This window comes from Leucopleurus acutus, assembly GCF_964270905.1.
Source record: "Leucopleurus acutus genome assembly, chromosome: 3".
NCBI lineage: Eukaryota > Metazoa > Chordata > Mammalia > Artiodactyla > Delphinidae > Leucopleurus > Leucopleurus acutus.
In genome coordinates this window covers 60,813,473-60,933,474 of record NC_139145.1, presented here as the reverse complement: position 1 = coordinate 60,933,474, position 120,002 = coordinate 60,813,473, and the positions used below count along the sequence as shown (strand labels likewise).

The 120,002-nt window shown below is 43.5% G+C and overlaps 5 protein-coding genes across 9 annotated transcripts; 4 read left to right on the top strand and 1 right to left on the bottom strand.

The window, feature by feature from the left end:
• Window positions 1–5,842: 5,842 nt before the first annotated feature.
• Window positions 5,843–28,947, bottom strand: CDC25C (cell division cycle 25C; the record flags this gene model as incomplete). 3 transcript variants are annotated; one of them, XM_082835897.1, is made up of 13 exons in its annotated part: window positions 5,843–5,992; window positions 6,192–6,303; window positions 6,683–6,816; window positions 7,351–7,449; window positions 8,738–8,800; window positions 9,808–9,909; window positions 10,845–10,997; window positions 20,424–20,573; window positions 25,042–25,131; window positions 25,247–25,280; window positions 27,187–27,232; window positions 27,941–28,035; window positions 28,736–28,932. In XM_082835897.1, 13 exons carry the CDS (start codon window positions 28,930–28,932, stop codon window positions 5,843–5,845), a joined length of 1,425 nt encoding a protein of 474 aa, XP_082692023.1. The 3 variants fall into 3 exon arrangements, with proteins under 3 accessions (XP_082692023.1, XP_082692025.1, XP_082692024.1); XM_082835899.1 differs by lacking the exon at window positions 8,738–8,800 and having other exon boundaries at window positions 28,736–28,947; XM_082835898.1 differs by lacking the exon at window positions 9,808–9,909.
• A 2,062-nt stretch (window positions 28,948–31,009) lies between these two features.
• Window positions 31,010–33,271, top strand: LOC309959243 (oocyte-specific histone RNA stem-loop-binding protein 2-like; the record flags this gene model as incomplete). The annotated part of the gene is made up of 5 exons (XM_082835422.1): window positions 31,010–31,050; window positions 31,157–31,261; window positions 31,892–32,035; window positions 32,181–32,292; window positions 33,140–33,271. The coding sequence occupies 5 exons, from the start codon at window positions 31,010–31,012 to the stop codon at window positions 33,269–33,271; spliced, it is 534 nt and encodes a 177-aa protein (XP_082691548.1).
• A 1,254-nt stretch (window positions 33,272–34,525) lies between these two features.
• Window positions 34,526–41,917, top strand: FAM53C (family with sequence similarity 53 member C). The gene is made up of 5 exons (XM_082836037.1): window positions 34,526–34,550; window positions 37,781–38,010; window positions 38,402–38,459; window positions 39,858–40,642; window positions 41,571–41,917. Exons 2-5 carry the CDS (start codon window positions 37,933–37,935, stop codon window positions 41,826–41,828), a joined length of 1,179 nt encoding a protein of 392 aa, XP_082692163.1. The 5' UTR covers window positions 34,526–34,550; window positions 37,781–37,932; the 3' UTR covers window positions 41,829–41,917.
• Window positions 41,918–47,595: 5,678 nt separating this feature from the next.
• Window positions 47,596–107,299, top strand: KDM3B (lysine demethylase 3B; the record flags this gene model as incomplete). Of its 2 annotated transcripts, XM_082836033.1 has the most annotated exons (24): window positions 47,596–47,790; window positions 60,564–60,731; window positions 63,493–63,606; window positions 66,287–66,392; window positions 67,971–68,095; window positions 70,198–70,272; window positions 72,974–73,573; window positions 77,268–78,504; window positions 79,606–79,807; window positions 84,090–84,304; window positions 85,077–85,229; window positions 90,512–90,619; window positions 92,506–92,633; window positions 93,720–93,999; window positions 94,743–94,999; window positions 97,863–98,129; window positions 98,939–99,110; window positions 99,510–99,600; window positions 99,744–99,874; window positions 100,823–100,942; window positions 102,499–102,638; window positions 102,918–103,094; window positions 103,945–104,079; window positions 105,924–107,299. In XM_082836033.1, the coding sequence occupies 24 exons, from the start codon at window positions 47,596–47,598 to the stop codon at window positions 106,002–106,004; spliced, it is 5,277 nt and encodes a 1,758-aa protein (XP_082692159.1). In that variant the 3' UTR covers window positions 106,005–107,299. The 2 variants fall into 2 exon arrangements, with proteins under 2 accessions (XP_082692159.1, XP_082692160.1); XM_082836034.1 differs by lacking the exon at window positions 72,974–73,573.
• Window positions 107,300–109,163: 1,864 nt separating this feature from the next.
• REEP2 (receptor accessory protein 2) lies at window positions 109,164–114,086 on the top strand (the record flags this gene model as incomplete). Of its 2 annotated transcripts, none has more annotated exons than XM_082835647.1 (8): window positions 109,164–109,195; window positions 111,152–111,224; window positions 111,513–111,589; window positions 112,746–112,866; window positions 113,088–113,201; window positions 113,563–113,704; window positions 113,802–113,932; window positions 114,018–114,086. In XM_082835647.1, the coding sequence occupies 8 exons, from the start codon at window positions 109,164–109,166 to the stop codon at window positions 114,084–114,086; spliced, it is 759 nt and encodes a 252-aa protein (XP_082691773.1). The 2 variants fall into 2 exon arrangements, with proteins under 2 accessions (XP_082691773.1, XP_082691772.1); XM_082835646.1 differs by having other exon boundaries at window positions 113,557–113,704.
• Between the last annotated feature and the right edge of the window lie 5,916 nt (window positions 114,087–120,002).

Here is a 120,002-nt window from a genome sequence, read left to right as displayed (position 1 = left end):
GCGAGCGAGGGCACGCGCCCCGGAGCGGCCGGTCTTTGGCTCTGAAGAGTGCTCCACCCCAGCCGGCCCACATGCTGTCGGCCGCCAACTTCGTTTAGAGGAGGACTTCTACCCAAGACAGTGTGGAAACTGTCAATGGAAACTCGCCATCTCTGGGGTCCAGATATTTATTAAGAAAAAAAGCATCCTGTCTCACTTTCCGGAACCCCCTCTACCACCAAGGAACAACCAACCCAAATGACATAACAAAACTTGAACAAACGCACAAGGGCACTTACATTTCAAGTATATTTTTTCTTTTAGAATTTGCACATCTGTGATTTCATTTCGCCTCGTAAATATCTTCAAGGGTGAGATTCGGTTGTTGTTATTAACCCCAAGATTCTGCAAAGATGGATCCCAGACAGGTGAAATGGCTTTGCTGGGAACAAACCTGAGGCCAGATCCCAGGACCTTTGCTAGACTAGACTCCTCCAAAATTCAGCCCCTTAAGTGTCATGAGGGAGGATGGAAGGATCAAACTTCCCTCAGACTAAATTGTGGAGATCTCCCTGGACAAAAGATCACTGAGAAAGGTGGCTAGAGAGACCATTTAGGAGCCTCATCATTTTCAGATGATGGTTAAGAGACCAAGCTACTCTACCAAGATTAAATACTTAGGAGAACCCAGGACTTCTACATATAAAGATAAGGGTATTTATTAGACTAATTTATTGAGCTGATTCCCACCTGCTCCCAGGATAAAGACAGAGGCAGAATGACTTGGAAGAATGAGAACTAAACAGTACTTAGAGAAGACGGTAATGAAAGGAATTGGAGGGTTTCCTCCCCTAACCTTCCAGCCAAGCCCTCTCCTACTTCCACAGCCCACCTGGCAGAGGGCCAGGAGGGAGGGTACTGAGAAATGCAATATAGACCTCTGAGATTTATTGGCTGCTGCTTCTGAATATGGCCATCCTGCTGTGGCCTCTGGGGGGCATTTGCCGATGTAATCAGCCCAGAAAGACAGTCATTCCAGCCAGGGTGTAAATCACCCTTCACAAAGCTAGGAGAGAGACATGTGGTCCTAGATAAGGAAGGAGACTGATGTGGCCTCTTGTGCCCTTTTCTCCCTTCTCCTGCCCAGGGGGAGCTGATTCCTGAGCTGTAATGCACTTTAAATGGAGTTTGTGCTTCATTTTAATCTATATCTGCCCTGCCAGTCTTACAGGAGAGCTGTGAAAGTGAACATCTGGCTACTCAGCTTTTGTACAGGGCGTGTTTCCCCCCAGTTCCACTCTACCTCTGTGTACCTTTCCCAAGTCCTTCCCTCCAGTAAGATTAGAAAACCTGTGGCTGGGGAGCTGACAGCCCCCACTTTCCACTTCACTCTGGCAATAGTTTCAAAATGGGATTTACAAGGCAAAAGTTAACAATTTCAGGTGGTTGGGATGCTAGGAAAGGGTGCTATGAATCAACAAAGATGTGGGGTGTTCAAGGGGTGTCACTTCTGCTTACTCCTTCAGCAACCAAGGCAAATCAAGTTTGGGGTAGTAGGGTAACTTTGGAAAAGGCATTTGCTCAGGGTGCCTACTCAGTGGGTCCACTCAGTGCTCTCCCCACGAAATGGATCAGGAAGGCAGGAACAAGGTCAAGCCAATGGGCTGAAAGCAATATCCAACTCCACCTGTAAAAGGCCAGCCTCTTTTTGAGAGTAAATGAGATACTTGGAGCATATTCCTGTCTGGGCACTGCGGTGGAGAGCTTGACATCACTGGGCCTTTAATGAGGATTGGTAACCAAGACTAGTGGAGGGTTGTGGAAGCCTCTGCAAATACATATGACTCCAAGACTAATATTGACAGATCCTCCAGCACACTGTCTCCCCACCAACCATGTCCTCTGTGACTTGCCAACACCTGCTAGATAAGCAGCATTGTCATTGGGAACCTTGTGGGTAATGACAAATGAGCCAATACTTTCTACAAAGATGTTACTCAGCCATCATTCAATTCAATAATGTCTTTTGAGATTGATTATGGGTTCAGCTTTGTGCCAGGTGCAGAAATGATTGAGACACAAACTGCCCTGGGAGGCCTTACAAACCACTGATTGGGGCTCAAAGGTCCAAAAACTCTGTACCTAACTCCACTTTCATTTGTAATCTTGGTTTTCTGCCTTCTATCAAGCCCTCTCTCACCATTGAGCTTTCATTCCTGTTGCTATCCTTAGCTAATCCAGGGTGTTAGCAGTTTAGTGAAAAACAGTTAAGAGAACAAGCTTTACAGACTACCTGGTTTCAGATGCCATTTCCAACACATGCTGGGTAATCTCGGGCATGTCACTTAATTTTTCTGTGCTTCAGTTTCTTCATCTGTAAAATTAATAGCAGCATTCACTTCATATAACCATTGTGAGGATTAAACAAGTATACGCTGAGTAAAGGGTTTAGCTTAGTGCCTGACACATAGTGAACACGGAATGATATCACCCCAGGAGGCAGGCAGGAGTTCATTGTTCTATGAACTCAGCCACCCCCTACCACCAGACCTACTGCTTTGGAGCTAAGGCTAGTTCTTCTTCCTTTTGCTGAATATACTAGTGGGCCAGAGTGCTTGTAGGGATGGGAACAAAAAGAATCATTTTCTACCTTGTCAGTTTCTTGAGGGCAGGAACTGTGTCATATTATTGAATGCCTGTGGTACTTAGAATTGAAATCCCTAGAGAGGAACTGGTGTTTCCCTAACATTTGCTTGAACTGAGTGGGGAAAGAAAATCGTCCACGCCTCCCACTTTATATGCCTGGTAAGGAAAGGGAAATGCTTCCCTCTCTGTAGCAGAGGTCAGCCAGGTCCTGGGGCTGAGAATCAAGCAGGAAGCAGTATTCAGACCAAAAGGTTTCCATTCTTTATTACTTGACTTCATGATGAACGAATACCAGTCAGTGCAAGGACACCAGAGCAGAGCTAACCCCCTATATAGCCTCGTGTGGAGGTTCCTGGGCTGGGGTCTTAGTGTCTGCCCTTAGCCTCATTTCTCAAACCCTAGCAACCCTATGGCCCTGACTTCTCAAGAACCGACAACTGAGGCTCTTACACATGTAACACCTGATACAGTGCCAACTTAGAAAGACAGATTGTTCATTGATGAGGATTTGGTAACAGCAAAATCTATTAACGGTACAGACTCTGGAGCCATCTCGGCCTGGGTTCAAATCCCAATTCTGCCATTAATTAACTGTGGGATTTTAAACAAGTTACTTGGGCTTCCCTGGTGGCTCAGTGGTTAAGAATCCGCCTGCCAATGCAGAGGACACGGGTTTGAGCCCTGGTCCAGGAAGATCCCACATGCCGCGGAGCAACTAAGCCCGTGCACCAAACTACTGAGCCTATGCTCTAGAGCCCGCATGCCACAACTACTGAAGCCTGCGTGCCCAGAGCCCATGCTCCACAACAAGAGAAGCCACCGCAATGAGAAGCCTGCACACCGCAACGAAGAGTAGCCCCCCGCTCGCTGCAACTAGAGAGAGCCCGCGTGCAGCAACAAAGACCCAATGCAGCCAAAAATAAATTAATTAAATAAATTAAAAAAAACAAGTTACTTAATCCCTCTGTTCCTCAATTTCTTTATTGGTAAAACATGCATAATAGTGAATACTTGCCTCACAGGATTGTTGTGAAAATGAGTTTATATATAAAATGAGTTCATGAAGTCTTGCATGCAGTAAACAACTGAAAAGTTGTTAGCTACTATTATTATTGTTCCTGAAAATAACATGAATTAAGTGATGCGGTACCTATACAATGGGAAGATATTACAAGAAACTATATGGGAAAATGTTGCCTTTTAGGCAAATATAATTTTCCACAAAGTAGATAGCTGATTAAGCCCTAGTTTTATGTGTTGCAACTCAGAATTTCCATTTAAGATTACTGAAATGTGAACACTTGTACACCAGTCTCTTCCCAGGTAGTGACTTGCTTCCACCTCTTTGGGGAGAATTATCAGGAAATGACCCACTAGATTAGGCAGTGAGTCAGGGACCCCTCATCACACTTGGAAGTGGAGGTGCTTCCAGCAGTTTCCTGCTCATGCAACTAGAAGTTCCTGCTTGGTGGGGGGAAGTGTGTGGAGTGGGACAGGGAAGCAGCATCTTTCCCTCAGCTATTTCCACCTAATGTAGCAGAAGCTTTTCTTTCCTTTTTACCCCCGGCCCTTCTGAGCTCTGAGCTCAAGGGCTTAGGCAGGTCAGAGAGGGAGCCTCCCTCTGGACAGACACGCTCCAGCTAGGAGTGGAGGCTGCAGGCTGCAGTGGCTGGCTTAGAGAATACAGCAGTGCCCTCTGCTGTGAGGCAAGCATGCAGCATTCCGGGAGAACAGCACTTGCAAACCTTGCAAAAATCAATCCAGTCACTCTGGCACACTGTTGGGCTGCCTATGGCTAATGCCCTCCTTCCCTCCCACTCACTTTTAAAAAGTCTCCCTGCTCCAGAACCTGGGAAGATATCATTTTTGTCTCCATTCTATGTCAGTCTAGGCTTCAGAGCCCTTTGTCCTTTTCTAGTCCTGAGCTATCACTACTACTAGGTTAATGCCAGAGAAGACAATGTTCAATTAATTCCACGGCCACCCAGGCCAAGTAGGGCTGTACCTTACTACACAGACAAAAGCCTACTCACCTTAAAGAGCTCTAAGAAAGGAAAGCCTGGGATAATACTGAAGAATGCAATTTAAAATATCTTTCTGAAGTCTAACTGATCTTGCTTGGTACTTTTCTTTTATTCCTATCTTCATATAGCACGGATCTCTACTTCCAACCATCCTAAATCCTAAACTTGTCTCTGTGAGACATGAAGTGGAGTGGAGAAAAAAATTTTGGAAAATGGGAAAAGTCAAAACTCCATTGAGGCTGTAGATAAGGAACCTTTTGAGCCCAACTCAGACCTATCCCTTGGCCTTAGAGAATGGCAATTATTTTGGTTTTCTGAGCCTTGATACCATTGAGTGTTGAGTCTGGGGCACACTTTTAGGCAACTCATACTATGGAATGGTCTAGGAAAGGAAAGCCTGGAACATTGCTGAAGAATGAAATTTAAAAGGTTTTCCTTAATTCCAGAGCTGTGGTTCTCAAGCCTTTCATGTATCAGAATCACCTGAAAAGGAGATTTTTAAAACCCAGATTTCTGGGCCCTAACCTCAGATGTTCTGATTTAGTAGGTCTGGAGTGGGCTGTGAAAATTTGCATTTCAAGCAAGTTCAGATGATGCTGATGGACCAGGGCCCAAACTTTGAGAACCATGGTCTGGAGAAAAGCACCTAGGCCTTAGCTATGAATAGAGATGGCTACATCTTTGTCCGAAGGAGTTTAATGTGGTGATTACTTCCTTATACACATCTTCTAGGAACAGACTGGGCTCACAATCGCATTTCTCATTCTTCAATGTTTATTTTCCCATTTTAAAAAAAGGTGAGAGAGGGAAACAAAGAAGGAAAATATAGAGAGAGAAGATGGGCAACTCTCTCTCGCATAGCCAGAAGCCCACGGGGAAAAAGATGTGGCTGACCTCTGAGGAGACTCAAGCAGTTAGGAAGAGGAATCCAACAGCTCCCTGAAGCAACACAAATCTCTATGCAACCCAAGGCTCCAGCCTTATAGAGCCAGCTCCAGGACTTCCCACCAGCCAGGAGCTCTACTGACACCTAACCAGTCCCCAGGCCTGGGATTTCAGTAGTTTGGCAGCCTGTTGGTTTGCTGACATCTTTTAACATCTTGGGTTTAGCTGCATAGAAGATGGCCTCTTTCTGCTTAGGGTTTCTACAGTGTCTTTTGGTGAGTCCTAAGCAGCCAGTGGGTGATCTGATATCATGGGCTCACATCCTTCACCAGCAAGGCAATCTGTTCCTGCAGCTGCCGCTCCCCTTCCCATGCTTTGCTCTGGTTTCGACACCTCAGCAGCTCAGTCTTATGGTCCTGGTGATGCATAGGGCAGTAGCTCTGTGGTTCGCACAGCTCCTGAAAGGCAGGGGACAGAGTAAGGGATCCCCTTGATGATGCAGTCTGCCTACTAGGTATAACAGAGATGCTGCAAGTAGTGGCTAAGAAGAAGCAGCAGTTTCTTCTCAGAGGGCTTTGCAGGACCTGGGAGCTGCATGCTAAAGTAGGCTTCCCCGAGTTTGGGCTCCCCCGTTGTCCCATGTGCCCCATCCTTTACCATATATTCTGGAAAGAAGTCTCTGTAGCCCCCTTTGAGGATATACAGCTCTGGGTAGTACAGTGCAGGATACTGGTTCACAGCCCTGTCCTCTTGTCTCAGAGAGCGGTACCTTTAGAGAAAATCCAGGGATGGGTGGGGTGGAAAGAAGCAAGTTCAGGATTCCATGGGCTATACACTGGGGAAAGGGAGGACTTTTGCTAACCCTCAAAAGGAACTCCAGATCTATTTTTGCAAAACAAGGTCCAAGTAGCACCATTCTTTCTCCTCTGCTCCATTGGTACCTAATTCCCAATTCTTTTTCCTTCACTGCTTCCAACTTTTGAATTGTAGAAACTCCTTTCCTCCACCTCCCTAACATTCTTCAAACTTCAGTGAAAAGTATTCATTGATTCAGTCTCTGTCTGAACTGATCTGGGAAGGTTCTCTGGCTGTAAGTCCCTACTCAAGATCCATTTCCATCACCCACCCTACCCTGTGTAGACACTCACATGCGGGGACCCCTCTCTGAGGAGAATTCACAGTGGAACACAATGATTATTCTTTTCTGAGTATCCAAAGGGACAATGGGTTTCTTCAGAAAGAAGTTATACAGTTCTTCTTGACTGTACAAGTTTAAAGCTCCCTGTAAAAGAATTTTATTAAGTATTTCCTTAAGGATCTGTGAACAGGGCCAACACTTAGAAATAACTGGAATACCATCTTGAAATATTTGGTTCAGGAAGGCTAGACTATAAGTACTTTCAGAGAGGCAATCTACCTGTATCTACCCCCAGGGCCTGGCATGGAGCTTGGTATGTAGTAGGTGCTCAATAAATGTTTATAGAATGGAGCTGCCTGAAGTGTAGGAATCATTGTAAGGAATGTCTGTAAGCATTAAGTGTTTGCAAAGTGCTTCTCAGTCCTTGGATGAATGTTTTTACTTCCAGGTAGGAGCTCTTGGCTCCTATAGAAAAACGGGAGATTGGTCTAAGAGGGAAAGGGAAAGTAAATTGTTCAAAGTACACAGAATTAGAACAGGAATGAGGACTGAGCCTTGATGTGCTCCAAATATATAATATCTGCCCTGGTTCTAGAGTTCACAGGACCCTTTGTCCAGGCTTCTCAATAAAGAGCTATCCCCAGCCCCTTCCCTACTAAGTCCTCAATGTAACCTTACCTGGATGTGTCCTCCCAGGTACTCATATGGATAGCGGCAATCGATGATATAAAATATCTCTATCAGACCCTGGAACTTCCCCAAAAGCAAGGCAGCCACCTGCACAGAAACTATGATTGAATATCCTGCTTCTTCTGAGGGAGAGAAGAGCCAGTCACACAGTTCCTGATTTGCACAGCATTCCACTGTACGCCCAGCCTCCAAAGTCCCCCTACGGTTGAAATATGGCAGTGATGCAGCCCCACCCCACATAAGAGGATAAAATAGGAAATGGCCTTTTTGGAGAACCAAAATAGCTGGTATTACCAGGACATCAGGGAAAACCACACTCAGGCTACTTATTTGGAGGCAGGCATGGCTGCAGTCAGCCTCTGAGAAGATACCCAAGGACTTCTGTAAGGGCACAGGTAGCAGCTAGAGCTCCTGATTTTACAAGAAGAAATGAGAAATGATTCCCCACCCTCCGCTGTAAAATTAGAAAGCAAGTTTCCCAAAAGGGATATGGAAGGAAAGGGGTGATATCCAGAAGAGGAAACTTAAGCTCGTGTAGTTATGTCAATTGGTTCAACCTTTCTGGAGGGGACTTTGTAAATACTTATAAAAATAAATGCAATTACACTTTCAACAATTTCTTTTCTAACATCTTAAGTAAACAGAAAAGTACATAAAGATAGGGCACAATAATATTCATCTCACCATTGTTTCATATTATCAAAATACTATGAATAAAAAAAAATACTATGAATAGCTTAAATACTCAATAAAAGGGGTTTAGTTAAATATATTAGACATTATCAGTATAACAGAATATTACATAGCCATAAAAAGGATAATATAGATATCTTTTTATTGCTATAGAAAGATGTTTACAATGTCTTACTAAGCTAATTGCAAAATTACATGTTTATTATGATCCTATTTTTATAAAACTTATGCCAGAATAAAATGTGTAAGGCCATAAGGAAAGTATTATTAGTGCTTATTTCTGGTGGTGAGGTTATGGGTAGAGTGACCAAATAATTACTGCACAAACTGGGACACTTTTGAGAGTGAAAGAGAACACTATTAATAATTACCCTACACTAATAGGCATAAACGGGATTGCAACATGTAAACCAGGATGTAAGTTCAGCCTAACTGGGTGATTTTTACTTTTTTCCTTTCCCCGTCCTCCTTCCTTCCTTTCTTTCATAACAATTATATATCATTTGTTTAATTAAAAACAAAGGTGCATATAAAAGAGAGTCCTTTAACACAGCTTCAGTTGAATAAAGAGCCTATATGAGTGAACACAGAAATAAATACAAATGGAAGTGGGGATTTTAGGGACAGAACAGACCAGATGGTAGCTTATGTAACCAGTTACCATCTCCAGAAATCTGCTTACTGTTTCTGGGTTGACGTACTTCAGATCTTGGTGTCTCCCTGACACGGTCGGCAGTGCACATACCTAGAAATACCCAAGAGCTGAAATAATAGCAAGTTCTCTATACCCAAATTTGAGATCATGACCCATATATTGTCCTTTCCAAATGACATTTAAAACCTCAGATGCCTTCAGAAATCAATGGTCTCTATAACATGCATATGCAGCAATTTCATTTCTAAGAACTGATCCTAAGGAAATAATTACGGATGGGTACAAAGTTTTAGATTTAGCTACAAATATGTCCACCTTGGTATAGTGCATAAGGAAAAATTGTAGAAGTAAATATCCTACAAGAAAGGATTTATCAAGAAATTATGGGCAGCCAAAAAAGAAAGAAAGTACTGTGCTGCTATTAAAAGTGATGAAATGATGAAGCAGAACTGTTTACTGACATGAAAAGATGTTCCTGATACATCAAATGAGAGGGAATAAAAACCTCAGCAGATCACAAAACAAACATAGAAAAACAAAAAATGTATTTGTGTACATGAATGTGTGTTTGTGAAAATACATAGAAAAAAGTCTGCAGGAATATACACCAAGAAAATATTAAATAAAAGCAATAATACTCTGACAAGATTTGGGGTAATTTCATTTTCCATCTTTTCTGTAGTGACCAAGTATGATTTACATAATTTTCAAATATATTAAAAAAAAAAAAAGTAGAAAGCCTCATACTTGGGACTTCCCTGGCAGTCCAGTGGTTAAGACTCCGTGCTTCCACTGCAGTGGGGACAGGTTCAACCCCTGGCTGGGAAACTAAGATCCTGAATGCTGCACAGTACAGCTAAAAAAAAAAAAGAAAGCCTCTTCTTATCTTCCCCACTGCTCTGGATATTCCCAGAATGAATAAGGAATCCTTTCTCATGAAAGGTTTAGGGCCTAGATCTACCACTACAGCAATTTCAGGTTATCAGTGAGTACTTGGTGAAGATGCATAATTAATTAAACCTAGTGTCCTCTGCAAGCAGAGAAGATTCAGATCCAAAATACAGGATGAAATACAGGATTGGTGTAACCAAACTCACCTTGGAGAAATCACCAATCAGAGGCCCCTGGTTAGAATCTTCCTCCAGCATCTGAGTCATATTAATGTCACAGAGGGAGACCATTTTCTTTATACCTAAACCCTGAAGACAACAAGATTCCCCCCACCCCCAGTCCTCATATTAAAGGTTTAAAAACCATGGGATGGAAGGAGTAGAGGGAGACATTAAAAATATGCGTACTCTTTGATCTAATAGTTCCGCTTGTTTTACTAAGAAAATAAAGATATGTACAAAGATTTGGCTGTAAGGATGTTTACAACAGAGAAAAATTTCTGATAAATGATCAATAACAGGATCTTGATTAAATAAATCATATCCACACACTACAGATTACTATTAAGGAATAAAAAGTATATTGTAAATTTCAGTGACATGAAAATATGACATATCATTAAATAGGTTAGAAAACATGTACTTTATAATGCCACTTTAATAAAAGAAAAAACATTTGCATTAAAAAATGTCTGAAAGACTATACATCTAGTATTAACAGTAATTATCTCTGGTCTGTGGGATTATGGGCATTTTGCAACGGCTTCTTTTTGCTTATCTGCATTTTCCATTTTACTGTAACGTCATACACTGATTTTATAAAATAGCCAAATGTATTGAGAATTTTTTTAAAGGAGGGATAGGGAATGAGGGCTAAGTTTTTCAGAATTTGCTTTCCACCAAACAAGTGTGCTCTAGGATGCTATTTCTCTCAGAATGCATATAAAACAACAATAAATGTCCTTACCAATCAAAGTTCCCTTGTACTTTCTCAGATCTTAAAAAAGAGGGTTGGGAAGACAATACGATGACATCATTTCCAAAATTATACTATAACATATTTATTATTAAATATTTTATATACGGATGCAGATGTAGAAAAGAAAACAGGAAGATGGAAAGAAGAGATAAAAGTAAAAGTAATGAAGAAGACCAAAAGATGTACTAAAGCAATCCCCATGCCAGAAAAGTGGAGAAAACGAGATAGAAGATTAAAGAGACTGTCTTCTTAAAAAGTTTCTTACCTTCCTGAGCTCTTTGTGGCTAGAACAATACTTCTTTTTTACTTTATCTGGTATTGTGTTGTCCTTGAATTTTACCATCTGCTTCAGTCCTGGACTGTTCAAACAGTCTGGCAACGAAGAGGAGCGATACAGGCAGCTCCTGTTCACAGATGCCTGTTTGGAAATATGAAACCCCAAGGTTCTTCCTCCTTAAAGTGTGTCTGCAGGCCAGCATTGTGAACATCTCCTGGGAGCTTGTTAGAAATGCAGAATCCCAGATGTTAGGCTTCAGCCCAGACCTGCTAAGTTAAAATCTGCACTCTAACAAGATGCCCAGGTGATTCCTAGGAACACTCAAGTTTGAGAAACAATGCCCCAGGTAAGCAACCTGTCTTCCCCTCCTCATTAACATCTTTCTCCTCAGACTGCATGATGTTCCATCTCTCCTAGATGTTTTAAATCCAGCCAAATTCTCGACCTGACCATCTTATATATAACAATTCTTGTAGAAGAAAGCAAATGCAAGCTTAGTTCCTCCAGTCATATGATAGTTTCTCTATGGGATACTAAGACCCTGACAATCAAAAAACAATTTTTCTTTTCCAGCTGTGTTGGGTCTTCTTGCTGCACGCGGGCTTTCTCTAATTGCGGTGTGTGCTACTCTTCGTTGCAGTGCGCAGGCTTCTCATTGCAGGGGCTTCTCTTGCTGCAGAGCACAGGCTCTAGGCACACGGGCTTCAGTAGTTGCCGCACATGGGCTCAGTACGCAGGCTTCAGTGGCACGTAACTGTGGCATGCAAACTCAGTAGTTGGGGCGTGCGGGCTTCAGTAGTTGTGGCACGAGGGCTCAGTAGTTGTAGCTCGTGTGCTTTAGAGCACAGGATCAGTAACTGTGGCACACGGGCTTAGTTGCTCTGCAGCATGTGGGATCTTGCCGGACCAGGGATCGCACCCATGTCCCTTCCATTGGCAGGCGGATTCTTTTTTTTTTTTTTTTTTTTTTGCGATATGCGGGCCTCTCACTGTTGTGGCCTCTCCCGTTGCAGAGCACAGGCTCTGGACGCGCAGGCTCAGCGGCCATGGCTCACGGGCCGAGCCGCTCCACGGTATGTGGGATCTTCCCGGACCAGGGCACAAACCCGTGTCCCCTGCATTGGCAGGAGGACTCAACCACTGCGCCACCAGGGAAGCCCTGCAGGCGGATTCTTAACCACTGTGCCACCAAGGAAGTCTAAGATCCTGACAATCAAGATTTAAGAACCCCGACAAAACTGAAGATGACAAGCCAAAAAAGTTAACCTGGGTGAAAAGTACTAAGAAGCAAGAGTATATAGTTGTCCCTTGGTATCTGTGAGAGACTGGTTCCAGGACTACTACAGATACCAAAATCTAGGGGCGCTCAAGTCCCTTACTTAAAACCATGTAGTATCTGTATATAATCTATGAACATCCTCCTGTATACTGTATTTTATTTATTTATTTTTTGGCCATGCTGCACGGCATGTGGGATCTTAGTTCCCTGATCAGGGATCGAACCCATGCCCCCTGCAGTGGAAGTGTGGAGTCTTAACCACTGAACTGCCAGGGAAGTCCTTCCTGTATATTTTAAATCATCTCTAGATTATAATACAGCTAATACCTATACCTATAATACCTAATACAATGTAAATGTTATGTAAATAGTTTCCTGTGTGGGCAAATTCAAGCTTACTTTTTGGAACTTTCTGGGAAAAAAATTTTTTTTTTTTAATATTTTCAATCTGTGGAGTGAGAGAGAAAAAATGTCATTCAGCCTTCTTAAAGGGGATGAATAGGGAAGAAATATAGCAAAATAAGCAGCATGCAAGGAAAAAGAAAACTCTAGAATCTAATATCAGGATGACCATTATAGGATTGATACTATGAAGCCCATCAGGAAAAAAGTAGATTAAATACCATGAAGAACTAGTCTTGGGAGTTGCTGGCCCAGGAATAGACTTAATACAGGAGGATGGACTAATTGTCTCTTTGAAAGGCATGGTATGTGTGTTATATACCCAGAGGCAGGGGGATATATTAAAAGACCTCTGATGGCAAGTTTCAACTAATCCAAGATTCTTATCCTCTGTTTCCTTCTTTATACACTCACCTCACTAATTGCCATGGATTGATTTAGAAGGGTGCTAGACCTCCTAAATAAGAGATAAGAGAGCCAAAATTAGAACACATATTGATAATAAATGGTTTCTAGGAGAAGAAAACATGAACATCAGTATTTTACTTTACAATAACTATATCTACACTACAGTGTTTGTCACACCCATGGTCCTAAGGAAAACTCCATTGTTCATGGTACCAGTTGAAGGTACAGTTCACATTTGATATACCAACATTCTATACCTACCTTTTCCTTTGGACCCCTGCCAGTCATCTCCCTATGTCTCCACAACCCTACTCCAAGCCACTGGTGACTGGACCATATTGCTGACTGAACACTCCTATTTAGTGGTCAAGAATATGTAAACATAACCTGGGCCAATCAGGTTCCCTCTCTGATAGTCTAACTTGGAAAATATCAAAATAATTAGGCAGCAGCAGAAGCCAAAGCTTTATTAAAAGGAAGAAGCCAAGAGATATAGTCAAAGGCCATGACGCCAATGAATGGATGGATGAACCAAAGGTATGGTGGTAGAGGAAATGTGGTGAAGAACTGAGGAGTAGGCTACCCAGCCTCCATGACAGACTTCCCGTCATGTAACTTCAGTTTTGCCCTGAGAAGAATGCAGGAGGAAGCCAGATCAGAATTTCAAATTTGCTGGCCTTAGTGCAATCTTTGTTTCTTTTAACCAAAAGAGCCTCTCTAGAACACACTGTAATTATTAAGCTAAGGGCTCATTTTAAAGAGTTTGAATTAATTATCTACTAAGTGAAATGTATCCATGTATTAGTACTACATCTAAGAAATCTTTGCCTAACACAAGGTCACAAACATTTTCCTCCTGTTTTTTTCCTTCAGTTGTTTTACAGTTTTAGGTTTTATATTTAGGCCCATGATCCATTTTGTGCTAATTTCTATATATGGTGTGAAGTATAGATTGAAGTTTTTGTTTTTCAGATGGATTTTCAATTGCTCCAGCACAACTTGTTGAAAAGACTATGCTTTCTCCATTTAATTGCTTTTGTGTCTTGGTTTATTATCAATTGACCATATATGCATGAGTCTGTTTCTCGAATATCTATTCCGTTGCACTGAAGCTTTAAGTTTTTGGTAGCTATTATGATGGTGATAACGAAGGTGATAAACATCTCTTTGGGTTTCATATTGTCCAAGGACAAGAAGCCAGAAATAAATGATAGCAAAAAACTACTTTAACAAACAGAAACAGCCACTACTGTTTTGACAGATACTTTCCAATACATTTATATAAAAACAAATGGCAACTTATTGCAAGGAGTATAAGTGGTAGGTCATAGAGGAATGATGATGATGATACTTTAGATTTGTCTAGCCAGTTAGAAGTTTCCCAGTTACCAGAAGCTAGTGAGGGGAGATCCCAGGACCAGCTGTCTTAGATCTACCAACTAATGACTTTCATTGTTTAAGGAATCAATGAACACTTTCCAAATCTGGGAGTTTTAAAGCACTGCAAAGGCCAGAAAAGAGAAAAGTTCAATTCTACTTGCAGATTTTATTAAAATGTTAAATTAGATAATTATTACTTTGTAAACTGAGGAGGCATCATCATTTCCTCATGGCTTATATGCTCTTCAGCACACATAGTCTTGGCTTCTGTCTGTACCGCTCTACCGCTCTTGTCAAGGTCATCAACAATCTTCTTGTTGTCACATCAGACGGTCACTTCTTTAGCCATGTATCATCCTGAATTTCACAGTGCCTTCCACTGACTTGGCTAATCCCTTATTTAGCTTCAATGGCACAGCCTCGTTTCTTAGTTTAGTCCTAGTATAGACAACTGTTTACTAAAAGAACTGTGATGCTTCTACCTCTCTGTTGCTCCTTCTCAGTCTTCTTTGTCAAGCTTCCTCACCTACCAAACCTCTAACAGATATTGGATTCAGGGCTAGGACCGGGCCCTTTTTCAATCTCCTCACTCTTGCCACAGGTGACTTTTTTCTACCCGTGAATTTAAACTTTCCCTCTATGCTGATGACTCTCAAATTTTTCTCTCAAGACTTCTGCTCTTACTTCCAGACTTCCACATTCACATACCTGTTTGACAATTTTTAAGTACATACCAGGTGACACAGCAGTGAATCAGAGAGTGGAAGAGACAAACAAATAAATATACTCTGTACTTTCATGTAGTGAAAAGTGCTGTAAGTAAAAAATAAAGAAGGATAAAAGACAGGAAAAATATTGGGGTTAGAAGTTTGTCGGGAAAGGCCTTTCTGTTAAGGTGACATATGTGGAGATAAGAGACTGAAATGAGGGAGAAAATCATGTTTGCCCAGGGGAAGAGTGTTTCAGGCTGAAGGAACAACAAATGCCGTGGTGAGAATAGCAAGGCCAGTGATGGCCGCATTTAGTACGGTTCCATTTTTAGAAAGCTCAAAAACTGAAGCAATACTATAAACCAAATAGATCTAACAGACATCCATAGAATACTGTACCCAACAAACAGTAGAATATACATTCTTCTCAAATACACATGGAACATTCTCCAGGATAGACTATATACTGGGACATAAAACAAGCCTCAATAAATTTTAAAGGATTGAAGTGATACAAAGTATGTTCTCTGATCACAATGGAATAGTTAGAAATTTATAATAGAAAAAAATCTGGAAAACTCACAAAAATGTAGAAATTAACACACTCCTAAATAACCAGTGGGTCAAAAAAGATCACAAGGGAAATCAGAAAATACTTTGAGATGAATGAGAATGAAGATATAACATACAAAAACTTAGGTAAAAATGCAACTAAACCAGTGCTTAGATGAAAATTATAGCTGTAAATATCTATAATAAAAAAGAAGGAAGAATTCAAGTCAATGACCTATCCTCCACTAAAGAAGAAACTAAATCCAAAGCAAGCAGAAGGAAAGAAATAAGACAGATTAGAGCAAAACTCAGTGAAGTAGAAAATAGAAAAACAATAGAGAAAAACAACAGAACCAAAAGTGGTTTCTTTGAAAAAATCAACAAAATTGATAAACCTTTAGCTAGACTGACCAGGAAAAAAAGAGAAAAGACTCAAATTACTAAAATCACAAATGAAAGAGAGGACATTACAACCAATCGTATAGAGTTTTAAAAACATCATAATGGGGACTTCCCTGGTGGTCCAGTAGGTAAGACTCTGTGCTCCCAATGCAGGGCACCCAGGTTTGATCCCCGGTTGGGGAACTAGATCCTACATGCATGCCGCAACTAAGAGCCCGCATGCCACAACTGAAAGATCCCACATGCCTCAACTAAGACCTGGCTCAGCCAAAATTAATTAATTAATTAATTAATTAATTTTTAAAAATCATAATGGTATACTATGAACAATTATATTCTAATGAATGAGAAAACTTAGATTAAACAGGAAAATTCCTAAAAAGGCAAAAACTATTGTCAAGAAAAAAAAAAACAGAAAATCTGACTAGACCTGCAAAAAATAAAGAGATTAAATTAGTAATTTTAAAATTTCTCACAGGGACTTCCCTGGAGGTCCAGTAGTTAAGACTCCACGTCTCCAGTGCAGGTGGCATGGGTTCAATCCCTGGTCAGGGAACTAAGGTCTCGCATGCCATGCGGCGCAGCCAAAAAATAAAATAAAATAATTAAAAACAACGACGACAAAACAAAACTTCTCACAAAGAAAAGCTCAGGGACTTCCCTGGTGGCCCAGTGGTTAAGAATCCTGCTGCCAAATTGAAGGAGAAAAAACATATGATCATCTCAACAGATGCAGAGAAAGCTTTCGACAAAATTCAACACCCATTTATGATAAAAACCCTCCAGAAAGTAGGCATTGAGGGAAATTTCCTCAACATAATAAAGGCCTTATATGACAAACCCACAACCAACATCGTCCTCAATGGTGAAAAACTGAAAGCATTTCCACTAAGATCAGGAAGAAGACAAGGTTGCCCACTCTCACCACTATTACTCAACATAGTTCTGGAAGTTTTAGCCACAGCAATCAGAGAAGAAAAAGAAATAAAAAGAATCCAAATCGGAAAAGAAGAAGTAAAGCTGTCACTGTTTGCAGAGGACATGATACTATACATGGAGAATCCTAAAGATGCTACCAGAAAACTACTAGAGCTAATCAATGAACTTGGTAAAGTAGCAGGATACAAAATTAATGCACAGAAATCTCTGGCATTCCTATACACTAATGATGAAAAATCTGAAAGTGAAATTAAGAAAACACTCCCATTTACCATTGCAACAAAAAGAATAAAATATCTAGGAATAAACCTACCTAAGGAGACAAAAGACCTGTATGCAGAAAATTATAAGACACTGATGAGAGAAATTAAAGATGATACAAATAGATGGAGAGATATACCATGTTCTTGGATTGGAAGAATCAACATTGTGAAAATGACTATACTACCCAAAGCAAGCTACAGATTCAATGCAATCCCTATCAAACTACCAGTGGCATTTTTCACAGAACTAGAACAAAAAATTTCACAATTTGTATGGAAACACAAAAGACCCCAAATAGCTAAAACAATCTTGAGAAAGAAAAACAGAGCTGGAGGAATCAGGCTCCCTGACTTCAGACTACACTACAAAGTAACCAAGACAGTATGATACTGGCACAAAAACAGAAATATAGATCAATGGAACAGGACAGAAAGCCCAGAGATAAACCCACACACATATGGTCACCTTATCTTTGATAAAGGAGGAAAGAATATACAGTGGAGAAAAGACAGTCTCTTCAATAAGTGGTGCTGGGAAAACTGGACAGCTACATGTAAAAGAATGAAATTAGAACACTCCCTAACACCATACACAAAAATAAACTCAAAATGGATTAGAGACCTAAATGTAAGACTGGACACTATAAAACTCTTAGAGGAAAACATAGGAAGAACACCTAGAGTCCATGCTCTGCAACAAGAGAAGCCACCCAATGAGAAGCCCGAGCATGCAACAAAGAGTAGTCCCCGCTCGCCACAACTAGAGAAAGCTTGCGTACAGGCATGAAGACCCAACGCAGCCACAAACAAACAAACTAATTAATTAATTAATTTAAAAGAAACTGAGGCATAACAAGATCATATGACTCACCCATACAGGTAAAAGTGGCAGAGTCAAGCTATGAATCCAGGCAGTCTGGCTCTAGAGTCCATACTTTTTAGACCAATATGCTCTATTGACTCCCATGCTCTTGACTTTTCCCTCTAACCCCAAATAATCTCAAAGTCATCCTTCAATCAGGATTGGGAATGGTGGTCAGAAAAACATAATACCCAAGGCTAATTAACCCTTATTTTCTTTCAAGGAGAATATATTCAAATATACTTTGTGAAATAAGAAAATATATAAAATGACTTATTACAAAGCTACAGTAATTGGAACTATGGTTCTGTAAAGATACACCTAGACCAACGGAATAGAATAGGGAGTCCAGAAATAAACTCTCACATACACAGTCAAATGATTTTTGACAATGGTGCCAAGACCTTTCAATGAGAAAAAGACAGGCTTTTCAACAAATAGGGCCGGAAAAACTGGATACTCACATGCAAGAGAATGAAATTGGACCCTTACCTTACACCATAAGCAAAACTTAATTCAAAATGGAACAAGACCCAAATTTAAGAGTTAAAACTATACAACTCTACAAAGAATTTCTGTGTGGGGTGATGAAAATAAAATTGACACCTCTGTGCCCTAGATCTCTCCTTTCTGATCCTTGAATGATGTTATTCCTGTTATGTATCTACCTCATTATTAGACTCTTTAGTGGCTATTACTCCTTCTTCACAAACTTTCTCTCTGCTTTTAAACTTGGAGTCACTAGCCTTCATTTTCTCCTCTATGCAGATGGTTCTGAAACGTACATTTCCAGCCCTGATGGTTCCAATTCCTCATTCAGTATTTCCATTTAAGCTTCCTGTTACTGTCTCTAACTGAAATGTCCAAAACTGAACACATCTTATTCCCTTTGAATTCACGTTTCTTTTCAAATTCATTACAGTGTCACTATTTCTCCAGTTACTCAGATTGAAGTTAAAAGTAGTACCATCCCAAACTCCTAGGTCCCTTTTTCCTATCACTCTGCCATTCACAGCACTTTTGACAATCATTATCTTGTTTATTGACTTACTTGCATTATCTATCTTCTTGACTAGAAAAAATACAAATAGGAACTACATGAAAATTAGGAATCTTGTCCATCTTAATCATGACTTTGTTCTTAGTTCTAGCACAGCACCTGGTGCATACCAGCTTCCTAATAAATACTTATTGAATATTGTTAACAGCTTATACTAGTTTTTATTAACAATAATAAAGTAGGTATATTATTACAAACTGCTTTTAATACTTTATCATATTAACAATGATTCTCTTGTGGAAGTGTTTATTATCATTATGCTCTCCATTTTATATTTGAGAAACTGAGCCTTAGAGTGGTTAAGTGTCTTGTGCATGGTCATAACACTACATAAGAGAATGAGGACCAGAATCCAAGGGTTCTAACTCAGCTATATCATATTACCTTGTAAAATGAATAAGTTTAAAAAACACACCCCCTGGACTTCCCTGGCAGTCCAGTGGTTAAGACTCCATGTTTCCAATGCAGGGGGTGCAGGTTCAATCCCTGGTTGGGGAAGATCCCCCATGCCACAAGGCAAGCCAAAACAAAAAACAAAAAACACCCCTACACATATTTGTTTCAAAGAAATGGAGTTGATAAAGAAAATCTAACTGCCTCAGAAACTATCTTTGATATTTCAGTACATCGCCAATAAGCTACAGGCTTCAGATATTCCTCTCAATGATATGGGGAGGATAAAAGACAAAAATATATATTGTAAAATACTTAAAAAATCATGCTAAGTATATCCTATCTATTACTATTATTCTGGAGGCATCACTTACACAAGATTACATTGATGGTGATCTACTCAAACTGCTAATGAACCTTCTCACCCAGCAGTAATAAGAGTCCCATGATGACCTGATACCCTATCAGTCAGGTAGCCCTTAGAGTATAGAGACCATGTCTTCTTGATCTCTGCAGACCTACCACATAGTACAGTGGCTGCAACATATTAGATACACAATATTATTTATTCAAGAATGAAAGAATTTAGGACTTCCCTGGTGGTCCAGTGGTTAAGAATCCACCTTCCAATGCAGGGGACGCAGGTTTGATCCCTGGTTGGAGAACTAAGATCCCACATGCCGCAGGGCAATTAAGCCCATGCACCGCAACTACAGAGCGCACATGGTCTGGAACCTGTGCACCACAACTAGAGAGAAGCCCGCGTGCCATAACTAGAAAGAAACCCACCCGCCACAATGAAAGATTCCCCGTGCTGCAACTAAGACCCAACGCAGCCAAAAACTTAATTAATTAAAAAGAATGAAGGAATTTGAAAAATGCAAAAACACCATCAGAGAGTACTTTACCTTGGCCTCTTCTTGATCTTCCAGAGAAAACTCCATCAATTCATCTGAAATCTCCTCTGTCTGGTTTTCTCCTAGCTCTGGATTTTTATCTAATTTTGAAACTGTAGTAATAGGACTGTCCAGATGTTTCATTTCACTTTCCACCAAGTTTCCATTGTCCTATGAATTATATTGACAATATTAAAAACTATCCAGGACCCTTACCTTACACCATATACAGATATTAACTCAAAATGAATCAAAGACCTAAATGTAAGAGCTAAAACTATAAAACTCTTAGAAGTAAATAGGAGGAAAGCTTTACAACCTTGGATTTGGCAATAATTTCTTGGATATTACACAAAACCACAAGCAACAAAAGAAAAAATAGATAAACTGGATTTCATCAAATTAAAAACTTTTGTGCATCGAAGAATACTATCAAAAAAGTGAAAAGGCAACCCATAGGATAAAATATTTGCAAATCACATGAATACTATCAAAAAAGTGAAAAGGCAACCCATAGGATAAAATATTTGCAAATCACATATCTGATAAGGGATTAAATTCAGAATATATAAAGAACTCCCACAACTCAACAACAATAACAACAATAGCAACAATAACAACAGAAGGAAACAGGACTTGAATAGACATTTCTCCACAGATATACAAATGACCAATCAGCACATGAAAAGATACACAACATAACTAGTCATTAGGGAAATGCAAATCAAAACCACAATGAGATACTACTTTGTACCCATTAGGATAGCTACTATTAAACAAACAAACAAACAAAAAACCCCAGAAAATAACAAGTGTTGGCAAGGATATGGAGAAATTGGAACCCTTGTACATTGCTGTGGGAAATGTCAAATGGTGCAGTCGCTATGGATAACGGTATGGTGGTTCCCCAAAAAAATCAAACATAGAATTACCGTATATGACCAGTAATTCCATTTCTTGGTATATACCCCAAAGAATGAAAGCAGGGGTTTGAAGATATTTTTATGCGAATGTTCACAGCAGCATTATTCACAATAGCCAAAAGGTGTAAACAACTCAAATGTCCATCAACAGATTAATGGATAAACAAAATGCAGTGTATTCATATGATAGAATATTATCCAGCCATAAAAAGGAATGAAATTCTGATGCATGCTACAATACGGATGAACCTTGAAGACATTATGCTAAGTGAGATAAGCCAGAAACAAAAGGACAAATATTATATGATTCTACTTACATGAAGTACCTAGAGTAGTCAAATTCACAGAGACAGAAAAGAGACTAGAGGTTACCAGAGGGAGAAAAGCGCAGTTATTATTTAATGGTTAGACAGCTTCTGTTTTGAAGGATGAAAAAATTCTGAAATGGATAGTGCTGATAGTTGTACAACATTGTGAACGTACTTAATGCCACTGGGTTGTACACAAAAATATGGTTTAGATGGTAAATGTTATATATATTTTACTACATTAAAAAAAATCACACACACATATACAGAAGATTATGTAGTAATTCACCATGCTCCACGTCTTCCCCTATTCCAAGGAATCAAAAATCTGAAACATGATCAGCTTCATCTACTTTGCATGGGATATGTTAAAATGGCTTTCCCAAAGTGTTGAGATTAGAATCCAAATCTCTGGAGTATCTTAAGTCCATAGTCTATTAAAAACAAGTGATGCTGTACACCTGAAACTAACACAACCTTGTAAATCAACTGTACTTCAATTTAAAAAAGAAGAAAAAATCACAAGTGAGTGCCTGGGTAACTTAAGACTCCAGTAGCAAAATGGACAAAGGACACAATCATTCACTAGAGAAAATATACATGGCTAATAGTCACATGAAATCATTACTAATTATTTTTAACATAAAATAAAACATTTTACCCATCTAATTAGCAATTTTTTTAAAGTGATAACAAATTATCCAAATGAGCCATGGATTGCTCCTGAAAACATAAATTCTTAGAACTTTTTTTGGAAAGGAATTTGGCAATATGTATCAAAAATCTTAAAAAGTATTTAAACCCTTTAATCCAGTAATTATGTTGTCTTGGTGCTAATCCTAAATAAAAAATTTTTTAACATAGGCAAAAATTTGTGCTCAAGAACTTACATGATAGCATTATTTGTAAAAGCAAAATGTGGATACTCCTAAGTGTCCAACAATCGGGAAGTATTGTACGTAGGTGTTAGAATAAAAGCATCCCTTAAAAAGTAATGTTTACTAAGAGTTTTAATATTAACTTAAAATAACAGGATATGAAGTTATATATATGATATGACCTCAACTTTGTAAAACTGTACACATGGTTAAAAGATTGAAAGAAATGAGGTAAAATGTTAATAGTGGTTTTTCTCTATGAGGTAGCTATTTTCTTTTTTATATTTTCCTTTATTTATTTATTTATTTTTAACATCTTTATTGGAGTATAATTGCTTTACAATGGTGTGTTAGTTTCTGCTTTATAACAAAGTGAATCAGTTATACATATACATATGTTCCCATATCTCTTCCCTCTTGCGTCTCCCTCCCTCCCACCCTCCCTATCCCACCCCTCTAGGTGGTCATAAAGCACCGAGCTGATCTCCCTGTGCTATGCCGCTGCTTCCCACTACCCACTAGCTATCTATTTTACATTTGGTAGTGTATATATGTCCATGTCACTCTCTCACTTTGTCCCAGCTTACCCTTCCTCCTCCCTGTATCCTCAAGTCCATTCTCTAGTAGGTCTGTGTCTTTATTCCCGTCTTACCCCTAGGTACTTCATGACCTTTTTTTTTTTTTTCTTAGATTCCATATATATGTGTTAGCGTACAGTATTGGTTTTTCTCCTTCTGACTTACTTCACTCTGTATGACAGACTCTAGGTCCATCCACGTCACTACAAATAACTCAATTTCGTTTCTTTTTATGGCTGAGTAATATTCCATTGTATATATGTGCCACATCTTCTTTATCCATTCATCTGTTGATGGACACTTAGGTTGCTTTCATGTCCTGGCTATTGTAAATAGAGCTGCAATGAACATTTTGGTACATGACTCTTTTTGAATTATGGTTTTCTCAGGGTATATGCCCAGCAGTGGGATTGCTGGGTTGTATGGTAGTTCTATTTGTAGTTTTCTAAGGAACTTCCATACTGTTCTCCATAGTGGCTGTATCAATTTACATTCCCACTATCTGTGAAAGAGTGTTCCCTTTTCTCCACACCCTCTCCAGCATTTATTGTTTGTAGATATTTTGATGATGGCCATTCTGACCGGTGTGAGATATCTCATTGTAGTTTATTTTTATACCGTTTTCACAATGGGCACATAGTACTTTTAAAACCAGGGAAGGGGGGGGGGCGGAAACACTTAAAGAATAAAGGGGAAATTTTTTAAAAGGCCTAAGAATTTTTTCTTCTCCTTAAATTTAAATGAATAAAAAGATCAGAGGATATCTCCTCCCTTTCCCTGCTCAAAGGTTACTTCTCCAACCTCTTTTCTCACCCAAGTCAGCTTTGAAAAATTCAAAGGGACATAAATCCAGATCTATCATCCTCTACCCCACAATACCTCAGTTGACTCTTGAGGAAGATGTCCAGTGACTCACCAGCAGAAAAACAGGAGACCTCAGGTTCCTGGGTACCCACCACTCCAAGGGCTTTGAAGTGCTGTTTTCCTGCATAAGAAAAACTACATTGGCTGGAGGAAGAGAAGTGTCAGCAGACCCTGCCAAAAACATTTCATCTGATGAAGCCATGAATAATCCTTACAAAACACAGTATATGTAACCAAGGTTGACCACGTACCCTGAAAATACAAATTATGGTTTGGATTTGTTATGGTGTGTAGATCTGCTCTGGAGCGTACTAATTTTATGATCACAAGCCAAATGAAGGGAGGAAAAAGGGAGCCTGACAGGGGAAGGAATGATGAGATTTTTAAAAAGTGATTATAAAGGGAGATTAGAAGGACTGTAATTCAAGAAAAAGCTGATTAGAACAGCCAAAAACATGGGCATAACTTAGGCAATGTGAGCAAAGAAGAACAGCAGCTATCTTTTATAGATACTGATCTGGCGGAAAGGATGGGAGGCAGGGAAAAGAAAAAAGATGGCTAGAAAATGGGATTAGTTGAAGGGATTAGTTAGAGAATTATCTTAGCGATTAGGTAGCTTTGGAGAGGCCAGTTTCAACTTGGAACTGAAGGATGGTCTGAGACTCAGAGGAAAAAGGACAATGACTTCCTCAGAATAGGGGCTAAGAAGCTGGGCTAAGGGGGAAATAAGAAGAAATTAAGAAACCTAGACTTGTATATGAAGCCATGCAAAGAATATGTGAACAAGTTATGTAAGTTATCCCTATTTGTTTAAAAAAGAAAAAAAGTCCTAAATTCCTTACACTGCAATCAACTGAACATGAGTAATAATGATGAACTGCTGTGGAAGATTTGGAGCTAGGATCAAACCTTAAAGGGTAAAAACAAAACAAACCATAAAGAATTTTTTTTCCATAGTGATGCAATTTGCTTGTCTAGCATACTGAGGCACAAACAGCTCTAGGTCTCATAATGATACTGATGAGTTAGTTGTTCCACTCAAAGGAAGAAAACTGCTAATGGATCTAGGTTTCCATTAAAACACTCACATTCTCTTTATTTGTGGATGAGCTACATATTGCATCTTTCTTCCTGTGGCCATGGTCCAAAGCATTCGGAGTGCTACAAAGCAGCTGTGCCTACAAGAGATTGTTTTCTGAGAACATCCAGCATCCTCAAGCCACAGGTAAGCTGGAAGCCCTCTGCTTCCCACCTGACAAACAAACTCAGACCCAAGAAAGATGAGTTACTCACTGGGCTGCATTTTACAAGGTGTTGGTGATAATTCCTGTAGATAAAAAAAACTGCCAGTCAGTTAAACCCCAAATAGGATTTGGTTATTCTTCAGTGGCTTGGGACATCCCACTTTTCCTTTCTTCCATTCTAGGAGAACTGTACCTAGTTGATATGTCTTTTCCAATAACAATATGTAGGGTGTTCTCTGTGGTAAATATCAAGACATTGAGTGACATCCTGGGGATAAGGACCTCATTTCACTGGCATAACCATATACATAGATATGCATCAAAGATGATGAGTTTGTCCTACATCTTATGCAGACACAATTTACAATTTACTAATTTTTCAGCATTGACTATTGAGAGATAATATTTATTTTTTTATGAATTTCTATCCTCCCTTTCCAGATTTTATCTAGTTTACCTGGGTTAGGACATATAAACAATTCAAAGAAAATACAGGCAATATAAAGTAAAATTTTCACATGTATTGATTAAAAATACTCATGGAAAGCCTTCCCTAGTGCATGAAAGTGGCACCTAATTCACCTGAACATCGAAGAATAATACTATAAAAAGATTAAAACAGTCAAATGGAAAATTTATGATAAATTTAAGAAGTTGAATTAAAATTACTTTTCAGTCCTGAGTACTCTGATTGAACATTTTAAGATCTCCAACACGGGACTTCCCTGGTGGTTCAGTGGTTAAGAATCCACCTGCCAATTCAGGGGACACGGATTCGATCCCTGGTCCGGGAAGATCCCACATGCTGCGGAACAACAAAGCCTGTGCGCCACAACTACTGAACCTGCACTCTAGAGCCCACGAGCCACAACTACTGAGCCTGCATGCCACAGCTACTGAAGTCCATGTGCCTAGAGCCCGTGCTCCACAACACGAGAAGCCACCGCAATGAGAAGCTCATGCACCACAACGAAGAGTAGCCCCCGCTCGCCGCAACTAGAGAAAGCCCGCGCACAGCAACGAAGACCCAGTGCAGCCAAAAGTTAATTAATTAATAGATTAATTTTTTTAAAAAGATCTCCAACAAAGAATCTTCAACAGTAATAATAATAAACATTATAAAATGTATGGTATGCATTAGGTACACATTTTCATTTAATCCTCACAGCAGCCATTTATGTAAAGTGCTATTATTATCTCCATTATTATTATTTCTTTATTACAAATAAAGAAACTGAGGTCCCTTGAAATTAAGAAACTTGTCAGAGTCAGCTGGTGAAGTAGTAGTAAGCCACTGGAATCCAGACACTCTGATTCCAGAGCCTGCACTCTACACTTTCAACCACTAAGATATATATACTCCATCTAAGTGCAGTATACCATTCTCCTCCATTCTAAAGACAATACTGATTGTATGTGATGGTTAAAATGAATAGCCTTCATTTTCACAACACAATTTAAAATGAGCTTTTTTTTTTTTAAGGAATTTTGCCTTTTTTCTTTTTTTTTTCAAATTTTATTTATTTATTTATTTGTTTATTTATTTATTTATGGCTGTGTTGGCTCCTCGTTTCTGTGCGAGGGCTTTCTCTAGTTGTGGCAAGCGGGGGCCACTCTTTATCGCAGTGCGCGGGCCTCTCACTATCGCGGCCTCTCTTGCGGAGCGCACGCTCCAGACGCGCAGGCTCAGTAATTGTGGCTCACGGGGCTAGTTGCTCCGCGGCATGTGGGAACTTCCCAGACCAGGACTCGAACCCGTGTCCCCTGCATCGGCAGGCAGATTCTCAACCACTGCGCCACCAGGGAAGCCCCACAACACAATTTAGATCTTGGAAACTTAAAAACATTTCAAGGGAAGAATCTAGGCCCCCAAGCCCACTTACATCTAAAGTGAAACATTCTCTACTCTACAGAGTCTGCATAGGATAAAATCCCCAGGCCAGTGTTGAAAAGGCTTTAGCATGGGGTTCATTTCGCAAAAGAACTTACATCCCAGCTAACTGTATTTCCTCAGGTCCTGTAGAATCCAAGTGACCTGCAATCAGATGTGAAGAGTTATTCCTGTCCATGCATTTTGTCTTTCCTTCTCATTTTCTTCATTACCAGTGAGTCATATTAATTTCAAAAGCTGGCCTTGTGAACACAAAGGCTCTTGATAGGTACCAGTTTCATGGTACAAGGTACCATGGTATAAGGTACAAGTTCATGGAAACTTAAGAATTTACATGTGTCACAGAAAGAAAAAATTCTGATTAGCAGTGCATTATGCTAAACTACAGAGATTTCTTCCATGAGTAGAAAGGAAAGCTTATCACTCAGGAAATGTGAAATCAGAACAAATACTAAAATGGTTGATTAGTAAAACACATTCCTTTGGGGTACACACCCTATAAAAACACATAAGAATTAGTTAACAAAGTATTTCTTTATGTTGGTTTCTTTGCCTCTGCTGAGATTAGACTAGGGCATAAACTTTTCATCTTTAACTACCACTTTCATTCCCACAATCAGTCAACAAAATATTCCTTCTTGTCTAACTTTCTCAATGAAAAGTGACTCCTATTGGGGTCAATTCTCTTCCATTGGCTGAATCATTCTCCTCAAAAATCCTCTAGGTACTCAAAGAATTCCATCTTCAAAGTTCTCTATTTACTTTTACCACCTTCCATCTCTATCCTACTACTCTGTCCTCACCCCTAACAGTTATTCCTTCCCTTGAGGCTTTTACCTCCCTTTTCCCTACCAGTTTCATCAAGGTCTGAAGAAGTGGTAAACTGAGTGGCAGACATCTCCCCGCTGCTAAGATTCGAAAGATTAAGGCAACGTTTTGGGGTTTCTCTGTTGAGACATAATAATACATCAAGATTCCCATTAGGTTGTAATATCCTTAAAAGGCAAAGATCACATTATCCTCTTCATTTGAAACACCCCTCAATGACTATCACATAATCTGAGCAGTGTCCAAATAAAGCTAATTGTTTTTTGGAAGTATTTCAGATTAGGCTGAGAAAAATCTCCCACCTTTTCTCTACTCTAATAATCTGTACCTCATTTTCTCCTCACCAACATATTGAGACAAGGGAATTTTTAAAAATTGGCTGAGGTGGGTCTTGACCACACATCTTTTGCCCTGAGCAACATAACAACACAGATTTGATTTCTCCCTGGAGTCTCCAGTACTTCTCTGATCTGTGATTCTCCAACTTTGTTGATTAGCTGACGCATGAGGGCATAGCATGACCAGAATTTGAAGTACAGTAACAGTAACGTTAACAGTAGTACTAATAAGTGGAAACTCATATAATGCAATAAAGTTTTCAAAGACTTTTCCCAGACATCACATCATTTGATTCTCACAAGATCCTAGTAAGATATTATGTCACAGCAAAGAAGCCTGAGACTCAAAACGGTCACATGGCTAGTCAAGGGCAGAACTAAGACTTAAACCCTGATCTCTGAGCCAGGATAATTTTTAAAAACCCAAAAACTGTTTAGAAGAGCAAAGGAGATAAGGTGTGAAAAGAAAAAGTGGATTTACCCAGACAAAATGCTTAGGTTTGCAGAATCACCAAAAAGTTTCTTCTCCACTGGGGTTCTAGGGATATCTGAACTGATGGAAAAGGAAGTATCTCTCTCCAGGAGCAGGTTTAATATCTTCCTCTGATTGGACCTAAAACTAGGTCCTGAGTCAGGGCTTCCCTCCTCTCTTGTAGATGAAAAGAATTCTGCAGACATGGTCTCCGAGTTCTCACTAAGAAAAAATAAAACGTAGCTAAGAGAGGGAGAACGTCATCTACACAGGTACATCACAGATGGTCTAGCTGTCAGAACCTCCTCCACCCTTTCCAGCAGCGACCAAGCGGATCAATATTAAGGAGGGGGCATTCCTAAACGGTGAACCACATCTTGGCTTGAAGATTAAATAGCACTTGCCGAAGCGGCTTGGCCTTTCCAGCGGAACCTGAACTGACCGAAAGGCAACCTCAGGACCTTAAAGATGGAATGAAAAGAGGACCTGGACTTGTTAGGAGCCACATAGCTCGTGACTCCTGACAGGAAGGAACTCGGGTCTCCTAACTCGCGATAATGCCTGTTTTGTCCCCCTAACCTCTGTTTGCGAGGCCCGTGATTCCAAGGAGGACACAGCTCTGGGCTTACCTCAGGTTTGAGTCTGAGACTTGCCTTCAGGAGGAAGAGAAGTAGGCAGGGAATCACACACAAGCGAAGACTCTAGCAGAATTCAAGGAAATCTGGGGAAAAGAGGCGATTTAACCAGACGACAGCTATGCCTCTCGACCAGATAGGCTGGAGTTTGCCTTCTCCGCTTCTCTCACCGGACTGTCGAAGTTACAGCGTCAGAGCAAGATCAACAGCCATAGGCCTTGACCATTCAAACCTTCCGCCCGCCCAATAACCTATCCCGCTCGCCTCTAAGCTGCGCCAGCCAATCTCCGCGCACCCGCCTAGACAACCCCGCCCCCCACACCTCGGCCAATCGTTTGCCTCGTACAGCACCCGGGGGCGTGAACTGTTCCGGAAGGAGCGAGATTTGCCCCGCCCCGCAGCCCAGCGGGCTGCCGACTGGCCCACCAGCTTTCGGCAAGGCCCGAGTTAAACCCCGCCCCACAGGGAGTTTGGCGCCTCATTGGCTCTCCCTCTGGCCTATCACCACACCCTTTCTGAGCTCTCCTTTCCTTCAGCCCCTCCAACCCCGGGACATTTAAATTGCTAGCGACGACCACTCCCTAGGGTAATACCTGGAGAAATTAATTTAGGTGGGAGGGTGCTTTAAACGTTTTTTGTTTTTGGTTTTTTCCCTTGCTTCTTTCTCGTATCGTTACGTGGACCTTTCCCTCTTAGTTTTGCTAGCCTTCCCCTGTAGATGGAACATTTGCCGCCCGTGTGGCAGATGTTGCGGCGAGACAGGTGCGTGTATTTATGATGAGTAGCACTGGCCCCTTCCAAGAGCTTTCCTGGGTCGGTGTCCCTTTTAAGCGCGCAGCATCTGAGACGCTAGGTTATATGCGGTAAAAGGAATTCCTTTTCAAGGAAAGTAGGAGAGTTGAATCATCTCTTGGCGTAATCCTTATCACAGTCCAGAGGATACCAAACTTTGGTTGTTTATGGAAATTTGAACATTGACTAGGTGATACTAAGAATTTATTCTTAATGTTGGGGATTTGCTTTTAAATAATCCTGTGGGAGTGGTGGTGAGTATAGGTGAAACAAGATTGGCCGTGAGTATTGGGTGATGGGTAGCTAGGGGGTACATGATATCAGTGCTCTCAAAGTTTTATCCGCATACTAATCACCTGCGGATCTTGTTAAAATACATATTCTGATTCAGTAGATCTGGGTAAGAATTCAAGATTCTGAACGTCTAACAAGCTCCCAGCTGATGCTAATGCAGCTGGTACTGGGACCATACTTTGAGTTGCAGGAGATTACGCTGTTCTCTTTGTATATTTGAAATTTTCCATAAAAATGTTTAAAACAACCTTGGAAGCTCTTTAAAATACATGTTCCCAAAGTGATAATTCAGTAGGTCTAGAGTAGGGCTCAGGAATTATCAAGGCCCCCAGGTGCTACCCAGACAGATGGCTTGCAGACCACACTTTGAGAAACGAATTAGAAATGCAGCCTTAATCTTTGAGAGACAGTAAGTGAGAAATACAACCTTTATCTGGTGTCAGGATCTTGGTAGTGGTAGTGGCTGAGAGTAGCTGGGTTTTATCCTAATACCCTTTTCATCTGTAGAATCTGCTTCCCCAGAAAGGAGGTGCGTGAAGAGCCTTTATCCTCTAGGATAGAGATGGTGAGTGTGGGAGTCAGTACAGAGCCCTGCCATGCCAGGTGAGTTTGACAATCAGGCTGGGGATTAACGGAATGTGGGAAGAGTTGGTTTCCGCTTTGATGACCATCATCACACTTCATGGGACGACTGTCTATTTCCTCACAGGTGGGAGGTAGAGACAGATGCAATTGTCCTACAGCGGCGGCAAAAGCAGATAGATTATGGCAAGCGCACACCTGGTTACCAGTGCTTTCTGCAGCAGGTCCCCAAGTGAGTGCAGTTGTGGGTAGTTACAACAAGAGTGTCAACCACGTGGCTTTTGTTCACTATCAGATGATGGAAAGATACTAGAATCTGAATGCTCCCACAAAGTTGTAGCATTACTAAAATAAATTATCCAGCAGTCTAGCCCCCCAGATAAGTTTCCAAGTGTTTTTTTTTCAAATGGAACAAGTTATACGTGGGCCATAAGACTTTTTAAAGCTCTATCCATGTTTGCTAATGAAAATTTTTTTTCTTCCATCCATTTTCACCTCATGCCTCCATCTGACTTGGCTTATTACAACATACTTGCCTAATTACATGTAAGCTTACATGCATACATACAAACTAATGTATGAAAAGGTAGAATGTGCTTTAAAGAGACGTCAAATATTTTCTTTTATATCTCTCTTGACTTCTGAGGGAGTTGGAATATCTAATTTACCCTTCCCAGAAGAAAGAATATTAGGGAATTGGGAATTTTGATGTTTAATCTAATTTAAAGATTTTCTTTGGATTGTGGGCATTGATCTTACCTCATTATCAGAGAATCCCTAATGAGTCTCCTAATTCATCATGATAAGCAGTGAGCTGTGCCCCTTCACCTTGACCTCAGTCTGACATATATGTTGTTGCCAGGGCACAGCGACAGCCAGGACTTCACCCTCAAACACCAAACAAGAACAGGAGGTACAGCCGTCGCTCCTGGGATGCCCAGATCAGGCAGTGGAGAAGAGCCCTACATTCCTGGGACCCCCCCAGCCAGCCTCTGCAGGCTGAGGGGTGTGTGCACTACTATTCCTTGTTCCTTCCCTGAGTGGTGGACTAAGCCCTACCTCTCCCCACTTTGCAGAGGTTTAGCTTTCACTGGCTGAAAAGGGAGAGTCTGAATGAGCTGCACGTTCCTCTGACTCTGCTGCCTTCTTAGGTGGGGAATGGACAATCTCTTAGAGCCAATGGATTCTACCCCTTTGGATGACTGGCTCAAGACCCTGGAACCCTCAGAGAATCTGGATGGAGAACAGAAGGGAGCCCAGGTAGTATCCTCTGCTAAAACCCACTGGAGCAGGGTCAGAGATGGGATCTGGCCCAAGAGGTCACAGTTATGATAGGGTTCAAGGTAGTAGCCCAAGAACAAAAGAAGGGAAATGGGACAGAAAGAAAAAATTGCAGGACGTGAGTAAAAAACCTTGAACCAAAAGTGGCATAAAGAAATCTAGTTATAGTTAGTAATGGGGGACAGGTTGGGCTGCACTGGGGGCGCTGTTTTATACGTGATGAAATGGGTGTCATCTTCCTTTGAAAGGAGACATGAAACCTGAGTTGCAGGGTTTAGTTGTTTTAAGTGTCTCAGTTTCTTTCAGTGTTTTCCAAATGCGCCAATGCTAACTTAACTTCTTATTCTCAATCACTTAACTTTAGTAAGCATGGTATTTTGTTATTAAATAAAAAGGGTGATCACCAAGTGGTGAAGACCAAGGGCTTTAGAACCTCAGACTGCTTTTTTTTTAACTTTTTATTTTATATTGGAGTATAGTTGGTTAACAATGTTATGAGTCAGATTGCTTTTTAATACTGCTTTTGTCCACCACACGGGCAGTCACTTAACCTCTCCTGCTGTTTAATCCAACAAATAAGGAGATTTTGTCTCATTTGATGATTGTAAACAAAAATGAGAATACATATTTAAAGTATGCAGCACGGTGCCTGGCACGTAAGTGCTCCATAGCAGCAATTATTGGAAACCATGTTTCCTACACTTCACGGCCCCTGTCCCTTCTTTTGCCAAGGGGAAATGTGCAGGGCAAACAAATGTGCAGTGTATCTCCCATCCCCCCCCCCATTTTCTTGATACTACCTCACTTTCCCTCTACTCTTCTTTTCCAGTTTGCAGGTTTGGTGGCTCCTGTCTCCTCCCTTCCCTGGTTCTGTGAGGAAGATCCCCACCACTGGCTCTACCTTCTAGCCGATCACAATTACTTACCTGTCCCAGACTTGAGTGGGACACAAAATATTTAGGGAAAACATATCTTTCACGGGACTCGTTGCTGAATGTAATAGTGAAGATTACTTGCACTACTTCTACTTAACAATCGATTAAAAAAGATCTAAAACTCTGTCCTACAAAGAGATCATAACACGAAGGCATTGTTTAAAACCTCTCCTCTTCCCATATTTTACCCTCTCTCTAAAACTTCTTTGCTGGCTGAGACTCAAATTTACATAAGAGCCAGAAACCACCTAGCTGTTCCACAACCTCTTCACGTGCTAACGGCTACATTCAGTCTCTTCAAAAAGGACTTAAACTTTGGCTGAGGTGGGAGGTGGTGGTAGTGGTGGAAATTTAATAAAAGGTGGTTTCCTCTTCCTGAAGAGGAAGTATAGCGCCATCAACATCTTTTCCCCAGCTGCTTGTTTCCTCCCTCCCTTTTTGTCTTAAGGAAAGTGGTCCAGCTGTAACCACCGAACTCCCCCCTCCCCCACGCAAGCAACTGAACCGCCTATGATGTCATAATCACAATCCCATTACCTCATCCTGCTGGGGTTGGGGGGGCGTAGAGGGAGGAGAAGGAGTGAACCGCCCTGGGCCCTCGTCAGATTTACGGTGTTTTGGGTGACGGCTAATTACAGAACCAAGTGGGAACGGCCCCGCAACCGTTGTAAATCCTGGGTTTATAACGTTCGAGCCCATCCGGCAGCTGGAAGAGGGGCTCCCGGGACTCAGAGCAGGCCCTAATCGGCGCTTGGACTACACTTCCCAGAAACCTTCACGCCGCGGACGGGTCCTCTGCTGGGGGAAGGGGGATTCCTTCAGAGTGGCGGCCTTAGAGGGTAGGAGAGCAGGTGAGAGGAATCCTGGCTAATTCCGTTACGCGCCGGAACCGAGTTGGGGGCTGTACAGGGGCCGATGTAGTAACAGAGGGCAGGGGCGATGTCTTTGTTTACCTTCGACCGACACGGCCTCCCCCGGGGGTTTTGAGATTTGCCTCCAACTGGGCCAGTCCACCTTCTGCAATATTTTGCAGGGGGTGACTCGCTAGGGAGGAAACCACCCTCATCGCTAAATTAAAGAGCCGGGCGTCTTCCTGACTGTGCTCTCCAAGAAAGACTTTGCGAGAGAAACGACGCGGGTCTCGAGCCTCCGCGGACGGTTCAGGGGCGTTCTGCGAACCGGAGCGATCTCTCCACTCTCCTCAGGGGCCCGTTGGTTCGGTCCGGCGCCTTTTAAGGGCACCGTGGGGCGAACCGAGCGCTCAGAGCTGCTCCGGCCGCGGCCCTGGGAGCAGGAGGAGCCGCGGTAGGTGGCGGAGGGCAGGTGGCGCTGGGGCCTCGGAGCGGGCACCTAGACCGTCCCTCCCTCCTTCCCTCTTTCCCCTCCCCCAGCCCGTCCACCCTCGAGGCACGGCCTCGCTGGCCGCCTCCGCTGGGAGAGCACGGGACCTGGTGGGGGAGGGGGTGGCGGAGCGCTAAGTCCCAGACCCTCTCCATACCCTGCGTCCTGAGTTCGCTTCCCGCGGCCAGATGATGGAAGCTGATTGGGAAGAGACGAGCGACAGCCCCCCGCAAGCGTGCCCCGGCGCCCCCCGGCCCCCAGGGGCCAGCGGACGCCCCATGCCCCACCCCGCGGGGACAGGCAGGGCAACCAAGGGAGAGGTTGAAGATTGGAGGGGGGGGGCTAGCCTTTTGCTTCTTCAGTGGGGTGGGGGGAGGGGTGATCCCCACTTGTCAGCCCTATCCCCTCAGTGCCATATGGAGGAAGAGCAGTCAGGTCCCCACATACCTGTTCATGTACCTTCATGCCTCCCTCATGTTTTCCTTCAGTTTCCCCCAGAGCTGTGGGACTGGGACCTGGGGGGAAGGTCCCCAGGGGTTTGTGACTTTCCTCTCCCTTGGCCTGACTTGATCCTAGGTTATCGAGGTTTCAGCACAACCTCAGCATCCCTGAAACCGTAATGTCAGGGGTTACTGCCACCCAGTGGGGTGGGGGTCCAGCCTTTATTTGCCGGGGGGGTGGTGCTGATGGTGGAGAGAAAGCCTGGATTGAGAGTCGGGCCTGATGGGGTTTGGGGGAGGGCCTAGCGGCCTGCTGCTCTGTGTAGGGCTGAGCCCCCGTGCCAGTTGTTAAGCTGAGAAGTTTTAACTTGCTTAGTGAACGTTCAGAGCTGTCTCTGCCCCTCAGATACACAAAATGGAAGGGGAAGGAAGGCGGCAAGAGAGGGCTTCTTATACTTTTTCCTCTGCCTGCTTGAGAAAGAGGAGGCCCCTCGCGGAGCTGGTTTGCCTTCTTTTGTGTCCTGGTTTGATTCCTTATGGCTTCCGTTCTGTTCCCCCTCTCAGCCTGGCCTGTTTTAGGAAACTCAGACTGAGAGTATCAGTTGCGTGGTGGTAGCTGCATTGTTCCAATTACCGCCGTGTGTGGCCACATCCCAACAATTAAAATGCAGAAAAACACAAAATCACTCTCTTCACTTGATCCCAGAGAGGGCTGGAAGTTTGCTGTTTGGCCAGATGCCTCATGAAAAGCTTGAAAGAGTTTGCTTCACTCCCTGCTCCTCATGGCTGGTCAGCCTGAGGCCTGGGGTCTCTGAGAGTAAAAGCCTACAGTTAGGTTCCCTCTCTGGTTGATCTTTGAGGGCAGAGTTAAGAAACCAAGAGCAGAAGTGATATAAGCTTTAGCTTCTACAAGAACAGGGGAAGCAGCTGAAGGGAGCACTCAGGAAGCTGGAACTTTGTTCAAGGTGGTAATGATGATTATGCATGAAAATGTTATTTAACTATAGTGATGATTGACTTCCACAACGTTTTTCCCTGAACTCCAAGTATGCCGAGGTGTATTTCTTTGCTTTTCCTTGTGGTCTGCCTCCCTCTGAGGTGGGAATTGGGTAGAGAGGATTCCCTCTTTTTTTTTTTGCCAAGGTAGAAAGTTATCTGCCCTCAAGGTCAAGCCTTTTGGGCTTCTCTTGGTATGCAGGTGAGGGAGGTTGACATCCAGCCAAATAGATGAACGCAATTGCCTTCTTCATCCTAATATTATCACTTGTGGCATTCTGAGGCTTTGTAGAGCAACAAATAGGAGGGGTGAGAAATGGCAGTCTTTGTGAACTCCTGATTTGTACAGGGCAGGTGGTATACTTTTTACATTTTGATATTTGTGTTATATTGTCCCAGTGACATATATTTTTTAATAAATTATTTATTATTTATTTTTGGCTGCGTTGGGTCTTTGTTGCTGCGCGTGGGCTTTTCTCTAGTTGCAGCGAGTGGGGGCTACTCTTCGTTGCCGTGCGCAGGCTTCTCATTGCGGTGGCTTCTCTTGTTGCGGATCTCTGGCTCTAGGTGCGCGGGCTTCAGTAGTTGTGGCTCGTAGGCTCTAGAGCGCAGGCTCAGTAGTTGTGGTGCACGGGCTTAGTTGCTCCGCGGCATGTGGGATCTTCCCGGAACAGGGCTCGAATCCGTGTCCCCTGCAGGTAGATTCTTAACCAGTGCGCCACCAGGGAAGCCCCCAGTGACATATTAAGATTATTCTGCCCATTTTTCCTATGGGTAAACTGAGGCAAAGAAAAGTTTGATGATTTGCCAAGACCATCACACCAAATTGGATCTAGATTTGATTTCTTGATAGTTCTCTCTGCTAGCAAATGCTACTTCCACTGTCTGGTGTGCTGTTTGCCTGCTGGTCATTTCTGGGAATAAGCAGAACAGTATGGAAATGTTAGTTTAACTTCCCCTCCTCCCTTGAGCGAGGCCCCTCAGGCAATTTTGTGGGCTTGAAGCCTGTCCTCTGATAGAAATAGTTTGCTTCTACTATAATTGACCATGAGAAGGAGTCTTGATTAATTGTATTCATGGTCTTTGAGTCAAATCAGGCTAAAAACTTAGTCAAATGAAGTCAGAGTTGTTGTTTTTAAACTCTATAGAGTTGAAATGTAAATGGAATTACCTCGGTAGCATTTCCTTATCCTCTTATAAGAGAATATGTACAGTATCTGTTGGAGAACAATAATATAATATCAGCTGTTCAGGCTAAAGGAGAACATAATACCTTGTTTATTCTGATTGGTTTGAAGCAGAAAGTCATTCCTACAACCACTGTACCGTTCTGTTCCCTATTACTCTTTCTGTAGTTTAGGAAAAGGTTACCTCTCTTTGCTTATGACTGGAAGATAAAGAAAATATTGGACTAATCAGGATGGAAATAACAATTTGGGCATCTCTCTCATTTGAGCTATTTTCTAAGTGGTGCTAGTATTCTGGGTAGGCAGAGCAGAGCATGAACCAGGTTAGGAGTGGCAAATAGGTTTCAACTTGCTTGCCAACTCCATTTCATTTTACTGGTTATCCGGAGTGTCAGGTTGAGAATGTTTCTGAGGCTATGTTTAGGCTTAGCAGGAAAAAGCTGTGATCAATTAATGATGTCTCCCAGAGGCCTGACATAGGGATGCTGTGGTATGTGTGCCATACATTTTCCATCTCTGGACTAGATACATCTCTAATATCACTTGGGGCTGGTCCCTCTGTAATTGGCAGACTCAGCAGGCATGACTGGAGAGGGAAGTCCCAATGGTGCTAGAATGGTGCTGCAGTGGCAGAAGACGGCTCACGAGTGAGGTCTGGAAGAACAACAGGGAAGACATCCATCATTTGCTCCAAAGTGTGCAAGTCAGATTCCGGGGAGAATCATGATAACCCTGATCACTGAGCAGCTACAGAAGCAGACTCTGGATGAGCTGAAATGCACACGCTTCAGCATCAGTCTGGTAAAAGACCAGTCTTCCTGCTTCTCTACGACCCCCTCCCCCTTTTTTCGGAGGCTGTTTGTTGTTACTACTTCACCCTTGTCCTGTGCTGTGTGAATCATGGTACTTGTATTGCAAGAGCCCACTAAAGGCTCAAAACCCAGCCCAAAAGGAAGGGGGCAGGGATTTTCTTCACTGTTTTAAAAGGGACACCAAAATTTGGGTGGAAAAGGGTTTGAGATACTGGAAGACGTGGATTATTTTACTCACTAACTTTGGGAGGACAAGAAGAAGAGAACACTTAGGAGTTCCTAACATCCCTGTAGCCCATGAATTGCAGGGGTGAGCTGAAGAGGGCTTCCTGGAACTCTGTTCTGATCCTGAATCATGATGGATATTTTCTGTCTCTTAGCCTTTGCCTGATCATGTAGACATCTCCAACTGTGGGAATCCTTTCCAGCTTGTGTCTGGTAAGACATGATGTGTATATTTGTGTGTATGCCCATGCCTCTATCCACGCATTTCTTTCATTGGTTTTCAGTAACCAGGACTAGCTAGCCTGCATCCACAATTTTCTTGCCAGGGTCACCTTCTGAGATTGGCGCTTGTCTCCATTTTACTGCACCAGCATGGAAGTTACTTGTTTAGTTTGGTCTTATTCTAGTCTTGTAGGAACTTTTTTTTTTTTTTTTTTTTTTGCGGTACGCGGGCCTCTTACTGTTGTGGCCTCTCCCGTTGCGGAGCACAGGCTCCGGACGCGCAGGCTCAGCGGCCATGGCTCACGGGCCTAGCCACTCCACGGCATGTGGGATCCTCCCGGACCGGGGCACGAACCCGTGTCCCCTGCGTCAGCAGGCAGACTCTCAACCACTGCACCACCAGGGTAGCCCCTGTAGGAACTTTTATAATCTAATTTTTTGTGTAGGCAGTACATTCCCATTTCCAAAATTTTTAAACAGCAAAAACATTATACTGAAAAAAGTCCCCCTTCCTCTCCTCTCTCCTCTGCACCCAGCTCCCATCACCTCCCTAAAAGTAACTACTGTTATTAGTTTCTTGTCTATCCAACCAGAGTTTCTTTATACAGATAGAAGCAAATATAAATGTAAATGTTTTTATTCCCATGCTTTTAACACAAAAGGTTGCATTCTGTATATTTGGCACTTTTTTTTTTTAAACTAATCATAATATGGCTAGAAGATCTTTCCCTATAAGTATGTTCCTTGTGGGTGGCGAGACACAAAGGAACACGAGCAGTCTTAGGGTTTTTCCCAAGCATGGGTTCCATTGGCAAAGGCCTTCCCCACCCTACTTGCCCTCCCTAGAAATACAGATGATCTCTTACCTGCTTGATCACCTACCTCCTGTCTTGGTGCTTTGACACATAGGAAAGGGAAAGGCTAAGGACGGAGAGCATAGGCCTGCTTTTCACAACTCCGGGCTGGGGGATGCGGGAGCAAAGTAGAGCTCGGTGGAGTAGAGTGAGGGATGAGCATGGCTCTCACACGTTCGCTTCTCTTGACTCATTCCACCTTTGACGGGGAGCAGCAGGCAGTATATAAGACTATATTTTAAGTTTCAGGTGGTTCCTCATACTGGAGGCAATATAGTATGCTGGTTAAAAGGCAGCTTTAGCATCAGACAAATCTGGTTTTGAACCCTGCTTTTGGTCATTTGATTCCTGCATGACTTTTGGCAAGTTATTGGACTTCTCTCATCTGTGAAATGGGGTAGTAATAATAGTACCTAACTCATGAAGTTTTTGGGAAACCTCACATAAAGTGCTCATCACATTGTATGGCACATAGTAAGCTCTTAAAAATATATTAGCTATCATTAATATTATTTTTATTATGAATGCCTTCCAGAAGGTGCTTCCTGGAGGGGCCTGCCCCACTGTTCCTGTGCTGAGTTCCAGGACAGCCTCAATCTCAGCTACCACCCCTCAGGCTTGAGCCTGCACCTCAGACCACCTAGCCCAGGAAATTCCCCACAGGAGCAGCCCCTCTCCCAAGTCCTAAGCCCTGAGCCTCCAGACCCAGAAAAGCTTCCTGTGCCCCCTGCCCCTCCATCTAAGAGGCACTGCCGCTCACTCTCAGTGCCCGTGGACCTGTCTCGCTGGCAGCCAGTGTGGCGGCCCGCCCCCTCCAAGCTGTGGACTCCCATCAAGCACCGGGGCAGTGGTGGAGGGGGTGGGCCGCAGGTGCCTCACCAGAGCCCCCCAAAGCGGGTCTCCAGCCTCAGGTTCCTCCAAGCTCCCAGTGCCTCTTCTCAATGTGCCCCACCCCACAGACCCTACAGCCCCCCTTTCTTCAGCCTGGCCCTGGCCCAAGATTCTTCTCGTCCCTCTGCCACCTCCCCCCAAAGTGGCTCCTGGGAGAGTGATGCTGAGTCCCTGTCACCTTGCCCACCCCAGCGTCGCTTCTCCCTGTCACCCAGCCTGGGCCCACAGGCAAGCCGCTTCTTGCCCTCTGCCCGGAGCTCCCCCGCATCCTCCCCAGAGCTGCCCTGGAGACCTCGAGGCCTGCGCAATCTTCCCCGAAGCCGCTCACAGCCTTGTGATCTTGATGCCCGCAAAGCTGGAGTCAAGCGGCGCCACGAGGAGGACCCTCGGCGGCTGCGGCCTTCCTTGGACTTTGACAAGATGAATCAGGTGGGACCAGTAGGACTAGGGAAGCTTGGATGGGAGTAGGGGGACTGTTCCATTTGCACCTGTGAGTTGTCTTCTAGCTCCAGGCCCTCCTGGCAGGGCCTCCCTTGGAGCTCCTTTCTGTCTGAGCTTTTGCTGAGAGTGATCTACCATCCCGATTTGCCCAGGATTATTCTGGTTTTATCATTGAAAGTCCCATGTCCTGTGAAATTTCTCAGTCCTGAGGGTTCCAGAGAAACTTGGGGTGAGACCCATGTTAAACCTTCCAACAGAGATCCCAGATTGTCCTGCTAGAGACACTTTCCGTCCTCTCTGAGAATGCATGAGCCACAAAAGCCCCATCATCAGTGCCCCACCCCTCCTCATGCAAGGCTGGTTTTGTCACTTGCCCTTTACTGCTTCATGTGGGTCTGTAAGGGCTTAAGCAAAACAGGCTCTGCATCATTCATCTGCTCAACAAATGGTTTTTTGACTTCCCAGTGTGAGTGCAGTTGTTGTAGGCAGTTGCCCACTTTTTTCATATTCTTCCTTCCAGACCACTGGGTCATAAAACTTTCTGAGGACTTATTCATAGAGTCATTCATTCAACCAGTCAGCAAGCAGTGTTGGATGCCTACTATGTACCAGGCTCTGACTAGGCACTGGCAATACAGGAGTGAGACAAGCAGACAGTATTCCTGTCCATATGAAGTTTATAAACATGCTTCTAATCTTGAATCTGATCGAAACTATGGGCACTTTCCTCAAAGAAATGTGCACATACACTGAATTTTCAAAATTTTATCAGGGAGTTCACGACCTCACCCTAACAGAAAGGACTCCTGCTTTCAAGGATAACTAAGAGAGGGGTACTTTGAAATCCAACTTGGGCCAGGGTTCTCTGGGAAATTAGCATCTTTCTTTGCCTTAATTTTGTTTGTTTATTTGACAGAAACCATACTCAGGAGGTCTCTGTCTCCAAGAAACAGCCCGGGACGGCAGCAGTATCTCTCCACCGTGGTTCATGGCCTGTAGCCCCTCACACCTCTCTGCTTCCTGCAGCCCCATTGGGGATTCCTCCCAGGTGCTGAGTGAAAGCGAAGAGGAGGAGGAGGGGTCCGTGCGGTGGGGCCGGCAGGCGCTGAGCAAGCGGACATTGTGCCAGCAGGACTTTGGGGACCTGGACTTGAATCTCATTGAGGAGAACTAAAACTGAGAGGCTACTTCCTGGGGCCACACAGACTGACTTTCTTATGGCTACTAACAAGTGTCGAGGTCCCAAGGCCGGGGGCCCAGCCTGGGAATGGGGGTGAGTGGAGGGCTCCGACTCAGGGCAGCCGGAAATCTTCTCACTCCAGGAAGCTCGACCATGCCGAGAGACTGGCTGGGACAAGATAAACGGAGCTGGTGGCGGGAGGGACAGCCCCAGAGCAGGCCCTTACCATGGCGGCCCTGAGTGTGAGTATCCCTGCCACCGAGAAAGCAATGGGCAGGGAAGGAAGGGGTCTCCTGACTCCAGCTCGGGGAATTTCACTAGCCCCTTTGCTTCAAAGGGCACTTGTGTCTTAGAATTTGGCCAGGGTGGGGGGTTCATTCAGCCTCCTCTGAGAAATTGTGTGAGAGTGTGTGCGTGCATGAGAGTGCTCGAGGAAAGGTGTGTTTGGGTAGCCTTAGGGAAGGAAGGCAGTTGCTCCTTAATGGCAGAGCACCATGGATCTTGGGTTTTTACGGGATAGCAGGCTTGTTCAAGGAGTCAAGGTTCTAAGGAGCTCTGGAACCAGGCTCGTAATCCATTAGCACCAATGGCTCTGCAGAGGATTCTGTTTTGGGGTACAGCAGGGTCTTTTAAGTGCTATGACCTCAGCTAATGGTCTTTCCCTCAGGCCCACACCTCCCGTAGATAGATCTAGTATTGGCTGGAGAGGGCTCTCCACACTGATTCTGAGCTGGCCTTTTTTCTCGCCAGATTGCCTAGGCTGTGTACAACCTGCCTGTCTCACTCTCTAAGTAGATGCAGGCATATGTGGGCAACTGAGGCAGGGCTGAAGGGCTCCATCTCTTTTTTTTCCCTCCCTACTGATGGGACCTTTTCCCCCTTACCCTCTGCCCTTCGAGGGTCAAGAACAAGGAAGGAAGGCCCTATATTGAGGCTGACCTGCAGCAGAAGTAGTGTTCAGTCCCCAGCAGGCACCCCAGCACTAACTTTAGAGAAACCTATTGTTAAAAGATCCAGGCCCAGCCTCTTTTCTGACCTGCTTGAGAAAGAGGAAGGGGATGTCAGCATATACTAGTTTGCTTGTCTTCCACTCCTGCTAGGAAATGTTTGTCTCTAATTGGTCCTTAGAGACCTCAGGGAGGTTGAGGCTCACCGAAGGACTGGCTGAGGATGTGTAAAGCAAAGACTTTGAGAAGCAGCTGGGAGTTTGCTGTTGGATTGAATTTCTTTTTTTGTTTCACAGCCACAACTTAAGCCTGGGCAATGGGTCTCAGTGGCCATGGTGGTGGGTTTAAGGACTGCAGAAGCCCTGTAAGGCTGGCTCCAGTAGAGATGTCTACTGAAGCTGCTGCCACAATAGCTTGTGAGGCTTTGTCCAGCTTTGCTTAGACCCTGCAGTACCAAATTGGACCTGCCCTTCCTGTTTATTGGGAGAAGGGCATTTTTCCAGGGTTTTGAAGGAACCAGTTGCTCATGTTAGGGAAGAAGACCAAAGTCTGTGTGTTTTCTTCCTCGTGGAATTGAACCTGTCATTTTCTGGGTCTGCCACATGTTGGATAGGAGCATCAGTGAGGCCCTAGCCTCCTCGCCTCCACTCCAGAGGAGGTGGCTGTTTCTTTTTCAGCCTCCAGCCCTCAGAGGTTCTACCCTTCCAGGGCTCCTTCACTTCTCCTGCTAGTTACCAAATGTTACCAGTGAGCTACTAGGTCTGTAGGGGCTTGAGAGAGAGGCTTTCTGGAGAATCTAAGGAAACCATGAGCCCAGGAGTTGCCCATCCTTGGTTTCATCCCTCCCCTGGCTCTTTTCCCTCTTTAGGCCATAATTTCCCTGGTGCCAGCTTCTTTTCCTCCTGGGGCATCCTCATCCCTGGGCTCTCTGCTACACAGGGGCTGTGCCAGCTTACAATAGGCCACTGGTAATGCCAGTGGGGTCTCTGCAGACCCAAAGCTTAAGAAGTGAGGGCAATAATTCTGCCTCCACCCTGAGTTCCCCAAAGCTCTAGGGCACCATCCTTAGGGGAGAAGATCTGTAGATGCCATATATGAATTCCATTACTTTAAGATCTGGAAAGTTAAACTAGCTGGAGCTATCATCTTGCTTCCCAATCTAAGTACCTGTGGCCCTGGGACAAGCCTTTTCGAGAAGTGGTTTATTTTGCTTTACACAGTAGATCTGTTCCAACAGTTCTGTGTAAACCAAATGCTGTTTTCCAATGCATTTGGACTGCTGACCATTTAAAAGCAGCCTGTGATTGCTTCTTTTGTAAAGCAAGCAACCTCCCTCTACTTTAGCTGTTTTGACTCTTTGGATTTTCACATATTGGGCTTACCCAGAGTGGAGCACACCTCTGCCGGGCTGTGGTTGACCCTGGGTAGACATCTGCATCTGTGTTGTGTGTGTGGTGTGGCTGACCAGTAGGTGAGTATTCCTGCGTGTGTGAGTGAAGCCACTCCCAGGCTGGTGCTCTCCTCCTGTGCCCGGTGACTGCCCAGTGGCAGCTCCAGCTGCCCTTCACTCCCACCTGCTGCCAAAGTCCCTGTGCTAATGGGATTACAAATACAAAAAGTGGAAAAAAATTTTTTCGTAAACTTTGTTTTATATTTTAAAAAAATCCATAAGTCTGTGTATGTTAAACATGAGGTCCTGCCTCTGTGGCTGTGTTTGAAAAAATAAAGTTTTATTAGAATAATCCATTTTCCCAAGCAACCTTGTGTACTACAGTGTCTTCTTCCTCTCTTCACAAAGAAAGGCAAGGAGGAAGCAGGGAGAAGGCCGCCTAACTGTTCCAGCCCCTTCTTCTATGACATGGCTGGGCCTTTGCCCCTTGAGGGCAGTATTTGGTCGCTGGGCCCTTTGCGCCACAGTAGTTATATCCTATGCCCAGCTTCTGTTAAGGCCTTGGTTATTTCTGGCAGTCTGATTTGATCTCTTGTTTCCCTGGTACTTATACCCATCTCCTCTTCCCTCCTGCCACTCACTTCCAGCAGGGTGAAGTCAAGTATTAATACATTCTTGCTCCCTGAGAAATGCTTGATGGTACAGTTAGAAACTTGTCTAGATTGGTTTGTAGGCTTTGGGAAGTGGGGAGAAGGCATGATAGGAGCCTTGACCAGGAATGTCTTTTCAGAGTTTTCACATGTTCTGTCCTGGAGAGATGGAGATAAAGTCATCAGAATTCAGATTCCAAAGACCTAGGCAATTTCTCCATCCTGAAAATACTGATTTTGGAAAATTATCCTAGCAGCAGAGCTTCTCTTTTGCTCTAGAAGGTGGTATTTTCCCTAATGCTTCAATGTGGAATGTTCATTTGCTGAAAGAAGCTGTATGGCTCGCTCTCTCTCTCTCTTTAGACATTTCTATTCCATCCTTTCTTCTCCCTACGTTAGCATTCTTCCAATGTGTGTGGGTGAAATATAGTTGCTTAGAGAGCCAGGCAGGAGCCTCTTGTCCCTAAGGCATAGCCTTTCTTTTACCAGTTGTGGTGCTGACTTGCCAGGCAGCAAGAAGAGTCAAGTTGCTTAGCCTCCAGCCCAGTTTCCTGCTTCAAATTGGTGGCACTCATCAATGAATACCAATGAAGTGTGCAAGAGGACAGGATTGGCTTGATTACCTGGAGCAGGAACTTTGAGGGGATGAAAAAAAACACTCTAAAAAGAGTGGGAGTTGTCACCTGCCCTGGAAACAAAGGAAGAAGGGCTTTGAGGGGGTAGGACAATAGCATGTGGTTAAAGAATCTCAGAATTATAGATTCGTTCTTTCTTCAGAACTGCTGTTTTGTTTCACCTACTGTTTGAGCAGGGGTAAAGCCTGAACATCTAAAATTACTTCCCTCTGCTTTTTTTCCTTTCTGTTCAGTTTTTTTGTTGGGTTTTTCTACTGTTTATTTTCTGTGAAGGCAAATGTGATTTTATTTTCCATTCCTGAAGTATAGGAAAGAATATAAACTTCATGAGGGCAAAGGTTTTGTTTTTATTCAGTGTTGTGTCCCAACACTTTGAAGTTACTGGCATATGAAAACTATCTGCCATATTTGTTGAATTAATTTTTTTACCTTTGCCTTCCCATCCCTGGGCTTAGGCACATTTCTGTGTCAGTGCTGTGAGAAGCCAGCTTTGGACAGTGGGACAGTAATTAGAGCTCCATATGGGAGAAAATCCCAGCAGTGAATTTTAATGGAAAAGCTGCAAGGCAGCTAGGTCATGTATGGATTCACCCCTGTTTCTCTCCTACCAACTACAATTTTGGGGCTGTGTGCTTTAAGAGGTGTCTCTTGGTGCAGAAGAACATTGAGTCAGGCCTCAGGTTAGCTATGGGAAATGGAAGTTATAATGAATAGAGAGAAAAAAATCCAAGGAAAAGTTTCCTTGGTGCTCCACAGGGTTAGTTCTAGAGTGAATTCCCTGGATGTTGTACTTCGACTGAAGTCAATAATTGGTACCTCCCTATTGCCCCCAACTTTTGCTAGAAGACAAGTAGGTCAAGGGTAAAGAAGGCTATGGACAGATTTCTGGGTAGGCACATAAGTCTTGAAAAAACTCTACTGCTCTTAACTGTCTGTAGGTCAGAGCAGTGAAAAAAAATGGGCACTTTTACGGTAGTAATCATGCATTAATACTGGACCTTTTTCTGGTTTATATCTGTTTCCACATATACTCTGCATCCATAAGGCCATGGAACTTGTGCTAGTCTCTAACATGACCAACGTTAATGACTTAGGTTTCTCATTGCCCAGTGTGAATAAAAATCTAGGCAAAAAAATCTCTGTATCTCCCCTTCTCTACAGCCCCTTTTCTAACAGGAGTATCAATCTTCCACGCCTGTGAATTCAGATAGGAGTGGTGAGGTTTTCTTTGTCCCCAGCCCCACTACTTCCATGGTAAGATGTATATACTTCTGGTCTCTTTCCAATTCCCCTGAAAGTTGAATTGAGAAACACCTGGACTTCATAACGTTGGCTGATTTGGAAGGGGAAGAAGCTCCATGGGGTTATGTAAAAATACTGAGATGTTGGAAGCATGCTGGCCTTCAGCCAATGTAAAGGGTGGCATTATTACATACAATGGGTGTGTGACACATTGGTCAATTGGAAAGGAACCTATGAAGTATTGGTAATATAGAATGGGATGGTACCATGTTATGGACCAGTGAGAAGAAAGATAATTGTGTCCCATGGACCAATGGGAAGAAAGTTTCCTAAAAGATAATGACAGGAGGGGTAGTGCCTATTTTCAAGTTCGGAAATCAATGGGGTATTGGGGCACTAACTTTTTAGCTCAAAATATCAACTCTCTAGGTAATTTGCCCCTCAGGCCCCCAGTCCAGTAAAAGTCTTTGGTGTCCGAGGAGGGTAAGCCAAAGCCTTCTCAGATAAAGGGGCCCCGTGAAGGAAATATGGCACCAGGATGGTGCCACGGGGGACTGAAGGACCCGCCCACTTCCCCACCCCGGCCGAAACTGCAATTCCCCTCCCTGCCGCAGGGGGCACTGCAGGCCCCGGGGAGGTTGGGGAGGAGCGCTGCGAGGGGCCCGGAGCTGCCGTCCCGCTCCGGAGCGCGGGGGGCGCTGTGCGGGGCCCGGGTTGCAGCTCCGCTCCCGGCCACGGGGGGCGCTGCGCGGCGCCGGTGGTTGGTGGTGGCTGTTTGGGGGGGGGGAGCCGCGGCCGCGGGTGGTGCGGAGGGAGGCCTTGCGGGCGGATCGGGAGCTCGGCGGCGGAGGTGGTGGGAGGCGGCGGGCGGGAGCGCGGGTCTGGCCGGCCCTGGCGATGGCGGACGCGGCGGCCTCCCCGGTGGGCAAGCGGCTGCTGCTTCTGTTCGCGGACACCGCGGCCTCGTCCTCGGCCTCGGTCCCCGCGGCGGCGGCGGCGGCGGGTGGAGATCCGGGGCCTGCGCTGCGCACTCGGGCCTGGCGGGCCGGCACGGTGCGGGCCATGAGCGGGGCGGTGCCCCAGGACTTAGCGGTGAGTGGCGGCCGAGGCGGGCACTCGAGGCCGGGGTTGCACGGCCTGCGGGCGGCCTCCCCGGGGGCCTTTGTGAGGGGGCGGTGGGGTGGGGGTGACCCAGTTCCGCGCCCCCAGATCTCCTCAGCGCCCCCCGCCGGCATCTCAGCACCCCGAGCTCTGGCCAGCATGGCTTCCGCGTCGGGGTTCGCGCCCCGGTTTACCCCGGGGGGCGGCCGGGGCACTAGGAGCTACTGCCTCCGCCCGGCAGGCCCCGCCTCCTGAGCGACCCCTTTCTCAGCGTTTCCCCCCCACCCGCCAAACACGCCTTCGGAGCAGGCTCTCACACCCTGGGCTCGCGGGCCCCCTCAGAGTTCGGCCGGTGCTGCCGTTGCCTCCTTGAAGACGCGGACCTGTAGTCCCCAGCCTCTCCCGGGAGACCTGCGCCCTGTTCCCTTCTTCCCGGAGCCCCGAGTGGGGCGGGAATGTGGGCACTTGTAGGAGACGGAGAGGCTGCAGTTGGAGCTGCTCGGGGCTGTTTTAGCTGGCAGTTACTTCCTCCTTGTCTGAGCCGGGCTCGGCCTGGCGGTCTCCAGAAAGGCCAGCTCTCAGGATTCTCTTCAGGCTCCTCTCTCTGCGCTTCTGGGTGACAGGAGCTGCTGTTGTAGCTGTTTTTGATAAGTTTGAGATCTGTCTTGGCAGCCGAATGGGGCTGTTGGGTGGTACTTTTTTACTCGTAGCTGGGCTACTCCCCCAAACCTTGGGAGAGGTTTTGTTTTGAAACTTTGTGTTGGGGCTCGGCCGATTTTGAATACTTGTCTTGGTGTATGTTGTGATTAAAGTTGTTCAGTAATAGAACTTAACTAGCATTTGGGATCATGTTGTGTTATTTTTGTTAATGTGGCGGCAAAATACTGCCTTTGAGCTTTGGCAAACCTCTTTAGTTCCTCATTCTGATAACGGCCCTAGCTTCTCTGTTGAGATAAGGCTGTGAAAAATAGGGGGATTCTTTTGGATTGTGATAGATGTTCAGGCAGAAGGAAAATTTCCTTGATGAACTTGTTTCTGCAGATATTTTATTCGCTGTAAACAGGAACTCATAAGATTTGATATTAATATTGCAGGTTTCTGATGCTCGTTTTTCTACCTATTGATCAGTGGTGTTAGGCTTTTTAAATTTTCTTCCTGATACGCAAGCTTTATGGGTTGTTTTGCTTGTGGCTGGCTTAGGCTTCTGCTACTTGAGTTCGTTCACTTTGATCTTTCTCCATGCTCTATGAGAAAAAGGCTGCTTGGACATTTATGAGGCTTCAGTGGGGCGAATTTGTAGAGATAACAGGAACATAGTGGGGTGAGGATGATTATTAAGAAAGGGGATTTGGATTTAAATTCCTTTGCGCTTTCTTTAGAAGATTGCTTTTTATAGGCTTGGACGGGAGAGAGGTGTCCCTCTCAGATCCAGTAATTTACTCTACCCCCTTAAATGCAAAACTTAAGTAAGAGCCACCATTATATGCATATTTTGACCAAAGGCTTAGTCTGTCCTAGAGTTTCAGTCAAAGTTTTATGTTCTAGTTGTTTCCTCCATCAGATGAATTGCTAATGAGCTCTGCACCTGAAATGGCTACCCATTCACTTTGTTGTTTGCTGGGCTCCCTAAGGGCAGAGGTTTTTGAAGCTCACTGAGATGCTGGACACCTAGTAAGCTAAATACTGAGTAGTTCTACCACTACCCTTGGAATTGGTTTCTCAAACCAAGTAAAAAGTTGCAGTGATTCTTGGAAATTAAAGCAAAGTGTATATTACAACTGTGTTGAGGTCTTGCATAGAGCTTTATGCATATAAAAACAAAGGCAGTTTTGGTTTTAAGAATACTCTTATGCTTGTCTTGTGTGTATAATCAAGGGACATAGGTGAGAAAACAGCCACAACAAAACTCAGAGCCTTTAAAATTTTTTACCATCTTGAAAAATTGCTCAAGAATTGCTGTTGTGATGATGAGGTTCTGTTAATGACAATAATTAACATAGGATCAAAACTGGCCGTTTGTTTTCCTTTTTCATTAAAGAGATTTCCTTTGGACCCTAGGCATGTGGGCCTTTCCAATTTGCACCACACACCCGTAGTAAACACAACTGTCTTCCAATCAAAAGTGTTCTTCCTGTACTCAAGGGTGGAGTTTGCAAGCAGCTGGCCTGTGATTGGGCAGATTTTCATTCAGTTATGTTTAAGATGTTTTCAGGCATGCTTAGTTTTGAGTAATGCATGGCAGGGCGCCCCCTGTTAAGGATGAGTAATTGAGGGTTGAATGAATGAGTTTTTGAAGTGATTGAAAACACTTTGCAATTTTAGGCTCCATTAATATCCTCTTTCTAGATACTTTTAGATCCAGAAATCTTCCAAAATGTAGTCCTGATCCATTAATGAACGCTTTTTTTTTGGAAAGCAGTTCCAAAGCCATAAGTCAGGATCTTGTTGATCAAGAGTTTTGTTGAAAAGGGTTTGTTAGGTGGGCATCTTCCTCACCAAAGCTATGCTGACAAATAACTGAGATTTTTAGATTAAGTAGATAAACAGCTTTTTTTCCCCCTCATGGAATAGTAGCTTTATTTGTATTTCAAAATAGGCCTGTTATGTGATAAAAAAAAAAAAGTCTAGTTTCAAAATTAGTTTAATGGATTTTTGTGCGTTTACCTCTAACTTCTTTTCTAACTCTGTGTCCTCCTTGTGTTTCTGGTTCATTATTGGTCTATGTAAGTGGCAGAGACCTTGGGACCGTCACATATGTACGTATGGTAAATAAACACACAAACCAAAAATAATGGATTTTTCTTTTTTTGTTATAAAAGCAAAACTTGCGTTTTGCAGAATGTCAAACAGCCAAGCATAAACACGGGAAAGCCAACAGTCTCCATCCTTTACCAGCGTCCACTTATCAAAGAAGCTTTGTGCGCCTTTCTCAATACTGGTACAAAAAAGTATGAAAACATTTATATCTCTACAAAAGGTTGCTTTTTTTTTTTTTTTAGCAAATGGTATCATACTGCACAATATCTGTAGCCTGCTTTTTTTCTTTTTTCCATTTAACATTAGACCATGGGCATCAGTACCTGTAGCTCTTACTCATCCTTTTAGATAACTACATTATATTCCATAGAATGGATGTATCCTTTATGATGGGCATTCCAGGTATTTTAAAATTTGGGGCACTTAACAAACAATGCTGCAGTTAATATACTTGTACATATATCTTTGTGTAATCATGGTTTTATTTCTGTAGTTTAGCTATCCAGGATTGTTGGGTTAAGGAGTACATGTATATATTTTTATTTTGTTAGGTAATGCCAGGTTATTTTCCTATGAGATTTTAGCTTTTCATACTCCCACCAGCATTCAGGCAATGCTTGTTTCCCTTCATCCTTGCCATCACTGGTGTCATTGGCCTTTGTTGTTTTTGGCAATCTCATGGGCGAAAAATAGTATCTAGCATTTCATGACTACTGATCTTTTTCTATGTTTATTGGCCTCTTACATTTTTTATGAGTTATTTATGCCAATCTTTTGCGTATTTGAAAAAATGGAAGTTTTCTTATTCTGTACAAGTTCTGTGCATATTTAGCACATTAACCCCTTTACCTGTCAAGTGTGTATTTTCTCTCATTTGTCTTTTAACTGTTTATGGGTTGCTTTGCTGCACAGAAAAATAAAATGTTTGTATCATCAGATCTCTTAGACCTTTCTTAATGGCTTCTAAGAAGGATTTAATTGCTTGGGAAGAGGACCTCCCCCTGCCACCTTGAGCCTATATAAATATTTTTCAGCTTTTCTTGCTAATGTTTCATTTATTTTTACCTTTAGATCTCTGGTCCATCTGGAATATTTTTGTAAGTGGCATGTGTGATGGACAATCTAACTTTTCCTACTGCGTAGTAACCAATTGGGGCAGCACCAACTTTATTAAATAAACCATCCTTTTCTTTCTGTATGATAGAATTAAATGATGCTTTTAGTAGCACTGATGTGTTTTGAATGTGTATCTTACCTATCTCAGCTGTCCAGAACTTGCAACAGGAGTAAAAGCATATCTGCCGTAATTTTTTTAATCCCTTAATCTTTTATCTTTATCTGGGGAAAAGGTGGTCTCTAAAATACTCCTTTTCTTTGATTTGAGATAATGTAATAATTGTGGCAGTATCCAGGCTAGTACCATGTTTCTTCCATCTGGGAGTCTTCCAAGAGGAGTGGAAGCCTACCCGCCTTTTTTTTTTTAACCTCCTCCTCCAACGTTTCTTCTTTGTTTCAGATTAGGTGGACTTTAAAATACCTCTCTACTTTGTTTCTATATAATGTAATAATTATAGTCAGGTTTCCAGTGTACAATCCAATATAATTTATTCTCAACCTGTGTTCAAACACAGAATTTAAGCCCTAATTGAAATAGGAGATTATGGCTTTTAATGATTATCCTTAAGTGTCCTTTTCTTGCATATAATTCCAAAATTAAATAAAAATCTGAATAATATTATAGTATCATATGCTGTTTATTAAAGTCAATAGAATATGTTTTGTGGATCAGTGTGTGGTTTAGAGAACTTTAAATAAAAATGAGATTGTACAAAAGAATATATAACGTTTAAGTGTGAGGTCCTCTACTCACACTTTTCACCTGCACTCTCCTCTTACAGCAGGAGGTCTATTTTTGAAACATTGAGCCACTGTTGAGGTTTTTAGGCACTCAAGTGCTTCATATAGTTGTTTTCTAAAGTTTGTCTTATTTTATGTGTGCATGTAATTTTTAATACCTCTATCTTATTGTCTTTACATTCTCTTTGTTTCAAGACTATACCATATGTCCACCAGTGATCACACTGTACACTGGTCATTTTGTCCAGCAGCCTCTCCCTTTACTACACAATCAGATTTTTCTTGTTAATTTATGCATTTGTTTCTTAGAGTTGTTTCACTAACTCCCCACCTGCCAAGGGCTCATTCCCTCCTTTAGTAATCACTTGCCTAGTTCATTTATTCACTCATTCATTCATTCATTCATTTATGGCTGTGTTGGGTCTTCGTTGCTGCGCGCGGGCTTTCTCTAGCTGCAGCGAGCGGGGGCTACTCTTCCTTGTGGTGCATGGGCTTCTCGTTGCGGTGGCATCTCTTGTTGGGGAGCACAGGCTCTAGGCGCGAGGGCTTCAGTAGTTGCAGCACAAGGGCTCAGTAGTTGTGGCTCGTGGGCTCTAGAGCGCAGGCTCAGTAGTTGTGGCCCACGGGCTTAGTTGCTCCTGTAAGTAACATGGTGTTTTCTGTTAGTGATTTTCTCAGCAACAGCTGGAATGGGTTCCTGTAGGCTTTGCTTCCACAAGGCCTGGGGGACACAACACCTGTTGCTGCTTCTCAGTTTTCTGCTGCCTTTGACAGGTTGGTGGTTTTTAAGCCCTCCCCACCCCACTATCCCTACTGCCAAAGTATCTTTTACCCTTGTTCTGTAGTTGGGTAAAACCTGCCTGATTGTTTAGTAGTGACTCATACTGCTAACTCTCTCAGTTTTACAAAGGCAGGAGTTCTGGGGGTTTTTTATGTGACTTCACGGGTAATCAGGCTCTAGGGGACTGATTCCCACTAACCAAACTGGAGACTGATTTGTAAATCCCCATGTAAGGTTATTAACCTACAGTAGGAGATAAACCTATCCAGAGATCTGCACAGAACCCCCTCCTGGTCTCCTCAAGAGACCAAATTACAGATAAGACAGATCCTTGTCATGCACAGAATCAGACAAGGAAAGTAGGGTGTTGCCAAAAGAATATTTACAGCGAGCAGTCCTGATTTGGTGATCCTCTGCTTTCCTAGTACTTTCTGGCTTCCATTGTTTTATTCCGCCTTTACACTTTGCTTTTGATTTTGTCATCCATTGAAATCCTATAAAGAGAAAAGAAAGCCTGTCCATTCTAGGTTCTTTCACCTTTATAAAGCCTTTCTAAATCCCCAGAGTGTTTTTTGCTTTGCTCCTTTATCACTTTGTGGATACCTCTTTTGGAATATTTATCACAGTTTTTTTTTTATATAGATACATAACAAGGTATATAGCTTATCTCCCCTACTAGATTCTAAGTTCATCAAGAACAGGGAACACATGCATTTTTTACTATTATTTTACAATCCTTCTCTGACCACCTTATCTTAAGAAATAGCATATTTAGAAGTCAGTATTAGGTTAATTTTCACTTCTGATTTATTATGGATTTTCTACTCTGTGGCCCCCTGTTATAAGGTATTTATACTTGATCTTTAAGGTTTTTTCTTTATATTTTTACTGATATTGACTACCAATTTTTTTCTTTACATGTTTGGATTTATATTTGGGACCCCCATCCAAAGTACATTGTCCATTGGTTTTTGTGATTTAAATCTGAGTTGCTGGATTAGAAGCATTAGATGTTTTGTTTTTCTGATTCTCAAGTAATACACGCCTAGTATACAAAATGTAGAAATTATTTTAATAAAAATATAAGTAAAAAAAATAGCCCCTATAGTGTCATAACCCATTAAAAACTGCTATGTTTTGATACATATTCTAATCTTTTTTTAGAATTGCTAAAAGTTGAATTCGTACTGTATTTTCAGTTCTGAGTTTTGCTTTTCACTTAATGTGGGAATTATTTTCCTATATTACCAAAAACTTTGGTATTATAGGTGATTTTAATTTTCTTTGTGCTTTTCTGTATTTTCCACAGATAACATGTGCTTCAGGTGCTTTCGTACCTGAAAGGGAAACAATAAATTCTCTCTAAGAAAATCTTATAATTTATTTAACCTGGATAATTTATTTAACTGTTCTTCTTTCATTGGATATTGAAATTGCTTCAGATTTTAAGCTTTATTAATAATTCATTGATGACCGTTTTTTGTGAATAAAGCCTTTTCTGTTTTTAGGGTGATTTCCTAGGATTATTGCCAGGAGTGGTATTATGGAAACACAGAGTATACACATATTTAAGATTCTTGATATATGACAATTTTTTTTTCTTTTAAGTCATACCAGTTTATATTTTGACCAGTAGTATGAGTTTGCTTACGGAATGCATGTTTATCAGGAGCCCAAGATCTGCTAGGCATTTTACTTTATTTCGTTTAATCCTGCCATAATTCTTTGAGGTACTTACTGTCCGTATTAATAGGCAAAGGAAGTAAGGCTCAAAGAGGCTAAAGTAACCTGCTCCCAGTTACACAGATAAGGGATGTTGGGATGCAAATCCAGATCTTTGTGATTCCTCTACCCCTAAGAGCATATATATCTATATGCTTGAGTTTTTGTTCAGGTTATTCCTGTGGTACTCAAGTACTTAACATTTAATTTATTGAGGTTGTTAGAAAGTAGGGGAAAAAAATGGGAGTAATTGTTAGAAATCTCTCTCTTGATCAAAGGAACCATAGAGGGAAAATTATTTTTTGCTTGAAAACAGCAGTGTTCTAGACATGCATCATTCCCCACTGTGGCTGTCAAGATGTCCCAGTTTTGTAATATCATTTGTAACAGAGTTCATATTTTGTTTAGAATGTAGTTAGAAAAACTGGAAAAGAAAATTTGGGAACCTTGGAAGTTAGTCTTCCATTTTCCTTACCCTCTCACAATCATCACCATATCCTGTTATTTTTATCTCTAATTTCTCAAATATGTTTTTCATTTACACAGTCTTATTGGTTTAGGCCTTTTACATCTTTTACCTGGGTTTTTATCACTTTATAATTGGTCTCCCTGCCTGCAGTTTCTTGCCTCTATGAGTTCCCTTCCAACTGATCCCAAAGTTAATTCTTTCCTTTAAAAAAAAAAGTTATTATATAAATAATATGTTTAAAAACAAAAAAGAAGGAACATTTACTGGTAAGGCTAAAATACTATTACCTCTCCTATCCTAATCCTTCTCTAGAACACTCAGTCTGCTCTTAGGTTCTCTGCCTTTGCACCTGCTGGAAAGTCTTTCTCTCCCTTCTCTGCCAGAAGAATATAGTTTGTCCTTTGAGATGCAGCTTGTATACTACTACCTCTTCTGTGAAACCTTTCTAGTTTACCATGGCAGACGCCTTCTCTAGCGTGTTCAGTCTTTATTATTGCCCTTATTACATAACTCTTTAATAATTTCTATACCTCTCTGTTGGCTCATCTAGGGTTTTATTCCCTCCTGCTGAGTGCTTCCTTATTCACCTTGATACCCTTAGCCCTGGCAAGTGCCGTACATGTGCGCACACACATATATTTTTGAGGCGTTCTATTTTTGTTGAGTGAGTGAATAAATGAATAATTTTATTAATTGTAGTAAGAATGGCCTTAGGGAGAACCAGAATCCAAACTGATTATTACATGATTATGTGATAAACATGGAGGTCTGTATTACTCAGATTACTATCATTTGATTTTTTTCAAACTTAGGTTAACTTATTTGATTTTTTAAAAATTTTATTTCATTTTAATGTCACTCAAATGAATGTACATCACATATAGACCATAAAAGAGATTTTGAAATGAAAGCAGGAGTTTTACTGCTAACTCTTCTTAACTAAGGAAATATTTTACACATCTAGTCCTTGGGTTCTAGCTGTACAATGTATAGTAGTATTTGCTGCTTTTACTCTAATAGTAGAAATTTTTAAAAGACTTAAAAAAAAATCAACTCAAAGTGTTTTAGTTCTGTTCTGTCCAGATTATCAACCTGCCTTGGCCATCTCTAACTCAGTCCAACCACCACCATTGATTTTTGTTAGTTTATATCCCTTCTTTCTGTCCTGTGACCTGGCCACTACCATTTTAAGAGTTCATGTTCTGTGTGCTTTGACCTGAAATGATTCTTCACCTTATATGTTCTAACTCCTTCCATCTCTAGCTAGGAGGTGAAGCACAGTGCTAGGGCCAGAAACAAGCCTTAATGCTGGTAGAACATGTTTACATATATCCATATTCCGTATTGCTCTCAAAACATATTTGTATTATTAGCCTAGAGCTGTTGCTTGATCCTAGAACATATAGCACTGTGGTTGTCAAGTTCAACAGTTTATTCCTTTGCCCAGGCAGGTTAGGAAATAATTGCCCTTAAATTAGGTGAAATATGACTTTCAAATATTTCAGCTTTTCCATGGTGTTTTCAGATGTGTGATGATAGGATTTCTGAATATTAACTTTTTAAATGTTCAAGTTCTTATCTACAAAGAATTAAAATCGTTACAGCTTTAGTACAGTGATTTTTTAGTGTGTTCTTATATTTGTGTGTTGGTATGACTTAGAATTTTGTGACTCGTATGTTGTTTTTTTTTTTTTTTTTTTTTTGCGTTACGCGGGCCTCTCACCGCTGTGGCCTCTCCCACCGCGGAGCACAGGCCCGGCGGCCATGGCTCACGGGCCCTGCCGCTCCGCGGCATGCGGGACCCTTCCGGACCGGGGCACGAACCCGCGCCCCCCGTATCGGCAGGCGGACTCCCAATCACTGTGCCACCAGGGAAGCCCTCGTATGTTGATTTTTAAAGTGGTTGGCAGATTAGAACTATAGCATGGCACCTAGCTGTCAGGCACCATGGAGCCTCAATCTCCGGTTTTCTAAGTAATGCCCAGTAGAGTACTGTGTCACTCAGGGTCAGACTCCGCCTGGGGCTTCAACAGTCTCTGCTGCTTTTCATGGCTTGCAAGGTCTTGTCTGTCTTTCAGCTATTGCCTCCTCCAGACATCAGTTATGGCACCACTGAACAGTAATGGGACCACTGTTCTCCTAGTCTCGGGTTCAAAATCCAAGTCATTTTTCAATTTTTCCTTACCCTTATATCCAGCCAATCATCATGCTTGATGATAGGACTCATCGATTCTCACGAGCACTAGTAACTTCCTTCCTAGTCTCACTGCTCCCACTCTAGGTCATGTAAGAACACCCCCTGTTCCCCACCCCACCCCCAACTCTAAACCATCTACATCCACTGAGTAGCTGAGTTGTCCTAAAACCAACTGTTTTGTTCAATTTTGACCTCAGTCAGAAACCTTTTAATGGCAATTGCACATATACACACCCACACACACATACACACATCTCCCATTGGCAGCTGGATGAACCCAAATTTTATCCCAGTATTCGGGGTCTTCCACATTGATTCTTAGTCTTTTTAGTCTCATTTCCCACTCCTTCCCCAGTGTGTTATAGCTCCTGGCCATCCTAGAACTTGACTGGGACTTTTTTTTTTCCTTAACCTCAGCCCATATCAGTCCCTTTGCACACCTGAAGTGATCTCTCCTGCCTCTGAACACCCCCTATACTTTATTTTATTTCTGTTTATCTTATGGCATGTTATTGCCCAAGTAGTGCTTTGCAGTTGACCAAAGTGCTTTTGAATCCATTACTTTATTTAATCTTCACAACCACTCTGAGGGTAAGTAAGGCAGGTGTGTCTTATCACAAGGGAGGAAACCAAGACTTGAGGAGGGGAGAGTGATTTGCTCAAGTTTTGTGATTAGTAGAGGGTGGGGCTAAGACTGAAATCCAAGCCTCCCGGAACATAATCCCCAAGCTCTGTCCATTACTACCTTTCCTGGTGCCTGAGTCTGCACTTAAATGTAAGTTTGAATACATCTTTTTCCAGTTATCAGCAAGTTACTTAAAGTTGTGTTTGATTCCCCTAGAACATATGTGAATATATGAGTGAGCCCATTCATACGTTAAATGTATTGCAGTTTAATGTTCTTTCCCATTCACATGTTAAAGGTATTGCAGTAAAATCATGCTTCCCCTTTCTGAGCCTTATTTTCCCATCATTTTTTTTTTTTTAAGTAGAAATGAAGGTTACTTGGTATATTATAAATAATAAAATATTGTTATAATATAAATAATAAAACTGGAGCTTTGTATAATGAATTTAATTTCTGGAATAGCTTTTCCAGCAGTGCACTTCAATTCACAAGTATTTATTACCTGTGAAGAGATTAAGCCTAATGAATGCTAGGCTACTGAGTGGTTCCACACTTTTCAAGTATAAGTATCGTAAATTTTCATATAGTTGTAACTCTAATTTTTAGCTTGACTGGATGGGAACTAATATACTGACAAAAGTTGTTGTGACTTCAGTAACAATTCTAATGGATTTGAACTTTATTCATTATATGATCTACATATATTTGAAAAATAATGGTGACACATGTACCAGACCTCTAGTATTTAGTCTACAGGAAATGCTTAGTACCCTTAGTACTTAAGATATTCCTGGTAACTCTGTGATTCCTAGTTGGGAATGACTGCTGTGGGGATTCTGATGTTGTCCTACATCACTCATTGCTGCCTTAGGGAGTGTCATGTGAGAAATTTCTTGTAGAGCCAAGTAGTTGGAAAAGTGTTGCTTCCCTGAGAAACTGGTTTGTGTTCTACTTTTTGCCAGTGATGAATATGCCACTGACCTCTCCATTTTCAGATTGGCCTTTAGGAAGCTCAGAGCCAAGTCAGTCAATCAATCAATCAATCATTCATCATATGTCACTCAGTCATACAGCTGTATAGATCCCTATTGCCTGCTTAAGTTTTCTCTCTTTTTACACTTCGACAATGACTTCCTGTTGTAGTTTGCTTAGCCCTGGTTTTTTAATTGATATTTTAGCATCTTATTGTATATGTTTCCCAAAAGCCAACTAAAATTCTTTGAAAATGAAGTGGGATATAAATACTCCAGCCTTTATTTTGTAACCAGCTATATTTTAGGCACTAGATATATCTGTTCTAAATATTGATACCTATATGCCTATGTATTGCTTTTATTGCTGTGTAGAACATGCTCCAATGTCAGAATTTATATGGAAAAGTTAAACCTAAGCATACTATTTATTAGAAAAATGTAGTTTCATTTAATATGAATTGCTTTCAAAAACTCTTTAAAGATTCTACTTAAGTATATCTGAAAAGGTGGAGTATCTTTTCTGGGAGGAAGCAAAGCATTGTGACAACGGTGTGCCTCTGCTAGCAGATATGAGATCACTCCTGGCAGTCAGTGGTACTTTAAAAATCCACACTTGGGACTGGGAGTTGTTTTTTTTTTTAATTGTTTATCCTTTTGAATTGTGTACCGTGTATATATAACCTATTCAAAATTAATTTTAGAAGTTCACAGTCGGGCTTCTCTGGTGGAGCAGTGGTTGAGAGTCTGCCTGCCGATGCAGGGGACACGGGTTCATGCCCCGGTCCAGGAAGATCCCACATGCCGCGGAGCAGCGGGGCCCGTGAGCTGTGGCCACTGAGCCTGTGGGTCCGGAGCCTGTGCTCCGCAACGGGAGAGGCCGCAACAGTGAGAGGCCCACATACCACAAAAAAAAAAAAAAAAAAAGTTCACAGTCATTTTCAGTAGAAGTATAAAAAATTTCTCTTCCTACCTGTTAGACTGTGAGCTCCTTGAAACCAGGAAGTGTGCTAGATTCCCCTCTGTATTCCTGAACCTAGCATAGTGCCTTATACATAGTAAGCCCCCAGCTAGTGTGCTTAGATGTGAATTGGAAACTAAGAGTTGTAAATCTCAGTAGGATCACGGCTAGAAATTACTAACTGTAGATAACTCACGCCCCCTTAAATCTGTACGCTCTTTTCCGAGTGAGGATGAGACCAACTTCCTGGCTCTGAAGTAAGATTGGTTTTTACTGAAATCCATTAAAAGAACTTAAAAACAAGTTAGTAGAATTTTACCTAGTCAGTTTTTCAAAACAGGGGGTTTGTGTTTGTTTTTATATTATAGTGTGGGATTTTTCCAAATGTGACCTCAAGATGGCTTTTTATCTCTTTTTCCAGATCTTTGTAGAATTTGATGGCTGTAGCTGGAAGCAACACTCCTGGGTTAAAGTTCATGCTGAAGAAGTTATTGTACTTTTGCTGGAAGGGTCTCTAGTATGGGCACCCCGGAAGGACCCAGTCCTTGTCCAGGGCACTCGAGTCTCAATTGCACAATGGCCAGCCCTGGTGAGTGACTTTTATTGGCTAGGAACATATTTGGGCTTTATTCCTATTCTATATGGTATTTACCCAATAGCTGAACTCTTTAGAATTCCCAAAACTCCCAGGGCTTTGTCCTTAACACACTTTGATTCTGAAGTTACCAGAGCAAAAACTGGGAGAGATCTTTTCTCCTGTGTCTTCCCATACTTTTTATATTAGATAATATTTGATACTTTGTTTCTAAATAATTTTTTACCTTTTCTTTTCTCATAGTTATGTAATGAAACAATGTAATCCTTAAAGTCTTTTTCTTCCATAGAAACTATTTTATTTTTTTCCAGCTTTTTTGAGATAGAATTGACATATATAACATTTTGTAAGTTTGTGTACAATGTGATGATTTTTTATATATAGTGAAATGATTGTCACAATAAAGTTAATTAACACATCCATTGTCTCACATAGGTTTTTGTGTATGTGGTAAGAACTTTTTTTTTTTAACTTTGCAGAACACTTTAATAATCTCAATAAGGTATAATAATCTCACTGTTTTATAGAGTACTTTCCTACATATTATCTAATTTGCTTCTCACAACACATATGTGGTAAGAACTTTTAAGATTTGCTCTCTTAGCAACTTCCAAGTATACAGTACAGCATTATTAACTATAGTCACCATGCTATACGTTAGCTCCCCACAGCTTACTCATCTTATTATTGCAGTTTATATCCTTTGACTACCTTCATCCATTTCCCCCACTTCCCCCACCCCTGGCAACCACCAGTATATTCTCTATGTCTGATTTCAGTTGTTTTGGATTCCACATGTAATTGAAATCAGACCATATTTGTCTTTCTCTGACTTATTTCACTTAGCATAATGCCCTGGAGATTCAGCTGTTGTTGTAAATAGCAGGATTTCCTCCTTTTTTGTGGCTCAGTAATATTTCATTGTGTATAATATTCGTGTGTGTGTGTGTGTGTGTGTGTGTACACCACATTTTCTTTATCCATTCATCTATCACTGGACACTTAGGTTGTTTCCATGTCATCGCTATTGTAAATACTGCTGCAGTGAACATGGGGTTGCAGATATCTCTTCAAGATATGATTTTATTTCCTTTGGATAAATACCCAGAAGCGGGGTTGTTGAATCATATGGTAGTTCTATTTTTAATTTGGGGGGGAACCTCCATACTGTTTTCCATAGTAGCTGCACCAATTTACATTCCCACTGATGCTGCACAGGAGTTCCCCCTCTCTACATCCTTGCCAGCACTTGTCATCTTTGTCTTTGATAATAGCCATTCTAATAGGTGTGAGGTGATTACTCATTGTGGTTTTGATTTGCATTTCCCTGATGATTAGTGCAGTTGAGCCCCTTTTCATGTACCTGTTGGCCATTCATCTATCTTTGGAAAAATGTCTATTCAGGTGATTTGCCCATTTTTAAATCAGATTATTTGTGGGGGGGGGGTTGTTTTGTTTTTAGCATTTTAAATTAATACCCATTTATTAATTGGGTAAGTTAGAAGTACAGACACTTTGTGTCCTACTTCTTAGCTCAGAATCTTACAAGGCAAAAATTGGTGTTTGTAATGCTATGTTCTCATCTATAGTAGGTAGTCCTCTTCTAACCTCCCATGTTTATGGCAGAATTCAGTTCCAGTCTCCTTGCTGGCTGTCAGCTGGGGATATTTGTGGGGGTTTTTGGCTCTTGAGTTGTATGAGGTTTTTTTTGATATATTTTGAATATTAACCTTTTATCAAATATATGATTTGCACATATTTTCTCCCATTCCTTATGTTGCATTTTCATTTTGTTGATCATTTTTTTGCCTTGTAGAAACTTTTAAGTTTGATGTAGTCCCACTTGTTTATTTTTGCTTTTGTTGGTTATGTAGCACGGCTTGTGGGATCTTAGTTCCCCGACCAGGGATTGAACCTAGGCCCACAGCAGTGAAAGTATGGAGTCTTAACCACTGGACCACCAGGGAATTCCCTAAAGTTTTTTGTTGTTGTTTTTTTTAATTATTAAGTTTTGTTTTCTGAAGTCAGACAAAATAGTGCTATAAAATTTAATTCTGAGAGTATCCATTTGTTTCTATCTGTTCTTTTAGCAAAATGTAGGCATAAATAGATTTTTTTTAAAAACCTAATTCTCCTGTTATTAACCAAATTAAATAATATTCAAAACAAAACTTCTTAACCTATTGATTATACATATCATCACTTACTGAACTGTCTTTTTTCATTTGTTTTTAAGACCACTTTCCAGTTGAACTTTTAGAAGAAGCTCAAATGGATCTGGGTCCCTAGGTGACTTTAGTAGGCAGTTTATTTACGAAACAGTAATGTGAATTTGCCCATGCATATTTATACCACTGATCATTTTAGAAATCTCATTAAGGTTTCAGAAGTTCCAGAGATGATAATGGTGTGACTCTTCATTCTGGAAACTTACTGTAATTTAGCCCTCTTGGAGCCTGACAAGATTAGTCAGATCGCTAGAGAGAATGAGGAATTTCCCGTTCTTCTTGTCCTTTTTAGCTGTAAATAAGAGTATTGAACTGACTTTATGCTCTAGTTGGCTTCATATGATTATTTGAGGGGCAGATGCTAGGTTGGGAATGTCTCTGAGGACTTATGCTTTAGCTTATCTATATTTACTGGGGTGAAAGATATATTAATAATGGATATTTTCTCTGCAGTTAGATATTCAGCTGAATTGTTATTTATTTCCTTTTCCAAGTTCTAATCAATTTCTTGTCATTGTACTTCACAGACTTTCACTCCCCTAGTAGATAAACTCGGTTTGGGTTCTGTGGTTCCAGTTGAATACCTTCTGGATCGAGAGCTTCGTTTCCTGTCAGATGCTAATGGGTTGCATTTGTTCCAGGTACTTAACACTTGGTCTAGTCCTAAACTTATTTCTCTCCTTGCTAATTTCTCTGTTGATTATAAATAGGGTGCTTACCCTCCTTTTTTATTTCAGATAATATTTTTAATATCGTTATAAAATTACAGAGAATGGTGGGAATCTTAGATTAAAATTTTAATATTATTTCTCAACAGTCTCGACCAAGGTTTCTCAGCCTCAACGATATTGACATTTTTGGTCAGTATTCTTTTTCATAGGGGGCTATCCTGTGTATTGTTTGATGTCTAACAGCATCCCTGGCCTCTACCTACTAGATGCCAGCACTGAGTTGTGATAGGCAGAAATGTTTCCCAACACTGCCAGTTGTTCCAGAGGGGGCAAAATCAGCCCAGATGAGAACAATGGAGTAAAACAATTCCATGGATGCCACAGTTGATGGTGTATGCTTTCAAAGAGATGGAATAATAGAAAAAGCAACATTTTAGGGAGGATAAAACATCAGTTTAATCTTGGAAAGGCTGGGTTGAGGGGCCCACAGAACACCCCATGATTATCTCAGAGGTCAAATGTATTGGTCTGGCTATCATCAGTCTGCACAGGTGGCAGTATAAGTCAATTAATTATATTGTCCCCTTTTCTTTTAACATTGAATCAAGTTCTTCCTCCCAGTAATTCCATGTACCTTTTAAAGTTTCTTTGCTCTCTTGAAAAGTATATTTGGTAGCTGAGGCTTCTTTCCTCCTCTACACACCCCCACCCCACCCTAAAACCACTTAAGACCACAACTCTAAGGGTTTCCTCAGAAGAGGTGGCTTCCCAGAGGTGGCTGCTTCTATAACTTGAGTCTAAGAGGTCCTATACTTACGTCTGTGGCAGGGAAGCTGGGAATTTGGGCTGGTTCCAAGCAACATTAAATATTGAAGAGCTTAGGTATATTTTTAGTTACAAAAAAAGGGATAAGTTAGTAGTTTAAACAAACTAGTGTCTGAGTTAGCGTTTCAGAATTTATGGAGGGCAATATTTATTTCTCACTTGTAAGGGTTACTGTCTGAAGGTTAAAAATTAGGAGACTTCCGGGCTTCCCTGGTGGCGCAGTGGTTGAGAGTCCGCCTGCCAATGCAGGGGACACGGGTCGTGCCCCGGTCCGGGAGGATTCCACGTGCCGCGGAGAGGCTAGGCCTGTGAGCCATGGCCACTGAGCCTGCATGTCCGGAGCCTGTGCTCCACAGTGGGAGAGGCCACAACAGTGAGAGGCCCGCATACCGCAAAAAAAAAAAAAAAAAATTAGGAGACTTCCAAGAGTTTTGCTGTCTTATTGAGGCAGCCAAGAGCAGTATTTCCTGAACTGTGTTCTGTGTAATATTAATGATTTTTTTGTTGTTGATATGTCTTCCTCCCTCATTAGGCCTCACACCCTCTCATCAATCTTGCTTTATTCATCTCGTAATCCTAGTGCTTATATGAATAGGCACTCAGTGAATGTCGGATAAGTATCAAAATAAACAAAAAGATTTACATGGAATAAAATGTTTTGTGGTCAAATAAGTTTAGAAACGCTGACCTAAACATGTTTTTTTCCTACATGTCTTCTCAGAGCCTTTAATATACTGTCGTATGTAGAAAGATATAGTATGCAGTTGACCCTTGAACAACACGGATTTGAACTACACGGGTCCACTTATATGTGGATTTTTTTCAGTAAATACAGTACCTATAAATTAATATGAATTTTTTTCACATTATCTTTTCATTTTTGATATCTAGTGTTACTAATACTTATAACATCTAGTGTTTTGTATTATATGAGGCAGTCTTGATGTAGTGTACTGACAGATGATTCATCTTGTAAACAGACGTCATAAACTTAGGGTATCAATAAATACAGGACTTCCCTGGTGGCGCAGTGGTTAAGAATCCACCTGCCAGTGCAGGGGACGTGGGTTCAATCCCTGATCCGGGAAGATCCCACATGCCGCAGAGCATCTAAGCTCATGTGCCACAAGTACTGAGCCTGCGCTCTAGAGCCTACGAGCCACAACTACTGAAGCCCGCGTGCCTTGAGCCGGTGCTCTGCAACAAGAGAAGCCACTGCAATGAGAAGCCCGCACACAGCAACGAAGAGTAGCACCGCTCGCCACAACTAGAGAAATCCCGCGTGCAGCAACAAAGACCCAATGCAGCCAAAAATAAATAAATAAATAAATTTATTAAAAAAGAAAAGAAAACACAAAGGCAAACCACAAACTGGTAGAACCAATAAACGTCGGGAAAATATTTTTTTTAAAAAAAGTTATATGCAGATTTTTGACTGCATGGGGTGGGGAAGCAGTTGGTGTCCCTAACCCCCCCCCCACCTTGTTCAGTGGGGGTATAATATTTCCTAAACCTAAATGATCCTAGCATCCTTAACTTTTTTGGGGGGGCCCACACCACTTGGCTTGTGGGACTTTTGTTCCGTAACTGGGGATCAAACCTGGGCCCTTAGCAGTGAGAGCTTGGAGTCCTAACCACTGGACCACTAGGGAATTCCCCTAGCATCCTTAACTTTTGTAGAGCATCTTGTGAGACTAGGTTTCTATGGAACATTCTCTGGCAAATGCTGATGTAGAGCTCCTCAGGGGTATAATTTTTCTCTTCTGGTTAGATATTATTGGTACTTACTTCAATATTCCGTTTTTTCTTCTTTTATCTTTATCAGATGGGAACAGATAGCCAAAACCAGATTCTTTTGGAACATGCTGCTCTGAGAGAAACAGTTAATGCTTTGATCAGTGACCAAAAGCTGCAAGAGATATTTAGCCGAGGTAAGAACAGGTGGTCCTCTGTCCCTGAATTCTGAATCAGGTGTATGGTCAGTGTTGAAAGTGATAGAATGGGGGGGACACCATGCAACTCTCAACATTTGTGCTTGTCTTCTTTTTGTGGGTGGTGTCAAGAGTAACTCCAGTTAGCTGGATCTCTAGAATAGATTGGAAAAACAGGATCTCACTCAGACCACTATTTCCTTTTTGTATTACATTTCGTAATATGCAATTTTGTCTTTCTTTTTTTCATTTCTTAAATATTTATTAAGTGCTAACCTCGTACTAGACACAGTGTTAAGGTACTGAGGATATAACCATGAACTGGAAAGTCTCTGCCCTTGTTGAGCATACTGTCTATAAGGTATGCTCTAAAGACTGTTAACAACAACAAATAACAACTTAGAGTGTAAGGTATGTTCATAAAGGAAGGTGTCCACAGACTCATTCACATTAACAGCATGTAAATTTTTAAGAATGAAAACAAAAAAGAATTACTAGCTTTTATTAGCTTTTTCAGTTCACATACAGATTTTGCCCAAGATTCTACGCAAAAGGTAGACTGTTGCCTCATTTATCCTTCCCTTTGTGTTGTACATCTACTCTACGTCCTTTCTGACCCTTGTGATAATCATGCTTTTCAATGAAATAGGATCCTTGGTTCTCTTTTGTCAAACTAAATCTAAATAGGTAAAGGTAAGAAAACTTGCCTCTTTGGGAAAGGAAAGTATCAGGGTAAAATGATGTTTAATGATCAAGGAAAGGTATGGAAGAGGAAAGAATGTGAGGAAAAATAGCAGAGAGAAAAAAATCAAGTGGACAGAATGAGAGGTAGAGATGTTTATGAGTATGTATAGAAAATTTAAGCTTAATTGTAGCTCTGAAAGATAATAATTTAAAATAAGCAGTGATTTAGCTATCTAGTCTCAAATGTATAAGATATGTAGGAGAGAGAAACTGTCCTTCTTGGAGGGCCAGCTGAAATTGCAGGGTAACATTACCTGCTGCTAAAGTAATATCTTTGAAACTCTGTGTTCCTAGGAAGACAGGTGCTATATTTGTTCAGACTATTATTAGTGCAGAGGCTGGAGACCTCATAAATTGAACTCTCCACCTACTGTAATGAAAGTCAGATAGCAAAGTGTAAATGGTTATATATCATTCCTATGGTAACATAACAAAATAGTACATTCAACTTACTGGCCTCCCACTTTTTTAATGTATATGTCAGATAGATCTGAGTAGATTTTCACATTACCTATAGTTTTTGATTTGTAAGTTTCTTTTCTCTTCCCTGTATTACTTTCTAGAATTGGAAGATTGAGATAAGGTAGAATCGGAGGCCTGGGACATTCTAAGAAATCTCCAAATAAACAATTTACAAAAGCCTCTGGGAAAAACTATGTTTTGTTTTTAAATTGCTGTGTATGGTAAATCTGAAATTGCTCATTTATTCAACTCCATACAAGAACATTAAAAGTGCCAAGTATTTACACTATATAATTTTCTTTCTGTTTTTAGAAACAATCATGAAATACAGCTTAGCCAAAAATACTCAATACTGACTAATCTCTCCTTTAGGTCCCTACAGTGTTCAAGGTCACAGGGTCAAAGTATACCAGCCAGAGGGAGAAGAAAGTTGGCTCTGTGGTGTTGTAAGCCATCAAGACTCCATCACCCGTCTTATGGAGGTGTCTGTAACTGAGGTGAGGCTCTGTGTTATTTTGTCTGAGGTCCATCCATCCCCTTACCCAGGGTGGTGTAGGAAAAGGGAGCACTTCATTACATGTAAGAAGACTTGGGTTCCATCTCTGGCTTTGTCACTGTTTTTTTTTTTTTAATTTATTTTTGGCTGCGTTGGGTCTTCGTTGCTGCGCATGGGCTTTCTCTAGTTGCAGTGAGCGGGGGCTACTCTTCGTTGCAGTATGTGAGCTTCTCATTGCGGTGGCTTCTCTCGTTGCGGGGCACGGGCTGTAGGCGTGCAGGCTTCAGTAGTCGTGGCACTCAGGCTCAGTAGTTGTGGCTCGCGGGATCTAGAGCGCAGACTCAGTAGTTGTGGCACACGGGCTTACTGGCTCTGTGGCACGTGGGATCTTCCGGACCAGGGATCGAACGTGTGTCCCCTGCATTGGCAGGCGGATTCTTAACCACTGTGCCACCAGGGAAGTCCCCCCTGGTTTTATCACTTATTGATTCTATCACCTTGAGAAAGGCTGTTCAACTTTCTTAACCTCAGTGTTCTCATTTGTAAATTAGAGTTAATTAGGTAACCACCCCCTGACCTCACAGCATATGTTTTGGGAACTAAGATAATGTATTTGAAAGTGCTTTGAAATCTATGAAAGGGTATACAAATGTGAAGTGGTATTATCATTATTTTATCATATTCAGAAGGTTTAGTATTTAAAAATCTAATCAGTTAGCATTTGCTTCTATAATACTTATGCCGCTCCCCCTTAGATACTGAAAAATGAATTGTTTCTAAAAGAATAAATAGAAAAAAACATAGCATCTAGAGCTACCTGGAGAATTGTCTCTCAAAACAACAAGAATATTTGGGGACTTCCCTGATGGTGCAGTGGTTAAGACTGCTTCCACTGCAGGGGGTGCAGGTTTGATCCCTGGTTGGGGAACTGAGATCCCACGTGCTATACAGTGCAGCCAAAAACAAAAACAATAGCAGAGTATTTTGAGGCAAACACGTATGTATTTATGATATCTTTGAATTGGTTTCAGACTTGCCCTCAGCAGTCACATGTAATGTAAACATAAATGATTTTAGTTATTTCTTTATTGAATTTTATTTATTAAATTATTCAATCCTCATTTACAAATTTCAAGTGATACACATATATATAAAATAGATATTGAAAGCCATCCCTTCCCCTAGGCAAATGTTACTCCCCACAGTGGTAATCACCATTAACAGTTTGGTGTATATTCCATATGCTTCCAAATATCTTCTGTGTGTGTGTGTGTGTGTGTGTATGATATTTATATATTGTCCATTTAGGAGATAGCTATATAAATCATACTTTATTAACAAATGGGATCATATGATACATATAGTTCTTTGATTTACCTTTTTTACTTAATTTTAAATTGTCAGCATCTTTGTGTGTAAATATATATAGAAATCTATCAATACTTCGTCCTTTTAAAATAGATGCATACTATTCACTGAATGGATGTATCATAACTAATTTAATTTAAAATTGATGGACGTTTAAATAATTTGTATTATTTTCACTAATACGAATAATGCTGCAGTGAATATCCTTGGGCATATATCATTGTATACTGTTTCACATTATTTATTGGAACAAATTCCTAAGTGTGTAATTGCTAGGTCAAAGAATATGCACATTAAATCTGACGATGTCTGTCAAATTGGCCCCTCCCAAAACCTTTTGTTTTTTAATAGTAGAGTGGTGCTTTTAATGATTACTGGTTCTGAAGGTTTTTTGTTTTTTTAATTTCAGAATAGGAAGATTTTAGAGATGCAGAATTTGAAATTCATATCCCTAAAAGGGGCACTTGGGCATTGAATGAAATTTTTTCATTCATTCGTTTAACAAATATTTGAGTGATTACCATATTCTAGACCTTGTTTCAGATGTTGTTATTCTGGCAGTGAATGAAATAGTAGAGATCCCTGTTCATGGAGCTTTCGTTCTAGCAGGGGAGTAGGAACAAATAGAGATAATTACATAGATTAGAAAAATACATAATTATGTCTTTGGTGGACAAGGCATTAAATCTTTTTCTTCCTTTTTTCATATTTTCTTCTATCCCGCTCCTACTGTAGAGTGGTGAGATCAAGTCCGTAGATCCCAGACTGATCCATGTGATGCTGGTGGATAATTCAGCGCCTCAGAGCGAGGTACAGTAATGAACTGAGTCTCTGAGCAGACTCATGAGCTTGCGTTATCTTGTTACATAGACTTCCTTATGTGTGTGTTATCCACGGATACCCTTTGGGTTTCATCTCTGACCACTGTACATTTCTTGCTCTCTCCACGGTCTTGTCCAGTTGAGGGAGGATAATCTCAAGAAAGAGACCTAGTCTGAGCAAACCCTTTTCATCATGGCTATGTTGCCTAGCTGTTTTAAAATCCATGGCCTATTTTTTTCTTACATTTTTTCAGGACAGATATATTTGAAAGATACAGTAGACAAAGCTGTAATAAGCAGTAGAAATATTCATGACCTACCCAGTAATAAGAAATGGAGGAGAAGCTACATCCTCTTTTTCTTTCCATTAGGTGGTAGTGAGCTCCAAGGAAATCTGAAATTCCATATCCCAAGAAGAGTCAAATCAAACTGGTGTGTAGTTCAGTGCTCAGCACACAGTGGATTACTCCATAATTACTGTGAATCAGGCCAACTCTTGGTTCATTGAGAATTAACATAACCCATAAAAAGATACATTATATATCAGTGCCTGAACCAATCAAGGAATCCTGTATGAGTTTCCTTCAGTAGGACATTGACTTGGACAGCCTTCTGTCCATATATTCCTCATAGTCTTTTCGCACCTGCGTAGTATTGCTCTCTTGGCTACTCCTGCTGAGTATACAGTTCTTCCTCATCTTCTTTATCCAGTCATTTTTGGCTTGATAAAACAAGATTAGGGTAGGAAAAGAAGAATCAGGGTTACATTTAATAGTTCTTTACTACATATTATATTATTACAAATAGGATAAGTCTCTTGACTGTGTTTACGTGGCTGAAAAACACTTGTTATTTTGATGCCATATTGGGTCCCTCTTTTATTTCCTTCTTTATTTCATTCATTCTTTAAGCACCTATTATATGTCAGGTACTGTTTAGCTGCCCAGGTATAGCTAGAGAGTACTGGTCTCAGTGTCCTAGTCTTTCTACTCACATGTGAGTAGCTCACTGTAAGTAGGGCATACATGTAAATTGTTGATCAGGGAGATTGCTCTGAGCCAGGCTCTGTAAGTTGGCCGAATGAGTTAAAGGTGAGATCTGTGGTTTTCAGCAACAGATGTTGATTCTTCCCTTCTCAGCTTTGCCATGATGTGACTATCTTCTTAGCTAGCAAAGTACAATTATTGACAGTTCTGCCAAGTTTTGCAGTAACCCTTCTTAGAGATCCATGGTTACCTCATCTCCTTAAAAGAGTGAGCAAGAAAGAAAGGAGAGATTTCACTGATTGTACTTGCGTACTTCACAGCACTGAAAACTGGGTGATGATGGAGGTTGAAGAAAGGGTAAAAAGGTTTTAAAAGGATCACATGAAAGCAATTCTTTTTTTTTTTTTGAAAGCAATTCTTAACAAACAGAAACAGTTCTTGAACGAAAGATTTAGAAACTTAGATTAATATTACCAAAAGCATGGGAGAAACAAATAAATCTTGAGCTTTGTTTAAGGTTTGTAGAAGGAAATTAAGGGAGAAAAGACAGAAATGAAGGCAGCAAAAAAAAAAAGAAGAAAAAAAAACTAGAACTGGCAAGAAGAAATGTAAAATTTGAAAAATTTCAGTTATAACAGCTATAATAATGATTACAACAAAGATAGATCTGCACAAAGAATCTATAAGTATTTAAGGGCAGCAAGACTAGAGTAATCAAGTTGGTAAATAATAATGGCCAAATAACTATGTCTCTAGCTTATTGCCACCCCAACGTGTTATCTGAATAAAACTGTCTGAAAGTTAGCTAAATGAAGCTAAAATGAAAACTTGCTTCATGATGGGATACCAATCTAAGACTGTTCCAGATATAAGTTGCTTGAGAGAATGTTAGCTCTGTCCCAAGCCCCTGTCCTCTTGTCCTTCTCAGGGAAAGAGTTTTTATTCAGAGATAGGAATTGCCCCTTTTAATTCTGTGTCTTTTAAAGTTGTCTGACCTCTCAAATAAGGCACAAATAAGATTTCATGTGATAGGCTAAAATTACTGGAAGAGCTAAGAGATTTGGTTGTTTGGTTATGGTAGCCTGCCTTTTTAGCTTTTCCCTGTCTAATGCTTTGAAATAAGCTCTGGAGATTGTTTGTGTCTTTATAGTGTCCATAAGAGCAATTCAGACTTGTTTCTGTTGGGCTCACTTTTGCTCTGGTCACAGACTCATGGTTTTCCTATTGTTAAGTTGTCACCAGTTTTTAATGACTTCTGGATAGAAGAGATTTTATTTTTCAATAGTTGAAATGCCAGTTTCTGTCAAACAAGGAGATAAATATGAAAGTAAAGCAGATTTTGTTTTTCATCAAGAGGCAAATAAGTTCCCAGCCTAGCAGTCTATTTTGTAAAAGAAATTCCACAAATTTTTAAAATCCTAAAAAAAGTCCAGTTGAGGAAGTAGTGGATTTTATTTAAGGGAAGGTTTGCCAAGTGAGTTAACTTCTTAGTAACCATTATCTTGAATATGTGTGCATAAATTGAATCACAGGAAGATTGGAGCTTTTTAACAAAAGGGGATGTCTTAGAGCTGGCATTGGAATTTGGCAATCTGTACCTGCTTTGATTGTCTGCTTCTAGAGATGGGAAAGAGCTAATGGTTTATGGTTTTCACAGGATGGAAAGTCCCTTGTAATAAATCTTTTTTGAATTTTGTTTTGTAGGGGGGTACGTTAAAAGCAGTAAAATCTTCCAAAGGAAAGAAGAAGAGAGAGAGCATAGAGGGGAAAGATGGCCGGAGGAGGAAAAGTGCTTCGGACTCTGGGTGTGACCCTGCATCAAAGAAATTAAAAGGAGACAGGGGTGAAGTAGACAGTAATGGGAGCGATGGAGGTGAGGCAAGCCGAGGGCCCTGGAAAGGAGGGAATGCCAGTGGAGAGCCAGGGCTGGATCAGAGAGCCAAGCAGCCACCGACTACATTTGTCCCCCAGATTAACCGCAACATTCGCTTTGCCACTTACACCAAAGAAAACGGCAGGACTCTGGTGGTGCAGGATGAACCCATAGGTGGGGACACACCTGTACCTTTCACTCCATATTCTACAGCCACAGGTCAGACACCTTTGGCCCCAGAGGTGGGTGGAGCCGAAAATAAAGAGGCAGGAAAAACACTGGAACAAGTTGGCCAGGGTATGGTGGCTTCAGCAGCTGTGGTCACTACCGCCAGCTCCACCCCAACCACGGTGAGGATCTCAGACACTGGCCTTGCAGCAGGGACTGGGCCGGAAAAACAGAAAGGCAGCTGGTCGCAGGCCCCAGGAGAGGTGAGTTGTTTCAGGGGCAGATTTGCAAGATTTGGGTTCACTCTTTCACCCTACTTTGTTCTTAACACATTAAAAAAGCATCTCAAATGCCACAGGGAAGGAGTATTTCTGAGATGTGCTTAAATTGTATTCTGTGGATAGTCCTTTACTGCTCGTTGGGCAAATGCATATATCTTTAAAACTTTATCAGCTCTTAAAAGTCACCTGAACAATTGGGCTGATCAAAAACTGATTATACAGCCCAATTTAATGAGTTGTTAAAATAGATCTAATGGGGAATCTTTTTAATTCAGCTATCTATTTAGTTCATGTAGTGGTTGAGCCTCAACCAGGCCTATGAGAGGCAAGGTTAATGAATTATAGTGTTGGCAACAGTGAACACTGTAATTAAGGCTATGTGAAAGCTACTATTACCCAAACCCCTGTTTTCAGTTCACCATTTTATATATTTTCCTTTGAGGCTGGGCTGCTTTCTTTGATTTGATATGACCATGGAAGGTTGGTTTTTTCTTTCCCCTAAGTTAATCTTTTAAGTCTTACCTGGAAATTTTGATGGAATTATTTCATCATTTCATATATTTTCCTTTGAGGCTGGGCTGCTTTCTTTGATTTGATATGACCATGGAAGGTTGGTTTTTTTTTTCCCCTAAATTAATCTTGTAAGCCTTACCTGGAAATTTTGATGGAATTAAACACAGTAGTATCTAGTTTACTATGTTCTTTATCTTACATGCATGTATTGTTGCTGAAAAGGAACTTTTGTTAAATACAAGTTAACATCAAGTTGGCTCCCCAGTCAAATTTGAAAGAGTGTCAAAATCAGTTATAGTCTTTTGGTTCTTATTTTGGTCACCAAAGTATGATTTATGATGCTAGTCATATTTTTTTCAAACTGGCTGTTAATTCAAGCTGGAATATGAAATACAAATAAAATACTAATTTTTTTTTAAATTATGTATAGGAAACTACTGTGTGCTAAGTACTGTATATTATAAACAAAGAATTGAAATCCTGCTTGACGGAGCTCACATCCTAAAATGGAATCATTTTATAACAGTGTATAACAGTGCCATATAAAACATGGCATATACATTTCATCTGACTTCTTCCCCTCCCTAGCAAATGCATTTTGTTAATCTCTAGTGTGCAGGGTTGGGGAGGGAGGTGAAGTGCCCAGGCAGAAGAGAAGGCCTGTAAATGCAAATTTCGCACTCTTCATGTTTTGTTCTCTGTTAGTTTACCAGCATTACAGCATTACCAGATCCCCAACTAGCTAGTTGGGGATCTTATGTGGATTTCCAGTATGTGTAAGTCATCATATTGCCCAAATTGATTAAAATCAAATCCATGTCAAAGGCAGAGTAGATGTAAATGGGGATTACAAAATAGACCAAATACTACACTCTGCAAGAAGAGATCCACTGAATGCTGTTGTTCTTGGAGTGGCAAAGCTGAATAAATGAAATGTGGATCAAAGGGCATTTTCCAAACAGGTTTGAGAAATTTCTGTGACTGTATCTGTAACTTTGCTAGTGTGTTAGCCTAGGTATTCTCTTGGAATATGATTTAAAAGTACAGAAATGGATGTTTCCATCATGAAATAGGGACACAGCCCTCCAGGAAACTTCTTTCCCTAAAATGTGTGTTAAAATCAGTTTGTCATCACTTTCTTATAAGAAGAGGATTTGAAATTTAATCATTTGAAGAAAATGAAAGACCATCCAAATTATTTTTCATTCATGTGTGTATTTATTTTTAAAGAGTAACTTTAGTAGTGAAACCTGAGATCCTTATGCTTATTCCTTGCAGTCATGCAGGTGTCAAGGCTCCTGGCCAAATTCTGGCAGTGAAACAACAGCATAGCATCAGTGCTGTGTCTGTCTCTTCTCTTTATTTGGAGGAGTTTAAGTCTGGTTGCTGGTTAGTGGGAAGGAAAAGAAGAATGAACTAAGTTTTTGACTGTTAAATGCACTGAAGCAGTCTCTGTAGCAGATGTCAGCTGGAGGCAAGCCACAGGTGGTCTGCCTGGTTCTCATGCCTCTTTGCCACCCCAAAGAAAGTCCTAATGTAGACTCCTCTTGCGTATTTAAAGAAAACCTTAAATATATTGAAACTCCCCCCACCTTTTTTATAAATTTATTTTATTTTTGGCTGCGTTGGGTCTTCGTTGCTGCTCTCTGGCTTTCTTTAGTTGTGGCGAGCAGGGGCTACTCTTTGTTACGGTGCTTGGGCTTCTCATGGCGGTGGCTTCTCTTGTTGCGGATCACGGGCTCTAGGCACGCAGGCTCAGTAGTTGTGGCTCGCGGGCTCCAGAGCGCAGGCTCAGTAGTTGTGGCGCACGGGCTTAGTTGCTCTGCGGCATGTGGGATCTTCCTGGACCAGGGCTCGAACCCGTGTCCCCTGCATTGGCTGGCGGATTCTTAACCACTGCGCCACCAGGGAAGCCCCCCGCCTTTTTTTAACAACACCCTTTCATTTATCTGGCATAAATTTTTTTTAATTATGGTAAAGTAACACATAACATAAAATTTACCACTCACACCATTTGAAGTATACAGTACTGTGGCATTATACATTCACAGTGTTATGCAACCATCACCACTATCTAGTTAAAGAAATTTTCTTCTCCCCAAAAAGAAACTCCATATCCATTAAGCAGTCAGGGAATAATTTTTATTTCCAAGTATTACATAAGTGCTCATACCTACCTGTGGATATTTCTCTGTATTACGCATATATGGGTGTGTAATATACCATATGAAAGTGATTCTAACCCTTCTTTATGTATACTTTATTTATACATAAATATCTTTATTTATACTTTATGTATACTTTATGTATTCTTTATTCAAATGCAGAAGTTAGCATTTTTAAGGTATCAAAAAAAAGAAAGTGTTTTTTCATTCTCCAATTTGTTATGCTGAATGCTTTTATTTGGTGGGTGTATCAGTGTCTACAGTTTTCCACTTTGGAGACTTGTTAGATCCTAATGGTAACAGAAGGGTTCAGTAACTGGTGTGCCTTCTTTAATTTAGCACCTTTAGGTCTAACTTTAATTAAAACAGATAATTCAACTTTTAGGTTGACTTAGACCCATAAATAAAAATAAATGGCCAAATTCCAAAAGGGTCCATCTTGGTGAGTTTCAGACTAATAAAGAAAATACTTTTCCTTAATGTACAGTGGGCTTGCCATAGGGCTGAAGTCACTTTTGTAAGATGGGCAATTTGCAATGGCTTAAATAAACTGAAACTTTAACCATAGCCCCTAAGGTCTTTGAGATAGATTAATATTACAGGGTCACTAGTAATATTTCACTATATTTCAGAGTAAAAGCTGATGTCCATTGGGGAGCCCTTTTCTTCAGTTCCTGGTGGAGTCTTCATTTCTAAATAGATACTTAGAAGCCTACACAGCCTCCAAGTGCTCTGACAACCAGTTGGCTAACAACCAAGGGAATGGCAGGATATCATTCATCCTGCCATCTCTAGCTTACCTTGCTAAAGATCCCCCTGTGCTCTCTGTGGCAGTTTTCTTCCCTGGTGAAATATAGGTATAAGAACAGTTTTCCTGGAATTGTAGGAGAGAAAAGTTGATTGACCCACAGGAAATGTTGGCCTAGGTCCAAGAAGATGTCTTAAGGTTGTCAAGAGAAGCCAGCATCACTAACTCAGGCTATCTTCTCTCTTTTCAGAATTCAAGAAATTCTGTTCTGGCCTCTTCTGGATTTGGAGCATCTCTCCCGAGTTCATCACAAGCTTTGACTTTTGGAAGTGGAAGGAGCCAGTCCAATGGGGTTCTAGCTACAGAGAACAAACCTTTGGGCTTCTCTTTTGGCTGTAGCTCTGCACCAGAGTCTCAGAAAGACTCTGATCTCTCCAAAAACTTGTTTTTTCAATGCATGTCCCAAACTTTACCCACCAGTAACTACTTCACTACTGTTTCAGAGAGTTTGGCTGATGATTCCTCCAGTCGAGACTCATTCAAACAAAGCCTTGAGAGCCTATGTAAAGGAAGATCCGCTCTTGGAGCAGACACTAAATCAGGCTCTAAGGCTGGAAGCTCTGTGGATCGGAAAGTGCCTGCAGAGTCCATGCCCACCCTCACGCCAGCCTTCCCACGGAGCCTCCTAAATGCCCGCACCCCAGACAGTCATGAAAATCTATTTTTACAGCCCCCTAAACTGTCCCGAGAAGAGCCTCCTAACCCTTTCTTGGCATTTGTGGAGAAAGTTGAACATAGCCCTTTCAGCAGCTTTGCATCTCAGGCATCAGGTAGCTCTTCCTCTGCTACCACTGTCACCTCCAAGGCAGCACCCAGCTGGCCCGAGTCTCACTCCTCTACAGATTCAGCATCTTTAGCAAAGAAGAAAACCCTTTTCATCACAACTGACTCCTCCAAACTGGTGTCTGGTGTTCTGGGCTCAGCTCTTACCACTGGGGGGCCAAGCCTCTCTGCCATGGGGAATGGCCGGTCCAGTTCACCCACCAGCAGCCTCACCCAGCCCATTGAGATGCCTACTCTATCCTCTAGCCCCACAGAGGAGAGACCAACTGTGGGGCCTGGGCAGCAGGACAATCCTCTCCTTAAAACCTTTAGTAACGTCTTTGGCAGACACTCAGGCAGCTTTCTGTCCTCCCCAGCAGATTTTTCACAGGAGAACAAAGCTCCTTTTGAAGCTGTGAAAAGGTTCTCACTGGATGAGCGAAGCTTGGCTTGCAGACAAGACTCGGACTCCAGTACCAATAGCGACCTGTCAGATTTGAGCGACTCTGAGGAGCAGCTGCAAGCCAAGACCGGCCTAAAGGGGATTCCGGAGCACCTGATGGGGAAGCTGGGCCCCAATGGGGAGCGCAGTGCTGAGCTGCTGCTGGGAAAAGGCAAAGGGAAGCAGGCCCCCAAAGGCCGGCCTCGGACTGCCCCCTTGAAAGGTGATCCTGCTGGGCTTATACGTGGGCTTGGCTCTGGCACTAGCTTTAAATGCTTGTTGTGCTCTTGGGCAGCAGAGGCCCTCTCTTTGATGGAAAGTTCTATAATCTCATAGAATTACATAGTCAAAAGGGCACAGTAGGGGCCCCTCATCAGACCTTCTGGTTCAGGGCAGGATTGATCTATACCAGTACTATAAGAGGGGTATGTGTCCTGTGTAATGATAATCCCAAAAAGTCTTGATAGTCTGTTATTTTTGGTCAGGAACTCTTTTCTTGTGTATTTCTCTTGCCTTTGGCCCTTCCTCTTTTATTTACTTAGGCAAGTTACTCAGTACTAGTCTTCATTCTCACATCGCAGCCTTTTTTTTTTTTTGTGGTACGCGGGCCTCTCACTTTTGTGGCCCTCTCGCGTTGCGGACCACAGGCTCCGGACACGCAGGCTCAGCGGCCCATGGCTCACGGGCCCAGCCGCTCCGCAGCATGTGGGATCTTCCCGGACCGGGGCACGAACCCGTGTCCCCTGCATCAGCAGGTGGACTCTCAACCACTGCGCCACCGGGGAAGCCCTACATCGCAGCCTTTAGTAGAGTTGATGAAGCAAAGCGAACCACTCCTCAGTTTGCTCCTCTCTGTCACATATATATGGTTTTACAAAAGCCATTAACTCCTATGGAGTGAGGTTATGGTCCAAAATTGTATAGGGCAAGTGTCTAAGAGAAAGTCTGATGGTAAAAGTCGCCATTCTTGTTAGGATTTGGTATCCCATGGGAACCCCAAGAGTTCTTGATTAGTAGAACAGTCATATCCTGAGGGGCTAGTGGCAAGAGGCTTCTGCTGTCTTGAGTTTTCCTCACCCATGCTCAGAGTTGTTTTGTTGTCATGGGGTACTTCCCACAAATTCTCCATGGTCTTATCTCCTAGTTGAAGCCTTTGTTCCCTGTGCTCCTTTTCTGTCAAGGATAGACCTGATGGGCTCATGCCCATTCAGTGCAAGGAGGAGTGACTCAGGTCAGGACAAGTGACTGTTCCCAGGAGGATTATGTTATTGAGTCTCATTTAAACCTTTCATGACCAACCATTTCTCCCCCTCCCTTGCCACAGTTGGCCAGTCAGTGCTGAAAGATGTGAGCAAAGTGAAGAAGCTGAAGCAGTCCGGAGAGCCCTTTCTGCAGGATGGGTCGTGCATCAATGTAGCCCCTCATCTGCACAAGTGTCGTGAGTGCCGCCTGGAGCGGTATCGGAAGTTTAAGGAACAAGAGCAAGATGATTCCACTGTGGCTTGCCGCTTCTTTCACTTCCGGAGGTACCCAGACTCCTCTCTTCATCTCCTTCCCAGTTTCGTTAGTGACACTTAACTTCCACTCTTTCTCTGAATCGGTAAACATATCTCACCATCTTTTTACTGTTTTCCTAAATTGCATTGCTCTTAGAGTCTGTGCTAAGGTTCTGCCATCCCATTAGTGGCCACTTAGTTGTTTGGATTGTGAAATGATATGTGACTTTGTCCTTAGAGAACTGAAATTGAACAATCTTACCTGCTGCCCCCTGAGCTGTGTTGAGTTATTCCTAACTTGGGTTGCATTTGAAACCAGTGGTGTGAGCAGAAGGATGCCATTTTGTGTCATAGATCTGCCTGACCACTTATTCCTCTTTAGTGCTAGAGTAACTTGAGTCCGCTACGGAGAAGGGGAAGTAAGATTAGGAGATAATGTGAAATAGAGATAACTGTTGAAATCCTAGGAATATCCCTTGCTTTTACCAAACAACAGCTATTTAGTCACTTTTCTTCTGCTTGATAAACTTAGAAGAGGAATTTCTTCTAAGCAATCATTCAAGTGTCCTTAGTTTTTTAAATAAAGAAATCCAGGTGGTTTATCCATGTGGCATGGATTCACTTATTCAGCAAATATTTATTGAGCACTTAATGTGTGCCAGCCATTGTTGTGGGCATTGAGGATTAAACAGTACATAAAACCATCAAATTCCTGCCCTCAGGAGGCTTGTTGGGGACGCAGAGAGTAAATAAGAAAAAAAAAAGGTTAAATATATAGTATGTCAGTCTGTAATAACTGTGAGGAAGAAAAAGGAGGGAAAGAGGATTGAAGTGTGGGGAGGCTAGAGAGTCTACAGTTTATTTATTTATTTTTATATCTTTTTTTTTTTTTGCGGTACGCGGGCCTCTCACTCTTGTGGCCCTCTCCCGTTGCGGACCACAGGCTCCAGACACGCAGGCTCAGCGGCCATGGCTCATGGGCCCAGCCGCTCCACGGCATGTGGGATCCTCCCGGACCGGGGCACAAACTCGTGTCCCCTGCATCGGCAGGCGGACTCTCAACCACTGTGCCACCAGGGAAGCCCTATTTTTATATCTTTATTGGAGGAAGCTACAGTTAAATAGGATGGCTTGATGGGGGAATTCCCTGGTGGTCCAGTGGTTAGGACTCCTCGCTTCCACTGCAGGGAGCACAGGTTCGATACCTGGTTGGGGAACTAAGATCCCACATGCCATGTGGCAAGGCCAAAAAAAAAAAAGGATAACTTGAGAAAGTGAGTTTTGAGTAAAGACCTGAAGGAGGTGAGGGGAGTGAGCCACGCATTTTTCTGGGAGACGAGTATTCGACATAGAGGGCACAGCAACAGCAACTGTCTTGAGACTGGAATATTTCTAATGTGTTCATGGAGCTAGGGTGGGTAAAAGAGAGTAAGCAAGGGGGGGAAAAGAGTGAAGTCAAAGAGTTAATGATAGGTCCAGATTGTAAAGGGCTACTCTTAAGGGCCCTGGCTTTTATGCTGAAGAAGCAGTTGTTGGAGATTTTGAGCTGATGAGTAACACTGATGAATGTTTTAAAGGATCACTGTGACTACCTTCTTGAGAGTAGATTATATTGAGGCAAAAGCAGGGAGAAATTAGGAGAATATTGGAATTACCCAGGTGAGAAATGATGGTGGCTTAGTGTAGGGAGGTATTAATAGAGGTGATGAGAAGTGGTTAAATTAAGGATATATTTTGAAGGTAGAGCCACATGATTTTCTGATGGATTGCATGTGGATATGAAAGAAGAGTCAAAGATGATTTTATGGCTTCTGGCCTGAAAACTGGAAGAATGGAATTGCCATTTACTGGTAAGGTGATTTCTTAGGGAAAAGTGGGTTTGAGGAGGAAAATGGGGAGTTTTAATTAGTTGATTTATTTTTATTTTTTTATTTTGGGTTGTGTTGGGTCTTTGTTGCGGTGTGCGGGCTTCTCATTGTGGTGGCTTCTCTTGTTGTGGAGCACGGGCTCTAGGTGCATGGGCTTCAGTAGTTGCAGCACGTGGCTTCAGTAGTTGTGGTGCGTGGGCTCAGTAGTTGTGTCTCACGGGCTTAGTTGTTCCGCAGTATGTGGGGTCTGCCTGGACCAGGGATCAAACCGATGTCCCCTGTATTGGCAGGAGGATTCTTAACCACTGCGCCACCAAGGAAGTGCAGGAGTTTTAATTTAGATATGTTAAATTAGAGATTCCTATTAGATTTCCAAGTAGAGATGTTGAAAGGGCAGCTGGGGAATTCCCTGGTGGTCCCATGGTTAGGACTCTGCCTTCTCATTACCAAGGGCCCGGATTCAATCCCTGGTCAAGGAATTAAGATCCCACAGCTGCATGGTGCGCCCAAAAAGAAAAAAAAAGAAGAAAGAAAGAGCAGCTGGATATACAACTCCAGAGTTGAGGGAAGAAGTCCAAGCTGGAGATAAAAACGTGGATGTTACTGGGTATTTAAAGCTGTGAGTCTAACTGAGATCACTTAAGGAGTCAAAGTCTAGGCAGAGAAGAGAAGTAGTCCAAGGACTGAGTTCTGAAGCTCTCCAGCATTTAGAGATGGGAAAGATGAAGAGGAACTAGTAAAGGAGGCTGAGAAAGAACAGCCAGTGAGGTATCCTGGCAGACAACTGAAGAAAGTATTTCCGGGAAGGAATTATGAACTCCGGCAAATGTTGGTGATTGGGTGGGGTCAGTTAAGGACTGAAAATGACCATTGGATTTAACAAGGGGGAATGACCTTGTCAAAAACAGTTTTGGGGGCTTCCCTGGTGGCGCAGTGGTTGAGAGTCCGCCTGCCGATGCAGGGGACACGGGTTCGTGCCCCGGTCCGGGAAGATCCCACATGCCGCGGAGTGGCTGGGCCCGTGAGCCATGGCTGCTGAGCCTGCGCGTCCGGATCCTGTGCTCTGCAATGGGAGAGGCCACAACAGTGAGAGGCCCGCATACCACACACACAAAAAAAAACAGTTTTGGGGCTTCCCTGGTGGTCCAGTGGTTAAGACTCCACACTTCCACTGCATGGGGCGCCGGTTCGATCCCTGATCAGGGAACTAAAATCCCACATGCCGCATGGCATGGCAAAAAAAAACAAAACCAATTTTGGTAGATTGGTAGGAGAAAGCCTGAATGACGTGGATTAAGAGAAAATAAAAGGAAAAGGGGCTGGTGACTGTCAGTATAGACAACTCTTTTTTTTTTTTTTTTTTGGCGGTACGCAGGCCTCTCACTGTTGTGGCCTCTCCCGCCCTAGCCCTAGACAACTCTTTTAAGAAACTGCTCCTGGGCTTCCCTGGTGGCGCTGTGGTTGAGAGTCCGCCTGCCGATGCAGGGGACACGGGTTCGTGCCCTGGTCCGGGAAGATCCCACATGCCGTGGAGTGGCTGGGCCTGTGAGCCATGGCCGCTGAGCCTGCGCGTCCGGAGCCTGTGCTCCGCAACGGGAGAGGCCACAACAGTGAGAGGCCCACGTACCGCAAAAAAAAAAAAAAAAGGAAACTGCTCTTACAAACATAAATGGAGGAGGTGGGTGTGGGATCAAGGGGATTTTTGAGATAGCATGTTCAAATACTGACAAGTATGATTCAGTAGAGAGGAAAATAGATGATGTGGAAGAGAGAATTAGTGGAGGGATGCCTATGCAAGAGGATAGGATGTAGAACATTGGTGGAGAGGTTGGTCTTCACTGGTACCTAGTTCATCCATAGTAGCAGAAGATGAAATGGAGTACATGGGGCCAGTGACAAGAACGTGTGGTAGCGTGGTGGTGGGAGCTTGTGGGAATTCTCTTCTGGCTCCTTGCGGAATTTTTTCAGTGAAATACTTAGCAAGGTCCTTGTGGGGAAAGTAATACCGGAGGTTTGAAAAGGAAGGAGAAGATATTAAATAGGCATCTAGGAGAGGGAGCACGCTAGGAAACTGTATTGTGGCTGCCAGGCAATATTAAGGGTTCACGTGAGTAGACATGAATTTCAAGTGTGACAGTGAGCATAGCTCTGTATTTTTCTCTGGTCAGATTCAGTGCTGTGGGTGCTGGTGTGGAACAGGTGGTTGGAGAAACTGGTGGACATTTCTGGGGACAGCTTTTTAAAGAACCCAGACCTACTAGGTGTGAACAAGCCTTCCTATTAGTGCATACTGTGTTGGTCTAATACAGTGAAATTTCTGAACTCAGTCTGATTCCTGTTATGTGTCATTTAATTTCTTTTAGGTCCTAGGATTTTAAGTGTGTGTTGGTTTGCATGGTTGCTGCTATTTACTATGTATTTGACTGTGTACCTTCCTGTCTCAGGTTGATCTTCACTCGAAAGGGGGTACTCCGAGTGGAGGGGTTTCTGAGTCCCCAGCAAAGTGACCCTGATGCCATGAACCTGTGGATTCCCTCTTCCTCCCTAGCAGAAGGAATAGACCTCGAAACCTCAAAATACATTCTTGCCAACGTTGGAGACCAGTTCTGCCAGCTTGTGATGTCTGAGAAGGAGGCCATGATGATGGTGGAGCCACACCGTAAGGCACCCTCTTGCTTATCTTCCAGTCAGTTCTAGTTGGAAACTCATTTTCTTTTGCTTAAAGGGAGGTGTGGAAGGAGTGGCAGGTGGCATTTTCTATGGATGAATTAAGGCCGATAAAACTTCTCTTTGTAGTAAACTAAATAGCTGAAGCCACACCTGTATCCAACAGTCCTCATTCTTTTAGTCTTTGGCAGTTAAAAAACTAAAAATTCCTTCCCTGTTTGTCTTTCATTGTTGTAGCACAGTTGTCATAATTTGCATTTTGATCCCTGTTTGGGTTTGATTCACGCCGAATATTTTCAGTTTGCTTTGAACTAATTTGTGTTAGTAAGTGATACTTGATGGTTTGTGAATAGATGAAGTGCTACTGGTTGTTGTGTTTCATACCTAGAACCCACATTTTTCAGACATTTATGATATTTCCATGTCTATGAGATACTGTACCCTATTTCTAGACCAAGGAATATTATACTATGAAATTATGCCCTACACTTTAAGAAAAGAATCCTCTTGTTTCAAAATTCCCCAAATTGAAAATTTTATAGTATCTTAAGTGACAACACGTGGCATTCATTCTCATTGACACTTGTTCAGAAATATTAGAAATTCCATGTATTTTGTTTCTCTTACAATTATAGAAATACAGACTTCATGAACCTTTGAGTTTAATTGCTAGACAAAACACTTGAGTAGAAATCAGTGGGTCTGGGATCTTTTGCTGTTGCTCAGGATGGTCAGTGCCAACAGTATTCCTCTTTTTCCACCAGAGAAAGTGGCATGGAAGCGAGCAGTGCGTGGTGTACGGGAGATGTGTGATGTATGTGAAACAACTCTCTTCAACATCCACTGGGTTTGTCGCAAATGCGGATTTGGGGTCTGCCTTGACTGTTACAGGCTCAGGAAAAGCCGACCACGCAGTGGTGAGCAAATGTTGTCCTGTGTAGTTCTAAAGGTAAACTGTCAGTGGAGGTGTGGACTTGGAAATTGAAGCAGAAATGGGTTTGCGCCTCCTCTTTAGCTGTTTAGCTTCATTTATGTTTTGTCACATTGTGAGGTCTTAAAATTGCCAACACTCCAGCCTGACTGGGAAGGTTAAAACAAGCCAAGAGTAAATCTTCGTCTTCCCTGGTTTTGTTTTTTTAATAACATCTTTTTTTGAGATATAATTCATATGCTGTAAAATTCACGCTTTTAAAGTGTACAGTTCAAAGGTTTTTAGTATCTTCTCAAGGTTATATAATCATCACCATAGTATAGTATATTCTCAAGGTTATATAGTAATTTCATTTTCACTGCTCCAAAAAGAAACTTCACACCCATTAGCTGTCACTCCCCATTCCTCCCCCTCCTTAGGCCTTGGTAACCACTAATCTACATACTGTCTATATAGATTTGCCTATTCTATACATGTCATATAAATGGAATCATACAATATTTGGCCTTCTGTGACTGGCCTCTTTCACTTAGCATACTGTTTCAAAGTTTCATCCATGTTATAGCACCTAATTCATTCCTTTGTATTGCCAGGTAATATTCCATTGTGTGATATACTACATTTTCGTCATCCATTCATCAGTCGATGGACATGTAGGTTGTTTCTACTTTGGGCTGTTATGAATAATACCACTAGGAACATTTGTGTACAAGTTTTTGTGTGAACATATGTTTTCATTTTTTTTGAGGATATACCTAGCAGTGGAACTGATGGGGCATATGGCAGTTCTATTTTTAACCCTTTCAGAAACTGCCAAACTGTATTCCAAAGTAGCTGCACCATTTTATAATTCCACCAGCAATGTATGAGGATTTCAGTTTTTCCACATCCTTGTCAACACTTGTTATTAAATGTCTTTAATTGTAGCCATCATAGTGGCTATGAAGTAGTATATCATTGTGTGTGTGTGTGTGTGTGTGTGTGTGTGTTTTTAATAAATTTATTTATTTATTTATGGCGCATTGGGTCTTCATTGCTGCACACGGGCTTTCTCTAGTTGCGGCGAGTGGGGGCTACTCTTTGTTGTGGTGCGCGGGCTTCTCATTGTGGTCGCTTCTCTTGTTGCGGATCATGGGCTCTAGGCGCGCAGGCTTCAGTAGTTGTGGAGCGTGGGCTTCAGTAGTTATGGCTTGCGGGCTCTGGAGCACAGGCTCAGTAGTTGCAGCGCACAGGCTTAGTTGCTCCATGGCATGTGGGATCTTCCTGGACCAGGGCTCGAACCCATGTCCCCTGCATTGGCAGGTGGATTCTTAACCACTGCACCACCAGGGAAGTCCCTCACAGTGTGGTTTTGACTTGCATTTCCCAGATAACTACTGATGTTGAGCATCTTTTCATATGCTTATTGGCCCTATGTTTATCTTCTTTGGAAAAATGTCTATTCAAATCCTTTGCTTCACTTTGTTTTTGCTTTACCTTATTGCCCACCACTTCCTCATTCTTCCCTCTTCTAAGATGCAGTGTAACCATTGTAACGGTGGTTTTAGAGCTTAGGCTACTGGGATCTGAATCCTACTTGCACACATTATTATACCAACTATGGTATCTTGGGTTAGCTACTTAAACCCTCAGAACCTCAGTTTCCTTGTCTATAAAACAAAGATAATATGAGTATGTCCCCCACAGCATTGTTTTGAGGATTAAATGAGATGATGTATGTAAAGTGGTTAACACAGGGCCTGACATCCACTAGGTTCTACATATTAATGGAGCTAAGATCTTCCATTTTCGCCCATGAAAGATAAACTTCTGCACAAATTGCCCTCCTGCCATAAACAACAAGGAAACCAGACAAAATATATGAAACCACAATTTCAGATATTAGAGAGCAGGCAGTTTGAGTCTGTGTTCCCTAAGAAAAGGGAAGAAACAAGGTGAATCTTACAGTTGCCCCAGTTTACTGCTTGGAGGCAGTTTCCATCCTGTACCACAGGGAAAGGCAACTAAAATAGAGTTTGGCAATCTCATCAGTTGAGACAGAGATCAGAATCTGCAAAGAGTAAGGTAGTGTACTAAAGAGGTTACAACTACACAGAGAGAACACCAGAGATCTGTGGAGAAATCGTCTAAATTTTTTTTGTCTTATAGTGATCTGCACATGCATAAGGTGAAACTTTCCTCAAGGCAATCAACTGAGTAGTATACAGAACTGACAGTTTGTATTCCCACCAGCCAGAGTGGAGAGACACTGGATAGAGTTCAAAAGAGTCACACCCTTAGTAGTAAGACTAATGTTGTCCCAGAATACAGGCTGCTCTGGAGCTGCCATAATGAAGTGTAAAGCAAGCCTTGGAAGGATCAAATTCATCTACAAGTTACTTAGTTATATGCCACACTAAAAAACCAAACATTCTTTAAAGGATTACAACAAAATCCAGTACTCTGAACATAATACTCACAAAGCTCTGCATTCAGTGAAGAATGGTCAGGTATACAGAAAAGCAGAATAATATGACCAATAATCTGGAAAAAAGAAAAAAAAAAATGATCTGTAGAACAAACCCAGAAATGACAGTAGTGATGAAATTATTGTACAAGGACCTAAAACAGCTATTATAAAACTTTTAAATATGCTTGGACATAAAGGAAAACACAATGAGAAAAACAGAAGACCTGTAAAAGACCCAAATGAAACTTCTTGAGATGAAAAATATCTCCCCCCCAAAAATACACTAGGTGGCAGATTAGATACTGCAGAAGAAACAGTGAGCTTGAAGACAGCAATAGAAACTATAAAAACTAAGCACAGAGAGAAGAAAGAAATTTATAAGTTGAAGAGTGGCTTGTTGAACTACAGGATATATTGGGCAGTCTCCAAAACTTATAAATGGAGTTCCAGAAAGAGGGCAGGAGGGCAGAGACAGAAAAAATATTTGAACAAATAAAGCCAAAAATTTTCCAAATTTGATGAAAAAGCTATAACACCACAAATCCAACAATAATCCTCAAACAGAAAATACGTTAAGAAAACCACACCGGGGCTTCCCTGGTGGCGCAGTGGTTGAGAGTCCGCCTGCCGATGCAGGGGACGTGGGTTCGTGCCTGGTCCGGGAGGATCCCACATGCCGCGGAGCGACTGGGCCCGTGAGCCATGGCCGCTGAGCCGGCGCGAACGGAGCGTGTGCTCCGCAACGGGAGAGGGGCCCGCGTACCACAAAAAAATAAAAAATAAATGGAGAGATGTACTGTATTCACAGATAGAAGATTGAATATTAAGATGTCAGTTCTTCCAAATTGATCTATAATTAAGTGCAATTCCAATGAAAATCCCAATAGGCCTTTTTGTAGAAATTGACAAGTTGTTTCTAAAATTTATATGAAATACAAATTACCTAGAATAACCAAAATTTTGAAAAAGAAGAATGAAGTTGGAGGATTTATACTGTTTCATTTTAAGACTTTGTATAAAGCTACAGTAATCAAGACACTATGGTTAGCACAACAGAACAGAGTCTAGAAGTAAACCCACTCATATACATTCAACTGATTAGCTGCAAAGGTGCCAAGCTAATTGAATGGGAAAAGATAGTCCTTTCACAAATGGTACTTAAATAACTGTATATACATATTCAAATAATCAAATGAACTATTTTTATTCACATTATATACAAAAAATTAACTCTAATAAATCATAGACCTAAACATAAAAGTTAAAACTCTAAAACCTCTAGGAAAAAAATAGAAGACCTTTGTGTCCTTGGGTTAGATAAATATTTCTTAGCTAAGACACAAAAAAAAACAAAAGAAAAATTAATATCAAATTTGAAAACTGCTCTTCGAAAGACATTAAGTAAATGAAAAGGCAAGCCACATAGTGGGAGAAAAGATTTGCTGATCACATATTTGCTAAAGAACTTGCATCCATAATAAAGACCTCTTAAAATTCAGTAACAAGAAGACAAAAAACCCAGTTTTTTTTTTTTTAATTTTTAAATTTATTTATTTTTGGCTGAGTTGGGTCTTTGTTGCTGCTCTCAGGCTTTCTCTAGCTGCGGAGAGCGGGGGCTACTCTTCGTTGCGGTGCACGGGCTTCTCATTGCGGTGGCTTCTCTTGTTGCGGAGCACAGGCTCTAGGTATGTGGGCTTCAGTAGCTGTGGCACGCGGGCTCAGTAGTTGTGGTGCATGGGCTTAGTTGCTCTGCAGCATGTGGGATCTTCCTGGACCAGGGCTCAAACTCGTGTCCCCTGCGTTGGCAGGCGGATTCTTAACCACTGTGCCACCAGGGAAGTCCCCACCAAAACCCAGTTTTTAAATGGGCAAAATATTTGAACAGGTACTTCATCAAAGAAGATAGATCAATGGAAAATAAACACATGGGAAAAAGCTATCATTACTTACTAGGGAAATACAAATTAAAACCATAATGAGAAACCACCAACCCCACTAGGATGGCTAAAATTTTTAAAACTGAGAGTACAAAAGTGCTGTCAAGGATATGGAGCAACTAAAACTTATTAAACATGGCTGATAGTAATGCAATTTGGTACCATCACTTTGGAAAACAGTATAGCCATTTCTTTATAAATTTAGACATAAACTAGCATTCCACTTCTAGGTATTTCCAAGAGAAATGAAAATATGTCCACACAAAGGCTTGTACTTGAATGTTTGTAGCACTTTATTCATAATAGCCAATAATGGGAAACAATCCAACTATTTACCAGCTGATAAGTGGGTAAACACAATAAGGTACATCCATACTATGGAACAGCACTCAGACATAAAAAGATATGAATTACTGATAAATGCAACAATATGGATGAATCTGAAAATCACTACTAAATGAAAGAAGCCCAACACAAATGACAAATGACATACCATATGTTTCCAGTGATATGAAATTCTAGAAGAAGCAAAATTTTAGTGTTAGAAAGTTGGTTGTTGGTGGCCAGGGGTTGAGGAAACGGTATTGACTGTAAAGTGCTGAAGGGAACTTTATGAAGGGATAGAAAAGTTCTAAATCCTGAATGTAGTACTGTTTCTACAGCTATACACATTTGTCTAAATTCATTGAAGTGTACACTTTAAATTGTTGAATTAATTTTATGTAAATTATAACTCAGTGTAGCAGTATTTTTTAAAGTTAGCTGTTATCTTCTTTGACCCATGAAAAAATTGGCCTGTAAAGTCTGAAACTCTGACTTACTGAGAGAGATACATCTTGTGACCCTCATAAAATAAGTAAAGTCATTTCGTTTCTGTTTCAGAGACAGAAGAGATAGGTGATGAAGAGGTTTTCTCCTGGTTGAAGTGTGCAAAGGGGCAGTCCCATGAACCAGAGAATCTCATGCCCACACAGATCATCCCTGGCACAGGTAAAGGAATTCCTTTTTTAGATTTGGTGGGGGAAAAAAGATGTTTTTAATTGAGCTGTAATTTACACACCATAATATTTGGTAAAATGGTTTATCTCAGCTTGACTCTTTTTTTTTTTTTTTTTAAATAAATTTATTTATTTATTTATTTATTTTTGGGTGTGTTGGGTCTTTGTTTCTGTGCGAGGGCTTTCTCTAGTTGCGGCGAATGGGGGCCACTCTTCATCGTGGTGCGCGGGTCTCTCACTGTCGCGGCCTCTCTTGTTGCGGAACACAGGCTCCAGACACGCAGGCTCAGTAGTTGTGGCTCACGGGTCTAGTTGCTCCGCAGCATGTGGGATCTTCCCAGACCAGGGCTTGAACCCGTGTCCCCTGCATTGGCAGGCAGATTCTCAACCACTGTGCCACCAGGGAAGCCCAGCTTGACTCTTTTTAAGCCTCACTAGATTTCCCTGAGAATTTGAATCTTCAGAAATGTTAGATTGTATGCAGCCACTGTACCCACTTTGCCTCACCTTTCTGGGTGGAGGGGTTGGTTGCTTTTCACATGTCATTTTACATTCCTATGGTCGGCAGGACCAGAATAGCAAAAGTCAGTCTGGGAATTCCCTGGTGGTCCAGTGGTTAAGACGCTGTGCTCTCACTGCCGAGGGCCCGGGTTTAGTCCCTGGTCGGGAAACTAAGATCTCATAAGCCGTGTGGCCCAGCAAAAAAAAAAAAAAGAAAGAAAGAAAAAGCCAGTCCCCCTGGCTTCCAGAAAGACCTTTGGTTCTAGGTTTATAAAAATCCAGCTGAAGCTAATCAAAGCTCTTGAATCCATGAAGAAGGCAGCTTAACAGTAGAAATGAATGGTCTTGTGGCAGCTTACTTCATTGATTCCTCCAGATAGACTGTTTCCAGCTTCCACAGTTCCGTTAACATGCACACACTGAAGTTGGTGAATCCTCTGCCTATATTCTTCTCCACTTTGGGGAGCCATCCCCTGGATCTTTATAACCCAGTGCATCTGAGCAGAAGAGCTCCCTGAGTGCAGTGGTCAGATGCCTGCTCCCTGCTGATCTAAGCATTGGTTAAATGTTTGTGTAAAGTTTACATTGGTCTATTTTTTGTTTTTTAGGTATAACTTACAGTAAATCTCAAGTATACAATTCAAAATGTTTACATATGCTTGAACAACAGGGAATCTACCCCTAGAGTTTCTGCTAAAGGACACCTTGTTAATGTTTACTAGAGGAGGGAGGGAGTGTAGCTTAGTGGTTAAGCGTGCACAGAACTTTAGTGCTAGATAGACATGGGTTAAAGTCTCGGTACTTTCATTTACCAACTTTATGTACTTAAGCAAATAACCTAACTTCTCTGAGTCTCAGTTTCATCATCAAAAATTGAGGGTACTGGGCTTCCCTGGTGGCGCAGTGGTTAAGAATCCGCCTGCCAATGCAGGGGACAAGGGTTCAAGCCCTGGTCCGGGAAGATCCCACATGCCGCGGAGCAACTAAGCCCATGCGCCACAACTACTGAGCCTGCGCTCTAGAGCCCGCGAGCCACAACTACTGAGCCCGCGTGCCACAACTACTGAAGCCCACGCGCCTAGAGCCCGTGCTCCACAAGAGAAGCCACTGCAATGAGAAGCCCGCACACCGCAACGAAGAGTAGCCCCCACTCACTGCAACCAGAGAAAGCCCACACACAGCAACGAAGACCCAACGCACCCAAAAATAAAAAATAAATAAAATTTAAAAAATAATAACTTTAAAAAAAATTGAGGGTACAAGCTGCTACCTCATTGACTTGTGCTAAAGCTTGAGAGGGATAATGTAAATAAGGTCTTTAGCACAATACCTGGCACATACAATTATTCTAAGGTTAATTGTTATTTTTTTTTCCAGCTCTTTACAATATTGGAGACATGGTACATGCTGCCCGGGGCAAGTGGGGAATTAAAGCAAACTGCCCTTGTATTAGCCGGCAGAACAAATCTGTGTTGAGACCTGCTGTCACTAATGGGATGTCACAGGTAAAGTGGTGTGTATAGGTACAACTGAGAGAAACTCAAGTTCTTTGTACCAGGAAGTGCCTCATTTTCACCTCTGTTGTCCCAGGCTACTGTCAGATTCCTGGGGAATTAGGGGATGGGGAGACCTGTCTAGAGAGAGCCCCAGAAGTTACTCAAGGGATTTAAATTCCCCCTGACTGGTATGAGTTTCTCTTCATGTGTCTTTAAAACCAATTCAGGCTTGTTTGATAAATAGCACAAAGAGATTCTTTGCATCTTGTCAAGATTTGTACCTCAGGTTCCTTGTGTAGGTGAAGAGTACAGAAAAGGTAATTAGGAATACAGTCCTATTTGTGTGCATGGTCCCTGCCTTGTCATGTTAGGTACTGAGGAAAGAAATATGAATATTAGCCTGCTGATCTGGGATCATTCTACCCTGAAAGCAGTCCTAAGCCTTCACAGAGAGGCAGTGATTTTCTCATTGCTTTGTCAGAGGTGGAGGTCATTCTGGTGTGATGGTGACTATTTTGAATAAGAGGCTATTTTAAAAAAATTAAAAAACCACACACACACCTCTTACATTCGGAGGGCTTTCCAGGAATGCTACACATGATCAATAAGAGGTACAGGGATTAATGCTGAGAGATCTCAAAATATCTTTTCAGTAGAGTTGACATATTAGAGCAAATCATCTGGAAAATTCAATAATAGAATAATAACCATTTTATTGAGCATTTATGTGTGCCAGACACTATTCTGAGCTCTTTGCGTATATCAGTACTATCTCATTTAATCCTCAGAACAGCTCTATGCGGTCAAGTTCTAGTCACCAATTTGCCAGTGCAGAATTTGAGCCTCAGGCATGCCAAACAAAAACACTGTTTTATTTTCAAGTCTTGTTCACTGCTCTTTCCACAGAACCTAGCATAGTTTCTGTCACATTGTAGGACTCAACAAATATATGTTAAATTAATGAATGAGTGAAATAGCAGTTTATGGGACAGTTGCTTTCCCAGACCTGTTTAGTGTCAGCTGTCATTACTATTTGCATTGTGTTTTTTCTACACAAGGACAACACTTTAACCATGTTGGCGTTCTGTGCTATAGCTTCCTAGCATAAACCCTAGTGCCTCTTCTGGAAATGAAACCACCTTCTCAGGTGGAGGAGGAACTGCATCGGTAACACAACCAGAGACTGACCATGTTGCCAAAGCCGACAGTACTGACATCAGATCTGACGAGCCTCTGAAAGCAGACAGTTCGGCGTCAAATAGCAATAGTGAGCTAAAAGCCATCAGGCCCCCTTGCCCTGACACAGGCCCACCTTCCTCTGCCCTGCACTGGTTGGCGGATTTAGCAACTCAGAAGGCTAAGGAAGAAACAAAAGGTGAGATTAACACAAGCCTCTGCCCTGCCTGTGGGTGGAACACTTGAGTTATTCTGGGATTCTTCAAACTCACACATTACCATCCACATTTTTGAAACATGCCACTTGCTTTCTCTGGCTGATCATGTAAAATGAGGGAATCTCTTTCCACTTCTTTCTAGAAGTGGAGCTTTCTAAAAAAGGCACATGCCTGGGTTCTACCCCAAACCTCTTTAGTCAGAATCAATGTAAGATTTTTAACAAGCTTCCCAAATGGCCCTGATAGCCAGTATTACTAGCCAGGAGGGCTACACTTGGTTTTCAGTGGGCACAAAATCACCTGGGGAATCGTTAAAAATGCAGATTCCTGTGCCCCACCAGAACTATTAAGTGAAAATCTCTTGGAGTAAGACCAAGAATCTCCATTTTTAACAAGCACTCCAGGTGGTTCTAATACAAGTATTCTGGAGACCCACTTGAAGCAACACTGTCTTAGAAAGTGAGGGAGACGAAAGATGGATGGGAACAAAAGGAAGTTTGAAATCCAGATCTGGAAAAGAAAGGAAGAAGTAGGAGAGCTTCTCCTTGGCCATGAGACCTGCCATAGTCATAGCTCGTCAGGCTTGGCCCAGACAAACCGTACGTAGTTTGGGGGGCAGGGGAGGGGAAAGTCTTTCCTCTTTCCCACTTGGCTGATTTTTAGGAGTCAGTTGCCTGCTGGGTATTCCTTGTGCCTAATGCTATTCCTGGTTATGTTCTTACAGAAGCAGGGTCCCTGAGGTCGGTGCTCAATAAAGAGTCTCATTCACCCTTTGGGCTGGACTCATTCAACTCCACTGCAAAGGTCTCTCCGTTGACTCCAAAGCTTTTTAACAGTCTGTTACTGGGTCCCACTGCCTCCAACAACAAAACTGAAGGCTCTAGCCTTCGAGACCTCCTCCACTCCGGGCCCGGAAAGCTTCCTCAAACCCCCTTGGACACAGGCATACCCTTCCCCCCGGTCTTCTCTACATCCTCAGCAGTAAGTGTCCTCTCTACAACTCTAGCCTTTGCTGCTTTTCCATGAAAGAACCATCAGAGATCTGATAACTGGGTTAGAGGGTATATGACTGACTTGTGTCCTCCACATTATCAGTCCAGCTGACAAGATCTTTCTTTATATTAAATTTTGGGAATGTTTGAGATCCTTTTGAGTAGTAAACCTTTTGTGCCATGTTAGGAAGTCAGTAGTAACTGAGACTGAAGTTTTTCAATCATCAGCAGAAATCACTTTATTTTCTTGACAATAACAGACATTAAATTTTTTTTAAACGTAGGCAGTACATTCATATTGTACTCTCTTGGGTATCTAATAGACGCCTCAAACCTAACACCTCTAAAACCACACTCCTGTTCTTCTGCCTGTGAGCCTGCATCTCCTTTATTTTTTGCTTCTCTTGGTCAGTGGCTTCCAATTGCTCGGCGAAAAATCTTGGAGTCTTTTGGGACTCCCCTCTCACATTTCGTATCTAATCTGTTAGCATAACCTTTCAGTTTGATCATCAGAATGTATTCAGAGTGCACCCATTTCTCATCAGCTCCGCTGCTTCCTCTCTAGTCTGAGTCAACATCCTCTCTTGCCTGAATTTTTGTAGTAAACTCCTTAGAGGTCCTCTGTATTTCTTCCCTTTCTACACAGAGCAGCTAGAGTGGTCCTTTTAAGATATGTCACATTATATCACCTCTGCCTAAAGTCTTTCAAGGGCTTCCAATTTCATAATAAAAGCAGAGTCCTTTCAGTGGACTGTAACGTTCCAGCCCTATCTTCCCCTCACTTCCCTGACTTCAACTACCACTCTCCCTCTTGTTCACTCTGCTCTGGCCACACCCACCTTCTTGCTGTTTCTTGAACATGGCCAAGCATGCTCTTTCTTCAGAGCCTTTGCACTTGTCTTTTTCTCCACCGAGAACTCTCTTTCCCATGTCACAACATGGCCTGCTTCTTAATCAACTTCCTCTCCTCCCTCCTGAAATGTCACCTCTTCAGTAAGCCTTCTTCTTAGATCACCCTTTTTAAATGTCCATTTTACTCCCATCCTCCACTCATGTCTGTTTCCCCTGCACTTTTTTTTTAATTAATTAATTTATTTATTTTTGGCTGCATTGGGTCTTCGTTGCTGCATGCGGGCTTTCTCTAGTTGCGGCAAGTGGGGGCTACTCTTCCTTGAGGTGCGCAGGCTTCTCATTGCAGTGGCTTCTCGTTGCGGAGCACGGGCTCTAGGTGCACGGGCTTCAGTAGTTGTGGCACCTGAGCTCAGTAGTTGTGGCTTACGGGCTCTAGAGCGCAGGCTCAGTAGTATGGCACACGGGCTTAGTTGCTCCGTGGCATGTGGGATCTTCCCGGACCAGGGCTCAAATCCGTGTCCCCTGCATTGGCAGGCAGATTCTTAACCGGTGAGCCACCAGGGAAGCCCTGCACTTTTTCCATAACACTTATTACTGTCTGACTTGCTGTGTTTTATTTATTTTCTGCCTCACCTCCACTTAAAGGCATTTTTGTCTGTTTTTTGTTTTTTTGGTTTTTTGGGTTTTTTGTGCTGCACAGCTTTCAGGATCTTAGTTCCCCAACCAGGGATCGAACCCAGGTCCCCAGCAGTGGAAGCAGAGTCCTAACCACTAGACTGTCAGGGAATTCCCCATTTTTGTCTGTTTTATTCACTACTATATCCCTAGTGCCACAATGTTTGATACATAAGTATTTAGTAAGTATATACTGAACTAATTAATTCAAAACGTACAAAATTTAAATTTTAAAAATACAGTGAAAAGTCTCCTTCCCACTGTTGCCTCCCTTTCTGTAGGTGACCATTGTTTCATGATTGCCCTTTCAGTGATATTAAAATATGTATATAGTTCCCCCCCTTTTTACACAGATGTTTTTATACATTGCTTTTGTATTTTCAGTTTATATATTCCAGAGATCATTTCAAACAAGTACACAAATATGTTTCTTATTCTATTTTATGACTAATGACTGAAATTTGATGAACTGTGGGTGGTTGAGCCTTGTACAATGTGGGTTATTTGTTTCTCTTTTGGATAAATGACCAAAAAAATTACTTTGAGCTCTGTCTTATTTGTACTGCTCCAACTCCCAGTTCTCCTTTTTCTTTTTAAATTTTCCCAGGATGTTATATGATTACATATACTCTGTAGAGATCATGATTAGTGATACTTCAGACATTGTGTTATCAAGTTTACAAAAGCCCTCCCCTTCCTTCACTTCTATGACCTTAGGTATGTCACTTTCACCTCTGGGCCTGAGCTTTCCCACCAGCTGAAACAAATGAGAGATTCTTGGTAGGGGACGGATTGGGGAGTAGGAGACTGCTTTCAGAATATACAGTTATCTTGGGTACTCTGGTACAACTGTTTATTGGGGTACACTCCCTGGTAAAAAAAAAATCACTGCCTTGATAAGTCACCTCAGTTACTTAACTGAAGTATATCCCTTGGGCATGCTGGCCAAAAAAAATGCGTAACCCTCAAAATAAATGATCTTTCTCACTCAGTTACAGCATTTTGTGATCCCTGCAGTCTACGTGCATATGCTTAAAACGGGGCTGAATGCCAAAGATATTTCTTAAGTCTCAAATCTCCTGCAGTAGAGGGGACCTTTCTGTACTTTTTTTTCATAAATATAAAGCAAAATATGAAGGCTAGGGAAATGTAAGATAGTGACTTAATAGGCTCCCCCCTCCAACTACAAAAGACTTTACAATTAACTTTTATGAAATTTAATCAGGTAGATCAGAACTCCGTGTGAATATAACTGTGAGACTGTTTTTGAATACTCTACTGATGGTGCCTCAGTCATACTAACCTGATGGGTTTGTGTCTGGCAGGGAGTGAAGAACAAGGCCAGCCTCCCCAACTTCCTTGACCACATCATTGCCTCAGTGGTAGAAAATAAGAAAACCTCAGATGCTGCAAAGCGGGCCTGTAACTTGACTGATACCCAAAAGGAAGTGAAGGAGATGGTGATGGGGTTAAATGTGCTGGACCCCCATACCTCTCACTCCTGGCTCTGTGATGGAAGACTTCTGTGTCTCCATGACCCCAGCAACAAAAACAATTGGAAGATCTTCCGGGAGTGTTGGAAGCAAGGCCAGGTAAGCAAGAATAAGCAGATCCCAGGGTCGGCTGTCTGCCTGCCCACTATAGCTACCAGGATAGTTTCAATTCTCTCTGGGAGACACTTTGCTAAGGAGATTTAGACATATACTAAGTTTGTTATAGACAGCCTTGCTACTTCGAGTTTTCTTGGATTTTTAAAAGTCAGAAGATTCCTAAAAATACATTGTGGATCTTTTTATTTCTCAGCTGTGTAGCTCTGTGTTCTTAAAAGGGCAGTTGAAATTCCTGTGAGGTTGTGATCTGGCATTAATGACACCTTTAGAGGAAAATCCGTAAGTGTGATATGGGGTGAGGCGAAAATGGGTGGAAGTGGGTGGTACTCTTCTAGGTAAATGTTTCAAGACCATACAAGTCTGGGTGATAGTGTGATAACACTTCCTGATTTTTATACATTAGCAGGTGTGAGGAAGGGGGGGGAGGTTGTAGAATTGTCTGGAGAGTTTTTCATTCGAGATGTGAGGACGTATTCTCAGAATTTGCATTTGTCAGCTTTTCATCCTCTCACCTCAAAATAGTGGTAGATACCAGGGCAGCAGAAGTGATTTTTGTGGAATGTGCCCCCCCACCCCACCCCCCGCAGTGAGAATCAAGTGTAATAACAGAGTAGAAGTGTTTTCATTTTCTGTAGCTGACATTGTTGAAATCCATAGATTGTGAAACTGGGAGGGAATAATAAATCATTGTGGAGAAGAGGTTGTCCCCAGGAAACCCTCCTATTCTGTCCCTTAGCCCTGAGCTAAGTATTTCCTAAGTGACTCTGATTGAGATACTTTTGTTTCCACAGCCAGTGCTGGTATCAGGGGTACATAAAAAACTCAAGTCTGAACTCTGGAAGCCAGAAGCCTTTAGCCAGGAATTTGGAGACCAGGATGTGGACTTGGTGAACTGCAGGAACTGTGCTATAATTTCCGATGTGAAAGTTCGGGATTTCTGGGATGGCTTCGAGATCATATGCAGTAAGTAGCTTTGATATCTGGTTCAGTTTAAAAGCAGACTGCAAAGTAAGCATCTGTATGCCCAGCCCTACCGCTGAAATAACAAATTACATCCTCTTAACAGGAGGAACATTCTATCCTGGTGCCAACCAGGTAGCTCTCATGGCAATCACATGGCTCCCAGAGCATACCTGGACTTAAGCACATGATCACATGGGATGTGTGGAGCACTTTCACTTTGAGATGGAAAAATTTATCATGTACTAAAGCAGTGGCTAAGGAAAACAAAGCCCGCCTTATCCATTATGGGGGTTTACAAGTCTGAAAATAAGAGTTTAGTCTTCTAAACCTTTTAGTCACTGGAGAATCAGGCAGCAGCCAACCCAGCAGATATTTGTAGGAGTGCTTTCTGTCTTCCAGAGCGATTAAGGTCAGAAGATGGGCAGCCAATGGTGCTCAAACTCAAGGACTGGCCTCCTGGGGAAGATTTTCGGGACATGATGCCAACAAGGTTAGTGAACTACAGTGAGTCGTCTTGAGAGACTTGTGCTTTGCTAAAGCTGTCACAAAGTAATCACAGAAAAGTGAACTCCACCTCTTTTCCTTTTTCCCCTATAACAAGCTAAGTCATCTTTCATGCTTTTTTTTTTATAGGTTTGAAGATCTGATGGAGAACCTTCCTCTGCCAGAATATACCAAACGAGATGGCAGACTCAATCTAGCCTCTAGGCTACCCAGCTACTTTGTAAGGCCCGATTTGGGCCCCAAGATGTACAATGCCTACGGTATGAGGGAGAGGCCATAATTGACCTTTCTGGACACTACTGTTTCCATTTCACCTATAGAGGGAGATTTGTAGTCAAGATCATGTGTAGAGATGATAGAGGGCAAAGTGACAGGAGCTGAAGAAGTTGACAGTATCCAGGATGGTTTAGAATATGTTTGCTTTTACCACTGATTTGCATAATAGCCCTTTGGGCCCAGTACTGTATATGTATGTATGTGTGTATATATATACACACACACACAGTAGTTAGAAAGTTTCCTCTCGAAGGTTCCATCCAAGAGACTTCCCTGGTGGTCCAGTGGTTAAGACACTGTTTCCACTGCAGGGGGTGAGGGTTCTATCCCTGGTCAGGGAACTAAGATCCCGCATGCCGCACGGCACAACCAAAGATCCTTAGCTTTTAAGAGACTTGACAAGATAAGAGTGAAGACGTCTGAGTACCATGCTACCCAACCAGCTCTTTGTGAAGTCACAATAATGTCCTAAATCACTGTGAAAGCCAAGCTTCATTTGAGTGTCCATAATGCCCATATCTGTTTTGCTTCTGAAGGGGAGAGATCATTTAGGAAGGTGGAATTGGATCGATGGCCAAAGCTAATGATAGTGTCAACTGAGCTTGAAATCAGTTTTAAAACACTAGAAAAGAGACGAGGAGAATTATTTATTGATAAATAGATATACGTCATTCTCCCAATGTTACACATTTAAGAACATCTTCGAGTATGTTTTCACTTGTAGGGTCTATAGGGATTCTTCAGAATATTGCCCTTTCAGGAATTCCCTGGCTGTCCAGTGGTTAGGACTCCACGCTTTCACTGCCGAGGGCGCAGGTTCAATCCCTGGTCGGGGAGCTAAGATCCTACAAGCCTTGCGGTGCAGCCAAAAAAGAAAAAAAAAACAACAGAATATTGCCCTTTCACCTTGCATGTCTTCCTTTTACCTTCAGGCTTGATAACAGCAGAAGACAGAAGAGTTGGCACAACAAATCTTCACTTAGATGTGTCCGATGCAGTTAATGTGATGGTGTATGTTGGGATCCCCATCGGGGAGGGTGCTCATGATGAAGGTATGATTTCTAGAACCCAGTGCTTCAGCAGGGTGAGGTTTAGCCTCAGGAGTAAAATGGTGTGTCTTTCTCCTCAGTCAGGGCCAGTGGGTTTTTCTTAAATCTCTGCCAGGCATGATGCATAGTAGGTGCCCAGACAAAGGGGTGATTGCAGCAGAGAAGAGTGGTACTTGTGTATCTTTGACCAGAGTTATTCCCTCTCTGGGAATGCTGCCCTTTAATACTGAGTATGTAGCATCACAAAGAGGAGTAAAGAAGAAAGGACAGGGCTTCCCTGGTGGCGCAGTGGTTGAGAGTCTGCCTGCCGATGAAGGGGACACGGGTTCATGCCCCGGTCCGGGAGGATCCCACATGCTGCAGAGCGGCTGGGCCCGTGAGCCATGGCCGCTGAGCCTGCGCATCCGGAGCCTGAGCTCCGCAAGAGGAGAGGCCACAACAGTGAGAGCCCCGCATACCACACAAAACAAAAACAAAAACAAAAAAGAAGAAGAAAGGGCAAACTGGCCTACTTGGTCCATCACCCAGTTCAGCTGTGGGGTAATAGGTGATAAAGCCAGGTCATTTGCACAGAGATGAAGCATAAAAGTGATATTTTGCTGCATTGCACTCTCCGCTATCTCAGTATAGAATTAATGTGTGTTAATTACGGAAGTTTTAGAAAACAAAATTTTAAAGAAGAAAACTCAAAATCTCAAAGTTTAGGGATAATCAATATCATTACTTTGGTATATTTCCTGCCACACATTTGCTTTTTTTTTTTTTTTTAAATTTATTTATTTATTTTATATTTATTTTTGGCAGTGTTGGGTCTTCGTTTCTGTGCGAGGGCTTTCTCCAGCTGCAGTGAGCGGGGGCCACTCTTCATCGCGGTGCACGGGCCTCTCACTGTCGTGGCCTCTCCTGTTGCGGAGCACAGGCTGCAGACGCGCAGGCTCAGCAGCCATGGCTCACGGGCCCAGCCGCTCCGCGGCATGTGGGATCTTCCCGGACCGGGGCACGAACCCATGTCCCCTGCATTGGCAGGCAGATTCTTAACCACTGCGCCACCAGGGAAGCACCACACATTTGCTTTTGATGCTACACATCTGCACATCTTTCCATTAGGCTGTCATTTAAAGCGTCATAACAGACAAGAATTAGAAGCCAAGCCTCTTAATTTGCCAGAGAAGCTTTACTCTTCATGGCCTTAAATCCACAGAATCCTAGAGTTTGAAGAGGTCTTGAGAAAGTATACAGTCCACCTACTTACAGCAGGAAATAACTTGCAATTTGAACATAAAATATGGCTACACAGTTTGAGCAGGAAATATGTTTTAAAGGGACACTATATCTCCAAAAAATGCTGAGTCTCTGTTAAGTATGGAAGATTAGGGTCGCTCTTCCCATGTGTAGGAAGCTTAGACCAATGTGAGTTTTGATTCTTTGATTCTACCTTATATCACTCCAGAGAGATAGAAAATAGTAGAGACTAAACTTGTTTGAATTGGACATTTTGCTTCACTCAGAGGTACTGAAATGGCTGGTTACGTTGAAAAGTGCCACTTTGCTCTTTTCAGAGGTGCTCAAGACAATTGATGAGGGAGATGCTGATGAGGTGACAAAGCAAAGGATTCATGATGGAAAGGAGAAACCTGGTGCTTTGTGGCACATCTATGCAGCCAAGGATGCGGAGAAGATCCGGGAGCTGCTCCGAAAGGTGTGTCCCTGGGTGGGCTCCCAGCTCACAGACAAAGGGTCTGGGGATGCTGAGACAGCCTGCCTGGGTTTCTCACGTGGAGTCCCTTGGCCTTAAAGACCTGTGCCCTCTGTCAAAATGCCCCATAGGGCTGAATCCACACTTAGAGGATATTGAATAAAGTAGAAACTTTGGCCCACCAGTGATGTTACTGCAGCAAGTTGGATTTATCCTGTTAATAATCTTTATGTATTTATTGATTTTTCCATCTTTGGGTTTTGATCATGGTTTCATGATCAGGTTGGAGAAGAGCAAGGCCAAGAGAATCCCCCTGATCATGATCCAATTCATGACCAAAGTTGGTACTTGGACCAGACCCTACGTAAGCGACTCTATGAGGAATATGGAGTGCAAGGCTGGGCCATTGTTCAGTTCCTGGGAGATGCCGTCTTCATACCTGCTGGAGCCCCACACCAGGTATGTTCCAACTTGGGGGTAGGGCTGGCTCCACAATTCCCATAGTTTCCTTATATCTGTGTTTCTTGCTAATCTGGCAATAGATATAAACGGCTGGGTTAGACTGATTGCTCTTCAAGTGCAACTTATTTTTTGATTTTTAATTTTCTTCCATGTAATTTTATTTTTTATATTTTATTTTTTTTTAATTAATTTATTTATTGGCTGCGTTGCGTTTTTGTTGCTGCGCACGGGCTTTCTCTAGTTGTGGTGAGCAGGGGCTACTCTTCGTTGCGGTGCACGAGCTTCTCATTGCGGCGCTTCTCTTGTTGCGGAGCACAGGCTCTAGGCACGCGGGCTTCAGTAGTTGTGGCCTGCGGGCTCAGAAGTTATGGCTCACGGGCCCAGTTGTTCTGCCGCGTGTGAGATGCTCCCGGACCATGGCTCGAATCCCTGTCCTCTGCATTGGCAGATGGATTCTTAACCACTGCGCCACCAGGGAAGTCCCCCTTCCATGTAATTTTAAATGCTTATTTAAAGATTTTTAAATAAGGGAGACTATTAAAGAAAAGGTGAGTCTCTGTTCAGCTACCTATGCCATATCCCTTTTCAGTCCCCTTGTCCTGCCTTCTCCAGAAAGTAGCCTACTGTTAACAGTTTGGTGTGTATTTTTCCAGATCCTTTTCTGTGCAAATACTAACGTTTTCATCTATAAATGTATACTTAGAGTCTTTCTGCATTTGTTGTCTTTATGAAAATGGAATATCATAAGTATTTCTAAAGTGTTTTTTTAAACGATATGATGGACAGTTTCCACCTGTTGCTGACTCTCTAGTGCCTGATGTTTGCCTCTGTACTTTTCCTCTCCCAGGTGCACAATCTATACAGTTGCATAAAAGTAGCAGAAGACTTTGTATCTCCAGAGCATGTAAAGCACTGTTTCCGCCTGACTCAGGAATTCAGGCATCTCTCTAACACTCATACAAACCATGAGGATAAACTGCAGGTAAAGAACTCCTCCTCCACCCCAACGCTGTCTTCTCATCTCCTACTAGGCTACATACACAGGAGGCACATTCTGCTTTCTGAGGATATTACCTGGGCAGTATAACTGCAGAGAGATGATTAAGGGACCCATGTCTGGGGTATGGAGTCCTCCCTCCAGGAAGTATTTAATCAGTCCTCTTCAGGTTTGCTTTTAGAGAATATGAATCTTTTAACCTAGTCACTTCCAGTGTTACAATCTTCTATTTCTCTGCCCCTGGAAGATACAGTGTATCCGTGTTAGTAACTGACTAGACTGACTTCCTCGGTCAGGTGGGAAAAGCACTGTGGCAATGTGTTCTAAACCTCTTTCCCCAAAGCTTCTTCTCACAGCAAATTTCTGTGCAAACTCAATTCCTTAGAGCCCTGCTAGGGACTGTAATCCATGTCCCTAAGAGTTGTTTCCCACTTGTAGATCTAAGCTGGACAATCAGATTAGGTTTTCCTCTGCTCAGAAATGGATTGGAACTTGAAGGGCAGAATTTCATTGTTAATATACTTGGATGCTTTAATAACATTAAAAAAGAAAAAGAATGTAAGGAAGCAAGATTTCCCAGGCAGAACTTCAGCATCTGAATAGGCGTTCTTCCAGCCTCTCACATATGACCTGTTTTCCTCCATCGTGCCTGTGACTCAGGTGTATTTTCTTTGGTCAGTGTCCCATGAGGTTGTAGATTTTTCTTGGTTGCTGGTAGATTTAATCACCTTTAACCCTGAACTTGATCTGTTTTGCTGTTCCTTTTTCAAAATTATGGAATATTTCAACCATAAAGTTCTTATACAAAGTACCATCACATTGATAAATAGATAACATTGATATTATAGATATATAATGCAAGTATTCAGGCATACATATTTCAGACCCCACCTCCATTAGGTCTCTACTTGTTACATGTCACCTCCCAATCCTCTGTCACTGCTTTATTTTCTTCTGTAGTATTTTTCACCATCTAACATACTATGTATTTTATGTTTGTTTCTATCCCTACTAGGACATAAGCTGTTTAAACTCCATGAAGGCAGGGATTTTACTGTTTTATTCACTGCTTTTCCCTAGCACATAGTAGGTACTCAGTAAATATTTATTGAATTAATACAAAAAATGTAATAGGGAACAGCAAAGGGGGCTTTTGTGCCCATAACTCAGCTTAAGAAATAAAGCATCATATATGTACCACATACACAATATATACATATTCAACAACTACATTATTGAAGCCTCCATGTACTCTTTCCCATTCTACCTCCTCAGAAATAATCACAGTGTTGGTTTAAAACCGTCTTTATCCTGTTCACTTTATTTTAATAACTTTTACTTCACGTGTGTTCCTTTTTGACAAATTAGAAAATATGTATAAGCACAAAAGGGAAAAATACCCAATAAATCCTACCTGCCCACTATTGTTTTAGTGCATTCTTATTAGCTACAGGACCTCAGGTAAGATTCTTAACCATGGAACCTCAGTTCTCATCTGTAAAATGGGGATAATAATAGAATCTGCCTCATAGTATTATGGTAAGGATTAAATGAAAGTCCACATAAAGAGCTTAACAGTAGTTCCCAGCATATAGAGGATGGTGATTACATAGCCTTTCAAATGATGAAATCATTCTTTTTTGAATATAGACTATATATCTTGTGTGACTTGTAAATCATCTTTTGGGATTGATTTAGGAAACATGCAGTCCTGGTTGAGGGCTTTCGTCACTAATCAGAAGGCTTTTAGTCAGTGTAGGACATAACATTTTCATTTGCAGAACACAGTCTGGCTGCCATAAACTGACTGTGCTGATTGCTCTCTCCAGGTGAAGAACATCATTTATCACGCAGTGAAAGATGCTGTTGGCACCCTCAAGGCTCATGAATCCAAGCTGGCAAGGTCTTAGGCGTGGAGAAATTCCAAACTCGCCTGTGAAGCAGGTCTTTCACTCACAACACATACAGGGAACAGCAGGGTTCTCTGCTGGAGCAGAGGTCCTTCACTTGGAGCCAGTGTGGTCAGTATTACAAACTCTCCAGCCACTCTTTGCTGCCTCAACACTGAAGGTTGACACAGGAAAGTCGCACTGTTCACACACACAGTTTCAGACTCCAAGCCAAGGGTGCCACATCCCCATCCTGTGGCCTTCTGGGACTCTGAATTGCCTGAATATCGCTGGGCTTTCCTGCACATTCTCATGATTTGAGATTCGTGGAAACCAGGAATGTGGGCACACCTTTCTTTTCTTTTTCTCTTGTGCCTAGTTAAGTGGGAATGTGTTTGGAGGTAGGGGGAATCACGTAACTGGTACAAGTGGGGGCTAATTGCTTAAACACGCCTGGTGGAAGCCTGATGATGTCTCTGCACATGACCTCTGACACACCCCATCCCGGGAGCCGGGTGAAGCCTTTCCCCACCATCTCTCCTGTAAACAGTGGAGTCTTGAAGGACCCAGGGGGAATCCACTGCTTTTCCCAAGGGGCTCCAGGATTAGGAAATGTGTGTATTTAGTGAAAAATAGGTTTGTAGTGAAATAGTTACTATTTCATGAAAGTAGATATTTTTAGAACTTTTGAAATACCACAGTTGTTTTCCTGGATTATGAGGAAAGGCACATTATGTTTAGTCTTCCTTTCGATAAAACTCTTTGAAGAAATAAGATTTTTAGAAATCAATGGCCCATTATAGCACAAAAATCAGCCAAAGCAGAATTTTAAAGAATTGGCTTTGTAGGATTCTTTTAGTTTCTCCCCATCCCATCTCAGTCCTATCTTGAGGGAACAGCCATCTTGAGAAAGAACTTTGTCATGTCTGTGCTGTTGGTGTGTTCCACGCATACACACACTGGTGACTCCAGGACCCATTTCCATCTATTACCAGCGTTCCCTTGGGACTCCTCTTACAGTTCCAAATGCGAAGGAAAGTTTCGTTTCCTACATGAGGCTTTTTGTTTTGGGGGTTTTTTGGTCCGGAAATATTTTCAGCAAAACTTTCCAACTCAGTGGAGTTTTATTAAGAATTTATTTGAAAATGATGGAATTCATTGGCCCATAGGTACATTGGAAAATGTATCTATCTTCCCGGCTGTACTGTAGTGCCCTGCAGGCTTGTTTATATGTTCACAGTTACATTTTTTTTTTTAATAAAAGTCATTTACTGTAGAATACTTTTAATTTCACTTTCTGTATTTTAATTTTGTTGAAGGGCTGATTGGGATTTCCATGTTCTTATTAAAAATCTAACAAATCTGTTTGTAGTGGACTAAATTCTTCCTGTGCCAGCCGTTCTAAAAAGCAGGGCCAGGTTGAGGATGGGGTTGGAGGTGGAGGATGGTTAATTTTCATATCATCATTACATTGTTGCATCCGATTATTACTCTTTCCTTCCTGAATGTGTCCAATTGGGAGAGGGAAGTGCCAGGTCATTGTGGTTTGAGGGCTTGGGGATGAAGGGAAGGTGCTACATGAGTTAGAGGGTAGGAGCAAAGATGGGCTTTCCATAGTTTATGCTCTATGGGAAAGCTGGGTTCCTACCTTCCTGAACAGTCTGGGGGGAAAAGGACATGGGAAGTGGCCAGAGCAAGGTTTTTGGCAATCAGTGACAAAAGTTCATCAAAACAAGAGGCCTGGCTGTCCATGTATGAAATTAAAGTGGCTTGAAGGGTGAGGACAGACTACGTTCCAATTAGAAAAGGCCTTTTGAAGAGGAAGTTGTAAAGAATAGCAAGAGGGATCATCAGAAGCTGCTTCTCTGGATCCTGTTGGAAAAACATCTTCCGAAGTGTTTCAGCCTGGAAATACAATTATCCGGGTAGAAATAGACCATTGTGTGGTTCAAGGATACTGAGCTTGAATAGGACCATAAATGAAATACAGAGTTCTGAGCATGTCCTTTCAGCCTGGATGGGCATGGGTTGATGCTATGGTCATCAGAGGATTACACCTCGACATAAAGAATGCAGAAGCTTTGAAATGGCACAGGAAAGGAAAGCAGTGGGGGAAGGGGGGTTGCAGAGGTTGCTGGAGCTTTGTTGCTTTGGTGAAAATCAGGAGGCAGGCTAGCCTACATTCTGGATATAAATGTCTTCAGAATTAGGGCATCCACTGCCGCCAGTGCTTGCTGATGGGGATGGAATTGGAGCCCCTGGATTCATCTCCTACCTGGACCCCAGGCCTCTCTACCAGCCTCTGTTTACCAAGAGGCACTCCCCTGCCCCAGGGTATCCACCTTGAGAGCACAGGGCTCAGTTCCCTTACAAACCTGAAAAAGCAGATCAGAATGGGAACGGGGTTAGGTCCTTTTCCAACTGGAGTGATTGGTGATGGTGGGGTGGACAGATGCCCCTGTACCTTTGACTTCAGGACTTCCTGGGTGGGTGTCTTGATGGCCTGTGATGGGGGAGGAGGGTTTGATAGTCAGCAGTTGGGAGTAGCCCATTTAGTAGACTTCCTGAGCTCCTATCTTAGCAGCATGACTTTGTGGTTCTGTGACCCTTGGCAAGTTATTGAACCTCCCTAAAGCTTCCCATTTTCTTATCTTCAAAATGAGAATAACTATAACCTCTACCTTACAGGATGGTCACTGAAATAATGCATGTGAAGCTCTTAGCACGGGCCTGGCACACAGTAAGCACTCAATAAGTCATAGCTATTATTCCTCATGGGATGTTCTTTCAGACTGTTGTGGGCAGGGCAGGAGGAGGGCTAGGATGTCAGGATGGAACCATGAAGGCCTCTGAGGACCTCAGCCCAGGGCTTGGAACCCAAGAAAGGTGAACAAGCGATTAGAAGAAGGCAGGTCAAAGGCGCATGCCCGGCGACAGCAGGTGCAGGGGGCGCGCCGCCGCCGCGGCCTCCCCTTTAAGAGCCGCCACCGCCCACGGCACGCCGCTGCGGCAAGGACCTCCCCTTTAACGGCGGCGGCTCGGCGCTCCGCGGCCCCCGCGGCTGCTGCTGCTGCGGGTGCTGCTGCTAGTGCGGCTCCTGCTGCCGCCGCTGCTCGGCCTCCAGCAGCTGCATCCTCGGCCCGGGCCGGGTTCCCGCCCTGCGCCCCGCCCGGCCCCGCCATGGTGTCCTGGATCATCTCTCGCCTGGTGGTGTGAGTGCGGCGGCGGCGGCGGCGGCGGGGCGCGGCCGGTTGGGAGGGGGATGGGGGCTAGGGATGGGAGGTGAGGGGTATTGAAGCCCGGAATGGACCACTCCGTGGCTTCATACAGCAGAGTCACCTAAAGGCACATCGTCCCTATTTGGGGTCCCCAGAGACGTGGAGGTGTGGGACCTGGAGGAGGGGGAACTGTTAGAGGAGCATGGCAGACCTGGCTTCCCACCCCTTTTATTTTTAATTTCCCTGTTTCTTCGCCCTCCCTCACCCCAGGGGCTGGGCAGCACGGCTTGATTTATCAGGGGAGGCGGCTTGTCCCCTCCCCCACGTCGCAGATCTGACTGGAGGAGCTCCTCAAACCTGGGCCCTCATCTCCCTTGGGGAGAGGGCTAATGGAAGAGCCCGGGGAGCAAGGCAGGGCCTCCTCATTCCATAGCTTAGGGCCGTGGCAGCCTTGGCCTCCCCAAAGGGCCGGGTTTCTCCTGCCTCTTCCACTGACTGTCAGGAGACTGGGGGGTGAGGGCACATGCTCTGAAGACCCCCCAGGGAGGACGGGATATGGGAAGCAGAGATGCTTGGAGAACAAAGTGTGGGAGGTAACTGGGAGAGGATGTGTGTGGCCAGCCTGGAATTGTGAAAGCCGCGGAGGGGAGGGTGTTAGGTGGCCTTCATTTCAGGCTGCCAGCTACGTCCCTCCCACCTCCCCCAGGCTGCAGGAGGTCACCCTCTCCCACAACCGGGGACTTTGTCCTTGAGGATTCCGCCCCCCACCCCATCTCCAAAGCCTATTTCTCAGAAGTGTCCTGCCTCAGTGAGGCAAGTCCATGGGGGAACAGGCAGTACCACACATTGTCAAGGGGCTGGGCCTGGCAGGGGCTCCACATGGGCCTCAGCCAACCCCTCCCTGCCCCAGCTCAGGTCCCTGCCCCTAAGCCTCTACCTTGGGGGACTGACACCCCAGAATCCCCTCCCTGCTGTCATGTGCTTGTGTTCTGGCTTCCTCTAGACCCACCAGAGTCTCCCTCCTGCCTCTCCCGCATCCCACCCCAGAGGGAATCCAGGGGCCTCAGACCTCCCTGTGACCTTCCCAGTGTCTGCTTCTCTCGTGTGAATGAGCTCGCTGAGCGGCATCGGTCCTCTCCTTCCCTCACCTGTGTCCTGTATGTGATCTCTGATGGGATCAACACCGGACTCCACTCTAGCCAGGACCTCCAGCCCAGCACGCTACCCTGAGCCTGTTCCCAAAAGTGTTTACATGGGGGAATAAACCTCTCTCAGGGCCTCCTGCCCCTGTGCCCTCTGCTCCCCAGGCCCCAAGGGCTACAGTGGTACCTCTGACTGCCAGGTAGAGTGTCCTGTTAGGTGGCCCTACCCAGCTTGGCTCTGCAACAGGGAGGTAGAGGGTAAGGGCAGATGGGTATGAATGGGAGTGGTGTCAAGAAGGAAGACAACCCTGTGGCAGTGACCAGACCCCCACCCCTGATATGCTTATGCACAAACAAGGATCAGGGCTGAAGAGGCCACAGCAGACCCTCTGGCCTCTGGGTCTTTCTGTGCCTCGGGGGCTGGAGAAAAACTGAATAAAGGGTTACAGAGGAATTCCCTGGCGTCCAGTGGTTAGGGCTCTGTACCCTCACTGCCGGGGGCCCAGGTTTGATCTCTGGTTGGGGAACTAAGATCCCACACGCTGTGCTGCACAGCCAAAACAAAAAGGGGCGGGGGGGGGGTGTTATGAGGCATCACCCTAGCTGGCTGGGGCTTCCATGCTTGTGTATCACCTCAGGCTTGCCTGCTTTGACCTAAACCCCTGACCTGAGTTCATCAGTCCAGCTGATGTGGCACTCTGGAGTTCTGTCCATTCTCCCCTTACCTACCCAGGGACTGATGCAGAGCTGGGAGGGAGAGGCTACTGCTCTTGGCCGAGGGGCCCAGTAACCATGCCTGCCTCCCTAGGCTCATCTTTGGCACCCTGTACCCAGCCTATTCTTCCTACAAGGCCGTGAAGACAAAAAACGTGAAGGAATATGTGAGTGTATGACCCTTTATCTCCCACCCAACCCACGTGGCAGAGATCAGGGAGGACACTGGGTCACATGACAGGTGGGGATGACTTTGTACTAATGCTGTCAGCACTAATGAGACCTGGTTCAGGGGAGGTTCCAGTGTGTTCCTCTCCTCCAGGCCTGGTGTGATACGCAGGCAAAGTTGAGGTCCTGAGCGTCCCCCACAGCACCTCCAGCATGGTTGGCAGGCAAAGGTGGGGTCCTGGGTGTTCCCCCAAGGCCCCAGCCAACACCACCCTCTGTACCTTCAGGTGAAATGGATGATGTACTGGATCGTCTTTGCCTTCTTCACCACTGCCGAGACACTCACAGATATTGTGCTCTCCTGGTGAGATCTAGTGTCCCCTCCCTGCATCCTCAGGGACCAGGGCCTCTGACTTTTTCTACACAGCCAGTCAAACAGAAGACTGAGACCCAGGGTGGGATCCCCCAACAGTTCCATGGGGTCCTGGGTGTCCCCTCCCCCCAATCCCCATCCAGGCCTGGCTTGATCAGCAGAATAAGAACAGATATAACCCTCACATTTCTTTCTGGTGGTAGCCAAATCACCACAATAGAATTCAGGAAACCTGCTTCTGCCGGACTTGCCGTGACCTTGGCAGGTCACAGTTTCCTAGGCCTCAGTTTCCCTATTTGTAAAATAGGCGTATGACTCATTCTTATAAACATTGGATGCTTGTATTTCAAAGGCTTTTCTAGGCACTACGAGACTATGTATATGTCCTTTGAGGACACGGAATGCCCTAATCATCTGTTTATTCACAGCAGGAGCTCAAAAATGTTTACAGGACTAATGTAGCACAGTACACTGGAAGTCCAAAGAAAAGAGTTTTACAGAGGCAGAGGACAAAACATCCTTGCATTTGTAGATTTCAAGGGCCTATGGCCTTTGAGAAAAACAGTTTTAGAAGAGGAAGTTGAATGGGGTCAAATTAGGAAAGAGTAATGGGTTAAAAATTGAGAACAGTGAGTGTAGGTGCCTCTTGACACAAGCAAAGGAGGGAGCTTTGATGAGGATGGAGGAGACCTGAAGGAGTGTGTGGCCTGGGAAAGAGCCTTGGGGAATGGAGGACGATCCTTAAAAGCAGGGGCCATGCCATGGCATCAAGGGGTGGATCCAGAGCACAGCTGGAGAAGCCCGGCTTCTTCATGGGAGGAAGGGCAGGAAGAGAATGGGGTGAGGACCCAAGAGTGCACCTGGAAGTTCAGGGATCTCGCCGTGGTGTTGACCCCAGGACAGAGGAGTGGGTAGTCTTCTGTCAGAAGAGGGTGAGGAGAGCCACTGATGCGGGGAATTCCTGCGGGATCACCTCTCACCTTCCCACTTGGAGTCTCAGTTGAGCCTCCCCTTGACCAGTCTCCTGAGCCACATGGGGACCTCAGTGCACTAAGGGGTGGGGGGCCAGCCAGGGTCATGCAGAGAGTCGGCGCACCTCCTGACTCCCTGCCCCAGGCTCCGCCGCTTGCCTCTCTCCACCCAACAGGTTTCCATTCTACTTTGAGCTCAAGATTGCCTTTGTGATATGGCTGCTGTCCCCTTATACCAAAGGCTCCAGCGTGCTCTACCGCAAGTTCGTGCACCCAACACTGTCCAACAAGGAGAAGGTCTGTTGGGACGAGGGAAGCTCCCTTCCCATCTGCCCCAGGTCAAGGCAGCCCAGTGCCTGTAACCACGTGCATTCGTGGCTCTCCCTATGGGTGATCTGGCAGGGCCCTGGCCTCCTGGGGCAAGCAGTGCCTTTGTCCAGGTGTGAACAAGGGCAGGGCAGGGCCTGGCCAGCAGGGCCCACCCCTCACCTCTTCCTGCTTCCCCTCCGACCCCTCAGGAGATCGACGAGTACATCACACAGGCCCGAGACAAGAGCTATGAGACCATGATGAGGGTGGGCAAGAGGGGTCTGAACCTGGCCGCTAATGCCGCGGTCACGGCTGCTGCCAAGGTGAGATGGGGGCAGACCCAGCTCCCAGGGCCCCACTTTGCTCATCTCGTCCCCCTGGCCAAGCCCCTTTGCATCCACCAGGTCCTCAGGTGTGTGAAGGTTTGGGGTCTTGTGCAGCTTAGGGTTCCAGTCCTGCCTCTAACACCCTCCAGCTAAGGAACTTCCACTCAACGGGCCAGTTTCCTCATCTGTCCAAAGGGAAAGCATGGCCCCAGCCTGTCAGTGCTGCCATAGGACGGGGTGAGGACACTGCGGGGAGAGCACTGAGCCCAGTGGCTGCCCAGTGCCCCACGGTGACCTCTATCTCCACCCCGCCCCTTCCTCCGGTTCTCCCGGTGCGTGGTGGTGACCCTAGGGCCAGGGGGTGCTGTCAGAGAAGCTCCGAAGCTTCAGCATGCAGGACCTGACCCTGATCCGGGACGAGGATGCGCTGCCCCTGCAGGGGCCCGACGGCCGCCTCAGACCCAGCCCTGGCAGCCTCCTGGACACCATTGAGGACTTAGGTACAGACCAGGCCCAGGGCTGGGCATGGGGCACAGGGGCAAGGAGGCCAGGTGGGAGAAAGGCCAGACCACTGTTCTCCTTTTCTCCCCGAACCAGGAGATGACCCTGCCATGAGTTTAAGGTCAGGCACGAACCAGGCAGATCCCCGGACAGAGATCTCTGAGGATGACACGGGAGACAAGGCCCCTAAGAGGGCCAAATCCATCAAAAAAGTGCCCAAAGCTGAGGTGAGAGCTGGGCCAGAGCTTGGGGAAATGGCGAGGGGTTGCAACTCCAGGCTGAGCCTTCTGTCTTCCTGTCTCCTTCCCACAGCCACTGGCTTCCAAGACGCTGAAGACCCGGCCCAAGAAGAAGATCTCCGCGGGGGGTGACTCCGCTTGAGGCCCCGGCACGCACCCCCTGCCCCAGGCTGCAGAGCCCCAGCTCCACACTGTGCCAGCAGCCCTCATTCTCAGGCCCTGGGGCCTCTCAGATGGCTGGTTCTGGTGCCTGCCCAGTGGCCCCTCCCCCGGAAGGGCTTGGAAAAGAGGAGGGAGGCCCTGCTGTGGGGGCTGAGGGTAGAGGCTGGACCAGGAGCTGAGGACTGAGCCACTTGAGGAGGTGTGGGCTCCTCAGAGCCTGAGCGCTCTTCTCCCCGCTCCAGCCCTGCCCCCGCCCACCCAGTGCCTTGCTGAAGACCATGGCCATTCCCTTGTCTGAAGTCCTGACATGGTCCCACCGCTCTCCCTGGGTCGGGGTCAGGGGCCAGTCACAGCCCAGAATGACCAGAGACAGGCCTGAAGGCCCTGGGAGAGAGGGAGGGAGTGGGGAAGGCCTCGGAGAACCTGGGCAGGGGCTCTGGGCCTGAAGCTGTGAATAGAGGACACGGGCCTAGTGTGCACTCAAATGACCAGGAGGGCCAGGCCAGAGCTGCAGCTGAGGCCCTTGGGTAGGACTGTGTGCTACATGCGCCCACTGAAAAGAGCTGGGGCTCCAGGGGTGTGCGTGTGAGAGTGTACGTGTGTGTGCATCTTTCTGGGTCTAGAGCTGGGGGGTTTTGAGTAAAGGACTTTCCCTCTAGCAGTAACCTCCCCCCACCCTCAGCCCTCCCTCCTACTCTCTGAGCCTCAGAGGACCCCAGCCCATGAGAGAGTAGGGCTCTGAGGGGCCTCTCACCTTCTCTGCCCTTGATCCTCTCCCCTTTGCCTCCTCCCATTCCTGCCCTGCCCTTGGACTAGGCTCCACCCCTCAGAGCCCTCAGTAGAGGCCCTTGCTGAGCTGGTTCCTTTCTTCCTCACCTGGGGGCCCATCTTCCTTCGCCCTGGGGTCCTCGTCTTACGCCAAGCAGACTAGGCCCCATGTAAGCAGACCCCCGTCAGAGCCCAGCCTTTGCCCCACACTTTGCCCCAGCTTCTGCCGTGGCTTCAGTCAGGGCTAGGAGGAATGTATGAAGAAGAAAAAGATATTAGGAGCCAGGGGGCTCCCAAATCCATGGAAAGAGGGTGCCCAATGGACCTTTCGCACTGGATGAGCCAATAAACCAAATTCTGGCACCTCATTTATTTTGGCCTCTGTGCTTTGTTCTTGTTCTACCAGTCCACAGGTGGGAAGGACTTCAAGTGAGAAGCAGGGCTCAGCTGTGGGATGGAGGGGGGAAGAGGCCAGACTGTGAACCCCAGGAGTTCTGATCTCCAAGGTAAGAGATAGGCTTGAGGCGGTTCAGTGTGGGAAGATGGTTTTGAGGTTCAAGGTAGAGCCAGGGGACTAGGCGGGGCCAGGACTTATGAAGAGCGAGCGACAACCCTCAGAGGTTGTCCTGTCCCTCAGAATCTTACCCTGAGACCCCTGCACATTCTGGTACCTCACAGAAAGTGCCAGGTGTAAGCTCTAGGGACAGAGATCATGATGAGGCCCCCAGGGAAGAGAGAATGGGATATGGGGGCTCCTGGTCAGAACCAGGAGATTGGATGCCCATAGTGCCTAGAAACGGTGAGCCAGACACTGAAAGGAGGAGATAGGTGGGATGAGGGGAGAGGTGGAGATGAGGAACCAGCCCCATGGTTCATGTCTGACCCTGGGGACAGGCAAGGAGGACAGGGAACCAAGCAAGGGCTGGGGCCAACGAGGCATGCCCATGTGGCCTGAGGAGGGAGGGGTCGAGCCCTGAGCCGCTGGGCTGGGGTGGAGGAGAGAAGGAGGAGGGGGCCTGTAGCACTTGGAGTCTGAGTTCTGGGGAGGTAGACCCAAGGTATCCAGGGGTGGAGGGGCACAGCTGGTGGGGACGAGATCCTGAGGTAGAAGCCAGGAGAAGGAAAGGATGACAGAGGATCAGAGGCAGCGTTGGAAGAGACGAAGGAAAAGAGTAGAGAGGGAGGGAAGGAGGAGGGGGAGGGTGAAGGAAGCAAGAGAAATAGCGGCTCAGCCTTGCGGAAGGAAAACAGAGGAAGCATAGCCGCCGGGGATGGGGTAGGGAGTATGAGTGGGGACCTAACTCCAGGCCCTGGACCCCAAGGTTGGCAAAATGTCCCTACATCAGGCTTTCCTCTCCCTTCCCTGGCATCACAAGGGCATGTCCTTCTGCCACACTTGAGCCAGTTGGCCAAGAACCTCCTGAACTGAGGTGGCAGTGGAGGTGGGGTGTGAGATGCCCTTTTCATCTTTCCTGGATTCTTCCAGTCAATAGACCTTTGAATGGCATTCCTTTCACCATTGACCTCTGGGCAATTTGGCCCCTTTCTCTATCAGAAAGGAGAGGAAGTGTCAGGGTAGAATTCAGGGGAGAGACACCCTTGTTCTAGAAAGATCTCCAGAGAGTAAGATGCTGCAGTCTCCTGCTAGCAGCTACCATATGGCCAGGAAAGCAGGTTAGGCCTTCTCTAACCTTAATCTCATTTGCTGCATATCACACACACACACACACATTCACACACACTCAGATAACACACTTCCATCCACAGTGACCAGTGGCTAAGGAGGTCACTGCCAGATTCCACATTGCCAGGCTCTCCGTGCACATCTGGGTTTCCCTGTGTCAACAGAAACATGCTCCGATTTCCAAGTTCATTGGTCCGTTGCCATGGAAACATTCAACCTCCTAGAACTAGGCACAGGGCCTGACCCCTGTGGTGCAGGGTAGGAGAGGAGAGATGGAGAGTGACAAACAGAATGTGGGGGAGGAGGCTGGGGAGACACATCTGGGTATATGTGACCCCTTGCTGTCTCGTCCCCTGGGACCACCTACCCTCTCCCCTCTGCCTCAATAGATCTCTCTAGGCCAGGGGAGTGGGGAAGAGAAGTCATAACAGGTGTATGGCTAGAGCTATGTGGAGAGTGCTTGATCATTGCCTGGATTCCCACTGGGCATTAAGAGAGATTAGCTCTGGAGCGGGGGCTGAGGTCTAGCCCTGTGACCCATGCCCAGACCATCTTGGGGACACTGGGCAGCCCTCCAGGCCTGAGGTCCCTGGCTAAAATGGCCTCAGGCCTGAAGCTGCTTCAGCTGGCTCCCCCTCCCTTTCTTGTGTGTGCCCCACACCCAGAGAACCTGCTTAAAATGGGATTTCCAGGCTGTGATGTCAGAGGAAAGGTAGCCGCCGCTCCAGCCTATGCCAGCTCTTCCTTGACCGGTAGAGCTGAGCCCAGCCTTGCTCAGCCTGGAGGAAAGGGTGTTAGGTAGAGGAAGGAGGGGCTCTGGGGGCTCTGGTCCCCATATATGTGGCATTCTGGATAATAGGGAGAGACTGTTTCCAGGCCTAAAGGTACTGCTGGCTTCCCCACTGCCTTAAATATCAGCCAGTACATGATCATCTGCCTCACAAATTGCGCCCAGTTTTTCGCTCTCTGAGCTGGGTCAGGCCTGCATGGAGGAGGAGAGCACCTCAAGTCTTAGAGCCATTTGGTTTCTACCTGAGAGCTTGTCGCTTATCTAGGCTGCAGGCAGCGATGGGTGGGAGGGATGCCTGCAAGGAGGAAAAGAGCCCACTAGATGGCGCAGCTCGCTCCCACTGTGGGATTCTCTGGCCCTTGCCGGGGACAGTCTTACATTCAGCAGTCAGTCTGCTGAGTAGGATGCTTTATACCCCACTCCCTGGAGTTGGAGGTTCATGAAGAAAGCATCCTTGTGGGTAGATAGGACAGCTGTGGATTCTCAATCACTTCCTAACCCCAGTTTGTGTGCACAGGAGATGGTCAGACCCAGTGGGCAGGTACTCCCTTTGGGCGAGGATCGGGCACCTCCTGGGAGCAGGGAAATTGCCAAGCTGACCCTGGGAGGGCCCTACAGCCCAAGGAACCCAACCTGGGCTCTGAAATGGCATCTAGAGAGGATGCTGGAGCTGATTTCAGGGTCAGGTCTGGAGAGAGACCCAAGAGGTGGCAAGGGGTAGGGAATTTGGGAGGGACGGGTTGGGCGGGAGAGAGGAACGCTAACCTAGCTGCAGTATTCCCTGGATATGATCTCCTGGATGGCCACAGTGGCAGTCCCAGGCCTGCCCCCAGGTGTCCCTGTCCCCTTCCCCTTCCCTTATTTTCATCTGGGGTACTGTAGGGATGAAAAAGGAGACAAAGACCCTAATCTCCAAACCCTGGAATCCCAAAGTACTTTCCAGCAGCCAGGGCCGAGACTCCTCAATGACCTACCTTTGCCTGACCTCTTTCCCAAACTGACCCCACCAGCCCTGAATACCTAATGTATTACCCTCTCCTTTTGTCCCAGCCAGATGAGTGATCAATAAATAATGCTGCTTGAAATATTAATGGCAAGTTTTACACCAGCATCCCTTAGCTGTGCCTGTCATTGGGGAACTCACTAGAGAGCTGACAGAGAAATGCATGGCCCCCCAGAGAGCTCTCTCCTTTTCCCGTCAAGAGAAGGTCTTTCTTTGCCAAGATTTTGACCTGTTCCTATCTCAGCCAGATCATGATTCATTGCCATTTGGTTAGAAGAGGACAGGTCCCCCAGAGACCAACTCAGCCAGCTTCCCAGGAAAGGATGGAGTAAGTTAAACCAAGCAGAGACCCTTCTTGATTCCTTTGTCTCCTCTGATGCAACTGAGATCCCATTTCCTCTCTTCTATGTCCATCTTGGACCTGCCAGGTCCAGCTTTCTGAGTAGTGACTCAGGAGGAGATCTGAGGCTTCCCTCCTCCCCCTGCCTCAACTATTTAGAGCCTGAGCAGAAGGGACTCACATGCTCCCAGACTTCTCTGGCCCAGTCATTCTCATCTGACTCTGTTCTCCCTGGAAGAAGAGGACGAGGAGGAGATGGGAGCTCTTGGCCCTCTTGAGCCCACCTGGTGGGCTCCCGGGGCCAGCGTCCTCCTTTGGGGAAGCCAGGCCCACTCAAATCTTTGAACACGCAGTGCCTTCTGCCCGAGCACTCTTGGTCTCCTGCTTCACTTGGTCAGCTCCTGCATGTGCTCCAATTCTCAGCTTAGATGTGACACCACACTCAGTCCAGGCCCCTGTGGCCTTCTGTTCTCTTCCCTGACAGCATACATCACCCTGTTTGGTCATTGCCTGTTTCCCCACTGGACTGAAAGCCAGGGCATAGGTGATGGGTCTACCTGGTCCACCAGCATCTAGTACAGGGCCTGGCACACTATAAGAACTCAGCACATTTTTCTGGAATGTTCGAATGATATCCATGCAGTATTCTTCTGCTCCTGGAAAAACACCAACCTTCCAACCTCAGCATCTCTCTGCTGAGCTGTTTGCTTGCACCTGAGGATGGGTGTCTGCATTAAACAGCGGCTGCCCAGATCACCTACCCTCGCCTGGACTCCCCCCCTGCATGTGCTCATGCTCACTTGCTCTGCTTTTCTCTCCCTCACACACACAGATGGGAGTCAGCTTTCCAGCCACATTCAGTTCTCACTTTAATTCAAAAGCTAAATTGGGAAGAAGAGCAGCTTCACACTCCCAATTTAGCCTGGGAGAAAAAAAGGGAGACAGCCTGGATGTTGCCAGGGAAAGGAGAAAGTCTGGGTCTGGGGTGGGTAGTGGTGGCAAAAGTACCCAGAGCCCAGGAGAAGACCGTGAGACCCCTGCCACCCAGCTCCTAAAAATAAACCATCCAGAGTTATGACCCCAGAGTGACCCCTGTAAAGTCTCTTTCTAATACCAGTGCAGCCATTCTGGGCATTACCCCAGTCTAGGGGTGGGATTAGAGGAGGTAGAAGAGACTTGAGTTAAGAAAACTATCCAAAGAGGGAGATGCTGCTGCTTTGGTCACTGGTAGTAGGAAACCAGAAAATCCTTCTTAAATCTAACTTTAATCCCTCTGGTAATTGCTGAGATGAGATGAATGATGAATAGAAA

Coding starts and splice junctions, on each gene's coding strand:
- FAM53C (XM_082836037.1), top strand. CDS start 37,933: ATGATAACCCTGATCACTGAGCAGCTACAGAAGCAGACTCTGGATGAG. Junction 38,460..39,857: donor TCCTTTCCAGCTTGTGTCTG/GTAAGACATGAT, acceptor AATGCCTTCCAG/AAGGTGCTTCCTGGAGGGGC. Junction 40,643..41,570: donor ACTTTGACAAGATGAATCAG/GTGGGACCAGTA, acceptor TTTATTTGACAG/AAACCATACTCAGGAGGTCT.